Source organism: Moschus berezovskii, chromosome 19 (assembly GCF_049115385.1).
Source record: "Moschus berezovskii isolate FMDL1 chromosome 19, NW_MosBer_1.0, whole genome shotgun sequence".
NCBI classification, from domain to species: domain Eukaryota; kingdom Metazoa; phylum Chordata; class Mammalia; order Artiodactyla; family Moschidae; genus Moschus; species Moschus berezovskii.
This window is the reverse complement of record NC_142478.1, coordinates 66,048,713-66,159,713: the sequence shown is the minus strand read 5'-3', so window position 1 is coordinate 66,159,713 and position 111,001 is coordinate 66,048,713. Positions and strand designations below refer to the sequence as shown.

Sequence of the window (111,001 nt, the reverse complement as noted above, 5' to 3'; positions counted from 1 at the left end):
TGCCTGCCTTCCACTACTCAGAAAAATGAATTCTACCCACCAGATGCCAGGTACTGTGCTAGGTAATTTCGGGGTGTGCAAAAACAGAAGCGATCGTGTGAGTAAATGAGATAGTGTATGAACAGGCTAATAAACTCCAAAGCCCTTTAGTGATATATGTAATGGGCTGGGACTTCCTTGGCAGTCTAGTGATCAAGACTCTGCATCCATGGCAGGGAATGCAGGTTTCATCCCTAGCTGGGAAACAGAGATTCCTGAATGCCCCTTGTTGTAATGTTCATTGAAAGGACTGGTGCTGAAGCTGAAACTCCAATACTTTGGCCACCTGATATGAAGAACTAACTCATTTGAAAAGACCCTGATGCTGGGAAAGATTGAAGGCGGGAGGAGAAGGGAACAACAGAGGATGAGATGGTTGGAGGGCATCACCAACGCAATGGACATGAGTTTGAGTAGGCTCGGGGGTTGGTGATGGACAGGGAAGCCAGACGTGCTGCAGTCCGTAGGGCGTGGGGTTGTAACGAGTCAGACACAACTGAGCAACTGAACTGAACTGTAGCCAAAAAAAAAGGGGGCTTTCCTGGTGAATGAAGAATCCACCTGCCAATGCAGGAGACACAGGTTTGATCCCTGATCCGGGAAGATCCCACATGCCACAGAGCAACTAAGCCCATGCTCGCCACTACTACTGAGCCAGTGGTCTAGAACCCAAGAGCCACAACTATGGAAGCCTGTGTGCCCTAGAGTCTGAGCTCCACAACAAGAGAAGCCACCTCATTGGGAAGCCTGCGCACCACAGCTAGAGAGGAGCCCCTGCTTGCTGCAACTAGAGCAAAAGCCCGTGCAACAATGGAGACCCAACACAACCAAAAATAAATTTAAAAGGGTTCTGCCAGTATATGAAGTAAATTAGATGATAGCAAGTACCATGCAGAAAAAATGAAGAAAGGTGAGGGAATAAGGAGTGTGTTGCATGGGTAAGATTTTAAGTAGAAGTGTCAGGGCTAGGTCTCTCCTGAGACGTCGGGATTTGAGGAAAAAAAAAAACCTGGGAGATGAGGGAAGAAAACTGGGCAAATTCGGATCCATTTCCCCTTAAGAACAGATGAGATCTAAATGGGGCCTGGCATCCCCATGAAGCCTGCTGTGTGCCAGTGGGCCTCTATCATTCAACAGTGGGCAGCGCTGCAGTGGGTTTCTCTCAGCTGGCTCCTGAGGAAGTACCCGCAGCCTGTTACAGGTATGAGGATTCACAGCCAACAAGCTCTCCCCTTGCGTCTCCACAGAAGTAGGTGTTCCCATCAGTGAATTGCAGAAGGGTCTGCCATGCCCTTGGAAATGTCTGATTTTGCTCCATTGAAAACAAAAAGAAGCATGAAGATGGAATGGGGGCCTGTGCTGACATTTCGCTGCCATGTCCCATCTTGTCCCGAACACACGTAGGGGCTCATTCACAAAGATGCATCTGCTCAAAGTCCCTAATGTAGGTTCAAGAGTGCTGGTGTATGCCTGCTTCCAGGCCCCAGAGCTCTGCAGAGAGAAGCCTAGTCTGGGAGAAAAATATCAAGCCGGCCTTGGCCAGCTCTCCTTTCAGCACACATGTATTTTTTAAAAAAGTATATCACAGGAACCAGGATGATGGGATAGAGCCCAATGACATCCAAACTGGGAGGCCACTGACTGAGGCCCAGAGGGGTGAAATTAGCTGTCCAAGGTCACACAACAAGTCTGCGAAAAATCCCAGTGAATTCATACTGCCAACGAATACTCTGTGAGTGCCATATATGTGCCAGGCACTAGGGTTATGGCAGTAATCAAAATGGACAAAAATTTCTGTTCCCCTGAAGCTGTTGTTCTAATGGAAGGAAACAGACAATAAAATGATAAATTAGTAATGTATGTAACGTGTTGGATGATGGCAACCACCATGGAGAGAAACGAAGCAGGAGAGGGGATCAGGAGTATTCTGTGCAGGTGCAGTTTTAAGCCGAAGGGTCAAGGAAAGCATCACTGAGAATCTGGCATTGAAGCAAAGACCTGAAGGAGATGAGGAAGGAAGACAGGCCAGGATCTAGGGAAGAGAGTCCCAGGAGGAGGAAGCAGAGCGAGACCCCAAGGCAGGAACATTCCACTCGTGCTCCCAGAAGAAGCCACGTCAGGTAGGAGCTTTGTAGGCTGCTGGTAAGGATTGTGGCTTTTACTCCAGACGAGATGGAAAACCACTGGAGAGTCTGGGGCAGAGAAATGACATCATCTGACCCAAGAAAAAAGTCTGAAGCGATGATCGCACATTCGTTAGTTCATTCATTCAAGCCTCTTAGGTACCAGGCACTCTGCTGGTGACAAGCCAGACACCCCCAGAGTGAACCACAGGGCACTTGAGGGTGTATTTTGTGCTGACTGGAGAGTCCAGAGCAAGGAGAAGGGAGGCCGGGCCATGGCCTTCCCCGACCACTTGCCTTCCCTCTCTGCCCTGCAGACCAGGGCCAAGGGCCCCAGGTAGCTGCAGGGCTCCGTGATCCGGAGGCTGCTAGAACCTGCAGGTTATAAATAGTATCTCCTGCGGCTGGGAGTCAAGCTGCTCAGTCTGAGTGAGTCAGAGGCTCAGAGCCACAGCCCCCCCAAACTGCAGCATCACTCCTGAATCCCACCATTCCATCCTGGGCTCCCCCGTTGACCTCCTAATCAAGGCCTGGCCTCAGCTTTTTACCATGACCCTCTCTGACCCTGTCACTCTCCCTGACCCCAGGCTCAACTCCCCTGGAGCACCAGAAGGCCCACTGGTTCACTAGTTCTGGGAGGCAGGATTGTATAATATTTAAAAACTTAAGATCTGCACTTGGGCTTACCTGGATTTCAGGCCCAGCTCAGCTAATTCCTGGTTGTGTGACCTTTGGCAAGTCACTTCCCTCTGGGAGCCCCATATTCCTCATTCAATTATGAGGAATAATAACAGTAATAGAATAGGAGTTGGTGATGGACAGGGAGGTCTGGCGTGCTGTGATTCATGGGGTCGCAAAGAGTCGGACACGACTGAGCAACTGAACTGAACTGAACTGAATAATAGTACTGTGATATTATGGTGATAATAACTGCACCTACTTCATGGAACTGATACGGGGAATTCAACAAGATACTCCACATAGAGTACTTAGCCCAGAACCTGGCATATAGTGACCATCAATTAACAGAGTGACTGTCGCCGTGCTCAATTAGATTCTATTTTGGAGAAGGGTAATAATAAATTAGAAAATGACAGCTTTCATCTAGTCTACAGAACATCTACCAGGTATTTGTAGTATGGGTTCCTGACATATAATGCCATATCTCTCATCTTCATAACCAAGCAAATTTCACCATCTCCATGTCACACAGGAAGAAACGGAGACTCGGAGAGAGCTGGATGACTTGTCCAAGCCCCACGGGACCTGGTGAGGCGGCATCTGATGTCAGCAGAAAGGCTTAACCAGCCCCCTCTGACTCTGGGGACATGTGCAGACACTTTCTCCTAGCCCACCCCTCACGTGATGTGCCAGTGAGCAGAAGTGGAGGGGTCAAGGGAAAGAAGGGGGGCAGACCGGCAGGGTGCAAGATATCTCTGCTTCCTCTGACCATCCCTCCCACCTCCTGAGATGAGAAGCCCTCTCTTTGCCACCTCCCCAAAGCCTGGACTAGCTCTCCTTTGGGTGATACTGAAGAAAACTCTCTCTGCCTAATGGCTGCCAAAAGATTGTCTGCTTAGTAATTTTTATATGTTACACACATTAAGGATGAAGGTGATGGTGACGTTCCGACTTCCCTGACACCACCCCCCAACTTTGATCCTCCAGGGTTTTGTCTGGTCATCCTCCGAAACCTCCAAGTTCCAGAAAAATCTCCTTAAGTCCCCGTTCCCCTGCCCCCACCACGCTAGGAGCCTTATAAAATAGTAGAAAGGTCTCGGATTTAGCAGTGCGGTAAATCTGGGCTCCCTCCTGTCTCTCACTTCCTAGCTGTGTGACCTTGGGCAAGTCACTTCACCTTTCTGAGCCTCAATCATTTAGTTAATGCATATTTAGCAACGTGGTCAGACAGGAAGCGACATTTATTCTGAGACCCGAATGATGAGGAGACCTAGAGACCCGGCTGCCTGTGAGACCTAGAGGCAAGGAAAGAGGAGGCAGGGAGACCTCGAGAAGGGAATAAGCTTGATGTACGGAACTTTTGTGGTGGAACTGGAGTGAGCCAGGCTGGCAAGAGAGGGAGGTGAGGTCAGAGAGGTAGGCAGGGGCTTGTTCGCATCGCTCCCAGTGACAAGCATCCCAACTCCTCACGCTTGTCTGCATCTGGGGAGATGATGCATAGATCTAGCACAGGGCCTGGCATACAGTGGGCGCTCAATACGCAGTCCCTGTCACGCTGATGAGTTCCTCGCCCTCCTCCTCTGCCTGGGGACCCTCATGTCCTTCCCCTGCGTCTTACTCCCCTCTGACCCACCGTCTCTCCCTGGTCCCAAGAAAAGGACCGGGAGTCGGCAAGTGTCACAGCAGGAAGGAGGAAGCATTCCCCGTTCTCCTTCTCAATCCCCCCTCCTAAAAAAAACCCTCCCACCGCAGCCCAGTGATTTTCCTGCCTCTCACAAGGCGATTTTATTAAACATCTCGAAAAAATATTCTCTCACTCCCTCTCTCTTTATTTATAAAAATCAACTTAACACCCTGCTCCTTTGTTCTATTTGGAAACTGGAACAGCCTGGTTTATATTTAGCTGAAATCCTGCTCCTTTCCCCACAGATTCCGGCACAGCCCGATGCGCTAGAGGGGCTAAGGAGGGAGGAGGGGGACAGGGGTAGGGGAGGAAAGAGTCATGGGAGGGACAGACAGTGCCGTCTCCCGGGGGCCCGGGTCTCCACCAAGTCCGAAGGACCCGGAAGGCAGGAGCTGAACTCTTCCCAGGACTTGGGGTGATCCAAGTCCAGGCTTTGCCCATCATCCTCTCACTCTCTAGTCCCGTCCACGTGTCCCCAGAAGAAAAGACGAGGGGATGGAATATAGAGAGGAAAGACCCCAGCCTTAATCTGGAACCAGGCTTGGAAAGACCGTGTAAGGCACTTATTAAGAGTGGGGGTCTGCATTCACATCCAGTCTCTCCCCTGCCCCTCAGGAGCCGGCTGCCCCCCGGGAGGTTAATATGCTCATTACCATGCCCAGCACACAAATAGTGGCTGTCATTATCAGTCACTGTGGGCTGAAGGAAACCTCTCAACTCCTCAAACTTTAAGACTCCCCGCAAAAGCTGCTTCCTCCATGAAGACTTCCCAGATTAAAACTTGTCTTTTCAGGTGACAGCACTGGGTTAGACACTGGGGCTATGGAGACAAATGAGCAAGAACACTTGAGGCTCCCAGTGTGATCAAATATGGACACACATAATTGCCACGGAGAGGACTAAGTTCCAGAAGATTTTTTTTTTTAGTTCCAAAAAATTCTTAAGCTCCCTTTGGGCAAAGCTAGTTTTCCTTGGTTTCCCACTATATCTGTAGAGCTAAAGACACCACCTGTCACATTGAGAGATAGCATAGAATAGAGGTTAAGGATCTACCTGGGAGGAGCCTCCCTGATGGTCCAGTGGTTAAGAATCCACCCTGCAATGCAGGGGATATGGGCTCAATCCCTGGTCAGAGATCTAAGATCCAACATGTCACAAAGCAACAAAGCCTTGTGCACCATAATTAGAGAGTCTATGCACCGGAATGAAAGATCCCTCATGATCCAGCCAAGATCCTGCTTGCTGCAACTAAGACTCAATGCGGCCAAATAAACAATAAATAAAATTCAAAAAAAAGGAATCTAGGTAGACACGCAACCCTAGGTTTACAGAAACACTATTCACAATAGCCAAGACATAGAAACAACTTAAATGTCCATTGACAGGTGAATGGGTAAAGAAGGTCTAATGCATATATACAGTGGAATACTACTCAGCCATAAAAAGAACAAGATAATACCATTTGCAGCAACAAGGATGGACCCAGAGATCATCATACTAAATGAAGTGAGTCAGAAACAAACAGACAAATATCATATGATATCACATATATGTAGAATCTAAATATGACACAAATGAACCTGTCTATGAAACAGAAACAGAATCATAGACACAGAGAAAAGACTGATAGTTGTCAAGGGGGAAGGGACTAGGGGAGGGCTGGAGTGGGAAGCTGTATAGTCCATGGGGTCACAAAGAGTTGGACACCACTGAGAGACTTTCACTTTCATTTTTCCTCCCTGAGATGGAGAACAAGACAAGAATATCTTCTCTCACCACTTCATGCAACACTGGGAGGTCCTAGCCAAGACAATAAGACAAGAAAAAAAAAGGGAAAAAGGGCAAAGTTAAATGATCTTTATTTGCAGATGGCATGATGATGTGTGTAGAAAACCCTAAAGAATTTACAAAACAAAACTAGAGTTAATCATTTTATTTAACAAGATCAAAGGATATAAGGTAACTATATAAAAATGTAATTCTCTATATAGTCATCCCTTGGTATCCATTGGGGACTGGTTCTGGGAACCACCTGCCCATGGATACTGAAATCCACAGATGCTCAAGTCCCTTATACAAAAATGGAATAATACAGCCAGCTTTCCCTATCTGCAGCTGCAGAACATGTGGATACAGGAGGGCAGACTATACTAGTAACAAACAATTGAGAAGTTAAATATATAAAAACATTTCCAATAACATGAAAAAATATAGAATATTTAGGGATACATTTAACATAACATATAAGATCTGCAGTCTGAAAACTACAAAACCTTCCTGAGAGAAATTAAAGAGCTAAATAAATGGAGAGCTATACCACGTTCATGTGTAAAATGTCATTCTCGCCATATTGATCTATAGATTCAATACAATCCTGATCAAAATTCCAGCAGAGGTTTTTTTTGTAGAAATGATCAAGCTGATTACAAAATACAGATGAAAATAAAGAGTAGTCAAAACAATTTTTGAAAACAGGAACGAATTTGCAGCACTTAATGCTACTTGATTTTGAGAATTACTATAAATCTGTAGTAGTCAAGACAATGTAGTATTAACATAAGAATACACATATAGATCAACAAGACAGAATAAAGTCCAAAAGTAAATCCACATACATACAATCAATTGATTATTTCACTGAAATGCCACGATGATTCAGTGGAAAAAGGAAGCTAGTATTGAAATCTATCAACACAGAAGGAAAAAAAGAGCTATGACCCCTGAGTCATATCATACATGAAAACTTTTAGGAGAAAACATAAGAAAAAACTTGTGACCTAGGGGTAGGCAAAAATTGCTTAAGACACAAAAAAGAGTAAACAATAAAAGTAATTGATTGATAAGTAGAACTTTATCAAAATTTCAAACTTCTATTATTCAAAAAAAGACTATTAAAAAAATGAAACTGTAAGCCACAGACTAAGCAAAAATAATCATTATGTGTGTGTCTCTCACAAAGTACTTCTCTATCCAGAATATATAAATATTATAACTAAATAACGAGAAGACCAATAACCCAGTAAAACACAGGCAAAAGAATTAAACAAATACTTTCTGAAAGAAGACAAACAAATGACCAATATGCATGTGAAAAGATGCTCAGTGGTTGACAGGGAAGTACAAACTTAAACCACAATAAGGTACCACTACACACAGATGGAAGGGCTAAAATTAACATGACTGATGATACAAAATGTTGGTGAGAATATGGAGTAACTGGAACTCACATATACTTCTGGTGGGAGTATAAGATGGTAGAATTACGTTGGAAAAGTTCGGCAGCTTCTTATGACATTAAATATATACTTACCATATGGTTTGGCTATTCTACTCCTACCTATTTACCTGAAATAAACAAAAAACATATGTCCATACAAAGACATTTACATGAAGTTCATAGTGTCTTTATTCATAATAGTCCCAAACTGGAAACAACCCAAATGCCACTGAACAGGAGAATTGGATAAAAGATTTACGTCATATCTATGCAGTGGAATACTACTCAGCAATTTAAAAAAGAATTTGCAATACATGTAACAAGGTAGATGGATCTCATAAACATTTTAGTTCAACAAAAGAAGCAAGTTGGACTTCCCTTGTTGTGGAGTGGTTAAGAATCCACCTGCCAATGCGGGGGACACGGGTTCCATCCCTAGTTTGGGAAGATTTCACATGCCACAGAACTAAGCCTGTGCTCTTCAGCAAAAGAAACCACTGCAATGAGAAGCCTGCCCATCACAATAAAGAGTAGTAGCCCCCAGCTCGCTGCAACCAGAGAAAGCCCGCATACGGCAACAAAGACCCAGTGCAGCAAAAAATAAAAAACAAAAAAGAAGCAAGTTACAAAAAAGGACATACTGTATGGTTTCATTTATATGAAGTCCTAGAACAGACAAAGCAAGAATCTATAGTCATAGAAAGCAGATCAGAGATTGCCTGAAGCAGGGCCCAGGAAGATTAACTGCAAAGGGCAAGAGAGAAAATTCGGGGGAACAAAAATGGTTATATCTATATTGGAGTGTTTTTACTGTAGCCCAATAATCATTGGAAGGCCTGATGCTGAAGCTGAAACACTAATACTCTGGCCACCTGATGGAAGAACTGACTCACTGGAAAAGACCCTGATGTTGGGAAAGATTGAAGGCAGGAGGAGAAGGGGACGACAGAGGATGAGATGGTTGGATGGCATCACCAACTTGATGGGCATGTGTTTGAGCAAACTTCGGGAGTTGGTGATGGACAGGGAAGCCTGGCATGCTGCAGTCCACAGGGTCACAAAGAATCAGACATGACTGAGCAACTGAACTGAATAAAATTGACTGGAAAAAATACTCCATGTGGGTTCGGTTCCTGGCTTGGCCACTTAGCTGTATAATTCTGGACAAGTTATTTCACTTTTCTGTGCCTCTGTTTCCTCAACAGAAAAGTGACAATGATAATAATACTCAGAAGGTTTCTGTTTCATTTTCTTTAGATAACCTCCTAGAACTTTTGTTGTTGTTGTTCAAGCACTCAGTCGTGTCCGACCTTTGCAATCCCATAAACTATACACTTCCCTGTCCTTCACCATCTCCTGGAGCTTGCTCAAACTCATGACCATCGAGTTGGTGATGCCATCCATCCTCTGTTGTCCCCTTCTCTTCCTGCCTTCTATCTTTCCCAGCATTAGGGGTTTTTCCAATGAGTTGGCTCTTCGCATCAGAGATTTGGAAGGGATTAAATGAGTGAATGTATTGGGAACTGTGGTGGCCAACCTCCAAGAAGGCTTCCGATGATTCCTGCCTCTTGGCATTCCTTCCCCCTTGCCCCTCTCCGGCACCCCACCCCTGTCCATATTGAATAGGCTGACCTGTAAAACCTACAGGGTATTGTTGAAAGGATGGTCTATGGATTTCCAGACGAGGTCAGAAAACATCTTGAGGATTGTGCTCTTGGCTCATTCTTTCTGAGGGAAGCAAGCCACCTACCATACCATGAGGACTCTCAAGCAGCCCTGTGGAGAAATCTGGATGGCAAAGAACTTGAAACTTCCTGCCAACAGCCAGCACTGCCTCACCAGCCTCAAGAGTGAACTGCTTGAGATGAGTGGCCGACAGCTTGGCTGTAACCTCAGGAGAGACAGAGTCAGGCCTGTCCAGCGAAGCTGCTCCCAGCTGACCCACAGGAAGAGTAATATGTATTTGTTTTAAGCCACTAAGTTTTTCAGTAACTTGGAGGTTTGTTTGTTTGGGGCAAAAATTCACATGTATAAAGTATCAGACAACGGTTTGGGTTGTTTTTTTTTCGGCCGCACCACACCGTGCAGCTTGCAGGATCTTAGTTCCCTGATCAGGGATCGAACCCAGGGCCTCAGCAGTGGAAATCACGGAGCTGTAACCACTGGACCACCAGGGAGTCCTCTGGGGTAACTTGTTACACAACAGTAAATAGCTAAATATGAGCACTAATAATAGTAGCTGACATTTATTGAGCGTGTGTCATGAGACCTACTATGACTCCTACTGTTTACTACCAGATGGCGATCAAGTTGATGATCCTCCATCCGTCCGTCCATCCAGGAGCCAGCTCCACTTTCTCTCAACTGCTTTGTGCCCAGGGAGACTGACCACTTCGGACTCAACCATCTCCCATGTCCTTTGGCTTCTAATCAGGTTTGGCCAATGGGGAGCCCTCAGGAGGAGGTGGAGACAGGAAGGGAAAAGAAAGTTAGAATGCTTATTCCTCTGCATCTCCAACCCCCTCAACTGCAGGGCACCTCAGGCTGGCTGCTCCCGCAAAAGAAGGTCACAGCTTCTCTGAAAGGTGGCCCTCTGCACACAACTCCTTCTGGGAAGGAGAACTGCTCCCTGGGCCCAGCCTGCTCCTAGCAAGGTGGCAGCAATTTCCCTACCCTCTGCTCACACCTAAACTGTCCTTGATTCGGTCTTTCTCAAGTTGCCCAATTTTGAGCACGCCATCTGTTTCCTTGTGGGACGACTGGCCACCCTAATTAAGATCCCCTACTTTAGAGAAGGAAGTGGGAATTCAAAGAAAAGCAAAAACGAAGGAGGGAAGAACAGAGACCACCCAGAGGTGAGTTCTGCAGCCAGCGGGCACTAATGGCGCTTGTTGAACGAATGAATGAGTGACCTGGTGGGCACCAGGGAGGACCCTGCTGCCTTGAAGGTAACGGGTGCTAGACCCGGATGCTGGCATCTGAACTACTTCAGACAGACCACCGAAGACCTTCCTCCTGACCGGCCCAACCTGAGTTGGCTTCAGGAAGTCTTGCCTTGAAAGGATTAACTCACAGCCTGGGACACCAAGGAAGCAGCTCCCCCCTCCTTGGGAAGAGACTCCGGAGTTATTTTTGAAGAGCAAGCAAGGCCTGCGGGCGGCCCTGGCAGTGAGCTCAGAGCTGGAAAGGAGAGCAAGAAGCAGAGAGAACAGACAGCGACAGCAGAACCCACACCACGTCCTGTGACGTCATCCCAAGCTCTGTGACACAACATGAGCAACCCCCTCCCCCATCCTGTGTCCCTTTGGGGATTTTTTTTAATTGTGGTAAAATATACATACCATAAAATTTAGCCTTGGAAATTCCTGAGCTATTCCCACCACATGCTGAACGACACTGGGGACTCAATTCCAAAAGGAACAGGGAGAAAATATTTGCATCCAAATGGTGCATGAGGTTTGGCTGGAAAAATCCTGAAGTTGGAGGGAGGGTCACCGCTCTGAGGCAAAGTCTTGGGGGGGCCAAGGATTAGGAGAGTTGACGTTCCACCACCCCTACCAAACAGAAGTGGCAGTGGGGCGGGAGAGGGGAGCAGAGAGCAGGTGTTGGGCTAGAGTCTGAGCCGCAGGGGCAGAAAGTGAGCAGTGGGGAGGCAGCTAATGAACCCTAAACAAACTGACAGAGGTGTTTGCAACTGTCGGGGAGGACAGTGAGGGGAGGTCAGAGGCAGCCAGAGGGAGCCATCAAGTCCCCAGAATAACTTGTGCCTCTGCCAGGAGACTCTGGAACTAATCAAGGCAGGGATAATCTGAAAATCTCATCAGAGAGAGGTTGTGAGAGCCCTCCAAGTGGGGATTGGAGGGGAGGAAAATGAAGGAAAGATGTGGTTTGCAGTGCTCTTGTCCTCAAAGATGGCACCAACCTCAAACGAGGTCTTCCTAGGAGCTCAATCAGGGGGTGCCTACCTGTAGCTACCCTCTGCTGGGTGCCTACCATCTGCCTAGGATGGAGTACCCAGCTGAGAACGGGAGCTCTGTAGTCAGCCTGCTGGATTCGAATCCCTGTGCTCTTTCTTGCTGGGTCTGGGATCTTGGACAAGTCATTTTGCCCCCATTCTGAGCCTCAGTTTCCTTATCTGGAATCTGGGCATAAAATTCATTCCTGCCCCCATGGAATAGTTGTGAATATGTGCTCAATGCATGAGGGTTTTTAATGCAAATCTTCCCAGAGACCCCAGAATGTGGGTTTCCATCTCCTCATCTTCCAGGGGTGTAAACTGAGGCTCAGAGAGTCCAAGGCCACAAGATTAAGAAGTAGAAGAGTCAGAAGCATGTCCCTTCACTAAGCCCAGCTGCCATGGCCCATCCTCCCGGAGGCAGAGGGCAGTAGCCAAAGCCCATCACTCGCCACCTGTCTCCAGCCCCATGTGGTGAGGCGGGACCAGCATGGACGCTGGAAAGGACCTCCAGGTGACATACCAGGGCATCCAACAGTGAGAATGTTGCCCTCAACTGGCTGCAAGACCTTGGCCCAGTCCTTTCTCCTCTCTGGGCCAGTTTCCCCAGTTCCAGAACAAGAGGGTAGCAACAAGTGATTCTAGTTCCAGAGAATCTAGATTCTCCCTGCTCTCTTGTGAGTGCCTCATGCAGAAGGCGGTGGAGGAGGGGATAAAACAGAAACGTAGACGGCTGCAAGGCAGTCTTTCTTCATTGCTCCCCTCCCTTCCTCTGGGGGATGGCTCCAGGCAGAGGGAACAGCAAACACAAAGGTCGAGAAATGAGAGGGAGCATGGCATGTTCAGGGAGCTGCAAGCAGAATCATCTAGCAGCCTGGCTTATTTGTCCATTCAATTTATTCAACCCACATGTATTACTGTGGGCCAGGCCCTTACTGGGCACAGTGAACCAACATAGATTCAACGTGCAGGGCTCACATTCTTTTCCTTATAGTTTTCTAAATTTTTATTATTTATTTTTGGCTGGGCTGGATCTTCATGTTGCTGCATGCCAGCTTTCTCTGGCTGTGGCGAATGAGGCTACTCTCTAGTTGAGGTTCGTGGGCTTCTCGCTGCTGTGGCTTCTGCTGTTGCAGAGTGCAGGCTTTAGGGCGCAAGGGCTCAGTAGTTGTGGCACACAGGACCAGTTGCCCTGCGGCATGTGGAGTCTTCCCATGTCTCCTGCACTGGCAGGCAGATTCCCAACTACTGGACCACCAGGGAAGTCCAGAGCTCACATTCTAATTGGGGTAACAAATAAATCAGTAATAGGGATAATTTCAGAATGGGATGAGTGCTCTGTGAATAACAGCACATTTTTATAAAGCATCTAACACGGGCAGCACATTTTTAGAAAGCATCATCCTTACTACAACTCTATGAGCTAGGTACTATTGTCATCAGCCCCATTTACAGCTGAGGAAACTGGCACAGAAAGGTTAAGTAACTTGCCCAGTGCGACCCAGCTAATAAGCAGCAGAGCTGAGATTCAAACCCAGGCCATCTGGCTCCTTTGTGCTGGCTGGTAGGAAGGGCATTAAGTAGGGCAACTTGTGCAGGAAGGATCACTCTGACGACGTGACATTTGAGTGGAGATGCATGATAAGACGCCAGCCCTAGCAAGTCCAGGAGGCAGAAGGATCCAGATGGAGGGAACATTGAGTACAAAGGCCCTGAGGCGGGAAGGAGCTTGACAGGTTGGAAAGAAAGCAAGGAGGTCAGCTTTAGCTGAAGCAGAGGGACAGGAGAAGAGGTCAGGGCTGGGGGAGGGGGGCGCAGGGCAGACACATGGAGGTGGGAAGAGGTGCCGAGGACACTCCTGGAGTCCTCCCAGCTGCTCCAGGGATGCTGAGGACATGGTCCAGAGCCCCCTCCTCCCCTCACTTCGGGCCAGTCAGTCCCAGACAGAGCTGAACTTTTCCCCTTTGCCTATTGCTGGGCAAGGGCCCCAGCTGGACTCCTGCCCACTGTTCATCCTCTGTGACTGATGGGGATGGGGCACGAGGAAGAGCTCATTGCATTCCTCTCTCCTCATCCTAAATCTGCCTCCTCCTTGGCCCCACAAAGCCACAAATGAGAGCCTCCCATCCTTCAGCAGAGGCAAGCTCCTGCCCTCAAGAACCACAGGTCTGAGTCCAGTCCCAGCCCCATGCGGGATGAGGTGGTCCTCAACGTGGCCTCAGAGGGCCTGTGAGTCTGGGCTTTGTCCTTTGGGAGAAATCTTGGGGTGGAGGGGAGGTAGAAAAGACTTTAAACTCCTAGTCCTATAGGTCTGAGTTAGAATCCAAATTCCACCCCACCCCCTCCCGTGGTGGGGTTGGGGGGTGGTCATGGGCATGTGGTCTTACCTCTCTGAGCCTCAGTTTCCTCATCTGAAGAATGGGGACAATAATAATACCTACCTCCTTGTGTTACCGTAGGAATTAAATACGCCTGAGAGGGAGCTTTCTAGTGGGGTGGAAATGTTCTACATCTGTAGCTGGGAAGTGGCATATACAAAAGTTAATGAACAAACTCAAGATTTGTTCAGTGTACTGTATGTACATTATAGCTCAGTTTTTAAAATTTTATGTATTTATTTGTTTTTGGTCGCACCAGGTCTTCACGGCTGCATGCAGGCTTCCTCTGGTTGCAGCGAGTCGGGGCTGCTCTCCTGTTGTGGAGTGCAGGCTCTAGGGCACTTGGGCTTCAGTAGTTTCAGCGCTAAGGCTCAGTAGTTGTGGTGCACAGGCTTAGTTGTCACGTGATCTGTGGGGTCTTTCCAGACCAGGAATTGAACCTGAGTCCCTTGCATTGGCAGGTGGATTCTCAACCACTGGACCACCTGGGGTGCTTCCCTAGTGGCTCAGATGGTAAAGAATCTGCCTGCAATTCAGGATACCAGGGTTTGATCCCTGGGTTGGGAAGATCCCCTGGAGAAGGAAATGGCAACCCACTCCAGTATTCTTGCCTGGAGAATTCCATGGACAGAGGAGCCTGGCAGGCTACAGTCTAAGGGGTCGCAAAGAGTTCGATACAACTGAGGGATTAACACAGGGAAGGGCTACAGCTCAATTTTTTGAAAAGCGAGAAAGCTCAGATCTTAAAGACAGAAGGTCTGCAATTAAATTCTGGCTCTGCTGCTAACTTGCTATGCAACTTTGGACAAGTTAAGGAGCCAAACTAAGCTTCAGTTTTCTCACATGAAAAATGGAGCTAGGAACATCCATCACTCTGAATTTTGTAAGAATTTTAGATAATATTTGTAAAGTACCAGGCAATGAGCACACAGTAAATGTTTAAAAAGAAAAAGTGCTGTGTGCCTGGCCCATATGGTTGGCACCACATAAATGTTACCTGGTATTAGTATTAGGTGTCCCATAGCAATTCGTTGAATGAATGAGAACCTTAGCATCCTTCTATGTTTCCTTTATCATTTGGTGCCTGGATGACTCAGGGGCTCAAATTCAACATGTCCAGGACTGAGTTCTTTCCTTCGCCTGTGTCTTGTTCTTCCCTCAAGCTTCCCCATCTGCCCAATGACAGTAACTCAGTCCAGAAATATGGATGTCATCCTGCCTGCCTTCTCCTCCCTTTCCCCTCCCCAAGTCTTCATGGCTAACTCATCACCAAGACCTGCTAGGTTGGATTGTCTCCAAAGATGGCTCCTAACTATACCTCCCCTTCCGGTAAGGGCAGGCTGACTATTCGTCATGGCATAGAGCTTAACCACATGCCAAAGAATGAAGCTAGACCCCTACTTCACTCCATATACACTGGACTTCCCATGACTGATGTCTGTGTCTCCACTCAACCGTCACATCTTGAGTATTCTTCCCTGAACAAATTGCCCTATTTAATGCTCTCCCCACCAGTCAGCACAATGAAGCCTGATGGCCTGGGTTTGAGTCTCAGCTCTGCTGCTTATTAGCTAGGTGGCATTGGGTAAGTTACTTAACTTCTCTGTGCCTCAAAATTAACACAACATGGATCAATGACCTAAAAAGCTAAAACTATAAAACAATTAGAAGAATATATAGGGGTGAATCTTCATGACTTTGGATTTGGCAATGAATTCTTAGATTTGACACCAAAAACATGAGAAAGAAAGTAGGAAATAAACGGAACTTCATGAAAAGTAAAAACTTTCGCCCACCAAAGGACGAAGAAAGTGAGAAGGTTACCTATAGGATGGGAGAAATATTCATAAATCAGATAAAGGTCTAGTATTCAGAATATGCAAAGAACTCAAACCTAGGAACATAAAAGACAAACAACCCAACTAAAAAATGAACAAAGTACATTTCTCCAAAGAAGATAAACAAATGGTCAAAAAGCACATGAAGAGATGTTCAAGATCATTGGTCATTAAGTAAATACAAATCAAAACCACAATGACGTTATCACCTCACACCCACCAGGGTTGCTTTAATTTAAAAAAAAAAGTGTTAGCAAGTCTCTGGAGAAATAGTAATTCCCATTATCGATGGGAATATACAATGGTACAGCTGCTGTGAAAAAAGTTTGTTGGGGCCTCAAAAAGTTAAGCATGGAATTACCATATGACCCAGCTCCCAGGTAAAGAACTGAAAACAGGTATTCGACAAAAACTTATACACAAATGATCATTTGTATATTCATAATTCACAATCACCAAAAGACGGAAACAACCCAAATGTCCATCAGATGAATGGATTAGCAAATTGCATTATGTCCATACAGTGGAATACAATTAAGCCATAAAAATAATGAAGCACTGATACTTGCTGCACATAGATGAACTTCAAAAACATTAGGCTAAAGAAATCAGACACAAAAGGTCACAATTTATGATTTCTTTTATATGAAATATGTAGAATGGGCAAATCCATAGAGACAGAAAACAGACTAGTGATTGCCAGGGCCTGGAAAGGGGGAATGGAGAGCAATGGCATAGTGGGTATAGGATGTTCTTATGAGATGATGAAAGTTAAAATTAGGGAGAAGCGCTGGTTGCACAACATTGTGAATGCACTAATTGCACTAAATTGTGTAATAATAGAGAGTGCTTACTTCCTCTCCCCTTGAATGAGGCTGGTCTTGGGACCGACCATTATGATGCAACAGAAGTGATGTTCTGGGGCTTCAGAGCCAGGCCTCAAGGAGCAAGGCAACTTCCACTTCTTCGAAGCCAGCTGCTATGCTGTAAGAAGCCCAAGCGTCATGGACAGGCCATATGGAGATGAATTGAGGCCCCCCAGCACCGACTACCAGGCTTATGTGAGTGAGGCCACTTCAGAAACTTCCAGCTATCCCAGTGCCCCCAGCCACACAAAGAAGTACTGTACTGTCATAGAATCATGAAAAATAATAGCTTGCTGTTTTATAATAAATTGCTATTTTAAGTGAAAAGGCCCTGGTAACTAGGAGGGGCCTGGGGAAGAAAGAAGTCAGGGAGAGGCTGCTGGGGGCAGGGGTGATAAGCTAAAGGTTGGCAGAGTGCAGCCCTCCTCCATGCACCCAACACTTTCTACCCAGATGGTCCTGGTGGTCCAGGGGTTAAAGATGCTGCTTCTACTTCAAGAGATGTAGATTCAATCCCTGGTCAGGGAACTAAGATCCAGCATGGCCTTGAGGTATGGCCAAAAACAAAAAAAGGCTATGGTTTTTCCCGTGGTCATGTATGGATGTGAGAGTTGGACTGTGAAGAAAGCTGATCGCCGAAGAATTGATGCTTTTGAACTGTGGTGCTGGAGAAGACTCTTGAGAGTCCCTTGTACCGCAAGGAGATCCAACCAGTCCATTCTAAGGGAGATCGATCCTGGGTGTTCATTGGAAGGACTGATGCTAAAGCTGAAACTGCAATACTTTGGCCACCTCATGCGACGAGTTGACTCACTGGAAAAGACTCTGATGCTGGGAAAGGTTGGGGGCGGGAGGAGAAGGGGACGACAGAGAATGAGATGACTGGATGGCATCACCGACTCTGTGGACATGAGTTTGAGTGAACTCCGGGAGTTGGTGATGGACAGGGAGGCCTGGCGTGCTGTGATTCATGGGGTCGCGGAGAGTCGGACATGACTGAGCGACTGAACTGAACTGAACTGAACTGAACCCAATCTCTGGACTGTAACTACTAAACGACTTTGTCCATCTCCCCAGTAAAGAGACAGCATCATGCATTCGTTTGCATGAGCTCTGCAGGCAGGCAGTCCAGATTTCAAATCCTAGCTCTGCAACCTCCTGGCAATGTGACCCTGGAGAAGTGACTTCACCTGAGTCTCACTCCCTTCACACATAAAATAGGGCATGACAATGGCTCCTCTTCTGTTGCCGTGAGGAATAACTGAGGTGCTATAGGTAAAAACTACTTTGTATAGTAGCTGGCACCTGGCAGGTTCCCTGAAGTATCAACCAATCTCCTCTCGGCACACCGTGAGCTACACTGACCTAGGCCTAGAACGGTGCCTGGCACAGGGCAGGTACTCAGCCAATGCCTTAGGGATGAACAAGTGAGGAATCTGATGAGAAAACACTAACAATCATAATAGCCACCAGTATGAATTCATTCAGTCCTCCAAAACCACTAAAGGGAACTATTATCATGCCCATTTTACAGGCAATGGAATTGAGGTCCAAGAGAATGTATACAGGTCATAAGTAGTGGAGGCTGGATCTGAACCCAGATAGTCTCAGTCCTTTAACCTTTTAATCACCACGCTGTAAAGCCACTTAAAGCCCCAGGGTCTGCCTCTTCTGATAGCTTTGGTTTCTAACCAGTGTTGTGATCTCAAGCATGTGAACTTCTCTTCCAGCCTCAGTTTCCCTACTTGTCAAGAGAGGACTGCAGGAGTCAATGTTGAAGGGCACTTCCTATTGGTCTAACAGTCCAGGCCATGGCCAGTATCTAACCAGTGCTGGTGGCCTGTTTGACCCCCCAGCCCAGCTGGGGCGACACTTTGCAGGGGCTGGACTGTCACCGGGGGGTCACTGCATGTTGACAGCTGCACTATCCACCTCCCCACCCTGGGGGGAGTCTGGCCTCTGCCTATTCCCGGTCCCCAAGGGCTCCTGAGGGAAGCTGAGGCGGCCACCCCCAGATGTCTATTCCTGTCCCTGGCCTAGCGCCGTGCTGGGGAAGCAACAGCTATTTTGAGACCCTTCTCCCTCCAAGCATGAGCGGTGGGAAGGCGCTGGGAACATCCCGAACTGGGAGGCTGCCCGTCTAAGCCTCACCCTGGATCTGGGCCACACCAGCCCTGCAGCTCTGCCCCTTTTTCCAGCTCTGGTGATGTGATCAATTCTGATCACAACACACCACAGTGGGATAACCCAGGAGAACCAATCCTGAAGGACTTCTGCTGGAGGCTGGGGCGCAGCGGGAGTTGGGCCTCTCCCTTTAGGGAGGGGGCTGGAACAGCCATAGCTGAACCCACCAGCTGGGAGACAGGACTGCTCTGAGCTTCAAACTGGGGAAGACAGCATTCAGGACAATATGTAAAAATATTCAACATTTCTTGAGTGTCTACAATTAGATAGGCTCTAAGTACTTGACAAGGAAGTAAATGTGTATGAAAGACTCTTTGCGACCCCATGGACTGTAGCCCACCAGGCTCCTCTGTCCATACAATTCTCCAGGCAAGAATACTGGAGTGGGTTGTCATTCCCTTCTCCAGGGGATCTTCCTGACTCACGGATTAAACCTGGGTCTCCTGCATTGCAGACAGATTCTTTACTGTCTGAGCCACCAGGGAAGCCCTAACATGGAGGTAAGTCATTTAATTCTCACAGAGAGGAAACTGAGGTTCAGAGAGGAGAAGTGACTTGCCCAAGGGCACACAGTGGGTGAGTGGCTGAGTCAGGACTTGAACGCCATAGGCTCTGGGGTCTGTTTTTAACTACTTTTCTGCCCTCTGGACCTTTCCTTTCCTCTTCTCCAAGAGGCTAAAAAAAATCAGGGGAATGAGCACTGGCTTGACAATCAGTCCTTTGCCATTCCCAGATGTATCGCTGAGCAAAACCACCTAGGTGAGCTGCAAAACAAGGATCAAGACAGCACCCACAACCAGAGTTCAGGGAAGGATTATTAATAACATACTGTGGCAACTGGGGCTCAATGACTGCTCTAAATTATGAAACTAACATATGCTTATGGTAAAATAATATGGTCCAAAGAGGGACATGGTAAAAAGTGACGTTCCCCTTCTATTTTGCACCTATAATTCTACTCCCCAGAGGTAACCACTATTAAAGCTTTTGTGTCACCTTCTGGAAAATTTTCAAGCACATAAAGACAGAGAAACTGACTAGGACAGTGGTTAAGGACAAGAATTGCCTGGGTCAAAGCCTGGCCCTGCTGCTTACCAGATAGCTATGTGTTCTTGCAGGAGACAAAGAGCACATGTCCTTCTACTCTGCCATCTTCAGCCAACCTTCCTTACCAGCTATGTGAAGCTTCAGCAAGTTCCTAGTTCTCCCTGAGCCTCGGTGTCCTCATCTGTCATAAGAGTTAATAAAACTAAGTCCTGGGATTCCCTGGTGGCTCAGTGGCTAAAGAATCTGCCTGACAGTGCAGGAAACACAGGTTCAATCCCTGATCCGGGAAGATCTCACATGCCAAGCAGCCACTAAGCCTGTGCACCACAACTCTTGAGACTATGCTGTAGAGCCCTAGAGCCTGGGGAGCCATAATTACTGAGCCCACGTGCCACAGCTGCTGAAGCCCTCACACCCTAGAGCCCATGCTCCGCAACAAGAGAAGACATGTGCTATGAGAAGCTCATGCATAACTAGAGAGTAACCCCTGCCTGCCACAACTAGAGAAAAGCCCAAATAGCGACGAAGACCCAGCACAGCCAGAAATAAATAAATAAATGAAATGAAAAAAAAAGAAAAAAACAACTAAGTCCCTGCATTATGGGGTAGCTGTGAGGATTAAATGAGTCAATCTATGTGAAGCACATGACCAAGCTATGACCAACCTAGACACCATATTAAAAAGCAGAGACATTACTTTGCCGACAAAGGTTCATCTAGTAAAAGCCATGATTTTTCCAGTAGTCATGTATGGATGTGAGAGTTGGACCATAAAGAAGGCTAAGTGCCAAAGAATTGACGCTTTTGAACTGTGGTGTTGGAAAAGACTCTTTTATGTTTTTTTTAATTAATTTATTTATTTTTTATTTAAAATTTTTTTTATTTTTATTTTTTTTAGAAGACTTGAGAGTCCCTTGAATGGCAAGGAGATTAAACCAGTCAATCCTAAAGGAAATCAGCTCTGAATATTCATTGGAAGGACTGATGCTGAAGCTGAAGCTCCAATACTTTGGCCACTTGATGCGAAGAACTGACTCCTTGGAAAAGACCCCAATGCTGGAAAAGATTGAAGACAGAGGGAGAAGGGGCTGACAGAGGATGAGATGGTTGGATGACATCACAGACTCAATGGACATGAGTTTGAGCAAGCTCCAGGTGTTACTGATGGACAGGGAAGCCTGGCGTGCTGCAGTCCATGGGGTCGCAACAAGTTGGACATGACTGAGCGACTGAACTGAACTGATGTGAAGCATTTAGCAAATTCTCTGGCACATGGTTGTCCAATAAATGTACACATACAGTGGATCCTTTCTGGTAGACACTAACGTAGCCTTTTACTATCACAAACAATGATGCAAAACACACCCTGGTCTACTTGTCACTGGGTACAAGCCCAAGAATCTCAATGGGATAAATTGCTGGTGGAGAAATTGCTGAGTCAAACAGTAGTGCCCTTGTAATTTCAATTAATTTGGGGATAAGTGAATCCTCATGGCAGGCAGGGCAAAGGGAAGGAGGTCCACAAGGCAGGGAGGATGAGGGAGAAGCACGATGTTCTGTCTCTGAGGCTCAGGGAGGGCTGTGCCGGCCCAGCAACCCAGAGTATGCAGCAGCCCCCCGGCCCCTGGCCAAGCAGATGGAAGGTTTAATTTTATCCAGATTGTCCCCATGAAGGTTTTATAGGGAACTGGTTGATTGGATTAGAGGAGCAGGAGCCCCTAATGAGCAGTGGCTGCTTAACAAGATGCTGACGCGGAACCATTTTTCTTTGCCTCCATCCACTGAGGTAGAGGGCAAGAGGTCAAGAGCACAGGTTTGAGGGGTTAGACCAAAGGTCTCTGCTGAAACTGTTACAGAAACTCAAGTCCATGTGCCCAGTGCACAGTGAGGCCAAAGGATACCGAAACGTCAGAGTTTGGAACAGAGAAAGTTTTGGTGCAGGGTCCTAAAGGAGACCTGTGGCTCGTGCCTTTAAAACCCCAAACTCCCAGAAAGCTCTCAGCAAAGCCCTTTTCTAGGAAAGGTGAGGAAGGGGCATGGTGAGTTGCAAACATGTTGGTGTCAGATCCTTTGTTCCTGAGGTCAGGTCGTAATCAGGTAACAACGTGCCTATAAATCTCCACCAAACAAATGTTATTCTCTGTTCTGACAAGAAAGGGCAAGGTCCCAAAGGCACACACGTCACCCTACAAGGTCCAGGCCCTGGTTAAGAGGAAGGGGTCCCTGCAGAAGCTGTCACCCTGTCCCAAAGCCTTCGTCCAGCACCCAATCTGGGTCCTCCCGCCAGTGCTCAGGCCCAGCTGAGGAGGCAGGTCTCAGCTGGTGGCACCCTCAGGTCCCCAGGCTCTGCCCAGCCATCATCACTGAGGGACCTAGGCATCTGGACCCAGCCAGCCCTCAGGCTCCTCAGTTCAGTTCAGTTCAGTTCAGTCCCCCAGTCGTCTCCGACTCTTTGCAAACCCATGGCCTGCAGCAGGCCAGGCCTCCCTGTCCATCACCAACTCCCAGAGTTTACTCAAACTCATGTCGATTGAGTCGGTGATGCCATCCAACCATCTCATCCTCTGTCATCCCCTTCTCCCGCCTTCAGCCTTTCCCAGCATCAGGGTCTTTTCAAATGAGTCAGTCCTTCGCATCAGGTGGCTAAAGTATTGGAGTTTCAGCTTCAGCATCAGTCCTTCCAATGAATATTCAGGGTTGATTTCCTTTAGGATTGACTGGTTGGCTCTCCTTGCAGTCCAAGGGACTGTCAAGAGTCTTCTCCAACAACACAGTTCAAAAGCATCAACCCAGCCAGCCCTCAGGCTCCTCAGGCCACCCAAATGGCCGGGGCCAGGTCCCACAGATGGCATCACACACGGCCGGCCACTGCCAGTAGGTCACAGCATAGAGGCAGGGAAAGGGAAGAGGGTCCCCGCCACCTCAAGGCCTGGGCCCAGCCATGGGCGGCCATAGTGAGGGCTCTGGAGCCCTGCAGGACACAGCCTGTTCCCTGGGTCCCCTGTTCGCTGGCCCAAGGCCGGGTGAGTTGGAGGACCCCAGAGAGCAGGTGGTGATCAGTCTCTTATCTTACTCTCCTCCTGAGTACCACCACTCCAATGACTGTTGGCTGAATAGCCCACGAAGGGTCGCTCGGTGAGTTGCTCGCTTGGGAGAGGGGCCCGCTGTGGCGCCGCCCACTGGCTGATGGGACTTCTAACTGCCGCACTAACTGGCCCACGTTACTGGTCTTAGGATAACCACTGCCTGGTAATGGGTGGCACAGCAATGGCGCCCTGTAAGGGCCTCCACTGCTTGCTTGAATACAAAATTACTGCCTTAGTGACCTTGGGCAAGTCACTTTCCTCCCTGAGCCTCAGAGAATAATGGGGCCTATGTTCATGGGGTTATCGTGAGAACTAAAGGAAGTCAAGCCCACAAAGTGCTCAGGACAGTGTCTGGCTCATAGTGAGAGCCTAATAAGTAGTAGCCCAGAACATAAGGATGAAGAATAGAAGCAGCTAGGGACTTCCTGGGCGATCCAGTGGTTAAGAATCTGCTTCTGACTCAAGGGACGCAGGTCCCATCCCTGGTCAGGGAACCAAGATTCCACATGCCATGGGGCAACTAAACCCTCAGGACACAGCTAGAGAGAAGCCTGGGCAATACAACTAAGACCTGATGCAGTCAAAAATAAATAAATATTAAAAAAAAGAAGAAGAAGGAAAGCAGCTACACTGGATCCCATCCCAGAAGAGAACAAGAAACACAGTTGTAGCTTCCTACCCTCATGTTGAACCTCTGAACTGTGTGCTCAGTTGTGTTTGATTCTTTGTGACCCCATGGACTGTAGCCCGCCAGGCTCCTCTGTCCATGGGATTTTTCAGGCAAGAATACTGGAATGGGTTGCCGTTTCCTCCTTCAGGGGATGTTCCCCACCCAGGGACCCTGCATTCATTCCCTGGTGGCTCAGATGGTAAAGCGTCTGTCTACAATGTGGGAGAACTGGGTTCAATCCCTGGGTCAGGAAGATTCCCTGGAGAAAGAAATGGCAACCCACTCCAGTACTCTTGCCTAGAAAATCCCATGGTCGGAGGAGCCTGGTTGCAAAGAGTCAGACACGACTGAGCGACTTCACTTTCACTTTTTTTTTAGGCTGAGCCATCCTGGAAGCCCACCTTGATGTTATGGGAGCTTTTATTCCCCCCCTGCTGCTGCTACTGCTGCTGCTAAGTCACTTCAGTCGTGTCCGACTCTGTGTGACCCCACAGACGGAAGCCCACCAGGCTCCCCTGTCCCTGGGATTCTCCAGGCAAGAACACTGGAGTGGATTGCCATTTCCTTCTCCAATGTGTGAAAGTGAAAAGTGAAAGTGAAGTCGACCCTTAGCGACCCCACGGACTGCAGCCTACCAGGCTCCTCCATCCATGCCACCCCATGTGGCTTGCAGGATCTTAGTTCCCTGACCAGGGACTGAACCTGGGCCGTCAGCAGTAAAAGTAGCGAGTCCTAACCACTGGATCACCAGGGAATTCACGGTGCTAGCCGTTTGCCCACGGTATCTCATTTAAATCTCACATGCACCCACATGCATCATTATGGGAGCATTTTAGCAGTAGCCCCAACCACCTCCTAGGAAATGCACCAGGTTTCCCAGTCTGAAATGGGTTGTGTGATTTACCTTTCCAAGTAAACTTTAAAGGCCTTACTGGAGCTGATACTCGGTTTTGTGTCTGATCCAAAAGGGCAAATTGATGGTGAGAATCTTCAAATGGGAAGGAGGGAAAGAACTCAAAGGAAGTCCCCCTCTACGTCGGCACCCCCGCCCCCGCCTCTTTTAATCTGATCTGGGATGTAAGCATCTGAAAGTCACAAAAGTCACAACAGCAAATACCCCATTGATCCAGGCCGTACCGTGTTAAGAGCACTGGATTAGACTATTTCAGCGTGAGTTTTGCGCCTGAGTTCACCTTTCCGAGCCTCAGCCCCCTTCCTCATCTGTAAAGTGGGATGATAATGATTCCGAAGACTGACAGCCAGGCGCACATTGCCGGGCAGACGCCGCCGGGGCTCACCCCCGCCGCCGCCCAGCGGATCTCTCGGTCTCCGGCTGCAACCGCCGTCCACGCCCCCGTGGGCGGATTCCCCCACGGCCTCCCGCGCCGCGCGGCGGGGACCCGAGTGATTGCAAACAGCCGCCGGTCTCATTAGGAGACGTGTAATTAGCGGCTGGCGAGGCGGGAGCAGACACCGGCTGATTACCGCTGGGAGCGGCCTTCGCCGCCGACGCCTCCCCTCCCTGCAGCCCGGCCCGCTGGTGTCGGGACCCCGGTGGGTCGGGGACTCAGGGCGCCGGGCAGGATCCGAGGATAGGAGGCCCAGGACGGACCCGGTGTGCTTCCCCCGGGGCTGTGCCTGCGGGTGGCAGTAAATCATTCGCTCAAAATCGCGTTTACAGTGCACTCAAGTATCTCGCTTAAATCTCATATGTACCACGCACGAGGGAGGAACCGTTATTATCCCATCACACAGATGAGGAAACTGAGATCTAGAGACATGAATTAATCGCCCCGACAGCACGTGTCTGGTAAACGACGACGAGGAGATTCTAACTTACACACCTGTAGTCTCTCCAATGTATATTACAAAGTGGACGGCGAAACCGCTCACAGAAAGACTTCAGCGTTGTAGACCAGAGCCAGGACCCCGAAGTCGGATGGCCTGGGGTTGGAATTCTGATCTTGCTTCTTATTGAACGTGTGATTTTGGTCAAAGCCCCAGCTGCATCTATGAAATGGCGCGATTTGGGGATTAAAAGAGTTGAAGGTTGGAGCTGCTGCTGCTGCCGCTGCTGCTGCTGCTGCTAAGTCGCTTCAGTCGTGTCCAACTCTGTGCGACCCCGTAGACGGCAGCTGACCAGCCTCCGCCGTCCCTGGGATTCTCCAGGCAAGAACACTGAAGTGGGTTGCCATTTCCTTCTCCAATGTGTGAAAGTGAAGTCGCTCAGTCGTGTCCGACTAGTAGCGACCCCGTGGACTGCAGCCCACTGGGCTCCTCTGTCTATGCGATTTTCTAGGCAAGAGTACTGGAGTGGCTTGCCATTCCAAGGATGGAAGAGGAGGCGGGAAACGCAGAGGCGGAGACTTTCTCCACACATTACGAGCATCTGCTGCCCCCTGCTGGCCAAAGGAGGAAGCTGGCGGAGACCGTTTTTAGATAATGAGGTGGTTCTTGGGTTAGGAGAAAAGAGCCTTCGGCAGGGCCACAGCTGTCCCCCCTTTACGGTGATTTAGAGTGAGAGATGGAAAAATTGATAACTCATTCCAAATACTGCAAACAATCGGTTGTGAAATCCGACTCCCTTCATGGTTCTCACAGGGCCTGCCAGGTCCCTGACAGGTCTACAAATAAACAGTCAAGGAAGGCTACAAAGAGCTAGATATAAGGCTGAGCATCAAAGCACTGGATATAACAAGAAATTCTAGAACAAATTTAAATGTCCATCATGGAAATATAGACCTGTTAGCAGTGGTACATCTAAACAATGCCGTCTGGGGCAGCTGAAAAATAACCTTGAAGAATTGTTGTTGTTGTGGCTCAGTCACTAAATTGTAAACAGTTGACATGAAAATATAGTCAAATGACAGAGTGAATCTAAAGACAATACGTTGAGACAAAAGAGCCATAAACACAGGCACACACAAACACGCTGTTGGAGATTTATATTTATATAAAGTTCAAGCACATGGGAAAACTGTAGTTCAAGTGGTAAAGAATCTGCCTGCAATGCCAGAGACCTGGGTTCAATCCCTGGGTCAGGAAGATCCCCTGGAGAAGGGCATGGCAACCCACTCCAGTATTCTTGCCTGGAGAATCCCATGGACAGAGGAGCCTGGGAGGCTATAGTCCATGGGGTTGCAAAGAGTCGGACACGAATGAGTGACTAATACACACACAAAGTTCAAGAACAGGCAAAACTTATCAATCATGATAGAAATCAGAATAGAGGTCACTTCTGGGAAGATTTTTGGCTGAGAAGAGGCACTGGAAATGTTCTATCTCTTTATCTGGGCAATAGTTGCAAAAGTCTATTCAGTTCGGTTCAGTTCAATCGCTCAGTCGTGTCCGACTGTCTGCGACCCCATGAATCACAGCACGCCAGGCCTCCCTGTCCATCACCAACTCCCGGAGTTCACTCAAACTCATGTCCACAGAGTCGGTGATGCCATCCAGTCATCTCATTCTCTGTCGTCCCCTTCTCCTCCCGCCCCCAACCTTTCCCAGCATCAGAGTCTTTTCCAATGAGTCAACTCGTCGCATGAGGTGGCCAAAGTATTGCAGTTTCAGCTTTAGCATCAGTCCTTCCAATGAACACCCAGGATTGATCTCCCTTAGAATGGACTGGTTGGATCTCCTTGCAGTACAAGGGACTCTCAAGTGTCTTCTCCAACACCACAGTTCAAAAGCATCAATTCTTCGGCGATCAGCTTTCTTCACAGTCCAACTCTCACATCCATACATGACCATGGGAAAAACCATAGCCTTGACTAGACGGACCTTTGTTGGCAAAGTAATGTCTCTGCTTTTCAATATACTGTCAAGGTTGGTCGTAACTTTCCTTCCAAGGAGTAAGCGTCTTTTAATTTCCTGGCTGCAATCAGCATCTACAGTGATTTTGGAACCCCCAAAAATAAAGTCTGACACTGTTTCCACTGTTTTTCCATTTATTTCCCATGAAGTGATGGGAACAGATGCCATGATATTAGTTTTCTGAATGCTGAGCTTCAAGCCAACCTTTTCACTCTCCTCTTTCACTTTCATCAAGAGGCTTTTGAGTTCCTCTTCACTTTCTGCCATAAGGGTAGTGTCATCTGCATATCTGAGGTTACTGATACTTCTCCCAGCAATCTTGATTCCAGCTTGTGCTTGTTCCAGCCCAGCGTTCCTCATGAACGCTGCATATAAGTTAAATAAGCAGGGTGACAATATACAGCCTTGACGTACTCCCTTTCCTACTTGGAACCAGTCTGTTGTTCCATGTCCAGTTCTGACTGTTGCTTCCTGACCTGCATACAGGTTTCTCAAGAGGCAGGTCAGGTGGTCTGGGATTCCCATCTCTTTCAGAATGTTCCACAGTTTATGTAAAAATTCACTTAATATACCCTTTATGGATGTTATGCCTCACTAAGATAACCTTTATTTTTTAAAGGATATTCGGGCGGGGGGGAAAGAATACTAAACTGTATGATTCTATTCTTAAAAAGAAAATAAAAGGAAAAATATACAGCAGAAGTTTTCATCTCAGTTTTTTTTTGTCTCAGGACACTTTTTCACTCATTATTGAGGATCCCAAAAAGCTTTTGTTTCATGGAATATGTTGATATTTACCATGAGTTTGAGTGAACTCGAGGAGTTGGTGATGGACAGGGAGGCCTGGCGTGCTGTGATTCATGGGGTCGCAGAGAGTCAGACACGACTGAGCGACTGAACTGAACTGAACTGAACCATGTTTATTAAAACTGAGAAATATTTAAAACACAGTGCACAATTCTTTTCACCATCAGAGCAATAATGTCAGTACATGTCATGTGGCCTCTGGAAAACTTCACTGTCCACTCTGAGAAAGTGAAACAAATAGCATCTTAGTAGTATTATGAAAGTAACTTGATCCTGGAGACTCTCTGAAAGAAGCTCAGAAAACTCAGTGGCTCCTGGACCTCACATAGAGAACTGCAGGCATAGGGGGAAAACTAGGGAAAAAAACTCACTACATGATAAATTATTCTCTTGATGCTGGGGTTATAACTTATCTTTATTTGCTTCTTTGTGCTTTTCTGTTTAAAAAACGAGTACACAGAATAAACAGAAACAAAATATAATGATCACAAATGGTTTTTGCACAAAAAATGAGACAATACACCTGACTCCATAAGGTTGTCAAAAGGCCTAAACAGTAATAACATATTTGGCTGTAAGGGGAAATTGAACCGAGCTGTAATCTTAATATAAGAGTCCTAATTTCCCCTCTGTGAATCCTTGGCTTGTGAGTGCAAGATCTTGCCCTCAAGACCTTCCAGTCTGGGGAGGAAATATAAATGCACGCACGACTGTGTTGCAAGGTAATAGAAAGTAAACATCGTGGAGGCTCCAAATGCCGCGGGTGCGAGTGGGCACAACCACCCATCACAGGCACAAAAACGGATCAATCGCGCAGCCTAGCTCCCATCATGGAGAAGGAAATGGCAACCCACTCCAGTGTTCTTGCCTGGAGAATCCCAGGGTCGGGGAAGCCTGGTGGGCTGCCGTCTATGGGGTCGCACAGAGTCGACCAGCTGCTAAGTCACTTCAGTCATCAGCTCGGAACTGAGCAGGACGCCTGCGCACCGTAGAGAGAGGCGGAGCTCAGGGGAGACTGACACAGGGCTCCGCCTACATTCTAGCTCCGCCTCCCAGAGTGGCTGCCAGGCCAACTTCCTATTGGCCGCCGCCGAGAAAGCAGACATCCGGTTTGCGCGTCTAGCCGCCGGAGGTGGAGGCAGCCATGGTGCGGTTCAAGCACAGGTAAGCATTCTCTTGCCAACAGCCCCTTTCCCGGTCTCCGCGGGCCTGGCCCCGTGCTTACTTCCCTCTCGCCCGCCGCAGGTACCTGCTCTGCGAAGTGGTGTCTGACGACCCTCGCTGCCGCCTGACTCTGGAGGACCGAGTGCTGGGCACCCTGGTACGGGACACGATCGCCCGCGTGCACGGGACTTTCGGTGCTGCCGCCTGTTCCATCGGCTTCGCGGGTGCGAGGGTGCTTGGGAACCGGGCGGACGGTGGGGCTTGGAAGGGGCGGTGGCCACAGGAGGGAGAAAGAAGGGGCACGAACGACCCCGGGAACTGCCAAGCCTTGTGCACTGTCCTATGTAAGATTCCGTTCGTTTTAGCAGGGAGGTATCCCGGCGTCTGGGTGAATCCAGTTAGGCGGAGAGCTAGCTAATAGTAGGTCACGAGTTCAGTCCTTGGGCTGGGAAGATCCCCTGGAGAAGGGTATTCTTTCCTGGAGAATCCCACGGACAGAGGGAGCTTGGCAGGTTACGGCCCATTGGGTCACAGAGCCGGACACGAATGAAGTGACTTAGTAGGCAGTGTGACATTGGGCAAGAACCCCTTATATCTAATTACCCATGAAAAGGGCCTGTACAGGACGCACAGTTGTATGTAAACAGGAGCAGGCCCTCTCAACTTCCACACTGTCATTCCCTTTTACCATATTCTTTGAAGTTGAATTTCAGAGGTGATCCATATAGGCGTAGCTGTCCTACCTCAGGTGAGACTCCGTTGACTGTTTGAAAAACCTACATAGCCCAGTTACAGGACAGCTTGGTTTTCAGCCAGGGGTTTTCTGAGGAAGGTAGATCTCTGCACTCCCCACCCATTTATTAACTAGCCAATGCATTAGAAGAACATTTTAAATTCTAAATTCACCAATTCTGAGTGGTGTGCAAGACACTGGATGTTTCTCCTTTCCATAAATGAAGTGTTAAGTTGCTCAGTCTTGTCCAAACCAGGCTCCTCTGTCCGATTCATGAAATTCTCCAGGTAAGAATACTGGAGTGGATAGCCATTCCCTTCTCCAGGGGATGGTCCCAACCCAGGGATCAAACCTGGGTTTCTTGCATTACAGGGGGATTCTTTACCATCTGTAAATGGCTATCCTAATTTTTCCCCCCTTCAGAAATGAAGTTTTTTCCTTACTGATGCATTCCAAGTGCCACTGTCTTGAGCCATCTCTGATCTCTAGTACATAGGCGTTAAATTATCCAAAGATTTTTAACCCATCCCTGACAGTCCAGTTTCCCCAAATGATTTTTTTTCCCCCTGCTGTAGTGAGATACCTCAATGCCTATACCGGAATAGTGCTACTTCGATGCAGGAAGGAATTCTACCGGCTTGTGTGGTCAGCTCTTCCCTTCATCACATACTTGGAGAACAAAGGACACCGCTACCCGTGTTTTCTCAACACCTTACATGTGGGAGGTAGGGGTGCATGGGATATGGCTGGTTTTGTAGCAGGTTCAGCATTCGGTCTTCTGTGGTAGGTGGGTATTCCTGCTTTTCTGCTTAGAGCAAGATACTTTTTCCGAGCTCTACAAAACTCTGAGGCAAATACTTTCCACAAGCTGCTGACCACAAAGCTCTTACCTGTACCAGGTACAATTAGAACATGTCAGAAGTTCCTGATTCAGTACAACAGGAGACAGCTGTTGATCCTGTTGCAGAACTGCACTGATGAAGGTAAGGGATACTAGCCCTGCGCCCACTGAGCAGGGACTGGTCACGGCCTCTGGCTGAATGAGAGGTCACTCATGCTCTTCACCATGCTCTTCCTCCAGGAGAGCGGGAGGCTATCCAGAAGTCTGTCACTAAAAGCTGTTTACTAGAGGAAGAGTCGGCTGGAGAGGAGCTTTCCGATAGTGGCGGTGAGGAGACTGCTGAGCCAATGGAGTGAACCTCTGCACATTGTGCTGTGCCAAGGCCTCAGGGTACACTCGCTGGGATGGGACATTCTAAGAGGCAGCGGCATCTTCTGCAGTTCCCAAACTGGATGACTGCGGACCAGAGGCCAGGTGACCAGCTCAAAATGGACTTATGTAAAACTAATCAAAGTCACCTTTACCCAGCATTGCCTGGTTAAGTGGTTCTGCAGGTTGTGAAGCCCCTGTCCTTACAGACATCTTTGTATCTAACTGCCTGGCTGGGAGCAGGTTTAATAAATGTATTTGGCTTCTGTTAGCACTTAGTGTGCACGTGGAGTTCATGGTTGGCCTAGTCTCTTTCCCCTTCTGTCCCTGGCTTCAGTAGCAAGACCAGCTCCCTGTGTGGTACTAGATGTATAGCCTCCCACTGGAGACCCGATACGCCTGCCCCTCGGTTGGGCCCTAAGCAATCCAGGTCATTCGGAGTAGCAGTTTTGAAGTTTACTTGTCCACAGTGCGGGGCATGTAGGATCTCAGCTCTTCGACCAGGGATTGATCCCAGGCCCCTCACAGCAGAAACTCAAGAGTCTTAACCACTGGACATCTAGGGAAGTCCCCAGAGTAATAGTATTATTGAGACACAGCAACTAAACCGGCACAGATCTAGAGCTGGTCTCAATGACCCAAAGGACCTTAAAAATAAACAGATTCTTTGCCAATACTTAACGAGGTAAACTGACAAAAACAATACAATTCTTACATTTTTGAGTGGGGGAAAATATCTTTGTAATAATGATGTCACCTGACCTCATTATTACAAAGTCAAATAGCAGCTGCCAACATCTGGTTGTTTTCTGCAGTTCCACCCTTCTCTGTTGCCTTATACCTGCCTGGCACATGAAGGTAGGTGAGGCAATGCACTCACAGGAATTAGGAGAGATGAGAGACAAGAGATATGACCCGTTTTGATCTGCTACCTACTAAAGACACTTCAAGGACCTATTCTCTCCATCAAATGGACATCACTCAAAAGTCCCTTACATATTAATACATTTAACAAACATTTGTCATTTTAAGAATGGGAGGTTAGAACAATAAGGCCAGATCAAGAACCCTTTAGGCCTGACACTAGGAAAAACATGACTCCATGAAAACAGAGTTGCTCAAGTTCACAGCAGCTGTTACTTTAACCTATTAAGAAGTGTATGTCTAGCTGACCTGAAATAAATCTTAAAGAAACCAGAAAGCTCACAATGCTTATGCAGGTGATTTATTGCAACTATTTGCCTTCATAGTCTATTATACCTAGAGGTCACTTTATTAAGCAGCAAAAGAATTCACATCACTCAAATTCATTCAGCTCAAACCAAGGCATAAGACTGCTCTAGACAACAGGGAGGCAGGGGTGGGCAGGGGTTGGGGGAGGCATCCCCACTGCTTTCAAACCTGTCCTGCTCTGCCTCTGGGTGTGACAGACTCCTCCGTTTCTGTAATTCATTCAGGCCACTGTCACTTGAAACAAGCTTGACCTAAAGGCTATCAGGCCCAAGGGCCTCCTTAGTCAATGACAGTTACAACTTTCCGTGCCAAACAGAAGGTAAAACCATCCATCGCACATACAAGTGCAACCTGGGTCTGACACCACAGCCTGGTTGTCAGAAGAAAAACTACAATTCAAGCTGGGTATCCTACATCCATTTTATTCCCATTCCTCTGTTTCTTTAATGAGAGGAGTACTGAACAGATAGAAAAGATTCAACTATTTTTAAAAGACACACCAATAGGTGTGCTGAAAGCAAGGTGCCCTAACACTGGTTTGGGCTGCTCCAAGAGACTAAAACTTAAGTTGGGGTTGAGAAAAACTAATTACACATGGGTCAAAAAGACTACCTGGCAGCAAACTAAAAACCTTGGCAGGAAGAGCTCTCTTGTGAGTGTCAATACTTTATTTTGGTGTAAAGACGGGAAGCTGGAAAATACACTGTATTTAAAATTTTCTTGGTTCCCCCTCACATTGTGGAAACCCCCTCCCCCCAGAGCTAATCTGTTCAAACTCAAATACTTAAAAATTACAGCAGCAAAACAAAAGCGCAAATAAAAAGAAAACCAGATGGAGAAGTTAGCCTGGGCCAGTAGTGTCACTTGGTGTGGACGACGGAGGTGCTGAACAGGAGCTTCTGTTTCTGTTTTTTTCTTTTCTTTCCTCCTTTCTCTTCTAAACAGAAAACAGAAAGAACTTAGCTTAGAATGCCACCCCTTTACCCGCTGGTCAGTTTCCACTGATGAGAGTCACAGGCAACACGAGTGCAGGCTCTGGAATTAGACTGCCTAGATTCAAATACCGGACCTTGCATTCTCTGGGTGTTTGTCTTCAGACACATGACTTAGATGCCCAGCCCAGCTCATCTGTAATGTGAGTTATACCCATTTAATATGGTTACTGGGAGAATAAAATTAGCACAATGCTAGGTGTGTAGGAAGCACATCATAATGTCGTGAATACCACAGAGTAGGGGTGTGCTTTGCGTCTGACCTCCATCTATCTATTAGCCACCTTCACCACCTCAGGATTCAGAAATCTATAAGGCTGGAAATAAAAATAGTTAGGCAGAAATTCACAAAGGCCTCAAGAATTAATCTGGGGGTACAAAAAGGAGCCATCTGATATACCAGATGAAATGTTAGTTAACACTAGAACGTGAGCCCTCAGGTTCAGAGGGAAAGCGCCAAGTGATTAGTGATTAGTGCCCCTGGATCCAGGAGGGAACCATAGCCCCGAGCCAAGTACCCTGCTCCTGTGCCTTTACCAGAGAGCGGATCTGAAGTCACTGGTGTGTCCAGTTTCATGAAGGCTGCTTCAATAGCTTGGCTGAAGGAATTCTGGAAACTGGGCACAGGAACGCGGTCTGAGTTATCACTCTCCCCATCGCTGTCCACAGGGGCAGGAGGACCTAAGGTGTTTTCATCTAAAAAAGACCAGTGTTAAAATTGCAGAAACAACTCCAGAGCCGTCTACTTTCTGAAAGGGCCCAAGCTTCCCCTTTACCAGAGGGCCATTCTCACCTTTCTTTGGAGCAGTTTTGGGCCATACATCTGCTTTTGCTTTTCCAACTCTCAGCATCTGCCAAAGTAGGAAAAGGAAGGGAATTTAAGGTACTGATCCTATTTCTTCTCCAGACTCCTACGTTGACACTGACTGGTACAGGGGACAAAGAATCAACTACCCCTACTGGGAAAAAATTTTCTGGATACTTCTTTTCCTAACACAGTGTTTTCATCATGTCCCCTATATCCTGAACTGGCAGTGAAACTAACAAGGTGGGAAACCAAAAGCTGTTCTGTTCCTTAGGAAACAGGTAAAGAATACTGCAAAGAAGGCACAAGAGATTTACACTCTGATTTTGAAGTGGGGAATTCCGACTTTGTGTCCTTTCTTCTGGACAAAATTTTCCTCCTCTTCTGGAGAGGCCTAAAAACATCAACATTACTCCTCTTGCAGTAAGGAGTGTACAGGACCTTCCAAGTTTAAAACAAACCACCTGCCAAGCAAACCTCAGTTACCTAAGGCCACGAAAACCAATTTTAACTTTATCACAAAACTGTTCCCACAGCCCTCATTACCTTTCAGTCTTTGCTTTTCCAATAGCTCCTTAACTATTAATGTTTAGATTCAGTCATAAACCAGATTCCTGAAAGTATAGTAACATCAGAACAATCCTTCCCAAGAGAAGAATTTTTCATCTCAGTTGGCCAAGGCCAGCTCTGTAAGTGCTGAGGGTCACTTTGCATCCTATCTACCACACATGCCATGCCACCTAAAGCAGGGTGCATTGTACCAAGAAACAAACCCCATAAGATTCACGTCAGCATGCCTGTCCCGAATGTGTCCCAAGCTGGGGCTTGCATATTGTGCAAGATTAATTCAACTGGCAGATACTGATTTCACTGATAAAACTTTCTTCATCATGTACTACTGTGAAAATCTGCTCCCTTGGTCCCCAAGAGTTTGGGGTCTAACAGTACAACATCCGAATCATGTTATAAGATCATTAAAATATCACTTATATTTTAATCTTGCCAAAAATGTTTAAATGTTTAGCCTGGGTCCACTCATGAAGAAATAATCAGAAAATCTACAGTGTAGGATCATGAATAGAACAATGGGTCTAGATGCTTCAAAAATACCCATGTGGTTTAGTCACTAAGTCGTGTCCAACTCTCGTGACCTCATGGACTGTAGCCTGCCTGCCTTCTCTGTCCATGGGATTCTCCAGGCAAGAATACTGGAGTGAGTTGCCATGCCCTCTTCCAGGGGATCTTCCCGACCCAGGGATTGAACCAGGGACTCCTGCATTGCAGGCAGACTCTTTACCAACTGAGCTATGAGGGAAGCCCCCAAAATATCCATGCCACATGTTAAAAAAAAAAAAAACAGAAGCCAGGGGAACTGTTATGGGTCAAAGGAGACTGAAGAGAGCTGACACACTAAATGAAATGAACACTGATTAAATCTGACTGAAAACAATATAGGACACTGAGACAAATGGGAAAATAGAAATATGTGCCATCTTAAGACAGCATTAAATCAGCTGAATGTCTTTGATGTAACAATGATAATTGTGGGCATACAAGACAATGTCATTTGAGTGGAATGTATCTCCCAAGTATTTAGTGGTGAAATGTCATTCATGAGGTCTATAACTTATTTTCAACACAGCAAAAAAAGAGAGAAAAAGCAAAGATAGCAAAACGGTAACTACTGGTGAATCTGAGTGAAAAGTATGAATATTCATTACACTATCCTTTCAACTCTTTAAGTTTGAAGTTTTTCAAAATATAAAGATGAAAAACACAATGGCAGTAAAACCTAGCTAAAAAAACAACTCAGGCATTGACCTAACTCCTGGGAGCCACTTGCTTAGAAACTCTGAAACCAAGTAGTTCATTTTCAGGATCACTCTCAATTATTCATCCTTGACTTCAAGGACTCTCCTCACCAAAGTTGAATTCCTGCTTATTTCTCAGCACAAACTTTCATCTATATGTGAGAAATGTCTGTATCAACTACCTGCTTTAAAGAGCTGTTAAGCAAATGAGTCCAAACTAGTCCCAAAGAAGTGAACACTAACTTCCTATGGGGTGCTTGTCAACCTGTCTGTCCATCTTCCTCAGTTATCAAATGTTCCTTTCAACCCATCTCAAGACAGCCACTTTGGCTAGTTAGTTACAGGATAACCAAGACAACCTTCCCTTTCCCAAAGCAAAGAATGGTTTATTATCTGTAACAGATACATACTACCTAAGTCAGAGGTCCCAGAACTAGGGGTCAGTTAAAATTGACTGACATATCCCCAGCCTCTAGATCAGTGTTAGTACACAAATAATCTAGTGACTTGTTACATAATTAAAACTCTGATTCTTCCTCAGCTATTCTTGGCTTCTGTCCTTGGTAAGTTTATGGTAGTATCTCAGACTAAATCCACGAGCTTCTCTTCAAAGAGCCTTCCATGATTTTGAAAGTCAGTGCAACACTAGCCTGTAAATCTGTCTCCAGCAGACAGATTTCCAGGAAGAACAAGCAGCAGAGTTCACGTTAAATGCCCGTGGGCTGCTTTACAAGCAGAGGGTTTACCTGGGCAAAGGAAGGGAAGGGAGAGTCTTCTTCCAGACTCCCAACGCAGAATGAAGGACTGCCCTGACTGGCAGCGGGTGACAGAGGGGTCAGCAGAAAGTCTGAAAGGGAACCGGAGACCTGATTATACAAGTCAACTTAATGAAACAGAAGAGATTAACACCAAATCAGGTCTGGATTAGCAACACTGCCTCAAAAAGCTAAACCTTGATCTACCTTCAACTCGGCCATGTGCTTATAAAGCCAAGAACATGGCCTACTGTTCACACAAGTGATCAGAATAGGGAAAGAAAAGTTTCAAGGTTATGAGAACGCTAGAAGGCATTGCAAAATCCATTCCCACAGTAAGAAAAACCCTTTCCATGTGAGCCAGCTCTCAAGGTGTAGGTACTGGATGTCATGGACTAGTTTTATATTGATAAAAAGCTTCAAGAAAAAGAAATGAAATGTAATCAGGTCAGCCTTTATGTTCCAGCCAGCAGATGTCTATGACCTGGGGAATATTCAGTTAGAATTCAAAACACACATAGCAACACAATCCAACAAAATGCAAGCTTTTCCTTGCTACTCCCTTCCCTAAGTTGTCATCTCCATCCTTTCTGGCCCAGAGCTGAACATTTCCCACAGATCAGCCCACCCAGTGCCCTGATCACTGCTGGTAGGGAGAGGCCTTTCCACAGTCAGCCAGGGCTCTGTGGTATTTATTTCTAGGCCCGTCCAACTGCTCTTGCCTGAATGTGTTAAAGCCCACATACCTTCAGAAAAGCTAGTCTGTGAAAACACAATCTCTGTGTCACAGATGATGCAGTCAATGTTTTGCCATGTTCCTTTGTACATCAGCTCTCATCTCAGCTAAACTGAAGAGCATGATGGCTGTATAGCCCTTAGACTCTAGTCCCTGCCACTAACCAAGCCCCAGCCTTCGTCTCAGGCTCCTGAATCTGCGAAGTGACAGGAAAATGATCACAAGAGTCACCAAATGTTCTGATCTTGGACATTTCACTGAAAAAGGCTGAGAAAAATAAATTTTAAGTATCGAAAACTATCTGCCAGGTGGATGAAGATCAGAAGACAGCTCTCTGAAATTATAACTGTTTAATTTCATAACACAGTAATATATTCTATATATAAGCAAAACTGTTTTTAAAAAGCCGACAGCCTCTCAATCCTGATCTCAGTCCCTAGAGTGGAACACTCGTTAGTGGTCTGGAACACAATCATCCCAGGATTTTTCTATACATTTAGATATATAAACCTACATTGAAATGCTTTGTTTTGTGTGGCTTTTTTAACCCAAAAATGGTGTCATGCTTTGTCTTTTCCATAAATTCCTTTCATCTTAAAGGTTCGGGAAGTGAGCTACCTCCCTTTTCAGTAGGTGTAAATAATTTCATAGTAAAAATGCTGTAATTGAGCCATTTCCATAAAAGTAGACTTTGTAGGCTGTTTCCTCCACCCCCCACCATAAACAATGTTACAATAAGACATATATAAAGATGTTCGCACATACAGAGAGAGTACTTCAAAGGCAGAACTAGAAATAAAACAGCTGGGCTGCAGAGAAGAACCTAGGTTTAACTATCCTGTTGTAAGGGCTGCCTGAGGTATTCAAAAGCTAGCAGGGCATAAAGCAGTTGGTACAGCCAATGGAAAAGTGAATCAAATGGTAAGAATTTAGTGTATCTCAGGAATCTACTAACTACCCAAATAAAATCAATCCCCTACAGACCCCACCATACTGAGGTCACTGTTGTAAATTCAGACACTAGGGTTCGGCTTAAGGTCTACAGCTGGTGGTCAACTTTATTCTCTAAATCCAAACTCCATTTACCTGCTTGGGAACCTGGACTTCTGCTAAGTGGAGAAAGGCAGAGCGCCCCACGGCCCTCAGTGCTGGTGGAACCCAAAGCAGAATCAGAGGAGCAGGGGTAGGAATTGAAGGCAGGAAACTGCTGTAGATTCTCCAGGGGAATGTGGACTTCCGGGTCTGCAAAGACAAGATGAGAAGAGCAGACCCATTTATAGAATTCTTCAAATCTTGTCCAACAGTTATGGATGGTCAACATGAATCTCCCAGGTGTACACAGGATGGAGACAGCTTTAAACCCCAAATTTGTAATATTTGCCACTTTATTTCTTTAATATAAAACCCTTGTTTTAACTATTCATGTTAAAGCTGGGTAATAAACCTGGGGGTTAATCATACTGTTCTATATAATTATTTTTGAATATTCCCATAAAATAAAAGTCTTTGTTCTTGAAACATCAGTTTTCTCAACTGTTTAGGACTTGTGCCAAACAGCTACACAACACCAGGATGCCAGCAACATACTTATCCCAGTTAAAGAAGTAAAATTTGTATTTACCATACCATATGGAGTCAGAATAGTCAAGTCTTTTCCCTAGCCAAGGATTAAACTCCTTGTTTCTGGAGGTTAAGCAGGCCCTCATGTCACAAAATCCTTAGTTCAGTGAAGCTTATGTTGTGGAACCAGATTAAAAGACTCTACCTTACTGGTATGAAAGAGCTCAAGTCTAACTCCCTGCATGTATTTCCTAGTATGTCAACAGGTTTCTACTATTTCAGACTCTCCTGGTAGACTAGCTATGTATTTTATGTCTCCAGAATTGAAGGCGAGGCATACATACCCAGAGAGCACACGGGCCAATTACCCACAGCAGACATCCAATTCCCTACCCACACCCCCGCCCTGGGTGTTTTCCACCCACTTTGCCAAGGATGAACTTACTCTTACTCCTTACTATGTGCTATCCACTTTGATCAGTGCCAACTCCAATTCTCTCAGGAAGCCCATGAGGGAGGTATTCTCACAACTCACATTTAAGATTTGAAGAAAGCAAGTGGCAGAGCTGAGCTATGACTGGGCTGGGCCTGGGCCTCTGCACAATGATGCACAGCTGTGCTTGTCACAGATGAGCGTTCCTGAACTTACACTTGCCCTGCTTCTTGTTCTCCTCCATCTCGATCCGGCGCTCTCGGCGGCGTTCCTCCCGGGCCTTCTTCTGGCGCTGCCGCTTCCTCTTCTCAATGTCATCTGCGGGGTGGTGAGGTGGTCAGGAGGCAGACCCAGGACAACCCAGCAATTAACTCCTCCCAGATGACTAGCAGGTAAGGGCACAAGGGAAGGCCCAGCTGGACTGGATGGAGAGTATCAGGAGATTCGGAGACTCATGACAGAAATCCTTACTTCCTTCTACACTGGGTTTTTAGTCATAAGAATCCCTGAATTCCACTAAAAAAGGGAAGCGAAGTACAGAGCATTCTACCTGAGAATATCTCTAGGGTTTCCTTAGAGACCAGAGGAGGCTGAAGAGCCAGTTCACAGATGCTGAACTCGCAGGTGAGCGGCAAGTGAGAGAGGTATCTATGACGCTGTCGCACATCCTGCAAGGGAAAAGGGGCCGATGCTCAACTAAGACCAGCCGTGACTCTGAGAACAGAGGTTCCCACCCAGATATCCAGCAGGGAAACACACTCGCTCAGATGGCACTGCGGCTCAGAGCAGTGCTCAAGTTATCACCATTTTGAAAAGCTGAACAGAAACTGTCAATTAACCTACAGTAAGGTAGAATAAGCAATCAAAAGCAATTATTGGGTTTGTGATGCAAATGAATTGAGCCCAGTAACGAATGATCCAAAGCTGATCAGCTGTTTCTGATTTTCTGGGGGTCCACAACAAACAGGGAGAATAAGGAAGACAAGAGTTACTTATTGGCAAAAAATCTGGGAACCACCAACAGAATTAATGGTAACTGGGAAGGCAGACAAAGCAGGTTTCCCTATTGAACCAAGCTTGGCCTAAAACAATAAAAATGAAGCTGATTTAATTTTTTTATCCTTTTTCTTCACATTTGATAGAAAGGTTATAGTACATAAAGTCTCTTAATTTTAAGCTTTTAAACTGTGATCAATACAAGGGTAATTCTCAAAGAGCAAATATTCACATATGTAAATTATCAGACAATAATTCACAGTTATCTGCTAAGCCAAAATTCATAAGCTACCTTAAAGCCTCCAAGGACTTTGTTTTCTTGGCCATTTCTCCCAAGCAGTAGGAAGAAAGAGAAACAAAAACAAACTCATCTCAAATGAAAGCAGGAGACATGTCTACTCCCACACCACAATAAAGGAACCTGTGATACAGACAGCTGTGGTGGACTGACCTAACAGAACCCCCACATGGAAGGGGAGGTCCATTTAAGTTTTTAAAAATTCACAGGCTCCAAAACACACACACACACTCAAAAACTAAAGGCCTTTGAAGGTTTGTGAACCTGGATCGGCTAGGCCCAGCACAGAGAGATGAGGTTAATGCGGCTCCCTGCCCCTCCACCTCGCAAGGCAGGCCCTTACCTCAGACATGGAGTAGCCGGAGATCTCCACCACCGTGGCCGAGATCTTCTCGGGGCTCTGCTCCAGGCTGCCATATTCCCGCACGAGGCAGCGCACGTTCACAGGGTGCAGGAACATGTGCTTCCCGTCCTCCGCTGAAGACAAGCAGATCCGTCACGCCATGGTCTCGGCCAGTCCTCAAGTCAGGACCCTCCTCATATCTGGCCCGACTCTCCCTCCCCAGACTGAAAGGCACAACAGGCCCAACTATCCAGGGTCTAGTGCCACTACCTCCCTCTGCTTAGAGAGCCAGACAACTTCTCTGAAACATCCAGCAGCACCCAGCCGTCCCCCTCAGGGAGGCTCACCTTGGTAAAAGTAGTAACAAGGAGAGCTGCTCAGGTGTGTGACGCTTGGTTTGGTGACAGGTTCCTGCTGGCTGGACTCGGTACAAATGGTCCCTTCTCCAAGATTGTCTTCTGCTAACTCCAGGTCCTCACAGGCCTCTGACAACCCCTCAGGCTCTGGTTCAGACACTGTTTCCTCTTCCTCTACCAGAGGGAGAGCAACAGGCCGAGGAGGACCCAGAGAACAAACTTCGGTGGTGTCTTCATCAAAAGCAGATAGGTACTCCAACACACCCTGTTGGGACAAACTGCAGGTTACAGAAAGAACATGTGGCAAAGGTAGGAACCAAGCTCTCGAGGTCTATCTTAGCTGTCACTGACTTAACACTGCTGAAGAAAGAACACACATGGGACAAGCATATAGGAAAAATTTTTAAATAACTTTTTTTTAAAAAAAGCACATAGGAAATACTCATAGTTCCCTTTTCTCCATATCTAACAGTGCCTACCAGGTGGAGAAGAATGGCGGCCACTCAGTCAGTAACAAGGACACCAACCTTCCTGGGTTGAAAAACGGACTCCTTCGCCAAGGGAGCCATCAGCACCAGTTGTTCCAGAGCAGCCACGACACCAGGGACCTCCCCTCTGCTTTCAGCCAATCCTGACAGAGCCTCTTCCCGAGCCTAGAGCACGAGAGAGAAAACCAGAAACATACTGAGTCTGAAGGACCAAAGTTTGCAACGGCCTCTCGACAGGAGCAAAAGTTAAAAGGCAAAAAGGAAGAGTCTAAGTACTTAAAATTCTCTATCTTTAAAGAAGGCAGGAAGCAAAAGCATCTCGTACTCCAATGGGATGGTATTCTGCCTAGCATCTCTGACAGTGACAATGACGACACTACACAAAAGCTTCCTGAACAGAAACTCAAGGACACAGAAGTGGTCTTCTAGTTTTTATGAACTAAGCTTAGATAAGAGAGCCACTGCAGGAAACAAGGGTTTGGGCAACCCCCACCTCAACCTGGACAGATCTACTTATATGAAGCTTTCCTTCTCCCTGAAATGCATTTGAACTAATGCCCTGCATTACAGAAAGAAAATAAAAAGTAAATACAGAATCCTGCCCAAAGAGGACTTGTGAGTCAGAGAGAGAAGAATTCAAATACCAGCTTCACCTCTCACTAGTTGTATGTCCTCAAGTAAATTACCTAACCCATGATTCCACTTTCCTCAACTGTGAAAGGGGACAGCAGTTCTATCACACCTGGTTATGAAGCTGCTGCTGCTGCTGCTAAGTCACTTCAGTCGTGTCCGACTCTGTGTGACCCCATAGACGGAAGCCCACCAGGCTCCCCCATCCCTGGGATTCTCCAGGCAAAAACACTGGAGTGGGTTGCCATTTCCTTCTCCAATGTGTGAAAGTGAAAAGTGAAAGTGAAGTTGCTCAGTCGTGTCCGACTCTTAGCGACCCCACGGACTGCAGCCTACCAGGCTCCTCCATCCGTGGGATTTTCTAGGCAAGAGTACTGGAGTGGCTTGCCATTGCCTTCTCCGGGTTATGAAGCTACATGAGATAAATACAAGAGCAGCAAGGGCCTGTCACAAGCCCTTTCATCAGGGCTTTCACTGTTCTAACAGATCACTGATTCTGGGGGTGAGCAGCACCAGACTCCCCTGGAACTTGTTATAATGCAAATTATTAACCTTACTACGCCTAGACCTACTGAAATCAGTCTCTCAGGACAGAGCCCAATAACTAGCAACTCTGCTGCCTCTTAAAGTTTAAGAATTCCTATTGTAGAGGACACAAGAAATAGGGAATTCTGTATTTGGATACTGCTGCTCCAAAATCCTCAGCAGGCATTGGTGGAGCCTGCTAGAGAGGCCATAATAATTTATTCACAATGTTCCTTAAATAAAACATCTCCAAAAATTAATCCAGGCACTTTCCTAAAAAACAAACAAAAGCCTATGTTGCTTAATTAAGGGCACAGCTAAGGCTTTCCTGGTGGTCCAGTGGTTAAGAATTCATGTGCCAATACAGAGGACACAGGTTCAACCTCTGGTCAGGGAAGATCCCACATGCCACGGAGCAACTAAGCCTGTGCGCCACAACTACTGAAGCCCAAGCGCACTAGAGTCTATGCTCGGCAACAAGAAAAGCCACCGCAATGAGAAGCCCACACGCCTCAGTGACGAGTAGCCCCTCCTGGCCGCAACTACAGAAAAGCCCACGCACAGCAATGAAGACCCAGAGCAGCCAAAAGTAAATAAATCTTAAAACAAAAAAAGAACACAGCTAATCTAAGAAACTCCAGAGTTTTAAGATCACCCTGCCTTGATCTTTTCAGTTCCAGGAAGCACCTGAAAAACCACTAGGTCACCCTTTCCCTCCTATCACCAAAGCCAAGAGCAGACCTGCTTTCTTAGCTATTCCCTGCTCATCATCTCAAACGTGGGTGGGGCTAAAGTAACTAATTTCCACCCCCGACCCCACTTCCAGGGCTTCCCCTCACCTTGAGCTCCTGGATAGCTGCCTCAATAAAGCAGGACTCGGGGGTGTGCTTCTCCTCTGCCAGCTGCCGCTCCAGCGCCGCTTTCTCTTCCTGCACCACCCGGCGCAGCACCTGTTCCTTGGAGGCCAGCAGCAGCTTGGAGTACTGGCTGTGCTGTTCATCTGCAACAACGCCAACGAGATCACAGAGAGGCAAAACTCAGAGCTCGCGGCTGTGTGGCTAAATAGCAACTTTCACATACGGCTTTTTTTCTAAGGTGAAAATAGAATGACTTAATGTATTTTCCTTAAAAGAAAAATATTTAGCAATGACCCTTAACTTAAAGTTTACAACTCTGACTCCATAACACAAGAAAGCTATCCTAAGAAAACCAAAGATGTAAACAAAAAAAATTAATGTTCTGGGAATTCCCTGGTAGTCCATACTTTCACTGCTGGAGGTCTGGGTTCAATTTCTGGTTGGGAACTAAGATTCAGAAAGTAATATGATGTGCTGCCCCCGCCTCCTCCCCCGCCCCCCGCAAAAAAAGCTTTTAGTAACAGAAAAGCTGCAACCAACTAGTAAGTCCAATAAAGAAATAGTGACATGATGGTATATTCATTAAAGAGAATTTTGCAGACATTAAAAACGCTATTCTAAGAAGGAAGCATTTAGTGACATGGAGAAATATCCACATGGCGGGAAAAAAAATAAATGCCAAACAAGAAAACAATTCCAATCTCACAAAAATTTACATGTATGGGAAAAAACTACAATTAACATTCTGGGGTAGCTCTGGGTAAAAGGATCAAGGATGATTTACTTCCTTCACATCCATCTCCCATATTTTATGGACTTAAAAAACCCTGAGATAACTATTTACAAATCTGAATGTGTGACCTTCACACTTTTTCCTATACATTTATATATTCACGTTCATAAATAAAGGTCTAGATCTATTTCTTTTTTTACCTTCTGTATTGTGTTAGACATGAAGACATACTCTAATGAGTAAGTTTCTTGTGGACATTTAGGTTATTGCCAAGTAACAAACCAAAAAACAAGTGAAACAAAAAAACCCCTATACATGCTCTTTGGTACAAATGATTTATGATACTGAATCAAAGGCTGGGTCTATTTTATATACCACCCACCCCCCCGCCACATACACACTAAAGGCTGTATCAATTTAAACTCCTACCAGGAGCAAGAGTACCCACCTCCCTACCCCTGTCAAAACCCAGCACAGGCATACTTCAGTGATTACGCTTGTTTGGTTCCACTGTAATAAAGTAAGCATCACAATAAAGTAGGTCACAGATTTTTTTGTTTCCCAGTGCATACAAAAGTTATTCTTATACTATTCTGTAGTCTATAGGCTAGCAATAGCATTATGTCTAAACAATGTAGATACCTTAACTAAAAAACACTGTTAAAAAATGGTAACCATGGGCTTCCCTGGTGGTTCAGTGGTAAGGAATCCACCTGCAAATGCAGGAGACACAGGCTCAATCCCTGGTCCAGGAAGATCCCGCATCCCTCAGAGCAACTAAGCCCATATACCCCAACCATTGAGCCTGTGCTCCAGAGCCTGGTAGCTGCAACTACTGAGCCCATGTGCCACAACTACTGAAGCTTGAGCACCCTGGGGCATGTGCTCCACAACAAGAGAAGACACCACAATGAGGAGCCCATGCACCGCAACTAGAGAAAAGCCCACGTAGCAATGAAGACCCAGCACAGTCAAAAAGCAAAAAACTGCTAACCATCACCTGACAATGCAGTGTTGCCACAAACCTTCAATCTGTAAAAACTGCGTATCTGTGAAGCACAGTAAAATGAGGTATGCCTGTATTTGCCTCATCCTGTGTGTGTCACTGTTACAGGCATTCTGATTTGCATTTGTGTAACTCTAGGCACGGAGAAGGCAATGGCAAGCCACTCCAGTACTCTTGCCTAGAAAATCCCATGGATGGAGGAGCCTGGTAGGCTGCAGTCCATGGGGTCGCTAAGAGTTGGACATGACTGAGCAACTTCGCTTTCACTTTTCACTTTCACACATTGGAGAAGGAAATGGCAACCCACTCCAGTGTTCTTGCCTGGAGAATCCCAGGGATGGGGGAGCCTGGTGGGCTTCCATCTATGGGGTCACACAGAGTCGGACACGACTGGAGTAACTTAGCAGCAGCAGCAGCAACTCTAGGCAAAGTTAAACCTCTGCAGATACTTGGGAGGTTATTCAGATATCCTCTCCTGGGAAATAATTTGCCACATGCTTAGCCTATTCTTCTACTAGACTGTTGATTTCTAGAACATCTGTATGGTCTAGACATTAATCTGTATTTTAAATGTGAAAATCTTCCCCTATTTATCACCTGTTGACTTTAAGGAGTTTTGCTGAATCTTTATTCTCATAAAACCAAATTTATCAATCTTTTATTTTATAGTATTGATGGTTTCAGCTTGGTTCAAACACCTTCCCAGGTAAAACCCCAAGGATTTATAAAGATGTTTTCCTATATTTTCTTTTAAAAGTTTTGAATTTTGTTATACTTGATTTTTCAACCCATCAGGAATTGATTTTTATGAATGGTATGAGATAGGGATCTAATTTTTTTTCCATAAGAGTCAATTGTTTCAATACCATTTATTGAAAATCTTCTTTTGCCCAAAAACTGAAATGTCACTTTAATGCTCATCTCCATATGGAATACAGAGAATACAACCCCTTGCACTTCCCTACCATAAGCACTGACCACACTCTAGATCCGAATGTCTGGCTACCAGTCTGTCTCTTTGATCAGACCACCGAGTTCCTTGATGACAGGTGTCAAGACTGACTGACTGTGGAATCCCCCCAAAACTGGATACAGTACAGCGATAGATACTACTCAACAAAGCCTTATATGTATTTTAATTTTTCATCTCACAAATGAACTAAACTCGAAATCAAGAGTGAAATCATTTTCTGCAAACTTCACCCCCAACCTACTGGAATCCTATGTCTAACTTGGAAATGCTAGAAATGGCTAGCTTAAAGGCTCAGTTTTTGAAAGACATACTCAAGTAGCCTTAACGGATATACCCACCATTATGTGTTATCCAAATAAACCAAACTCACCTCCAAGATGAATAGGATGGTCTACATTCATCCACTTGGATTTGGGCAAGGCCACCAACACCCCTTTCTCCCTCTTCATCAGCTGCATTGTAATGGTATCGCCAACAACATACTGACGTGACTCTGTGGCAACAACACTGTAACATGGACATTCGTATGTAGAAAGGCAAGCAGTTGGCAGACTGAGGCCTAATCTAGTCAACATCTCCATCTTACCTCTTTAGATCCTTCTTATGCACAGAACTGTAACAGATGGGGCATTTACTCCAGGTCTTCTCGCTCAGTGAAAGATAGTGCAGGATGCAGGCCCAGCAGAAGATGTGTCCACAACGGGTTATCTTGGCTGCAGTAGGTGGATATAGGCATATTGGGCAAGATGGCACTTCATGGCTGCAAATGCGCTGAAACAGACGCCACCACAGGTCAAACTGCTTTCAGAACTGACTGGGGCCTGTCAAAGCCTCTTCCATCCCCCTCCTCACCCCTACACATCTCTAAAAACACATCTTCGTAATACTGTTCAACAGTGCAGGTATATGCACAAGAGTACCTCAAGCAAATCATTAAGGAAACCAAAATAATAATATAATAAAACCACCATATAACAGGTATTTTCGGGGTTCGGTATCAAAAGGAAGAAATGACAATCAATATAGATCCCATTAACAAAAAAAGACTTATGTGTACACATACATAAAGGCAGGATTCCCTGGTGGCTAAGATGGTAAAGAATCTGCCTGAAATGCAGGAGACCCAGTTTCAATCCCTGGGTCAGGAAGATCCCCTGGAGAAGGAAATGGCAACCCACTCCAGTGTTCTTGCCTGGAGAATACCACAGAGAGAGGAGCTTGATGGGCGACAGTCCATGGAATCTCAAAGAATTGGACACGACTGAGTGACTCACACACACACACGCATAAAAAGTGTCTAGAAGTAATGTACCAGCAACTTCCAACAGAGGAGTCAGTGAGACTTACACATTATGTCTGTTTTTTCCCTAAACCAGTGCATATAGAACTTAAGTTCCATAGGCTTTCCATGTCACTTTCAGATGATTTTATGAATTTTCACAGTAATGAGAGTGCAGGCTTTGGAGTCTATCACTTTGAAAGGTATTCTACATCATATAACTAGGAGTGATAAAGGGATACCCAGAGCCTGTAACTTCAAGAGAAGACAAATGCAGTAGTAGCGTGGACAGAAGTACAGCTGTGGGGCTCATTTCACCTGTCACAAGGCCAAGGCCCAATCTCATACTGATGACTACACATGGCTACCCATGAAGCAGTGTACATGCTATGAGTCCATCCAGGGTCAGGAGGATAACCAGAGTTCTCTATTCCCCTGGTTATGTCTTCCCAGAGGAAAGGAGGTAGCAGACAGGATGGCTATTACCCTACTACCCTCCAGTGCCCAGTCCTGCAGGAGCCAATTAGCAGAAAATCGACTTTAGAGGAAACCAGCAGTGATCTCTGGAAAATGCCCACAGTAAGGCCACACAGAAAGATGGGTCAGCAGTAAACTCAGCCAAAAGCTGCTGTCACCACAGTCCCTCTCTTGAGTTCACTCTGCCACTCTCAGCGCATAAGCTGAGCTGAACTACTCACCACTTGTTCCACAAAGTCCCAGTTGACTAAGGTATCAGGATCAGCAAAATGAGCTGTGTAGTCTTGGTCTTCAGACACCACAAACTGGCAGCTAGCAACAGGCAGAGACAAGAAAGGGGCAGACTGTCAGAAATCACCCGCAAGCCCTAGGCAGAAAGTCACCATCTCTTCACTTAGAAATCAAACGCAGAAATTAGCAGCCAGGGTTTGTGAAGCACTGAACTAGGACTTTAGCCTGAGTTCCAAGTCCGGGCTTTGGAGGGAATCCAAAGACTCAGCGGGTAGGAGTCCAAATCCATGAACTCTGTTTCTTTTGCTTCCAGGCCCAGCCAAGCTGCCTGCAGGCCCTCCCCTTGAACTAAAATTAACCCAGACTGTGGCTCCATCAACGAGAAGGGAAGCCAGATGTCCTTCCTCACCACCAGAAGCCACCAGGCTTCAAGGCAGCAGAAAAGACTGTCCCCACTCAGTCATTTGAGTACCAGGATTTTTTTGTTGTTGTTTGTTTGGGGGATTTTTTTGGGGCCGCGCAGTGTGGCTTGGGGATATCTCAGTTCCCCAATTAGGGATTTAACCCAGGCCACGTCAGTGAAAGCCCAGAATCCTAACCACTATACCACCAGAAACTCCCACCAGTTTTTTTTTACATAAAACACACCAAAACACTCCAGCGTGGCATTCAATTCTCCCTTAAGTAATTTCTCCTCCTTTATATGTAAGAGGAATAGCTGAATCTCAAAGTGGTAAGGTAAGTTACTCAAAGTCTAAAGCCAAAATAAGACTCAAATCTGGATTCAATTCCAAAGGAAACATTTTTACTACCTCATCACAATACTGAAGCATTACTTAATTTATTTAAATATTATACTCTTTTAAACACCAAGAACACCTGCTTGAAACACATCTGTGTTTTCAAGGCCAGGTGAGAAAGAGGGGAAGAAATCAATTCCCTTTCCGCCTCTCTCCCACAGCTGCTTAAAGGAAGCCTCTCAGTACCACAAATGCCCAGAGGCTCAATTTCACTCCCCTCCTAAAATTAGAGGTACTCACTTGGCTTGCAAAAAGAGTTCCTTATTAAAAGGCTTATGCCCCCACTTGTTCCTTTTTCCCCAGCTGCCATGTCCACTGCCTTCAAAATGACCGGCCTGGCCACGGGGTTCGAAAGTGAAATTCAACAAGTGGTTCAGGTTGATCTTCTTTGGACCAGAGAACTGGGCAGGGCTAAACTCTGCCCGTTGAGCCTCTGCTACCTAGAGAGAATGAGAGCGAAGCAGAGGATTTCCTGTTAGGATGACACTGGCTACGTGACAGCAGAAGCCAGCACACCCCTCCTCCTACACGGCTTAAACTATGAACTAAGTAAAAACACAGGCTTATATTTAGTAAACAATTTTCCTAGGAGGGGGTAATGAAAAGGCCACCCAAGATCTAGACGGGGATGGAAAAAGAAAAAAAGCCTCTAACATACAATTACAGATACTTATAAACTATTTAGTCTACCCTAAGTGGCAATTAACCATTACATGACAAAACCCAGCATGAACTCCTCTAGCTATCTTGAAACACAGAGATTTACTTACTGGATTAATGTTTCCACAGTCCCATAAGACTCCTAAACCTTCACTCTTGCTAGCTACTTGCTCCCTGGTCCGTTTCTGGCCAACGTTGAGTCTATGGAACTACACTCTGGAGGTGGCCTGCAAGCAGCTGTTAACTACCAAAGGCTTCAGGATCCTGCCAGAGACCTCCCATCTAAGACACACACTGCTATTCACTGTTAATTAAAACTGACAGAATTAGAACACGTAGGCAGACTAGCTCCGTGTCCAGAAATAAATCCAATCAGCACATTCCAAAACAGTTTAGCAAGAAACCAGCTATGAGAAATGCCACTGCACACAGAGATGGAATCTTCGTTGTGCTGTGGCTTTTTCAGTCCACTTGACATTCCCAGACTGAAGTGGTACAGGTACCTGCTGTGAGTCAGTCAGTGCATTTTCTAACCCCACTTTTCCACTTAAATGTCAAAAGCACTCGGCCCTGTCACTAAATACTAGTAAACAGTCGCCTTACAAGACTATATGCCATTACATGAGTCTCCTATTATCCTTTAGTATCGGATGCAGGCTGTTCATGGCTTTTCCAGTGTTAACGAAATAATGCTAAGATAAATACACTTGAGAGACCTTTGTGCACAAATATTTGAGCGCCTATGATTATTTCTTTTGAATGTATAGTGGGAATTATTGAATCAAAGGAAATTCAAATTTAAGGGTGTTGCTGCTTACTGGTATATAAGCAGCACTTGCACACGTTACAAAGAAATCTAAAGAAAAGCAGGGAATGAGAAAGTCATTTCCTAGGCAGGTTGATAAGAAGTCTAGGGGTCCCCAAGGAGAGAGGGGTCTGGAATTCTCAAGCAGGAAGAAAGGACAAACTTTTTTTCCCTCTACATTCCTTAGTATTATATAACAATAATGTATCCTGCCTGACCAGTCTCTGGATTAAACTTTCTGGCTAATCCTGTTATCTTAAAATGTAAATTATGGGAGTATGTCTGGTGAGGTCTTTACAACCTCCAGACATTCTTTGGATTCATTGGAGAGTATATAACTCCATTGTTAACACTAGCAAGGGGGTACTCTTTCTGCCCTCTTCTCATGCCTATGTCAGAAGCTTTCTCTATCTCTTTTATACTTTAATAAAACTTTATTACACACACAAAAAAAAGAAATCTAAAGAATACAAGATAGGATGCAGTCAAAGATACCTTCCATTCCAGAGGCAACCAATATACCCTCTTGAGATCTTTAATGCTTATGGAATCAGAGTATATGACCTTTATGATTAAATACAGCAGCACAAGATATAGTCAGACAAGCTCTTATCGTAACAATATATCCTGGGAAACAACACTCCACACACACACCCCTCCACCCCATCACTGTTTATGTAACTCACCACAGGAAGCCCAAGACTTCCTGGTCATCCATTATCTCTTACTCCCGAGAGTCTTATCTGCAACGAGCTCCACATCCCCTCATCAGTCTTCTACTCCAATGCCCCAAACTTGGATAAGAGCGTGTGTTCACTCAACAAAACCCCCCTCATTCTCATCCTCTGCCTTCATCTTTTTACTCTAACTGGCCCACTGTCTCTGACACTGCCCATCATAATTCCTGATTACAGCTTCCAACCTGTCACCTCTCAGCTCCTTGACATCTTCTCCTCTGACCTGCTGACCTTCTACCCTACCTCTGCCACCCGCTCCCATGGGCACACCACTGAGCGCTATATGTCCAATGAAGCAGTTACTGCTATCCAGGCATGCTGGCTGCTGAGAACTTGATCTGTGGCCAGTACCACACTGTGAAATGGCATTTTAGCTATACGGGATTAACTATATTAACATTAATTTCACTGTTTTTACCCTTTTACTGTGGCAACTAGAAAACTTTGTTACATACATGGCTTATTTAGCCTTTCATTTCTTTTTTTTGGATTGGGGGATAATTGCTTTAAAATGTGTTGGTTTCTCCTGTACAACAACACGAATCCACCCTAAGTATACATCTACCCCTTCCCTCTTGAGCCTCCCTCCCTCCCCTCCCCCAATGGCTTAGCCTCTCAATTGGACGGCACTGCTCTACAGTCCAGACCCTGGTGGAAACAATTCCACCTCTTCCACCGTTTTAGCTTTGAGCACTCTACCAGAATCTCACTCCTTTCCTGGCTTGTTTCTGTTAGTTCTGATTCTGACAACAATTTCACCTCCACTGGGATCTCCAAACCAGTGATCCAATCCCCTTCTCCCCAAATTTTCTTTCCTTGGCTCTGATTTTATGGTCCATTGCCCCATTCTCTTTGTTGACTGTACTTATCTGGCAAAACTTTCCCCTGATTAATTCAAACCAGCATCAGAGCAAGTAAACACGGCTGAAACTGTGCTGTGCCAACCATGCCGTGCCAACCAGCCTCAGTAAAGCAGACTTTTGAGCTGCCCAGCAGTCACACTACAATCCGATTACACTTCTGTGCTCCACTGATTCCCCCTGAGTCCCTGAGACAACTCCTCCAGTCCTCAGGTTTCCAAACCTTCTCTCTCAGCTCCTCTTTGATATGTCGCTGAGACAGTAAGAACAATCAAAGAACTGCTACGCTTTCCTTCCAGTCGCCTGCCTTCCTCTATTACTGTGGATGAACTGGGGAAGCCCCTAAGCCAATTTCTCAAAAACTCAAGGTCACTTTCAGCAACTCTCTTCCTCTTCTCTCCATCACCTTTTCCCTCTCACCAAAACAATTCCATGAGCAGAGGTATGCTGCAATTTCTTGAACCTTAAAATCTCTTCTGAGCTCACATTCCCCTCAAGTCACTGCCTCACCTCTCTGGTCCCCTACAAGAGCAAAACCACTAGAAAGTAATTATCTAAACTTGCTCTTTCTTCTTCCCATTCTCTCTAAATCTATGTCAATCAGGTTTTTGTCCATGCCCACTCCACCAAAGCAGCACAAGGCCAACAACTTAATCCACCTTCATATTTCCAAATCTAACGGTCAGCTTTCCAACTCAATCTTCTTACCCAGCCTAGAAGCACAGGACAAAAACTGATCACTTTCTCCAAACGGTTTCTAGTTCTCTTTCTCCTTTTTTGCAGGTTCCTTATCATCCTGACTCCAGGTTCAGTCCTTGAATCCACTCCCTTTTTGCAACACTCACTCCTTTCACGATCACACTTAGTTCCACAGCTGCAAACACCAAGTGTACCTGGACAGCTCTCTAGCCAAGGTCTTCTCCTTGAACTCTAGACTCAGTTACTAAGAGCTGAGCTATACTTAGAGATCCAATAGGCAACACTTCTAAATGAAGTTCTTTATCTCAACACCCCATCTCCTCCCCAGCCCAAAACCTTGTACCTCTTGAAATTGCCCCCAATTCAGCACATGGTACCTGAATCGGGCCCCTGTCAAAAACATCAGTCACTATTTCTCTGCCCAGACCCCATACCTAGTCTATTTAAAAATTCTGCTGGCTCTTTCTGCAAATTTCTCCCCAAGTCTGCTCATCTCTAATTATTACCACTGTTTCAATCACTCGAACCAGGGATACCTTAATCAGCTCCTAACCAGTCTCCCTGTTCCTACTCTCCACTTTAAACTCAAGGGCAGGTTACCTTACTTCTCTTCTGAAGCCCCCAATAGTTTCCCATCTCTCTGAACAAAAGCCAAAGTCCTTCGAGGGCCCACGTGATCTGACCCCTCTCTCTCCCTTTCTGGCTTTATTTCCACTTCTCCATCCATGGTAGCCTATCTGCTTGACCTTGAACACAGCAAAAACACTACCATCTCTGCTCCTATGGACTTGTAAACCCGCTCTGCCTAACACACCCTTCCTCAAAACTGTACTGTGTGCTCCTTGCTTCCTTCAGGACTCAGAATCCTCAGAGAAGCTTTTACCTTCTCAGGGCAGCTTTCCTCACTCCCCTCCCAAAACTTGTCTTTATTAATCTCCATCCCTCTCCCTCTCAGTCTACTGCTCTTACCATTACTTATTGCTGCTGCTGCTGCTGCTAAGTCACGTCAGTCGTGTCCGACTCTCTGTGACCCCATAGACGGAAACCCACCAGGCTCCCCCGTCCAGGCAAGAACACTGGAGTGGGTTGCCATTTCCTTCTCCATTACTTATTAAGTGCTCTTAATAAGCACTTACCATTATATTTATTACAAAATGACTTGTCTCCCCAAACTAAAATATAAACTCCACCCAATGTTTTATTTCAAGCTTTAAATGGTATTTGGTACACAGTGAGGAATAAATTTCTGGTGAATGAATGAATTCTTCCATGAGTGCATCCATTAAATCTTATTCTATACTGGCTACACAGTATGGAATGTTATGAATGGAACACAGTATGGAACAGCAGGATAATATATTTAACCAATAATATATTTAACTCTGATAGCAGTTAGGCTGTTTCCTAAATCATGCAATTACAATGTGGCAGTGAACTCCCTACTACATAAGTCTTCATGCACTTTCAGAAGATTCTAAGGAACTCCTTAAATCAGAGTACCTGGGACTGCTAGATACTATACATGGTTCAGATGGTAAGGAAACCACCTGCAATGCAGGAGACTCAGTTTCAATCCCTAGGTCATGGAAGATCCTCTGAAGAAGGGAATGGCTACCCACTCCAATATCCCTGCCTGGAGAACACCATGGACAGAGGACCTGGTGGGTTTTAGTCCATGAGGTGGCAAAGAGTCAACCACAACTGAGCGAATAACACTTTCACTTCACTTCACATGGCAAATTAATGTCATTGAGTAGTGCTGTTTTATTACCTAAATATTCCAAAGAGAACCTACAAGTCAAGAGCAGTAATAAAAGGCTGATACAAATTAAAGTACCCTAAATTTGCTACAGAGGCATCAGAGGATGAGATGGCGGGATGGCGTCACCATGCAATGAACATGAACTTGGGCAATCTCCGGGAGATGGTGAAGACAGGGAAGCCTGGTGTGCCGAAGTCCATGCGGTCACAAAGAGTCACACCACTGGGGCACTGAACAACAACAAATTTGCTACAATGTCTCACAATCCATGATTATAATGTCTTCTTCCTCTAAGAAAATTTTCATAATCTTTAAAAGAAAGGAGGCAAAGTTCCAAACCAAGTTAACCCTCAACTACTCAAGATTGCTCCTCTGGCTCTTCAACTACTCAAACAGTTTGAGAAGTGGGGACCTCTTGCTCCACATCTTCTCCAACCACTAATAAACTGGGGGTGGGGGAGTCAGACCTCACGCTTCTTATGCTCTAGAAAGGACATTCTCAAATTCCATACCTCATCTCGTCTTCCACCATTAAAAGAAGAGCTAAAGAGTTTGCTGCTGCCGCCGCCCCTTTGAGGAGGCATCTTATTAAAAGTTTTGCTTTTCTGTGAATTGGAGCGACGGGACTGGTTGATAAAATTTTCATTTTTGGGGTAGGAAGGTTCACGTTTGCGATTATAACGCTTGGATCCACTTGAGTTCTTTCCATCTGAAAGCAATAAATGTGAAAAAATTAGTTAAGAAATGATACACATACTTGGCCAATTACCCTCCACCTCCCAACGAAACTGTGTTTAAACAAGGGTAAATGGGTCCTTCTATGACCTCCGAGAACTCTGGGCTGGCCCAGACCATTAGTGCTTTGGACAAGACATTACACAGTAAGGTGGAGTTCCCTTTTTAATGAAGCCTAAAGGGTCTGTCCCTCAGAAGGGACACACTACAGATCAAACCACGTAGACTCAGTTCACAATGTCTTTCTTTACAACAGAGCTTAACCACTGCTCTTGCAAAAGTCCATTCAGACACAGTGATAGAAAAGGAACAGTCTGTCTATATCAGGAAAAAGTACTTTATCTGGAGGTAGGAAAAAAAATTCTTAAATTACTGCAGCACAGCTAGATCCTATACTGCAACGGTGTAGTCCAGTTTCCAGCACATATATATTCAAGAGGCACAAAAACAAAACAATAACAACATAATGTTTTAGAGGTCAAACTGAGAGGCTACTAAATTCACAAACGAAGAACTCTAATAGTATACCAGCCTAAGTTATATCCTTTTAAAAATGCTTCCTGCTTTTTTTTTCTCCAGTTACCAGAACATATGTTCAATTTTGGAATTCAGAAAGAAAAAATTTGCCAGTGCCCATAGAATAGCAAACTATAGTGTTTAATTTCCTTTTATTCTCCATTTTATACACTCATCACACACTTCCACAAAATGATAGGCATATAAGATATACTGTCTTTCACTTATTAATCCATGAGCTATTTCATGCAGCCCTAGGCTTCAAAAGCAAGATTAATGGCCACACTGTACCTACTGTATGCTTACAGTGTAACATAACCAATTTGCTTTGTAGCTTTTGACTGCAACTCTTTGTGACCCCATGGACTGTAGCCCACCAGGCTCCTCTGTCCATGGAATTTTCCAGACAAGAATACTGGAGTAGGTCGCCATTTCCTTCTCCAAGGGACCTGACCTAGGGATTGAACCCACGTCTCTGGCATCTCCTGCATGGCAAGCGGATTCTTTTACCACGATGCCATCAACAGTATTGGGAGCCTCTTCATACACAGACCTGTGTGCATGATTATGTCAAAGTCTCAAAGTAGAATTAGCAGATCAAGTATGATCATAAAGCCTTTTACAAAATCTTCTGGCTGCTTTCTAGAATCACCATACCAGTTTGTTTATATTCTAACAACACTACAAAAGAGAATATCTTACTACACTCTTTATAATACTGAGTTGGATAAACTGCTAAACTGAAAGGTCAAAATAATTTGTTTTAAACATGAATTTCTGAAGACTAGCAGCAAACATTTTTCTATTAACCGTTTGTATTTTGTGTAAAGAGTTCGTTTGTTTTTGCCCCATTTTTTCTACTGGGGAGCTGAACTGCACAGATTATTCTGTCCCAAATTGAACAAAGAACCCTGACCAGACACAGTTAACATGTGTCAAAGTTTACCAGCTTAAAGGGGGGCAAAATAAAACCTGAGAACCACACCAAGTAAGTAAAGGTGGATAAAGGTGGAAAGAACCCAGATTAGTTTTTGGACAAAAAAAAAAGACTAATTTTTTCTTGTCCCTTCAATACTCACTCCAGATTGCCTTATTTCAACATAGAGATGTGACCAAACCAATTCTGAACACTAATTCAATGGCTTTAAAAGCAAAAACAAGACTTCTGGTTCAAGATGGTGGAGCAAAAGGACATACATTCATCTCCTCCGGCAAGAGCACCAAAACAGCAATCAGCTGTTGAACAACAATCAACAGGAGGACGCTGGAACCCACCGAAAAAAGATACCCACGTCCAGAGACAAAGCAGCAGCCGCAGTGAGACAGTAGGAGGGGCACAACCACGATAAACTCAAATCCCATACCTACCTATGGATGGGTGACCCACAGTCCGGAGAACAGTAATACCAAAGAAGTTTTCGCAGTGCTGTGAAGATTCTGAACCCCAAGTCAGGGTTCCCAGTCTGCGGACCCGGCAAAGGGACTGGGAGTCCCCAGGAAATCTGACCTTGTGGGCCAGCGGCATTTGATTACAGGACTCCCACACAATTGTGGGAAACAGAGACTCCAGTCTCAGAGGGCAGAAACAAAAGTTTGCACGCCCTAAGACCCAGAGGAGAGGAGCAGCGACCCCACAGGAGACTGAACCAGAACTACCTGCTGGAGCTGAAGGGCCTCCTGTGGCGCAAGGGTTGGCAGGGGCTCCCCACAGGGACGGGGGCACTGGACGGTCCCCCTGGTGTAAACCTTCTTGGAGTTTGCCATTAAGCCTACCATAGAGCCCACTGACTACAGGGCTGGGTCGCCTCAGGCCAAACTACCACCAGGGAAGGAGTGCAACCCCACCAATCAAAAGATAATTGAATTAAAGCTTTACTGAGCAAGGCCCTACCTACCAGAGCAAGACCCAGTTTTTCCCATCACCAGTCCCTCCCATCAGGAAGCTTACCCAAGCCTCTTAGCCTCATCCATCAGAGAGCAGACAGAAGAAGCAAAAAGCACCATCTCACAGGAGCTAAAACAAAACCATATTACAGAAAGCTAATCACGATGAAAAAGCAGAAAGTTATGTCCCAGAAGAAGGGACAAGATAAAACCCCAGAAAAACAACTAAATGAAGTGGAGATAGGCAACCTTCCAGAAAAACAATTCAGAATATGAGAGTGAAGATGATCCAGGATCTTGGGAAAAGAACAGAGGCAAAGAGTAAGATGCGAGAAATATTTACCAAAGACCTAGAAGAACTAAAGATCAAAGAGATGAATGATACACTACAAGGAATCAACAAGCAGAATAACTGAGGCAGAAGAATGGAAAAATGACCTGGAGGATAGAATGGTGGAAATCACTGCCACAGAACAGAATATAGAAAAAAAAAAAAATGAAAAGAAATGAAGACAGCCTAAGAGACCTCCAGGACAACATTCAACGCACCAACATTCGCATTATAGGGGTCCCAGAAAGAGAAGAGAGAGAGAAAGGATCTGAGAAAATATCTGAACAGATAAGAGCTGAAAACTTCCCAAACATGGGAAAGGAAATAGTCAACCAAGTCCAGGAAGTACAGAGAGTCCTATGCAGTATAAACTCAAGGAGGAACACACGGAGACACATAGTAATCAAACTGACAAAAATTAAAGACAGAGATAAAATACAAAAAGCAACAAGGGTAAAACTACAAATAACATACAAGGGAACTCCCATCAGGCTAGCCAATTTCTCAACAGAAACTCTACAAACCAGTAGAGAATGGTGGGATACATTTAAAGTGATGAAAGGGAAGAACCTACAACCAAGAAGACTCTACCCAGCAAGACTCTCCTTCAGATTTGATGGAGAAATCAAAAGCTTTCCAGACAAGCAAAAGTTAAGAGAAGTCAGCACCACAAACCAGTTTTACAACAGATGCTAAAGGAACTTCTCTAGGCAGGAAACACAAAAGAAGGAAAAGACCTACAGAAAATAAACCCCAAACAATTAAGAAAACAGTAACAGGATCATACATATCGATAAATACCTTAAATGTAAATGGACTAAATGCACCAACCAAAAGACACAGACCAGATGGGTGGATGAAAACATATGCATGTATGCACTTCCACTTACCACATCACTCTGCTTGACCCCCTCCAAGTTGTAGGTAATTATATTGTTAAGTTAATCATGTTCTCATTATGGCTTGCAACTGTAATTATCTCTTATTTTTTCTCTAGCTATTGATTGTGAAAACTGATTCAGAATCATCTTGAAACTTTTGAAAAATACAAACACTCAGGTATCACACTTTTCCTCCAGAGCTCCAGGTATGTTTCTAATGAGCAGTCATGTTTAAACTGGACTACATAATGATGTTTTACCTTTATCTAATTTGTTTCATTTTTCTATTTCATATTCAGTGCTCCCATTTCATTTAGTTTATGTTCTCCAATTTCTCTTTTTTGATGTTCTTTCTCAAGCCTTTATCAAGTGTAGTAGAAAACCTTTTGTGTATACATATATAAATATGTATAATATATATACTTCAGAAAACTTACCAATTTTTGCCTAACTAAAAAAGTTATGACATTGTGATTCCACTTGTTTGACTTAGTATGAATAGAATGCTAGATTACTAAGTAAAAAATAGATATCCAACAAAGGTTTACTATATAGAATAGGAAACTATAGTCAATATCTTGTAATAACCCATGATAGAAAATAATTTTAAAAAATAACGTGTGTTTGTATAACTGAACCACCTTGCTGTGCACCTGAAACATTCTAAGTCATCTATACTTCAATAAATTTTTTTCTTTTAATTTAACAGAAACAGAGAAAACAGAAGTTGGAGGGACAATTAATGAAATCCACTAGGCTTACCCGCAAACTTTACGGAGGTGGTTACTTTCAACGTCAAGAAGACTCCAGCATGAGCCTCAGAAACTACAATTCCTCACCCCCCATAGTTTAATCCTGTTAAACTATGTTAAAATGTACAATTAATAAAAACATGTCTGTAAAGACAACACAGTAGGCTGTTGATGACAGTAACCTTTGGGAAACAAAACTATTCACTTTGGCCTAATACAATGGTTCTCAATCCTGACAGTTGGCAGGAAATCACCGAGATGAGCTTTTAAGGGATTCTTGTGCTGAGGCCTCACCCTCTAAGATTCTGATTTAAATAAACAGTCTTACTGTTCTGTATACTAATAATTTGGATAATTTAGTAACTATAAGTACCTGGAAGAAATTATTTCTAACAAGATGACCAGCTTCTTTACAGCAGACTAAATAAATCCAAAGTGACGCATATCCTCAGAGAAAAGGAAATGGTAGCTGACAAAGCAGAGTCCAAATGTTGAAAGCAACCACCTCACACACACTCAGCTTGCCAACAACATAGAAAATAAATGAGAGGTATGCCATCCTCTTCAAACCTGACCTAACAGTCCTGTGAGATGGCAGCACTATAAACAGAGAACAGATGGTCCAAGAAACACTGCCAGGCTAGGGTTCACTCCTGTCCGTCACCTTTTAATCCCAGTCAGGGAAAGTGACCAGAGTTTACTCTTAGATTGGAATTTAAGAACTAGACTTGTACCTGCTATTTCAGTTAACAACAGTTACTGTCAGACACGGCCATCAGCAGTAACAACTAGAAAGAGAGGCTTCAAACCTCACACAAACTTTGCCTTGCTCTCAACCCATGGAACTAGTTCACAGTAGCATTCCAAATAAACAGAATTCACAGGGCTACAGAACTCCAGATAACTTTACCAGGAAAGTGAGGTTTTATGAAGACGACAGGCATATACAGAAAACGTATGTTCCCCAAACCTTACTATTCAAGACTATTTCAGATGACCTGGAATTTGACCCTGTTGTTTTCAAAACTTAACAGAGTTAGACTATGCAGACTTAGGTAAAGTCAGGTTCTACACTGCAAGGGCTCAAGAAAGCAAGCTGGCACTCTGAAGAAGGGCTGTTTTCATTTCTTCACTTGTTACCACACTGGCAAGGAAACAGTTTCATAACGCTTACAGAACTGCTCTCTGACAGTGAAAACTGCTCACTCCTAAAACATTTCAACAACTGACCACATAAAGATTCATGATCTTAGTTGCCGAAACCAACTCTTTCATCTTATATTTACCTACAGGTATGAAGTCAGATGGACAGGGAAGCCTGGTGTGCTGCAGTCCATGGGGTCGCAAAGTCAGATATGACTGAGTGACTGAACAACAACAATGAAGTCAGACATCTAAAGTGAGAGGCTGGCTCTTATCTCTAGACCTAGGCAACAGGCAGCTAAAGATTGAAGGAACAGTCAGGCCTGGGCCCCATAGATAAAACTCAAGAGTGTTGTTTTTGAGATGTCCTATAGGCAACTTGCCAGGATCTACATGTGAATAACTTGGGGGTTGAACTTGGCCTCCCTTCTCTGATAGGAGATAGAAATGAGGTGATCTGCTTTAGATTTTGGAAAACAGACAAAACAGTCAAACTAAAGCTCCTAGGACAAACATATTCTCTGTTGAAAGTTTTAGATTTCAAAGTGGTTGTTCTCAGTCCTGGCTGCATAAGAGAAATCACCTGCAGAAACTTTTTAAAACTATGGATGTCAGGGCCCAACCTAGACGTAAAGAATCAGAAAGAATTGCTAGAGAACATTCCCATACATCCTTACTTAAAAAAAAGTAAAAAAGGTCCTTAGGAAATTCTAATGCACACCCAGAGCTGAGAACTGCCAAAATCTACATCGAGACACATTCCAAACCAGACCATTAGTTAAATGGCTCAAATTCAGCACTGAGGATCCCAGAGTCAACAAGAGACTTGAAAACTTAATCAGTGTGTCTCAGCTGTTCCACATTTCCCTTCGAGAAAGGTCTCTCCAGGTAAAAGGAAGCATATCTCAGTCTCTTCCCCATTACAAAATCATAGCCCATGAATTTTTCAGTGAAAAAAATTGGCATCATCAACATTTCTAGTTGTAGTTTTAACAGGTGGCACAACCGAGAGGTCAGAATACCAGCCAGGAAGTTTCTGCTGCTGATTCATACTATAGCCACAAGCAGACTGCTTATCCGTCATCCAGAGTGGTTGAGAAGCACCTCCAGAGTGCACATGGTTTACTACAGAATCAACTGATAACAAACTGACTCCAGCTGAAATTAGTCATTCTGAATGAAAGGAAGGGGGCGGGGCAGATATCAGGAATATGCATATGCCAGTACATGCTTGCTCGGTGAATTTATACAAAGTGTATTCAGGAATATTGCCTGGGACTTCCTAGGAATTTACTTGCACAGGCACTCTAACTAAGCCCTGGTTTTCTTATCAGTTAAAATAGGGTTAATCCTCTCTTCTCCCTCCTCATTGGGTCATAAGGACTAAGAGAAAATTTCTGTAAAATGCCTACCATGGTGGCTGGCACAAAGTTGCTACTGTCATTTGGAAGTCTTTCCTTTTTTTTTTTTGGAAAGCCTATTGTTACAGCTTGCAAACTCTTGTAACTTCCCTAAATGGTGTTTACTGAAGGTTTCAGGTCACCTCAATTTTCAAATCCATCTAAACCTTCAGGTCCATTTACAGCTCAAAGGCTTTCTTCAAGGTAGATTACCACCAGCCACCTGGCTTCTGGTACCAGAATAGGAGGAAGAGAGTCATGACAGTGCTTCATATCGCCAACCTCAAAATAACTGCTTCATAATACCTGACCTTCCTTTAACCTCCATGGCAGTACCATCCCCCACCCAGGAGGATGGAGCAAGAACCTGGTTCTGGGCCAGGGTCCATTGTTTGCCCATAAACAGCCAGGTTTCTCTCTTGCCTCTTTTTGTTTCTTTGCTCTTTCTAAACAACCTTCCCCGAACTCTAACCCACCTCTCTCCTCTGGGCTACATTCCTGGGATGTTCACTGTTGAATGTTCTTAGAACTACATCTTAAACCTACTGGAACAAAACTGTAGGGAGAGAGCCAAGAAAAGAAGTATTATGTGACTGTTTGAAGCAATTAATCAAAGCAACGAAACTGGTATGCCAATCTGGCCGGAAAGATCAAGTAAATCCTGGTAGCCAAATTGACTTATTTCCTGTGTGCATGAAAGCCAAACTTAAGCCAATGGCAGGAACAAAACCTCAAGTATATTAATCATGTAACTAGGAAGCAAATAACCATTTATGACACACATGGTTTAGAGACTAGAAACCAAAGTTTTTTTTTCTCATGGGAAGCAGAGAAAGGGAAGCAGAAAAGGGAAATAAATAGTTAAAAACTGAAAACCTTTTTCTTGTTACTTTGGTGACAGAAAGACAAGTTATGTCTTTTCACCTTACTTTTCCTGTTCTTCCTTCAACTTAGTACTCTTACACTCAAGAGGTCCTTTCAACAATTTCCAGCTGAATCAAGTACATCAAGTGTTGAGTCAGCTTTTGAAATCCTACAGAAATCCTTTTACGAAATTACGCCGAATTTGAATTGAGTGTCTTGTTAGAGTGGCCACCTAGAAGTCACTGAGTAAGAGGTGCCGAGTGGTATCTGCTGTGGTAGCACTGGTCTTATCTGTAAAGTTCTTAAGGCAGAATATGCTATGAAGAATTCTATTTAGCTACAGACCTATCCTTCCTTATTGCTAAGGGAATATATTAATAACAGCAGTCAGAAAAGTAGGCAATAGCAATGGCAAACATTCAAGCTCTCTCACAAACACATTAAACAAAAACTAATGCTACATGGGGACACCTGTGTATTGCACAAAACCCAGCAAAGAACTCCTTGAACTGAGTTTCTACTTCCTTCCTCAGAAACTTTCAATTAATAAACTGAATAGTTTTAAGAGTATTTTATAGTGCTTTGCTTTTTTGGGGGAGGGGGGCAGTTTTTTGGTTTTTGGCCGTGCCACATGGCATGCAGGATCTTAGTTCCCAGACCAGGGATCAAATCTGTGCCCCTGCAGTTGAAGCAGTGTCTTAACCAGTGGACAGTCAGGGAAGTCCCTTTATGTATTTGTTTAAAAAAAAAATTCACTTTAGTCAGAATGAACCCAACAACTTATATTCTGTACAAGTCTGACAAATACCTGCTTTGGTCAAACCACAACAGAACTGTTATCGTCCTATTTGTTACCGACAGTTGCACTAGCCGACACAGTCACAGAGTCAGAGATCACATGAGGGGAATGCCTTACATGCCTCAGTTTTTTGTTGCTATTTTGTCTGAAAGTGAAAGTGAAGTCGCTCAGTCCTGTCTGACTCTTTGCGACCCCATGGACCCTACCAGGCTCCTCTGTCCATGGGATTTTCCAGGCAAGGGTACTGGAGGGGGTTGCCATTTCCTTCTCCAATTTACTTTGTCTAGGTTCTGGCACGGAGAAGGCACTGGCAAGCCACTCCAGTACTCTTGCCTAGAAAATCCCACGGATGGAGGAGCCTGGTAGGCTGAGTCCATGGGGTCACTCAGTCGGACACGACTGAGAGACCTCACTTTCACTTTTCACTTTCACGCATTGGAGAAGGAAATGGCAACCCACTCCAGTGTTCTTGCCTGGAGAATCCCAGGGACGGGGGAACCTGGTGGGCTGCCGTCTTTGGGGTCGCAGAGAGTCGGACACGACTGAAGAGACTTAGCAGCAGCAGCAGGTTCTGGCAAACTTTCACCTGCTGCCTCACTGAACAGCAGAACAACTTCAGGCATTTACTGCAACTGACTCATGACCATATGTTAGTGGCTTAAACAGGAGCCCCCCGAAAAATTAGTTGAGAATTCAGATAGCTATAGAACCAGAATCTTAAACATCTAGGAACAGAATGCAAAAGTAATTTATCAACTACACTGAAAAACAGGCAGACCACTCACTCTAAATAATAGGCCAAGAGGACTGGCAAATCTCTAGATCTTGGGGGATCTGTGATAAACCTACACATGTGCAAAATTCCAAAAGTAGTCTCCATAACACTGCCTGACATGACCCAAGACTCTACACTAATCTCTGCTTAAGATATTAAAAGCATTCATTTCTCATCAAGACAACTGCTTTCCACCTGAGTTCCAAAAGCAAGCTCTAGAAACCCTCAACATACTAGGTAAGCAAATTGCTCTATCGAGTGGATTAACTCTGAACCAAAGTCAGCATTACGGCTGTTTATGTGGTTTCTAAGTTAGCTCTGCAGTTTTCTTAATCTTTTTACGCTTTAAACCACTGGAGTTCCACATTTCAGGGCTCCAAATGTTCCCCTCTCTGCCATACATCCCCCCTATTCCCACGGAAAACATTTTCCTATTACCGCTAATATAATCAGAAATACCAAAGAGAAGAGATAAGTGTTTCTGCCTTTGAAGTAAGGCAGAGAATATTCAACTCCAGACTCTGCCAACTCCTGAACTCCTGGCCTCTCACCTTTTTCCTTCTTTAGATGTGAACAATTCCACCCTGCTGGACAGGCTAGTGACTGGAGTATTGGAAAAAAACAAAAGCCTAGTCCAGTACTTGGAACATGGTAAGCCCTCAATAAATGGTAGCTATAACCATCATGATGGTCGAAATTCAATACTGAGAAACATGGTTACAGAAAAGACAAAATCTTTCCCCTAAAAGGACACAACTCTAGCCTTACAGGTTGTGTCCATGCATATCTGGTGCATAACAGGCGTCAGGTACTCTCCTGACGTCCGTTTGCTAATTTATTTTCTCACCATCTCCAACTTAAAGGTAAGAACACTGAGACATTCACTCAAGGTCTAAACCTAAAAAGACTGAATCCTGAGCCTGTGCTCTTAACTCCTACTCCACACTAAACAAAGCCATTCCAAGACGAGTCCTTTTCGTCTGAGCGGATCTGGGGTCAAGTTATTCAACATAAAAATTTGAGTTTAACAAATATTTAGGCCAGCCTCCTCTGTTTATACTTAAATACTATCCAATACTAACTCAACATTAAAGGGTAGATCAACTTGGTGGTTTTAGGAGCTGTACACTGATGCGTCAGACAAACCGGTCTTCGGGCCTGGCTGCACAGACTAGCTGGGTGACCTGACCTTTTCTGAACCTCAGTTTACTCATACGCAAAATGGGAACAGAAACAGCAACTACTTCCCCGAGGTGTTTCCAACTTTCATGCAAAGATTTATGTAAACCAGGCAGTTCTCATTAAGTGTTAACTGGAAGTAATGGAAACCATGGAAAAGAGATCAGAATAGTAGAAAGCGGAGCCTGTCCCTGGGTGACCCAGCAGGCATCCGAGGAAGGATTCTGCACCCCCATCCCAGCATTAGGGGCAGTCGCCCCCCCCGCCCACCGCCGTGGGAACCCGCCCTTACCGCTCTTGGGTTTAGACTCGCCGGCCGGCCCCGCCGAGGCGGAGCGAGGCGGCTGTTGCCCTTTGCTGCTGCCCGAAGAGGCGGAGGAGCTGCTGGAGCCGCTGTTCTTGTCCATGTCGGAGGCGGTGGCGGCGGCGCTGGGAGAGCTCTGCGGCATCAACGGGGGCCTTGGCGGCGGCGGCGGTCGGAGCGGAGCGGGCGCGGCGGGGACCCAGGCTCATGGCGTTCGGGGCCGGCGGGGGTCGGCGGCGGCAGCGGTTCTCGGCCTTCATGGCGACATTTTTCCCTGTTTCCTTTCTCGGCTTCTCAAACTGTAAGGAGAAGCGGCTGTACGGGCTGTTCAGCCCGACGGCGGCGGTGACCAAGAAGGAGGAGGAGGCCGGGGCTCGGAGGTCCGGGCCGGGCCTGGCGGGGCGGAGGCTGCGGGGGAAGGGAGGCGAGGAGGGAGGGTGCGCGAGCCCCGCCGGCCGGCCGGACACGCTCTCCCGCCGCGGGGCAGCGGAGAGGGCTGGCTGTCTTGGTGCCGGGGACAGGTGTCTCCGACACAGCGACCGACACTCGCCTCTGGGCCGAGGCCGAGCTGCTCCGGGAATGGCGACGAGTCGCCAAACAGCATCTCGAAGAACCCGGATGGACTATATATATAGTGGAACTGTGAGAGTGAAGCATGCTGGGAGATGTAGTTTTCTGTCTACATCCGGGTCCAGTGATTCTTTTTTTTCCCATCCTCCTCACTGTGTGAGAGAGCTTACAGAGTGATTGGACTTGCAGTCCAGGTTTTAGTCTTATTACACTAATGAACGTAATAATAATATAGACTACTAATCAGTTCAGTTCAGTCGCTCAGTCGTGTCCGACTCTACGACCCCATGGGCTGTAGCACGCCAGGCTTTCCTGTCTATCACCAACTCCCGGAGCTTGCTCAAACTCATGCCCATCAAGTTGGTGATGCCATCCAACCATCTCATTCTCTGTCGTCCCCTTCTCCTCCTGCTTTCAATCTTTCCCAACATCAGGGTCTTTTCTAATGAGTAAGTTCTTTGCATCAGGTGGCCAAAGTATTGGAGCTTCAGCATCAGTTCTTATAATAATGCATCCAAATATCGGACTACCTGTGGAATTCCTTTACTGACTCATTATTTTATAGTTCTTATTCTAATATTAATATCAATTTATTTATGGCTCTTATTCAGCCTCCTAATAATAATGATGGCAACTCACTCCAGTGTTCTTGCCTAGAGAATCCCAGGGACGGGGGAGCCTGTGGGGCTGCCGTCGATGGGGTCGCACAGAGTCGGACACGACTGAAGTAACTGAGCATGCATGAGCATGAGCATGCAATAATAATGATAATGATGACAATACTTTACGTTTAATATCACTTCCTTATACAATTACTTCATTTTATTGTTGTCACTTATTAATATAAATCATTGTTAATATTTCATTTCGTTGTTAATAATAATAGTTAATCAACTCTTTGGGACCCCATGGACTGTAGCCTACCAGGCTCCTCTGTCCATGGGATTTTCCAAGCAAGGGTACTGGAGTGGGTTGCCATTTTCTTCTCGAGGGGATCTTCCTAACCCAGAGATTGAACCCGGGTCTCCCTCATTGCAGGCAGACACTTTACCATCTGAGCCACCAGGGAAGCCCTAATACTTATCACTGAGTCCTTTTATTAGCAGACACTGCTCTGTGCAATTTATATGAAGTATCACATCTTTCCTCACAATAACTCAAACTTAAAGACGAAGAAATGGGATCACACAGCTAATAAGTGATGTTTTCAACTACCTGTAAGATAAGCAGTTCTCCCTTTTACAGATAAGGACATTGAGACTTAGGAAATTATATATGTATTTTAGAAACCATATGACACCCACACATACTTTGAAACATTATAAATTATTCCTTCCAACCATAGCAGTTTGAGATTCAAAGGATCACGGAAAAACTGTGAAAAAGATAAATAATTCTTATAACAGTAAATAAGGTTAACCTTAGCTAGTTAGAAACCTATTATATGCCAGGCACTGTGCTGAGAACAAAGAATTCCAAAATACATTAATGGGAGAATGTGATAAGGACTATAATAAAGTTAACACAAAATGCTGACCAGAGGAGAGGCCTGAAGGAAAGAAGTACAAAAAGTTAGGAGGAGTAAAGGAGGGCTTCCCCAGAGGTGATATTAGTTGAGCTGAGCATAGAAAGATGAGTGGAATTTCGGCAGTCATACATGAACAAATAAACAGACAAAATCCTAGACATCTCCTAATTAGGCCCTTTGGGGTTTCTTTTTAATCATCATATGTTATACAAAACATTAATAAGTATATAGAAGTCAATTTCTTAAACAACAGTTTTAGCTGGGATAAAAGAAATTAGATACTAATCTCACATTTTTTACATTTCTTAAATGCCCTCCACCAGTCCTTATCTTGTTTTTTCTTTTCCAGTTTTTCCCCCCATAAATCATACTGAAATGAGTGAATGGCTACCTAATGCATCAAATTAAGTCTAGAAAATACTAAAAGTCCATTTTTACCTAAAAGTCCATTTTTACATATGACTAGATTTGGAAGATACACTAAGATTCCTGGGTGATTTTTTATTTCCTTTAACAAAGGTGTGGGAACTCTGATGACATGGGTAAATCATTTCTTTCTTCTATCACTCTTAAAAGTGAGAAAAAGAGAGAAAGCCCCGTTCTGTCCTTCCAAAATAAAGCAGTAGGTGTCCATCTGTTAGGCTACATTATGCCAAGAAAAGATTTTCCACTTTCAAAGTAGTTTCTTAGGGGCTTTGGCACTTTCTCCTTGTGAAACATTTACAGGAAACATACATTTACATAGAGTAAAGCAGAAACACAAAGAAATCCAAATAAAACTCACCACCTCCATCCTCTTTTCCGCAAGGTGGTCTATGTTACCCTTTCCATAGAAAATAATGGGAAAGTCTGAGGTTAAAGTAAACCACTCATTCTGTGCCAGCTGGAGCTAGAAATGTAGCTTTGTGATAGTAGGAGGCAGGCTGAATGGTGCTTGATTGTGACTTACTAAATAGATAGATACCAGAAGGACTTCCCTGGTGGTCCAGTGGTTAAGAATAGTTTCCATTGCAGGTGGCACAGATTGGATCCCTGGTCCAGGAACTAAGATCCTGTGTGCTGCAGGGCGTAGCCAAAAAGTAAATAAAGAAAAGTAAGTTAAATACATACCAGAGCTTTCTTTCCCATTTATGAACTTCCTAGGTTCATAAGATGGAAAGACCAGAGAACTGTCTTTGCTATGGCTATCATTCAGAGTAATCTAGCATATGTTTCTCAAGATTATTCTGTACATCCCTCTCATACAAATCACCAGATAATTTCGTCAAAAAGATTTCTAGAATCCATTCCCAGTATCATTTACTGATTCAAAAGCTCCGTTTGCCCTCTTCCGCACCGGAAAAAGGGAGTTACTTGATGTCTCCGGAGTTAGTACTACCGATTAGAGATTCCCTGATGGCTCAGATGGTAAAGAATCCGCCTGTAATACAGGAGAGGCAAGAGACGCCGATTCGATCCGGACATGTAAGAGATGTTTGATCCCTGGACTGGGAAGATCCCCTGGAGAAGGGAATGGCTACCCGCTCCAGTATTCTCGCCTAGAAAATTCCATAGACAGAGGAGCCTGGCGGACTACCGTCCGTGGGATCGCAGAGTCGAACGCGACTGAGCGACACTAACATACACTACAGATTGGCAGGATTCAGAGACCTGGTATCTGAAGTGACTGGGGGCTCTCCCTAAGGTCCGTTGATTCCTTGCGAATTCTATATTTAATTTGAAGACAGAGAGAAAGGGATTTCGCGTGCTCAAAGACGAAACAGCCTCAGGATCCCAGAGATCCTGCAGAGCTACTTAACATCAGGTTTCAAGACGCGTTCAGCTAATAATGTCTCCGGTCGGCCGCCGTCAGCCGTCTAGTGATGCAATGCTACGTCCTGTCTGACAGCGGTCACCCGACTGTCAAGATGGCAGCCCCCAGGAGCTGGGCTCTATGGAGCTTCTGCGGCCGTGGGTGGTCGCGGGCAGTGTCGGGCTGCAGGCTCCCCGGGCTTCTTAGCTCCTCGCCCAGGGGCCCCTTGGGTGCACGGCTCTTGTCCCAAGAGAAGGAGGCAACCGAAACGCACTTCGGGTTTGAGACTGTGTCGGAAGAGGAGAAGGGGGGCAAAGGTGAAAGGGGTGGGAGGGTGAATGGGGAGGATCTCACCGTCTGCGGTCTAGTGTCTTCTGCCCAAACCAAGGGTTGATTGAACGTCCTATGAGCTCCGCTGAGGGGCTTCCCAGGTGGCGCTAGTGGTAAAGAATCCAGTTGATCGGGAAGATCCCCTGGAGGAGGGCAGGGCAACCCACTCCAGTATTATTGTCTGGAGAAGCCCCGTGGGCAGAGGAGCCTGGCAGGCGGACACGACTGCTTCAAGCCACTTAGCACGCACGCAGGCGCCTCTGATGCATTAACTTGTGCAGTCCTGACCTCCAAGGAGTACCCTTAGTCTGTCTCTGCCAAACTTAGAGCCTCCTCTTTTCAAATAATTATCACAGAACCCCATCAGTTGAGCATTTATGATGTGCCAGGCAGTGTGCAGACATTATTTACAATTCTCATTTCAACTTCCTGATGGTGAGTATTGTTATTCCATCTTACTCATGAGGAAACAGAGACTTAAAGGTTAAGCAAAACCTTGCCCTGTTTAATGTAGCAAGTGGTGGCACTGCTATTCCAACCTAGTTCCGTCTGACTACTGAGCCCATATTGTTAATCTCTTGCTAAAGGGATAAGCCGTCTTTTATAGAAAGAAAGAAGGAGACTATTATCTATTAATATGTGCCTCAGCTTCCAAATTTGCCAGGTAGGGAAGATAGTAATTTCCTTCATAGAGTTCTTGTGAAGGTTACATTACTTCATACACTAAAGAATTTTGAATAATGCCTGGCACTTCATAATTGCTCATTAAGTGTTAGATATTGTTCAGCACTTTCTTTGTTTTCACCATAAGACTTGGGAAAGGAAAAGACCTGTTTTAAAATTCCAGCTGTACCGTTTGTAATGACAAAGGTATTATGCTCACATTACAGATAGATAAGATGAGGTTCTGAGAGGTTCCTTAACTTGCCCTGTAGTCACCCAGGAAATAAGAAAAAGAGCCTACAATAGATTTTTTATCCTCTTATAGGCTAGTATATTGTATTACCTTTCACCTCAACCTTACTAAATACATAGCTCTACTATAACTCCTTGAATATCAGATTTAAACTAACACATTTCATTGTGAATCCCCAGAAAGTTAAGACTCATTCATAACTGTGTTCTCAGCATTTGATGCATGTTAGGAGCTTGATAACTGGTTGTGGGGTGAAATAAGTGGAGCCAGGTAAAATGATAGTAAACTCCATAAGTTCATCTTCCCATAGTTCCTGTGGCTGCAATTCCAAAATGCCTGGGGTGGCAGTATTGAGATCCCCATGGTCATGTTTCTCCTATGATTCCATTGACATTCTGTTCAAACTTCACCTCCAAGGTTATCCCTTTTCATTATTTTGTTGCACTTTCATTTTTGTAGTCCAGTTTCCTCTTTCAGTTGTCTAGGTTTGTAAAATGCCACAAAGATTCACAACTGAGATCAGAAGGTAACGCACTTATATGCTTTGCTGTCTGCATGTGAATAAGGGATGTATAGTGACCAACCCCCTACAAAGTGAGAGAAGTGACATAATTGGTTTCTGATCATGATGCATATCTCTTATTTATGCATGATTTGTGGACTGAAGGACTACTAGCAAGATTTGTACTTTATGCAATTACTCACAGTTAAAATACCATTGTATTTGAATGATGTTGCTAGAGGACTGGTGTTACTGAACCAGTCCTAAACCACAGTAACTGAAATTCTTGCATATTAGAACCACATAAAGCAAGAAGGGCTTATACTCAGTGGGTTGAGCCTCAGTGTCCCTCTAAATATCCCAGATGTTCAAAAGCAAAGAGCAAGCTTATAGGATCCCAGGGTTGAGAATAGATGTTCAAGATTGAGTGAAAAGAGGGCTCTATTGTCTGCTGATTCAGCAGAGGACAGTAATGTTTTGGGTCTTAGCAGCACATTTCATCTGAGCAACTAAACATATCTCCTCTTCTTTACCTGATTCAGTCCTTTTGGCAGGTAGATAGGAGGCTCGCACTAATATTGTTATCTCATGAACAGAAATGGAGATGCAAGGAAGTTAAATGTAGCCTGTGCTTTGAAGCATCTTAGATAGTAAATTCCTTAACTCTTCAGCCAGTCCATATTCCACATTCTTCCTTGGTCCTGTGGAGAGTCACGAGAACCCTCTACAATTCAACTTGGCCCTGACTCACATCCTACCATTCATCTGCCCACCAAGTTGAACCTGAGGATTTTCTCAGTGACACAGACAGAAATGAGCTGAGGTCTTCCCATCCATTTTTCATGTCTTTCTAATGGATTTTGTTGTCTTTAATTATGATACTGTTAGAAAAAAATTCCAATCCCCCCGCCCCTTCCTCTAAGACATGGAAACTGGGGAACTCCCTGGTGGTCCAGTGGTTAGAACTTGGCTTGGGTCTGATCCTTGGTTAAGGAACTAAGATCCCGCAAGCCATGCAGTGTGGCCAACAAAGAAAGCGATATACTACTAAGCATGTGCATGGCATTACTGCAAGGAAATGGTCCTATGTGAAGCTAAAATAACAGAAAAAAGGTTGGCTTATTTCTTACTTGAAGCAATTTAAGCCTTTTTAAATTCTTTATTTATTTGGATACACTGGGTCTTAGTTGCGGCAGGCAGGATCTTCCGTCTTCCTTGTGGTATGCAAACTCTTAGTTGTGGCATGTGGAATGTAGTTCCCCAATCAGGGATCAAACAAGGGTGCCCTGCATTGGGAGTGTGGAGTCCTAGCCACTAGACCGCCAGGGAAGTCCCTAGTTAAGCCTTTTTTTAAAAGCGGTAACATGCAGATTTGGGCATCAAGCATTATGACTTGGCTCCACCTTACAGATAGTTAATTAATGGGGGGAACGGGGAACTATCTTACATTTAGGACTTTTCCAAGTTAATATTATTAGTAGCCCAGTCATGTTGTATTTCTCTCATGTCAAGTCTATCAGGTGTTTGAAAGTGTGGCCAAGAAGTATGATGTGATGAATGATATGATGAGTCTTGGTATCCATCGTATTTGGAAGGATTTGCTGCTCTGGAAGATGCGCCCGTTTCCTGGGACCCAGCTGCTGGATGTTGCTGGAGGCACAGGTAATGTCCAGTTTGTTTTGGTAACACTGAGCTCCTTTTATAAAAACTAGTTTCTCTTGTTGTAATGAGCTGGCTCACCTTCCATTAGGCTGAACATGGTGATTGAAAATCAATACACTTCTCAGAAAGATTTGCTATTTTCTTTTTTCTTTTCTTTAGTTTTATTTATTTAGGCTGTTCTGGGTCTTCACTGAAACTCAGGCTTTTCTTTAATTGTAGCGAGCAGGGACTACTCTCTAGTTGTGGGCATGGACATCTCACTGTGGTGGCTTCTCTTGTTGCAGAGCACAGGCTCGAGGGTGCACAGACTTCAGTAGTTGCAGCATGTGGGCTCAGCAGTTGCAGCTCCCTGGCTCTACAGCATGGGCTCAATAGTTGTGGCTTAGTTGCTCCACAGCACGTGGGATCTTCCAGGATCAGGAAGTGAACTCTTGTCTGCTGCATTGGCAGGTGGATTCTTTACCACTAAGCCACCAGGGAAGCCCAACTGAATGCCAATCAAAAACACAGAATATCAACTTTGTGCCTGTCATTTTTCTAAAATTCAGAGGATTACAAAGTAAACTGACCAATTTTTTTCCTCCAGTGTCCTTTCCCCATCTAAACAGCTATCTTTGCTTTCTGTTTAACCTTTCACCCACTTGCCCTCTGTCTTTGCTGAGTAGGGGAGGGGCTTTTATCATATAAGTTTTCAAGGCAGCCTTTTCTGCCTAATCTACTGTCATATCAGATATCAAAAGCTCTTTTATTAGGAAAAAAAACCTTTTTATTTATTCATGGTCCTTTGTTTCTTGGTGCACACTAGGCATTTGGAGAGTGTCATATAGTGTAATAATCTATACTGATAGAATAATGTATAATAATAAGGTGCAATAGAATAATGTCCATGTTTATGTTTGGCTTTGTTCGTGTGATCCTCTGCCCAAAAGGAAGCACAGAGGGCAGTGAGGTAGTGGACATTAGCAGAATCTATCAAAATCTAAAATGCTTTTTAGTCTAGGATCCCACAAATCCAATTCTAGACTTTTAATCTGGAAAAAAAAAAAAAACTTGCACAGAGATATAGCCACAGAAAAGTTTCAGTCAGAGTTGCCACCATCTCCAGTGCCCCCCAGCCAGTAACATTACCACATGCCAACAACTGCCCATTTAGAAAATGCAATTAGAAAGTAAGCCCATATATTTAAAAAGACACTTAAAACATACAGTGACAAATATGCTCACACTGCATAATTTTTAGTAATAGTGAAAAATTGGAAGTAACCTATTTCTACCTCAGTGAAGAAATGACTTTAAGATACATCAATACTATAAAATATTAATATTAGGTAGCTATTTAAAAGAATGAGAAAAGCCTATAAATACTGATGGAACAGTATCAAGGACATATTAAGTGGGAAGAAAAAGAAAAGTTATATACAATGGATATAATATAACCCTCATTTGTGTTTTTAAGTTGTTTCATGTGAGTACATATAATTATATTTAAATTTATAGGAAAGTGACTGGAGAATACCTAATTGGATGAAGAAAATGGAAAAACTAAGGCTGTATTTCTTATAAACAGTGAAAGAAGAAAACAAAGACAAGGAAACAGCGTTTTAAAAAGCGAATTATGATCCTGAAAGCACTGGCTTTGCCTAAACAGTATTGACGATGTGGTCACAATAATGTAAACACTTGATTTTCTGCTTTTAAACTCAAACCATCAACAAAGCACAGAAAACTTAGAGCTATAGAACAAATACAGTGTTATCAGGCTTGACAGAACATATATACACACAAACACATATATATATACACGCATATATATATATAATGGAAGGTTGAAAAGAGTCAAAAGATACTATCTGTAGTTGATGGAATAATAAAACAAGGTGGGAGGAATAAACTTGGAATGGGATTAACAGATATATACTGCTACATATAAAATAAGCATAAGGAACTATAGTCAATATCTTGTAATAAGCCATAATGGAAAAGAGTCTGAAAATGAAAATATATGTGTAACTGAGTCGCCTTGCTATATACCTGAAACACTGTAAATCAACTGTACTCCTAATTAAAAAATAAAAATTAAAAAAAAGAAAATATAGATTAGTTTATTACTCTAGGTTACACAGGTATCTGTGGGGAACTATTAAAAGTGAGATAAATATATTGGGAGGACAGAGGCAAGCAGAGATGGGGGCAGGGTAGCTTTATAAATTTTGTAAGTAAAGAAATAGCTGTAACCAACAGAAGAAACCGCTAAAGGGATTGGGAAAGATGGTCTGTGGGGAACTGAACTGGTTATGGGAAGTGGTGGGACGGTGAGTTGTTGTTGCTCATGAGTGTATCTTCATGTTACCGTCACAAAAATTATTAGAAAAAGACTAGGAAGCAGTACACTCAGCTCTTCACACTTGTTATGTCTGGAGAGTGTGGAGATGGCAACTTTCATGTTTTATTCTATATATTTAAGTATTGAGCCTTTTAGAGTAAGAATGTTTCCATACATCACATGTGCAGTTTTTAAAGGTTTTTTATTTAAAGAATCTTAGCAGTTAAAAAATTGCTGTTAAAAAAAAAAATGAACTATTGAAATGAGTTTTCATGCACTCCTCAATCCCTGTACCTTTGCTGTTCCTTTTGGGTTTAAGAAATGTTGCAGTTGTGTTTGTGTTTGATCTTTCCTCCTGTTGACTTCCCACAGGTGACATTGCATTCCGGTTCCTTAATTATGTTCAGGCGCAGCATCAGAGAAAGCAGAAGAGGCAGTTAAGGGCCCAACAAAATTTATCCTGGGAAGAAATTGCCAGAAAGTACCAGAATGAAGAAGATTCCTTGGGCGGTTCTCATGTCATGGTCTGTGACATCAACAAGGAGATGCTAAAGATTGGAAAACAGAAAGCCCATGCTCAAGGATACAAAGCTGGTAAGTCCTGCAGAAAGTGGACCTGGAGGAGATGTTTATGAGATGGAATGTGTACAATGCTGAAGTGCTTTCTTTTCCAGATTTCAAAAACTTATAGATACATAGGAGTGGAAGATAATTCGTGTGGCTGAGCCCATTACATACATTATTTCAGCAACCAGTTATCAGCCTCAAGTGACAGGGGAGACAACCCAGACCCAAAGAGGTTAAGTATCTTGTTCAAGTCATGCAGTTTGAATAGCAGATCCTAAGTGGGGACTGACTCTTTGGGTCTCAGCTCTTGGACCCTGAGACAGAAGTTTGGCTTTCAATTCCCAGCAGCTTTCTGATGACCCCAACATCCTATTCTTGAGCCATTTCATCCCACTCCCAAAACTAAGCTCTGCCTCAGCTTTCCAACCTGGCAGCACCCAGCCAGTGACCGAGGACCATGGGGCTCCTGGGCCTGAACATATGCCACGTGGGTCTCTCTTCACAGGCAGTCTTTGTTCCAGAGCCCCCTGTTGGGTTGCCTGTGGCTTTCTCATATCTGCATCAAGGTCTCATGGCTCTTCCCACACATCCTTGCTTCCTCTTATTTTTATTTTTTTTCCAGGTGTCTCCCCTCACCCCTCAACCAACCCCCCCCAGAAAAGAAAACTTTGCCCTCCTACCTCTATTTCAGCATGGGTTTCTCAGAGGGTGCAGCTGATGCAGTTGAAGAATCACCCATAAATGGTACTCTTCAAACTTCCCTCGCACGGTCTGCTCTTCAGCCAAGGGGAAAGTGACTCCAGGCAGCTGCTTCAGCTCCCAAATGGACAGTTTCTTTTCTAGCTTAAAGATACACGTTTTACATTTGGCTTTCTCTTTTAATATTTTGAAATACTTTTGCCCCCAGTAATTGCCCCAGTAGCCGTACTGATCTGGTAGCTGCAGCATGTTTACCCAGCTTTTCAGAGCCACTGTGCTGCCCTCTGCCACACTGGCTGAGCACTGCAGGCAGCCCTGGTGAGAGGCAGTGGTACCCAACAAAGAACCCAAGTCCCTCAGGTCAAGATCAGCACTTCTCTCCTCCCCTACCACCTCCCCACCACGAGTGTCTATAGTTATTTTAGCTCAATTCTTCCTCCTCCTGCTTCCACCCCCAGAACGAGCTGCCTAGACGAATTGCAGCCCACTTGGCCCCCCAGATGAAGGGCTCTTTTGTTAACCATCAACACTGATCAGAAGGCCGACAGTCACTACTGTTTCTAAACAAAGGCACTGTGTTCTTACTCCTACTGAAAAACGTGTTTCCCTTCTCTCTCGTGCTCAGCCACGAAGAGTGGAGAATAAAGATGGGAATGATGGGTAATGTTCCACTTCTGGAATCATCTCTACCATAGCATAGCTTGCCCTTCAGGCTCTCCTAACAGCCAAGACAGATCCAGATTCCTGTGTAGGAATCATTAGGTGCTGCAGAGTTTGGTTTTATTTTTCCTCCTTGCTTTGAAAGTGAAATGAAAGTCGCTCAGTCATGTCCAACTCTTTGCAACCCCATGGAGTCCTTGGAATTCTCCAGGCCAGAATACTGGAGTGGGTAGCCTTTCCCTTCTCCAGGGGATCTTCCCGACCCAAGAATTGAACCAGGGTCTCCTACATTGCAGGCAGATTCTTTACCAGCTGAGTTACCAGGTACCAGTCTCCAATAATAATGCCTTTGCAACACATATCATGCCAAAATAAAGTTGAAACTAAGTGGAAGGATCCTAGAAATGATTTAATAATTATAAAAGTTGATGTATAAAGGCATTTTTGTGTGTAGCACTATTATGTGTTTCATTTACATGTAGCACTTCCTCCCAAAGTAGAAGCTTGGAGGGCAGAAACCTTAAAAAGATTTGATGGGTTGGAAAAGTGATATATTTGGGAATATTTGGGATGTTAGAAACCAAACATTTGAAAAATTACATTATGAAGAAGTAAATATTAACCATAGTTCCAGCATCCAGAGATGACCCTCAGTATTTTAGTATATTTCCTCCCTAGCTTTTTCCTAATTATTTCCTTTTTATAATATTGACAACATCTTGGAGATACAATTTAGTATTCTGCTTTGTTTAATTCAGCATTGTATCATGAGATTTTTTCCATGTTATTAAAAATTTCTGGGGACTTCCCTGGTAGTCCAAGGTTAAGACATTGCCTTCCAATGCAGGAGGTAGGAGTTCGATCCTTGGTCAGGGAGCTAAGATTCTCTCATGCCCCTCACAGTCAAAAACACCAAAGCATAAAACAGAAGCAATATTGTAACCAAATTCAATAAAGACTTTAAAAATGGTCCATATCAAAAAAGAAAAAAGATCTTAAAAAGAAAAATTCCTGGGAATTCCAGTGGTCCAGTGGTTAGGACTCAGCATTGTCACTGCAGAGGGCCTGTAGACGATAATGTATGTAAAGTGATTACATAGACCTTGTCATCGTAGGCTTAGTATGCAGTAGCTTTGATGATAATGTCGTTAATGTCTTTCTCTGAAAAATCAAATGGCTATGTTAAAGGGTATGCTCTTTGCTGAGACTCTTGTTAAATACTGTTAGCGTGCTTCCCAGGAAGATTATTTCCATTTACCTTCCTCTATGAAGCCTCCCTATTGAATCATACTTTGTGTCTGATTCACTGCATGTCAAATAATACTGAAGCTGAATCAGGATTCTCAGAGGATATAGCCACCCTGATAAGCAGTTCCCTTGGGTGTTTTCTGAATTCATGACCAGACTTGGGGTCAAGACACACTGCTTCTCTGTGAGTCCAGTAGAACCAATATAACTATGCCCAATTATGTACTTAGAATAAATTCTAATGACTATCTGAAGTAGGTACTATTATTGACTTCATTTTACACACGAGGAAACTGAGGCAACGTAGTTTATCCAAGATTATATAGCTCAGGGCTTCCCTGGTGGCTCAGCGGTAAAGAATCTGCCTACCAGTGCAGAAGACATGGGTTTGATCCTTGGTACAGATCCTTGACATGAAGCACCTAAGCCCATGTACCACAGCCACTGAGCCTGTGCTCTAAAGCCCAGGAGCTGCAGCTACTGAAACCATGTACTGCAACCGCTGAAGCCCGGGAGCCTAGAGTTTGCGCTCCGCAACAAGAGAAGCCACCACAATAAGAAGCCCACGCACCGCAACTAGGGAGCAGCCCCTGCTCTCTGAAACTAGAGAAAAGCCCACAGAGCAACAGAGACCCAGCTCGGCCAAAAATAAAAAATAACTCTATTCAAAAACTTGTATTATTAAAAAAAAAAGGTTATATAGCTAATAATTGGGGAAGCTGGCATTAGAACCCAGGCAACACCAGGACCTGGGCTCTTAACCACAGTGCTTTGCACCTAGTTGGATAAAAATTGCTCAAGAGTAAGGCATAACTCGGAGAAGGCAATGGCACCCCACTCCAGTTCTCTTGCCTGGAAAATCCCATGGACGGAGGAGCCTGGTAGGCTGCAGTCCATGTGGTCGCTAAGAGTCGGACATGACTGAGCAACTTCCCTTTCACTTTTCACTTGCATGCGTTGGAGAAGGAAATGGCAACCCACTCCAGTGTTCTTGCCTGGAGAATCTCAGGGACGGGGGAGCCTGGTGGGCTGCCGTCTATGGGGTCACACAGAGTCGGACACGACTGAAGTGACTTAGCAGCAGCAAGGCATAACCAGTAACCAGTGTCTACTCTGAGAACCTTGGGGAAAACTTGCTTCTAAACTTCAAGGACACCAGAAACTTCAAGTTCTCAGGACTGAAGGACACCCTGAAGACGGTGGTCAGGAATCCACTGGAGAAGGCAGGTGTTTTCTGACACCGCTTCAGATACCACACGTGTGATGTTCCCCCAGCACCATGCAGTTCTCCAGTTCTCCAGTGCCAGCCAGCTGTCCAACAGTTCAATTGAGTTAGCATCAGATTCCATAGGTTTAAGGGCTTATTGCCACAAGACTGCCCCCACTTCACAAGACAGCCACAAACAGGGTGTTCAGGGTACCCACACTTCTGTCCAGCTGACTACAAATTCAGGGGTTCCCACAACCCCCTTCCCAGGTTTGACAGTTCCCTGGGTGCAGAGGAGACAGCAGCCCAGGCTGAGGCCAGAACTACTTTTCTCTTTCAGGACTTGCCTGGATATTGGGAGATGCGGAAGAACTGCCCTTCGACGATGACAAGTTTGATGTTTACACCATTGCCTTTGGGATCCGGAACGTCACACACATTGATCGGGTAACCAATGGCCGCTTCTGCTGGCGTGACCCAGGATATTAGCTCTGTGGGGTGGCTCCACAGTGAATGAGGAAAGGGAGAGATTCTTCTCCAGGCCCAGCTCCTATTTTAGTATATGTGCTGCCGAAGCAAGCACCAGGCCCAGCTCCTGAGTTGAATGTTTCAGGCTGAGAGGTCTTAATCCTTTAAATTGCCAATTTTCCTGCTCACAAAATTGAAAAAACCAAAACCATAGAGCTGATCCCCATAAAAGCCTTTTTTGCTTGAGTCGGTATTCACATCTTCGAGCCTGTCAGTCTTGCTCTCTCATGTCATCTGCCTCCTCTCTTTCCATGAAGCCTCCTGACTCAGAGTTTGCAGATCAGTGCAATTCCCAAGGCTGACACAGGAAAAGCCACTCAGCCCCTATTTTGGCAGAAGGTGCCTAGATTCACAGATCCTCTGTTGGAAGAAGGGAATGTTCAGCCCTTAATTTGATGCAGCTCTTCTTTTATTTCTACTTGAACATTCTGTCCAAACATTGGAAGATGACAGGCGAGGCCCCCAGTTTCATTTCTGTAACATGGACTCCAGTTGCCTGGTTGCCTCCTTTGGGTGGAATGTCGTTTATGGTGTATTTTAATTTCATTTTTTTCCTGTGTCTATAGCCAGTTTATTATTCTTTTTAAATTAAAAAAACATTTAATAAATTCAAAGCTCAAGCAGCACAAGGGATATATCACTGAAAAATCTTCATCCTTGTGTGCTAAGGATGTACCTCCTCCCTCTGTGGTCACCAATTTCTGAGTGGCGTATCTTTGCAAAGATGTCTCAGGCATATTAAGTATATTCATTTCCTTTCTTTTTTTTAATAAAAATATTAGCATATGAAACATTTTGTCCATTGCTTTTTTTCCACTTAAAAATATACCTGCAAAAAAAAATATATATATATATATCTGCAGACTTTTCCATGTCAGCCCCTAAAGAACTCTGGCTCTTCGTTTTTTAAATAGCTGCATAGATTCCATTTATATATATATTCCCTAATATAACCAGTCTCTGGTTGATGATTTAAGATGCTTCTGCTCTTACGTTGTTCAAATCATGCTGTAATGAATAACCCCACATCATTTCCACAGTAAAAGCATTTCTGTAAGATAGACTCTTTGAAGGAAAATTGCTGGATCAAAGAGGGATATCCATCGTGATTTTGAGAAGTAATTCAAAAATTGCCCTCCCCCTATCTGAGTCAGTTTAGATTACTCCAGGTAACCTTCTCTAGTCATGGGCAGCAGAATGGCTAAAAGATTTAGGAGACTGTAGGTTTGTTCTGCTGTTACAGCTTCCCAACTGAGATTGAACACAGGATCTGTGGAAAACACTCTTTATAACGCCCACAGAAGCTAGTGCCACCTCAGCCTCCCAGAGATGAGTGAGAGTAGCTGAGGAGTGTGTCCTTGCTTGTCCTTGTTCTTGTCTTGCTCAGGCACTACAGGAAGCCCATCGGGTCCTGAAACCAGGAGGAAGGTTTCTCTGTCTGGAGTTCAGCCAAGTAAACAATCCCCTTGTATCCAGGTTGGTATTGTTAACAGGGCTTGATTTTCACCATCCAGCCAAGGGTTTCCCATCCCCAAACGGATAGAAAATAGCCAGTAGCTTTAAGCACGAACGTCAGAGTCCCTGAGTCCCTGAGGGACAGTGCCACCTCTGTGGTCAGCCAGTTCTGAATGACAACACCTAGACCAGAAGAGTCTCAAACCAATAACCAGAGACTCAAGTGGGCCTGCATATGTATTTTGTTTGGCTCATGGTTATTTTAGAAAATTGACTTAGATGTCTGTATTTGAAAATTGAGAAATTTTACTAAAAATTTGGATTTCCAGCTTCACTTGAGATATCAGAAATATGGCAACCCTGGTTAAGCCCATATTCCCACATGGCAATAATCAGAGCTGGGTAGTAACTGCCCCTTCCCCACTTTTCTGGACCTTCCTAATTGTGCCTCTCACCACACCCTCAACTGGGTCACTTACTTCAGGTGACCCCTGAAGGTATTTTTGACCCTGTGGGCATTTTTGAGTTTATAATCCCAGGCTTAGACCTTCTTGCTTATTAACGGTCATGTTCTAATCTTAATCTTTTGCCTTTTTGTTTAGGCTGTATGATGTATATAGCTTCCAGGTCATTCCTGTCCTGGGAGAAGTCATTGCAGGAGATTGGAAGTCCTACCAATACCTTGTAGAGAGTATCCGACAGTTCCCATCTCAGGTACAAAAGAATCTATAGCTTACAACCCAAGGCCCCACAGTTGAAATCCAGGCAATTTCTACTGTGTCTTTCTTTGTGTTCTAGGAGGAATTCAAGGAGATGATAGAAGATGCAGGTTTTCAGAAGGTGACTTATGAAAATCTCACATCAGGCATTGTAGCCATTCACTCTGGTTTCAAACTGTAACTCCTTTAAGATTCTGAAGTGTGAACCAGTCACATCCTGTCAGAAGTCTGGAGCTGGAGGATAATCCAGTTAGTGTGACCAGCAGCAGAACATCTCTGCTTAAGGCTGTGTGCCTTGGACCCAGGTTCTGATGTGACCAATCTCAAAGTGAAAGAACCAAGTTCCTGTCACTTGACTGCAGCTTTCCTTAGGGGCTGCTTCAGGCCTTCTCCCAGAGTTATTTGTCTGTATTTTTGCTTAAGTCCTATTTTTTTCGTGGCTGTGCAGTATGTGGTTAAGGTAAAACCAGCAGTAAAACTCAATTTTGAAGTGTATTTGTAGTTTCTCTGCCAGTGCTGCCTTCCAGAGGGATAATGAATCATTTGAATCCAATGACGATTTGAACCAGAAAACTTGCTAGCTATACCCAAGTTCACCTTTCAGCCTAGGACTAAGTCTGGGGCCAAAAGCCAGGGGCTTCTGGATCACAACTAGGACTAAGGACCACAACTAAAACTGTGCAGCTGAAACACTGAATGAGTTTACAGTTCTCATGGATTTTGTCAGTTTCTTCTTGAGGGAGGTGAAAGTACGCTTCCTTCATAACTCATTCAGTACTCTTCGACCAAAAGCCACTATTGTGTCCTCAGGGCCTGTCATGGAGAAAACTTGACAAATCCTTGTTGAAAGAATAAATGTACCAGCAGACTTCTGCTTTCACATCTAAATGTCAGAATACATTTGAAGCAAGGATCTTATAGCCAAAAAAAAAGTTTGGTAACTAGCTGGCCAGGCCCCCTCCAGTACTCAGCAGAGCTGGGCAGAGCTCTTGTCTCCTTACTACAGTCCACTATTTGATGTTAAAATCAAACCATAAACATTTTCAGTGTGGATGAAATTTAAGTGTTTTCTTTTTTGCAGGGGGGTAACAGCAGCAGGGGAGAAGGCAATGGCAAGCCACTCCAGTACTATTGCCTAGAAAATCCCATGGATGGAGGAGCCTGGTAGGCTGCAGTCTGTGGGGTCGCTAAGGGTCGGACATGACAGAGCGACTTCACTTTCACTTTTCACTTTCACACATTGGAGAAGGAAATGGCAACCCACTCCAGTGTTCTTGCCTGGAGAATCCCAGGGAAGGGGGAGCCCGGTGGGCTTCCGTCTATGGGGTCACACAGAGTCGGACACTACTGAAGTGACTTAGCAGCAGCAGCAGCAGGGGTGGGAGAAGGGCTGGTAAGAAATTACAGAAATCAACCTGGGAGTTGCTGGCAGTTTAATTGCAGAGACCTTGCTGTTGTTGTTGTTGAATCACTAAAGTTATGTCCAACTCTGCGACCCCGTGGGCTGTAGCCCACCAGGCTCCTTTGTCCGTGGGATTTCCCAGGCAAGAATACTGAGGTGGGTTGCCATTTCCTTCTCTAAGGATTCTTCCTGATGCAGGGATCGAACCCACATCTCCTGCATTGGCAGGCTGATTCTTTACTGCTGAGCCACCAGGGAGGTCCTGCAGAGACCTCAGTTCAAGGCTATTTGAAATGTCTTCAGATATGCTACCTCTTGCCCCAACACAGAAGGGGTCATTTATGTACGCTCACTCACAAGATCTTGCCCTGTCATTGAAAAGCTTGTATACAGCTAACTATATACAAATGTCTCAAAGAACAGCACTTAAGAACTTTTGATACAATGCTAAATCTTAGAAAAACTTTCAGCTTAGATTTTGTCTTCAGCCAGTTGGAGCCTTTGAAATTAACAAGGACCAGGCGCTTAAAAATCTTCATAGGCGATCAACCCAGTCCTATCTAAGTGGCAGTGATTCTCTTATCTGAATCAAGAAATAAAAGTTAAAAGCTGTCACTTACTGGTGATATGGGCCAGGTCAAATTAGAACTCCCACTGTCCAGCTGTTTATGGCCTGAAAGCAGCTTTAGGCTCTTTGCTGCACTACTAAGAAAAGCTAAAATCACAAGATTGATGCAGCTTTGGAGGCTGAATACCTGTCAGGTTTCAAATACAACCAGATCACAAAAGTGGGAAAGGAGCTAGAAGAAAGATGGAACCTTTTCAGTCTGTTCACGTAAACCCAAAGCTGCTGCTGCTAAGTCACTTCAGTCGTGTCCGACTCTGTGTGACCCCATAGACGGAAGCCCACCAGGCTCCCCCGTCCCTGGGATTCTCCAGGCAAGAACACTGGAGTGGGTTGCCATTACCCAAAGCTAAATCACCCCAATTGCAGCCCCCTGTTCCACAGTACCTCCTTATCCTTTTCCTGCAGAAAGCAGGAAAAACTCTTCTTCCATTTTAATTACCCTAAAACAATTTTTTGCTTTCTACCCTGAAACTTTCCCAGTCCTAACATTGTTCAGCTTCATCAGAAGTTCTAAAACCCCAAGTTCTCATTAAGAAAAAGTCTCCCAAAGATGTTACAAACTTAATACCATAAGATGAAATCATTGATCAATTCAGATCTATCACTTCCTCTGTGTAGCTGTAGCCTGGCTGCAAGGTCCAAAACAAAGGAGCTTTACTTCATATAAACACTGAAAACAAAGGGAAACAAAGCTAGGACCTTCCTTGCAGCTTCCCAAGATGGTGTGGGTTGTTTTAGCCGCTGGATCATTTATCTAAAAAAGCTGTCTGCTACACTTGCTTTTATTCAGACATCTGTCTCCCTAAAACTGATAGCAGGAAAACTTTACTTATCCACAACTTTAATTGGGCCTTTTAATGAAAGCTTCAACTCACATGTGAACACAGCTAGTTAAAACCACAGCACAGCATGTTTCTAAGTTTAAATTCCTGCAGGCTTTATTAGAATCACATGGAGGACTGGTGCTCAAAAGCTTTTTAGACCCCCTTTAATCTCTATAGAGTATACTTTGGCCAAAGCAGGGGAGGGTAAATGTCTAGAGCCCAACAAACTTCTCATTAGCCCAACTTTCTCACCAGCTTATTTCCATTTTACAGTCACAGAAAACTTAAAGTTCTATGACACATTCGTCATCTCTTGAAGCCTAAGGCCTAGAACACTCTATAGCAGTTATCACAGAGGAGCACTTGCGGAATGTATTTATCAGGTTAGGAGTAAGAGTTAATCCAGTGGTTTCTCTGCCATGCATTTCTCAACGTGCACTTCTGAGTAGTAGTCTTCCATGCACAAGAGGAGCAGGATGGGCAAGAATGAAACTCAAGAGTGATTAATAGGCTAGTCTGTTACATCCCACAGAAACTTCAAGGAATCACCCCCACCAACCTACCCAAGATCAAGTAATAGGCCATCTTCAATAGATTATTTGAACAAACAGTAATTAACGCACACTTCTCCAACAGATTTATTTCTTTAAAGGAATGGATTTTGAAGAGAAAAAACGGGGCAGAGAGGTATGGAATAGAAAATAAATACAAATGTAAGATGTTTTACTAATTGCTTTATAACCACAAACTAGTACAGAGAATGCCCTGTACAAACACAATAAAGGTTCAAATATGGAGGTGTTCCCTTAAGCAAGGCTGAAGACTTCAGTCTCTGGTATTTGGAATTTAGGCTGCAGTCCTTGTTTTTGGATGGATCACTGGGTGTGTGGCACAGTCCATGCTTTTAACCAGATTTGAACAGGAGAATGGCCACTTGGCCCAGGTAGAAGTAGATGAAGTGTTTGGTTTCATGTGTCACATAACTACCGAAGTTTCTCCCCACGATGCAGTGCCAGGTGGGGTTGTACTTCTTGTCAAACTCCTGGGGGGAGGAGGTGGAGAAAAAACAGAATTTTAGTGCTAAACCTGAGGTCAGAGTTTGCCTCCTAGATAAACAGAGCCTGTAAGAGGAGAAAGGAGGAACTTCAGCATCTGCAAATTCTTAAAATGAAAGAATGTTCCCCAGCTCCAAATCGCCTACATAGTGCATTAATGCAAACATACTTGCAGTCTGAGCTCAACTGGGAATGGGGGCTGGGGAAGTAAGTCAGAAAGGGCAGCCTCTGATAGTGCTTTGTTATGATGGTAATTACACCTTCTAACTTCTATAATATTCAGGGACAGCAGGTGACATCAGTTATAGTTTACCCTCTAGTTTTTATGTCTAAAAGAACTAAGCTATCCTACTGTATGACATGTACCCCCAAATCCAAGAGAATAGTATTTAGCCCAAAATACCGCCATTGTAACTCATTTTAGTATTGCTGAAAACAAAAGGTTTCCAAAAGAACAGAGCCTCAGTGAGCAGCAAAACCACTGGAGATCAAAATTTACCGGACAAGACACTTGACGCTCCACTGTCCCTGTAAAAAGAAAGCTGGAAGCAGAACCTGACAGCCACCTGGGCAAATTTTATCTTTACTGTCAACAGCACTTCTTCCCCCATCTATCCTGATGGTGCCAATTTACCTTACCACCTGGTCCTCAAGGCTAGCAAATTGCACTAACAACTTTTCCCTTTTTTTCCCTCACCCCCAGAAGCTCTAGGAACTAGAATGCCTGTGTGAATTTCATCACTAGGTAGCTCTAGGTAGGGGCCAAAGCTAGTCTTTCTCTATAAAAGTATTACGAGTGTCTGGCCAGTTACGCGAAATTTGGCTACTGATGTACTGTATACAGTGAGAACGTCTTTCAGATTACGGGGAATAACATTCTTATAGACTAGACAAACGCATTGTTGTTGCTGCCTTTGTCAGAAAAGGTATTTATTTCTGTTTCATCTGAAATCTTTCATCTTCTCATTCTCGACTGGAACCCTCCCACGACTTAGGCTGCCAGTTTCCTTCCCTTCTAGAAAACACAGCTCGAGAAGCTGGCAGACCTGTCAGCTTTCTACAGACTGCCTTTTACCAATCCCCCAACCACCACCACCCACTTTCCCTCAACTGCCGACTGACTCCCCACTGGAGGCTGGCAAGATCTCCCTCCGGCCCTGCTGGCAACACCTACGCAGCTCCCCCCTCTCCAACACCCAGATGGATCCTCGGCGCAGCAATCATGCAGAAGGGGGAACCGCTGCTCCCTGATCCTAGAAACCGTTGCTAGGTGGCGCTTTCCCCGTGGAACTGGGTTTTAAAAAAAAAAAAAACTTCGGGCGCTGAGGGGCCGATCTTCAAGAGAAGTGCAAAATTTATTTGCGCCCTTTTCTGGAAACCTCTACACCGCGCCACCTTGCGTGCCCCCAAGGATCTCTGCCAGCGCTCCGGGGACGCATTATCGAGGGGAAGGAAGTTGTGACTCGCCCCAACAGTGCGCAAACTGCCCGAGCCCCCGCCCGCGCCCCGTCCTCACCTTCTTGATATGGGCCGCAATATCCTTCTCTATGTTATACTTTTCCAATGCCTGAGTAGCACACTCCACCGAGTCCTGTTGCATCTCCTCCGACATATCGGCATTCTTGATTACGGCCTTTCGGTCACACATGGTTACCTGAGGGGCGAGGCCGAGGCAAAGGATGAAGAGTTGGGAGTATGGGCTGCAGGCGCAGTTTCCCCGGTCCACTCCGTCAGCCCCACGCCACCCCAGGACGACGCCCCCCACCCCACTTCTCAGGAAGCGCGGGCCGCGCGAACAGAGGCGGGAGAAGTCCTGTGGGGGACGAAGCTAGAGAGCGGAGCCCCCTGAGTTTCTCACCAAAGAGCAGGGGCTGGCCGACTGCAACGGTCTCCTGGGGGAGGGGCTGGCGAAGCTCACACCCGCGTAGAGAGGCGGTCGCTACCGAAGCCGTGGCGCATCTAAGGAGGCCCACGCCAGGCGCCGCCGCCTAGTACCTAAGCCCCGCCCTTCTCCCGTCGACCCCGCCCCCCACCGAGCGTCCCTATTGGCTTGACGCAGCCCTTAGAACTCTCCCATTGGCTCATAGATTCAATGGTTCCCTCAGGATCTTTCTCCTGCATTTTGTTGCAGACCACAATGCACCGCTCTCGGCGTCGGTTACCCCGGCAATGGGCCGCACGAGGTGAGGCCCAAACATCGCGAAGATGGTGCAGGGGCGGGGTGTCGAGGACGTACCCCGGGCTAGAGAGATGCAAAGGGAACTTCCGCCAGGGCCGAGAGAAATTATTACAAAATTTCGGAGATTGTCCCAGGATGCATTCGCGAATAAGGACAGTCTTTGGAAGTTGGGTATCCTACGTGCCCCCTCGCCCACCCAGGTCAGAAAGAACTACCCTTTCGACTGAAGTAGTCAGTCCCTTCACTAAAGGGTTATCTCTTAAGCTGGGAGGGCTTCGTGGGCAAATAATCGGTGCAGTCTCAGAAAAGAAGCCCTAGGGTTTGGTTTAATACTCTACTGTCTCACTGTTGAAATTCTTTTTAATTTTTTTTTAAACAAGGAACGCCACATTTTGATATTGCATTGGGCCATGCAAATTATGCAGCCGGACCGCCTCTGCAATATAGGGGGTGGGGGGTGTCGGAGATGCTCAGGAATGGAAGAGGGCTTCCTTATAAATTAAAGATTATTCCCAAGAGTGGGGTCTCCCGGCTGGGCAATGGTGATCTCCGTTAAGAGGGTGGGGGACCCTCTGGGTGGGTTTGGGAGTGCTGATGTGGGGTGTGACCAGGGTAGAGCTTCTTGCTCTGATGAGGCAGTCTTTCCGGTGTGGGAGTTTCTTGGTGGCGATTTACCTCTAGGACCGTGGTGTTCTAATGAATAAAAAGGCATCCCTCAGAGGTATTTCCTCTGGTTTAGGGAGACTAACCACTAAGTGGTTTAAAAAAAAAAAAACAACAAGGACTTGGGGTGGGGTATTGGAAGCAAGGTCAAGTCTGGCTTTAAATATTTAAATGTTAGCCCTGTCATCTTACTAGCTTTTTGGACCTCGGGGTTTCTAATCTGTAAAGGGATTAAATATAAAAGGAAACCACTACATAGGTATATTGGGAGTATTAAATAAACTAGTGCATTTGAAGTTCTCTGCACATAGCAAGGGGTAGCAAAGAGTCAGACACGACTGAGCGACTTCACTTTTTTTTTTTTTCCTGAATTAGTGAGAGTGGGTAGTCAAGTAGAAATAGGCAGAAATATAAACAGAAAGCTTTTGGTTACAAGGTTAAACTGGTATCTTGTTTATAGGCTTTCCTGGTGGCTCAGACGGAAAAGAATCCACCCGCAATGCGGGAGACCCGGGTTCAGTCCCTGGGATGGGAAGATCCCCTGGAGAAGAGAATGGCTACCCACTCCAGTATTCTTGCCTGGAGAATTCCATGGACAGAGGAGCCTGGCGGGCTACAGTCCATAGGGTCACAAAGAGTCAGACACGACTGAAAGACTAACGCTTCCACACTTTCGTTCAATGCATTTGAAGTACTCTGCACATGGCAAGGGCTGGAAGAATTTTGCCAATAACTGTTCCAAGAGTCATGACAAGGTTTTGAACAACTAACACTTCAATGCCTATAATGTGTTTTTCAATTTCCATAAACAAGTTACCAGTTTAACCATGTAATCAAAAGCTTTCTGTTTATATTTCTGCCTGTTTCTACTTGACCACCCACTCTCATTAATCCAGGAGAAAAAAAAAGCCAAGGGAAGTTGCTCAGTCTTGTTTGACTCTTTGCGACCCCATGAACTGTAGCCTGCCAGGCTCCTCCATCCATTGGGTTTTCCAGGCAAGAATACTGGAATGGGTTGCTGTTTCCTTCTCCAGGGGATCTTCCTGACCCAGGGATCAAACCTGGATCTCTGGCACTGCAGGCAGACTCTTTACCATCTGAACCAGCAGGGAATCCAAAGCCCTTGACAATTTGATCAAAGGCACACAAGAGTCAAAGAGAAACAGGTGGGAATAATCAGAAACTCTGGTAGGACACATGCTTATCAATTAAATTAGGAGGCTTTTCCCAGTTTCAGGTTTCCAATGGTGGGGTTATTTATTTGAGGAGTTAACGTAGTTCTTCCTGGTGTCACTCTTGAAGAAGTTGAATTGGCAACAGGAGTGAGGCTGGGTTAGTGCTTCTACCTGTCTTGGGTGTATGATTCAGAGCTAAGGAATCTCACTATGATGCCAGAGCCTGAATCTCTCTTGGGGGCCTTTACTTTTCATAGATAGAGTTTTACTCCCTGTGATCTATGGTTTGGCCAGCTTCTCCTTGTTTGAACAGAAGGAGCTGAGATTCATTAAAAGGATGAGGTAAAACAGCAGCTGTGTATTGAGTGGTTGCCTCCCACCCAGTGCTTTGCGTTCATTTAGTTGTTCTTCACCACAGCTGTGCCTAGGACCCCTGTGCTCCCATCTCCCTCTTGCCATAACTTCTGCTCATTTAGATTTGAGCAGGAGGAGGCGCAAATGCCTCCTTCCCTAGGGAATCATCTTGCTTACCCTCTACCACCACATTCAGTTACTCTCTACTTTATTATTTATTTCCTCTATGGTACTTGCCCCATTTATTCCTTCAGAATAAATTCACGTGAATTATCTCATGTATTTATTTGCTTGGTTATTATCTATCTGTCCCTGCCTGTCTTGTTCACTCCTACATCTTCAGCATCAAATTCAGCGTCTGCCACATAGCATGCATTGACTTAGATATGCATTGAATTAAACATACCAGGTCTTGGTTCTTCCCTGGTGGTCTAGTGGCCCAGGTTCTATCCCTGGTCAGGGGACTAGATCCCACATACTGCAACTAAAGATTCCAAGTGCCGTAAGTAAGACCCAGCACAGTCAAATAAATAAATAAATATTTTTTTAAGTACCAGGTCTTATTTCCCCATTTTACAGATTAGAAAACTGACTTTCATTAAAAGCTCAAGCTGTTAATTAATGAATAAATTCCAGGTCTGTATGACCCTAAAATCCATTCTCTTAACTTCAATATGACTCTAGAACATTTAGCTAAGGAGCTAAGGAGACTGTGCATTTTTCTTACAGTTTGAAGAAAAAGAGATTGAAATGGGATGATATTAAGGTTTTCTAACAGATAAGAGGATTTGTTCAATAAATGCCTGTAGGTTTTTTCCCATTTATAGCACCTACCTTCCCTAGAATCTCCTGTGTTTTTTGCCCATCTCAACCAGCTCTTGACCCTAATTATGTCCTTTGTAATTGAAGGAAGAGCACTGTCAGACACTCATGCTTTTCTGGCCTGTGTTTAACCCCAAGAGATCTTTTCAGGGTTATTGTTTCTAGGAACCAACTGCCTTTTTCATTCCTTTACCATTTATTTTTGCAAAATCATTTCTCAGGCCTGGTGTGCTGTGATTCATGGGGTCGCGGAGAGTCGGACATGACTGAGCGACTGAACTGAACTGATCTGCTTATAGGATATTTATTGAGGCAGGCAATAAATATCTCCTAGTTGTAAATGAAATGTACTATGCAGGATTTGGATGCTTCAAATATTCACCCAGAGTAAGTTACAGCCCCATCCTCGAGTTTCTGGTTCACAATAACCTAATCTTTCCAACATCATAGGGGGCAAGCAGGTAACACTGAATGAGCTGAGGGAGGAGGCAGAATAGGGAGCGGAGGGGGCTGTGGCAAACAGCAAAACATGTTTAAAGGTGCCAAGCAGGGAATTCCCTGGTGGTCCAGCAGTTAGGACTCTACTTCCACTGCAGGGGGCATGAGTTCAATCTCTGGTCGGGGATCCTGAAAGCGGTGGGGCCAAAAAAACAAAGGTGCCATGTTGCTATTTGGGAATATTGACCCAGTTTTGCTAAATCATCTGATTTTCAAGAGAGACCAGAAATTGGAATTATTTTTATTATAAATACCATCATTTTCAAATATTGGTCACAAATTCATTTCTTAAAACATAGTGCAGGACTTCCCTGGTGGCACAGAGGATAAGAACCCACCTGACAACGCGGGAGACACAGGTACAATACCTGGTCCAGGAAGATCCCATGTACCTCAGAGCAACTAAGCCCATGCACCACAACTGGTGACCCTGCGCTCGAGGGCCCATGAGCCACAACTAATGAGCCTCTGTGCCCCCAGGCTTCAACAGTACCTGAACTGTGAACTTCCAGATGTTCAAGCTGGATTTAGAAAGGGCAGAGGAACCAGAGATCAAATTGCCAACATCTGTTGGATCATAAAAAAAGCAAGAGAGTTCCAGAAAAACATCTATTTCTGCTTTATTGACTACGCCAAAGCCTTTGACTGTGTGGATCACAAAAAACTGTGGAAAATTCTTAAAGAGATGGGAATACCAGACCACCTGACCTGCCTCCTGAGAAATCTGTATGCAGGTCAAGAGCAATAGTTAGAACTGGACATGGAAAAACAGACTAGTTTCAAATCAGGAAAGGAGTACATCAAGGTTGTATATTGTCACCCTGCTTATTTAACTTATATGCAGAGTATATCATGCAAAATGCTGGGCTGGATGAAGCACAAGCTGGAATTACGATTGCCAGGAAAAATATGAATAACCTCAGATACACAGATGATACCACCCTATGGCAGAAATTGAAGAAGAACTAAAGAGCCTCTGATGAAAGTGAAAGAGAAAAGTGAAAAAGTTGGCTTAAAACTCAACATTCAGAAAACTAAGATTATGGCATCTGGTCCCATCACTTCATGACAAATAGATGGTGAAACAATGGAAACAGTGACAGCCTTTATTTTTTGGGGCTCCAAAATCACTGCAGATGGTAACTGAGGCCATGAATTTAAAAGGCGCTTGTTCCTTAGAGGGAAAGTTATGACCAGCCTAGACAGCATATTAAGAAGCAGAGACAGTGCTTTGCCAACACAGATCCACCTATTCAAAGCTATGGTTTCTCCAGAAGTCATGTATGGATGTGAGAGTTGGACTATAAAGAAAGTTGAGTGCCGAAGAATTTATGCTTTTAGCTTTTGAAATGTGGTGCTGGGGAAGACTCTTGAGAGTCCCTTGGACTGCAAGGAGATCAAACCGTTCAATCCTAAAGGAAGTCAATCCTGAATATTCATTGGAAGGACTGATGCTGAAGCTGAAACTCCAATACTTTGGCCACCTGATGGGAAGAAAAGACCCTGATGCTGGGAAAGATTGAAGGCAGGAGGAGGAGACAACAGAGGATGAGATGGTTGAATAGGATCACCAACCCAATGGACATGAGGTTGAGTAAGCTCCGGGACTTGGTGATGGACAGGGAAGCCTGACGTGCTGCAGTCCATGGGGCTGCAAAGAGTCGGACACAAATGAGCAACTGAACTGAACAGCACTGATATATATATATATGTATTTGGTCTTTGTCCAAGGATCCTGGCACAGAACTCTTAAAACCTTTGAAAATATTTTAGTGCTAAGAGCATCATTTGTTACCATGATGAGCCCCTATCAACTGCACTGGAGTTTAGGTAATGTGGTAACTCTTTGTGAGGAAGGAGGCAAGATGCTTTCAGATATACGTATAGTTTCCAATATCTGGATAGCTGGTCACCAGAGGAAAGAAACAACCATGTGATTAGAGAGTTGAAACTTTCAGCCCTGTTTTCCTTCTCATGTCCCCTTCCCCTTCTTACCCATCTCCTGACCTCCTGGGAGGGGAGAGTGGCTGCAGACTGAGTTCAGTTACCAGTGGCCATGCCCATGTACTGAATTCTCCATGTAAACTCCAAAACCATGAAGTGCTATGAGGGTGGTGCTCCCTGAGAGGACATGGGAACTCTGTCCCACCCATCCCCCAATAACCTACCTTATGCATCTCCACCATTTGGCTGTTCCTGGAGTTGTATCTTTTATAATAAATCTGTAATAGTAAGTAGAGTACTTTCCTAAGTTCTGTGAGTCATTCTAGAGAATTATCAAACCTAAGGAGGCGATTGTGGGAACCCAAATTTGTAGTTAGCCGGGCAAAGTGAGGGTAACCTGGGAACACTGTCTGCAGCTGGCATCTGAAATGGGGCCAGTCTTGTGGGACTGTGCCTTTAGCCTGTGGGTCTGCACTAACACTGGGAATCTGTGTCAGAATGGAATTGTTGGACATCTAGTTGTTGTTGGAGAAGTGATGTGGAAAAATAAGTATTTGATGGTATAAAAACAAAGAGGGAATTCCCCGGCGATCCAGTGGTTAGGCTTCACAATTTCACTGCTGAGGGCAGTGGATTCAATCCTGGTCGGGGAACTGGGATCTCACAAGCCCCACAGCACAGCAAAAATAAATAAATAAACATGGTATCAGAAGTGATGTCAGAAAATATGCCACAGAAGAGAAGGGACGAAGGGACCTGCCTGTGATTACACAGTGAGTGAGTTGCTGCTGCTGCTGCTAAGTCACTTCAGTCGTGTCCGACTCTGTGTGACCCCATAGACGGAAGCCCACCAGGCTCCCCCGTCCCTGGGATTCTCCAGGCAAGAACACTGGAGTGGGCTGCCATTTCCTTCTCCAGTGTGTGAAAGTGAAAAGTGAAAGTGAAGTCGCTCAGTCGTGTCCGACCCTTAGCGACCCCACAGACTGCAGCCTACCAGGCTCCTCCATCCATGGGATTTTCTAGGCAAGAGTACTGGAGTGGCTTGCCATTGCCTTCTCTGAGTGAGTGAGTTACGGAACCAGATTTTGAAGATCCTGATCTATCTCTGAACCTAGTGCTGTTTCCATTACATCACACAGGTTGGCTTTATTTACCCTCAGGTGCTGGAGATTTCACACTTTCTGGAAATGAATGGAGTGTGGCCTATGCTGACTACTTGGCATAGGATGTTTGCTGAATATATGCTGAATAAATGAGTGCGTGCAGCACCAAAATGCCTGCATTCAGAGCTACATGAAGACAGTATCTGATGTAGTTTTGATTGGCAGCAGGGAGGGTTCAGCTCATTGCGGGTTTGGGGGTGGGGTTCCATGAGAAGGCAGGAAAGTGGAGACTGAACAGCATTTTTGGTTTATCAGCACCATATCATCAGATGTAGAGAGCCCAGGAATAGATCATTTCCACAGTCCTCTGGAAGTTCAGATGATGCTACAGTAAACCCACTATGATTCCACCAAGCAGAAACTCCTGAGCCATATCCTAAATCATGATTTTCACCCTCATGATTTTTACCACACCTGCACCCTACTTCTGTTGTTATTGCTTCAACAATTTTCTTTAATTAAACCCCCTATTTTTAATAAGCGTATTATTAAAAGATAAATCTGGATCATTCCATAAATGGAAAACTAGTTTCATTCATCATAAATAAAAGATAACTATAAAATATAAGTAACATTAAAATATAAAATGTTGGACTTCCCTGGTGATCCAGTGATGAAGAATCACCTATCAGTGCAGGGGACATAGACTCGATCCCTGGTCCAGGAAGATTCTAGAAGCTGTGGAGCAACTACACCCATGGGCCACAACTACTGAAGCCCACGTGCCCTAGAACCAGTGTTCCACAAGAAGAGAAGCCACCACAATGAGAAGCCCATGTACCACAGCTAGAGAGTGGCCCCTACTCACCACAACTGGAGAAACCCTACGTGCAGCAACGAAGACACAGTGCAGCCAAAGGTTAATTAATTAAATTTGAAAAGAATATAAGAGGTTTTGTCCTCATAGTGCTGAACTTACCTGGGACCCCACTAGTGATATGTATCCCACACTTGGGCAATACTGCCCTAGAGGAGAGTTCGTAAGGCGGGGCGGGTCCATGTATGGATTGCAGAGGTCTCACAAGTCCCCAGGAATTATGCACAAGATCTGTGTTGTGCTCACAAGCATTTTTCCAGGAAGAGTATCTATACCTTCCATCAGAGGCACAAAAGGATTCAGAACCCAAGGAGGATAAAGAACAATTGCTCTCCTATAACCTCTACTCCTGGAATGAATGCAAGATTCTCTCACCATGTCCTACTGAATCGAACCATCTGGGATTCCATAGCATTACATACCTGGGCAACTCACTCTGTTCCACTCCTAGCTGCTAAATTTTCTTGAGAACCCTTCTGAGCCTGAAAACATGCATTTTCTACTCTTACTACCGGAAATCATATTTAGAGGGAGGCAAAACTGAGAGCATAGGCTTCGGAATCAGACATACCTGGGAAAAACCTAAGTTGTGTGTCCTCCTATGAGTTAGTTAGCCTCTCAGAGGTATAGTTTCCTGATTTTTTTAAAAGAATATTTATTTGGCTGTGCTGGGTCTTAGTCTTGACATGTGGGATCTAGTTCCTTGACCAGGGATCTAACCCAGGCCCTTTGCATTGGGAGCAATGAAGTCTCAGCCACTGGACCACCAGGGAATTCCTTGATTTTTAAATGGAGATAATACTTTCATTGGAGAAGGAAATGGAAACCCACTCCAGTATTCTTGCCTAGAGAATCCCCATGGACAGGGAAGCCTGGTGGGCAACAGTCCATAGGGTCACAAAGAGTCGAACATGGCTGAAGTGACTTAGCAATACCTTCATTGTAGGGTGGTGGCAAGGATTATATTAAAGAATACATCTTAAAGACCTAGCCAAAGGACTTCCCTGGTAGTCCAGTGGTTAAAATCCTGAGCTCCCCAATGCAAGGGGCCCAGGTTCCATCCCTGGTCAAGAAACTATATCCCACATGCTGCAGCAAAGATCCTGCTTGCCACAACTAAGACTCAGCACAGCCAAAAAAAAGACCTAGCCAACACCAAAAGATGGGAGCTACTGCTGACTTAGACCTTGTTATGCGCCAAGAATCTAGGACACATTATCTCCTTGACTTCTCACAACTCTATGAGGTAGATGTCAAGAGCTGTTGGTCTCTGCCTTACACAGATGAGGAAAATGAGGTTCAGAGAGGTGAAGTCCCTTGCCTAAAGTCACACTAGAAAATGACAGGGCTGGGATTTGAGCCCTGCTCTATTTGAATCCACAGTCCCACATAGTAGATGGAGCCTCTGAGCTGCCCCCACCCCCCCTACTCAAGACAAATGGAGCCTGTGAGTGTCCTTGGAAATTCTCAGCATCTCTGGCTCTTGGCAAGAGCTCCCTAAATATATGTTGGATGGATGGAAGAAAGAATAACTCAAATTAATTCAGCATTGTTTCCAAACTTGACCCTAGATTGGTCCTTGACTGTCTTGCTCTGCTCTGAACAAATTTCATTTGTACTTTAGTCCCCAGACTTTCCCAGGGCCCTCGGAAAGCCCTTTGGAATTGTTCACAAGTACACTGAGGGGTTTCTTGCAGAGACTGGAGCTCAACCCTCCCAAAATAGGAGACACGAAACCACAACCTGCTCCACCTCCACCCAGTCACTGGCCCAGGACCACACTGTCTCCAGCCCTGTCCAGCAATCACTTTTCAAGATCTTCTGGGATGAGTTCTGTCACCAACCTAGCAGCTCTAGCACTCCCTTATCTGAAAGGAAGTGTGAGGAATATGACCTTGTAGTCCCCAGAGTTGATTTAAGAACCCCTTTTCAGAAAGGAGGGGCTCTGTGGGAGAGTGTGCAAGGCCTTAGGTCTCAATCTAGAACCTTTCTCCCTATGAAGAAGGGCTGGCATTACCCTGGTGCTGGCAGGGGAACTGAGTTTTGCAGCCAAGTACTGTACTGCAGTGCAGAGACAGTGAGGCCAGGCAGACCTCAGGGACAACTCAGGGAACAAAACACCTCCCTCTGGCCCATAGCCAAGCCTCGCCTGAATGGGCAGATACCTCCAAGGCCTGATTGCTCAGCCTCCTGTACATGGGGGCAGCAGATAAATTTAGGCACATCCAGAGAGGCCTAGTCAGTAAGCAGCTCTCAGTCAATAAGCAGAACAACCTAGAGGAGAGGCTAAAAGTGCAGACTTTGAAGACAGGCAGAATTGAGTGTGCATCCTTACCCTGTCCCTACTAAGATGTCTGACCTTGTGTAAGTGACTCTACCTCTCTGAGCCTCAGTTTCCTCATCTGTGAAATGGGGATTATAATAGTCCTTGTTTCTCAAGGACTATGTGGAGATTGAGATGGTACACATAAAGCAGGTGATTTAGAGAATCTCATGGTGGTCGGATGGCTAAGACTCCATGCTCCCAATACAGGGCCCCCAGGTTCAATCCCTGGTCAGAGAGCTAGATCCCACATGCCGCAACTAAGAGTTTGCATGCCATCATCAAAAATCCTGCATATTGCAACTAAAGATCCTGAGTGCCACAACTAAGATCTGGTACAGTCAAATAATGTTTTTAAAAATAAAAAATAAGTGGTAAAGAACTTGGCAGGGCTTCCTTGGGGGCTCAGAGATAAAAGGATCCACCTGCCAATGCTAGAGACATGGGTTTGATCCCTGGGTCAGGAAGATCCTCTGGAGCAGGAAATGGCAAGCCACTCCAGTATTCTTGCCTGGAAAATTCCATGGACAGAGGAGCTTGGCGGGCTACAGTCCATGGGGCTGCAAAGAGTTGGATACAACTTAGCAACTAAAATAACCACCACCACAACAAAGGTCAACGATGCTAGCTATCAATCATCATTAATGGTACCCGAAACCAGGATTCTTTACTTCAGTGCCAACATTTTGGACTAGAAAGTTTTTTGTTATGGGGGCGCTGTTCTGGGCGTTGAAGGATATTTAACAGCATCATATCCCTAGCCTCTGCCCACTGGAAGTCAATTGCACTCACTCCCGGTTGTTAGCCAAAAATGTCTGCAGACAGGAAATTTTCTGGCAATCCAGTGGTTAGGACTCTGCGCTCTCCCTGCCAAGGGTATCAGTTCAACCCTGGTTGGGAAACTAAGAGCCCACGACCAAGAAAAACCAGTCTGCAGTGTCAAATGTCCCCTGGAGAGTAAAATTGCCCACCCCCACCCCAGTGGAGAAGCAGTGCCCTACATAATCTAGGATGAGTGTGAATGCCTCAGATCCCTCAATTCAGAGCCCTGAGTAAGGACCCCAGGGCAGGCAGGCAGGCCTACTTACAAAGGGATGGAATGTCTGCCAATTACAGAGCAAGTTCCCTCCTGCACAGACCAAGGCAGGACCTGACTCTGCATATGAGCCGCCTCTGACTCATGAGGTGACCTTACTGTCACTCTTTAATTATCTGCAAAGTAGCCCCAAGTAAAATCTCAGTTATTCTAGGGCTCCAGACAATGGGACAGGTAGTAGGTATCTGACTTCTGGCATCTACATTCTTCTTCACAGACTGGGAGAAAACCTGGCTTCCCCAGAACTCAAGAGTTCATTCAGACCTTCATTCACTGTTGTGGTCCATGCACGTGTTGAAAAAGAACTTCCAGACTCGAGGAAGAATGAAAAGGAGAATAAAGTTTATATGTTGCTGTCAGCACAGAGAACCGACTTCCTGACAGTCAGGGAGAGTCAAGACTGAAAGTGAGTCCTTGGTCTGTTTCTATAGCCAGGGGGGACAAGGAGCTGGGTAGGGGTCTTGAGAATCATTTGCTGATTGGATAAGGGCTTCCTAGATGGCGCTAGTGGTAAAGAGTCTGCCCACCAATGCAGAAGACATAAGAGATGTGGGGAAGATCCCTGGGCAGGGAAGATCCCCTGGAAAGGGCATGGCCACCCACTCCAGTACTTTTGCCTGGAGAATCCCATGGATAGAGGAGTCTGGCGGGCTACAGTCCGTAGAGTCGCAAAGAGTCGGACACGACTGAAGTGACTTAGCACACACGCACAAATACTGGGGGAGAGAAAAAGGCAAATACCTTCTCCTTATATGGGGTGGGAGGGGAGACCGGACATACTACTCAGGAGGGCTCAAAAATTCCGCAATGGTTACAGCATGGCAGGAAGGGTGATAAGGGTCTGGTTTTTTCTGTTTCTGCATTCCAAGAGCCTTCTCCTTCACCATGTTGCTTTATCCTTGGGGCATCACATTCATGACTGCTGACAGAGAACCAGGTCCAGTGGCTAAGATCAATGCTCCCAAAGCAGGGGGCCCAAGTGATCGAGTCAGGAAACTGGATCCCACACACAACTAAAGATCTCGCATGCTGCAATGAAGACTGAAGATCCCTCATGTTGCAACTAAGACCTGGAACGGCCAAATAAATACTTTTTTTTTTTAATCAGTAGGGACTTCCCTACAGGTGCAGTGACTGAGACTCCATGCTCCCAATGCAGGGGGACCCAGGTTCGATCCCTGGTCAGGGAACTAGATCCCACATACTACAACGAAAGATCCAACATGCCACAATTTTTACGAAGTCCAAGCTTCCTCGGCTCGCCACATGTAAGCTACAGTTATTTACTCGACTGTAGGCTGCCAGACTCCTCTGTCCATTGGATTCTCCAAGCAAGAATGCTGGAGTGGGTTGTTGTGCCCTCCTCCAGGGGGTCTTCCCTGACCCAGGGATTTGAATCTGTGCCTCCGGAGGCTCCTGCATTGCAGGTGGATTCTTTACTGCTGAGCCACCAGGGAAACCCTACAGAACTAGAGAGAGAAACAATGAGAAACTAAAGTCAAAACGCGGAATAGAGAGGGAGAGGCATAAAGGAAGTAAAGAAAAAAGAGTCTTTAGTCTTGCAAAATATCTCTGGGAAGGCCCAGCCTTTGGAATGGGTATGTTAATCTCTTCTTTTTATTTGCAGCCATTTACTGGTGGGCAGGGTCAGATAATCTCTCTCTGAGCTGAACCGAGGAACCTAAGTTTAACAGTCTGGCGGAGAAGCAGCATCCTTTGAGGCAACCGCAATGAAAAGCAAGTCAAAGAAACGGTTCTAACATGGAGTCGGAATTGGTCCTTCTCTGCAACACAACTAAGACCCAGCTCAGCCAAATAAATAAGTAATAAATAGAAAGAAATATGTATTTTTATTCGTCCGTTTCCTAGATCACAGCTCCCAAACCCGTGGAATTTTCTGAGCAACAAGAACATTATAACATCTTTTGTTATAATATTTGGTCTCTTGTCCTCAGTTCCTGAAATCATTTCAGAGCCATAAAGGTACAGTGAGTGTCCTGTTATTCATAATAAGCTCCTTTCCACTACAAATGGGTTTCTGCTAATGAGCTGTCTTTCGGAAACCACCTAAGGTGGGAGGCTGGTTGTCCGTGGAGCCAACCATGGGATTAAAGGCTTGGAAATTTCAGTCCCATCCCTGGCCCCCAAGGGGGTAAGAGGGGCTGGAGTTTGAGTTCAGATTCCAATGACTAATGATTTAATTGGGCTTTCCTGGTAGCTCCGTAGTAAAGAATCTGCCTTCCAATGTAGGACACCTGGGTTTGATCCCTGGGTTGAGAGGATCCCCTAGAGAAGGAAATGGCTACCTACTTCAGTATTCTTGCCTGGGAAACCCCATGGACAGAGAAGACTGGCAAGCTAAAGTCCATGGGGTCACAAAACAGTAGGACACGATTTCACGACTAAACAACGATTTAATCAATCGTGCCTGTGTAATAAAGCATCCGTAAAGCCCCAAAAGGATGGGGTTCAGAGAGCTTCCAGGTTGGTGAACACGTGGAGGTTTGGCAGGGCAGTGTGCTGAAGAGGACATGGAAGCCCCCCACCCTTCCACCATACCTTGTGTCTCTCCCATCTGGCTGTTTCTGACTTACATCTTTTCAAAATAAACCAGTGATTTAGTAGGTAAATTGTTTCTCTGAGTTCTGTGAACTGCTGCAGCAAATTAATTGAACTCAGAGAGGGAGCTGTGGGTACCTCTGACTTACAGTCAATTGGTCAAAAGTATAGGTAACAACCCAGGCTTGCAACTGGTTTCTAAAGTGGGGCTGAGGGGTAGTCTCATATAACTGAACACTGGACAGTGGAATCTGATGTCATCTCCAGGTGGATGGTGTCAGGATTGAGCTGAATTCTAGGACATCAGCTTGTGTCCAGAGAATTGCTTGTTGGTGTGAGGGAGACTCCCACTCCCCACACACATCGTAACTGGTGACCAGAACCCTATTAGGGATGCACAAGAGAACCAAACAGGCAAAACCCCTTCTTCATGGAACTTATATTCTAGCAAGTGAGTAAAGATAATAAACAAGCAAAAATATGTCTGACTCTGATAAGTGCAATGGATAAAAAAAATAGAATAAGAGAACCAAAGGGGACAGAGTGAGGGATCTTGTCTTAAATAGAGGTTTCCAGGCAGGGCTCTCTGAGAAGGTGCCATCTGAGCCAAGACTTGATGACCTGACTATTGGGTAGAGGATAGAGTGTGCAGAAGCCAGAGGGAGCAGAGAGGCCAGGACAGGTCCCTGCAATAGTCCAGGTGAGAGGTGATGGTGGCTTGGACCAGGACAGATGCAGCAGAGGTAGGATGAGAGGTGGCTGGATACCGGATATATTCTGGAGGTGGAGCTGAAAGATTTGCTGATTGATTAAATGCAGGGTGCGGAGAAGGCAATGGCAACCCACTCCAGTACTCTTGCCTGAAAAATCCCATGGACGGAGGAGCCTGGTGGGCTGCAGTTCATGGGGTCGCTAGGAGTTGGACACAACTGAGCAGCTTCATTTTCACTTTTCAGTTTCATGCATTGGAGAAGGAAATGGCAACCCACTCCACTGTTCTTGCCTGGAGAATCCCAGGGACGGGGGAGCCTGGTGGGCTGCCGTCTATGGGGTCGCACAGAGTCGGACACGACTGAAGCGACTTAGCAGCAGTAGCAGCAGTAAATGCAGGGTAAGGGAAAGAGAGGAGTCAAGCATGACTCCAAGACTTGTGATCTGAACAGTGAGAAGAATGGATTGAGATGGGGAAGGCTGGCCAAAAGAGAAACAAAAAGTTGTTTTGGCTATATTAGTTTAAGATGCCAATTAGAATTTCAAGTGGAGATGTCAAATATGCAGTTGGATATATGTGTTCTGGGAAGAGGTCCAGGCTAGAGCTATCATTTGGGGAGTCATCAGATTATAGATGACATTTAAAGCCATGGGACTTGATGAGATCACCACCAGTGGGAGGAACATGTGTAGATAGAAGAGGAAAGGCTTATCCAGGTAGCAATATCCTCTGAGCTTTCACTGTAGGCCAGGCCCCAAGCTAGGTGTGAGGTACGGAGATATAAATCCCTCCGCACCTGCCCAAGAGAAGCTCCATTACTTATTTAATTTTTCCTGCCTAAGTGCTTTGGCCGATTAAGAGGATAAACATTGAGAATTCCTTCCCTGTGTCTTAAGTCACTTGCTCATTTTTTCGAGAGATATTTATTGAACACCTACTTGGTACAAGGCCCCCAGCTAGGCAGGAGGGACATGAGAGGGAGCAACTCAGACCTGGCTCCTGTTCTTCATGGAGTTTATATTTTGTGTGTAGAGGAATTGGACAATGAATGAGATGTACATGGTATTTTGTTATAGCTGCCCAAACAGACTAAGACACTTCAATCCAGTCACTTTTCAGTCCATCCCCCCAAACCAGCTTATCAAGGTTATCAAAGTGACCACCATGCTGCTAAATCCAATGACCAGTTCTCAGCATCCTTCATTGATGTACTTGTCACCATCACCATTGCTCTCCTCTCTGAAGCTCATTCTTTCCTTGGCTTCCAGCATCCCTAGAAGAGTTTCCCTCCTGTCTCACTGGTTGTTCCTTCTCAGCTTCATCTACCTACTCCAGCTCTTCTTCCTGACCTCTAAAGGATGAAGTGTCCTGGGCCTCAGGCTTTGGACCACTTCACATAGTTTCCATTTTCAAGTCTTTGAGTACCACCTCTATACTCATGACTCTTATCTTAGTCCATTCAGCATGCTGTCACAGAGTATCATAGACCAAGTGGCTTATAAACAATAGACATTTATTTCTCACAGTTCTGGAGACTGGACGTCCAAGATCAAGGTGCCAGCATGGGCAGCTTCTGGTGAGGACCCACTTCCTGGTTCACAGATGACCATCTTCTTTCTGTGTCCTCACATGGTGGAGTGGGTGAGGGAGATTTATGAGGCTTCCTCCATAAGGGTCCCAATCCTATTCATGACCTAATTATCTCCCCCAAAGCCTCACCTCCTAATACTATCACATTGGGGGTTAGGTTCCAACATATGAATTTTGGGAGATACATAGTCTATGTGTGTTAGTCGCTTCCCTGGTGGTTCAGATGGTAAAGAATCTGCCTGCAATGCAGGAGACCCTAGTTCAATCCCTGGTTTGAGAAGATCCTCTGGAGAAGGGAATGGCAACCCATTCCAGTATTCTTGCCTAGGAAATCCCATGGACAGAGGAGCCTGGTAGGTTCCAACATATGAATTGGGGGGGGGGATACATAAATATCTATAGGAACCCCAAATTTGTAGTTGCCAGGAAGAAGTATGGGTAGACTAGCATACTGAACTGAGGGTAATTCTTGGGGGACTAAGCCCTTAACCTGGGGTAGGGGAGGTCTGCAGTAACTCTGGGTAGTTGTGAATTACTGGACACAGAGTTGGCATTGGAGAACTGATGTGGAAAAATGACACATTTGGTGCCAGAGGTGGTGTCAAAAGAAGACACCCATGGTAGTCCCTGGGTATCTGCCCAGTGCTAAAGATATAGACTTCAATAAAAACAAAAATTACAAACCACAAATAGGAGAAAAGAAAAAAAGATAAATAAATAGTGATACCAAACTTCTGGATGGGAAAGCCAAATATAGCAAGAATGGAAAAATCTTCCCCAAGTAAATTTATAGATTTAACACCATTTCAATGAAAAAACTAGAAGGTGCCATATAGAAATTTATAAAAAAGATTCTAGAATGTACCTAGACAAATCAACTGGCAAAAATACTGAGGGGATAAAAGGAATAGTAGAGGATATCTAGGCTTTTCTCAGGTACAAACTGGGAGGAAAGTACAAGGCTGGGGTCACACAGGTCTTGGCACCACTAAAGACTAAGTTACTAAGTCAGGGACCTGAAGGTCAAAGAGGGTTTGATCCAGCTAAAGACTGAGGAGGCAGAGGTGGAGAAATCAACGTTCCAAGAAGAAGTAGCCCCTGCAAGACAGAGTACAGGCCTTGAGACATAGCAGATCCTGGAGAAGCTGGCAGTCTGGGAGTAATGGGAGATGAGGGAGAGACTGGAGGCAAATTACAAAGGGTCAAGATAAAGGGGAACAGACAGGGCTCTCTCCAGAGGGACAGAAACTGTCCCCTCCACCGCTGGGACCCTAGCATCTAGCGCAGTGCACACAGTAGGTGTTCCAGAAATAGCCCGCAGATCTTTTCATAGCTACGCTTAAGGACTTGGTTGTTTCAACATCTGCAGGGTATTCAGAACTGTATGTTTCCCGTGCAGTTCTGATCCTCTGGATGGACCCTGAGATGCTTCCAGTTTCTTAGGGAATAACAGTTATGAATAAATTTCCCAGCAGTTTGAATATAGCCCCCCTTGCAGCCCTTCTTCCTCAGGCCTGAGAGGGATCACTGGCTTTTTGCTTGGTCCTCTTCTGCTTTCCCTCTGGCTTCCCAACAAACACCCCTTTGCTCTGCACAGCTTCCCTAGGAGACTGTGAGACTATATTCCCCTCAGGCTCTCGCCTTCCCCCAGCTTTGAGTATCTCATCCCATTTACAATCATCCTAGTCAGGGATATACAATAAACATTTGTATGAGCAGCTGAAATACTTAGAATTTACATGTATAATCTAAACCAGCCGGGCTCTGACTTACATTTGGGCTTCTCACCCTAAGTCACCAGTGGCTTTAGAGTGAAAAAGGAAGGAGGGTCCCCCTACCCCCACCTAACCATGGTTAGGAAAAGCACCAAGCTCTTTTCTGTTCTCCCAGCTTTCTTTGCACATGCTCTTCCTTCTGCCTGAATGCTTTATTTATTTTAGTTTTATTTATTGATTTAATTTTAACAATAAACTGGGTCTTCCTTGCTGCATGCAGGCTTTCTCTAGTTGCAGCCACAGAGGCTACTCTTCAGTTGTGGTGCATGGGCACCTTGTGGACTCCAGAACATGTGCCTCACTAGTTGTGGCGCAGGAGCTTAGTTGCCTCCCAGCGTGTGGGATCTTCCTGGACCAGGGATGGAACCCGAGTCCCCTGCACTGGCATGTGGATTCTTAACCACTGGAGCACCAGGGAAGTCCTGGAATGCTTTTTTCTCCTCTCCTCATGTCCCTGGTTAACACCAGCTGCAACTTCAGGTGTTGGCTCAGAAGCCACCCCCTCCAGGAAGCCTTCCCTGAACACCCCACTCAGCTCTAGGTTAAGGGGCTGCAGGAGCACCCATTGCATTGTCCCTTTAGTTGTCTGTGAACAGTGCTGGTCTTGATCACTCTTGTGTCCCTGGAACCCAGCACACAGCCAGGCTGTTCTGCAGCTCAGTAAATACCCAGTTGAATGAATGAAGAAATGTCAAGTGGGCAAGGAGTGGGGAAAACCATCAAAGTCCCAGATGCCAGAGACACAAGCCTGGGTTTTTTAGAGCTGGGGTCAGAGTGTTTCACGAGGGGGAAAAAAACCTCTGGTCTTCTGCAGGCACGGTCAAGGAGTATACCACAACGAGAAAAACTGGCAGCCCATGAGAAGGGTGGAATAACAAAAGAAACTGGTCCCCAGCTGCCTAGCTCCAGGGAGCGTTTGTCAATGTGACATTCACAGAAGCCCTGCACATGTGCTGGCTGAGGGGGAGAGTCAGCCTCAGCCAGGCAGAAGGAAACTCAGCTACTGTGCACATGTTAACACTGGGGGAGGGACGGCTTGGAAGGCTGGGTTTTTTTGTTTTGTTTTTTACTTTTATAAAATCTCCAAATATGTTCTGTATTTGTTTTTACCTTTAAGGAGTGTGTGGACTTTTGAGATGCTGTTACCAAGTTATACTGAGGCAGTGCATTAAAAATCTTAGTACAGGGACTTCCCTGATGGTCCAGTGGCTAAGGCTCAGCGCTTCCATTGCAGGGGGCATGGGTTCAATCCCTGGTCAGGGAACTAGAGCCCACATACCTCAGTTGTGTCCGACTCTTTGTGATCCCATGGACTGTAGCCCACAGGCAACTCTGTTCATGGGATTCTCCAGGCAAGAATACTGGAGTGCGCAGCCATTTCCTTCTCCAGGGGATCTTCCCGACCCAGGGATCGAACCCAGGTCTCCCACATTGCAGGCAGATTCTTTACTGTCTGAGCCGCCAGCGAAGCCCCAGATCCCACGTATCACAACTAAAAGAACCTGAATGCCACAATGAAGACTGAAGATCCCATGTGCCTCAACTAAGACTCGGCACAGCCAAATAAATAAGTAAATATCTTTTTAAAATCCGCTTAATAAAAAATTGGATGCAAATTATAGGATGCTATTAAATCAACACATCTTCTTGCTGCATCAGAAAACATTTTCAGTGCCGTCATTAATCGTTTCACACCCGTTCCACCCTTTGCTCGTGTTTCTGGTTCACTCTGGTTTCCAAGGTATGTGACAGACTGGAAAATGTTTAGGGAAAAATTCTGGGTTGAGGGTAAGGAATTTAGGGCTTAGAAAATAAAACCTGGTGAACTTCAGAAGTCCGTTTGTCATTTTATACTTCAGTTTGCCTTTTCTATAACTAGAACAACTCTTCTTTAAGTGTTTCTGCTGCTGCTGCTGCTAAGTCACTTTAGTCATGTCTGACTCTGTGCAACCCCATAGACGGAAGCCCACCAGGCTCCCCTGTCCCTGGGATTCTCCAGGCAAGAACACTGGAGTGGGTTGCCATTTCCTTCTCCAGTGTGTGAAAGTGAAAAGTGAAAGTGAAGGCGCTCAGTTGTGTCCAACTCTTCATGACCCCATGGACTCAGCCTACCAGGCTCCTCCATCCATGGGATTTTCCAGGCAAGAGTACTGGAGTGGGGTGCCATTGCCTTCTCCCAAGTGTTAGTTAATACAATTAACAGGTGTTTATTAAACACTTACTATGTGCCAACACACAGGACTGTAAAGGGAAAGGATTGGTCCCAGTGACCCTTAACCTTTTCTGTGGGGAGTTGAGGGGTATAGATTTACAGATCTTTGAAAATTATAAACTGCACTGATAAACTGTATGGTAGCCACTAGCCACATTAGGCTATTAAAATCAAAATTAATTAATTAGCATGAAATACAATTATTAGTTTGGCTTCTCAGCTGTAGCAGCCACCTTTCAAGTGCTTAAGAGCTACATGTAGCCACATGTAATTACTATACAGAACTCAGATAAGAGAACATTTCTATTTTCATACAAAGTTCTACTGGTTAGCACTGTGCCAATAACCTTCCAGAATCAAGACTTTCTTGCTCATGTGCAATATTTTGTGTCCAACTTTACAACTTTTACAGCTTTGCAGGGTGGTGTCTGTCAGGGTTGGGTGGGGAGGCAGTGCTCTGCTGACAGCTGAAGCCTATGGATCCAAGAAAAAGGAGCCCTGACACAAGCTATTTGACACCTCCATCTTAGAATACAGGATGTTGGCAAAAATAAAGTAAGGAGGCTGCTACACCTTCAGCACGCTCACTGCTTTAGATATACCTCACATAAAATCAGGCCCTTGTCTTCCGACCTGTCTGGCCACATTCACAGAAACAGCAGTTCAGGGACTTCCCTGGTGGTCCAGTGGCTAAGACTCAGAAGCTCCCGATGCAGGGGGTCTAGGTTCAATCCCTGGTAGGGGAACTAGATCCCGCATACCACAGCAAGGAGTTTGAACGCCTTGAACTAAGACCCGATAGAGCCAAGTAAATAAATTAATTAAAAAAGAAAAAGAAACATCAGTTCATTATCCAAAAATAAATGAAGATATTAATGATTTTCTACAGTCTCTTAGAGAAAACACCAAATATTCACGGTATACTGCAACTCTACTTGAATTATCTTTCCCATCTTTCTTCTCTTCTCATCCTCCCACACATGGCACTTGCTTGCCTAAAGCTCTCTGCTCCTCCTTCCAAACTCTCTTCAGATCTCCTAGTTCTGCTGCTGCTTGTCTCCTTCCTCCCCTGCACAGCTCAGTTCTTAATTATGTAGCTCTCCAGAATGTTTCACTTGACTCCAGTGCACAAATATAGTGGCAAAGAATGACAGAAAGCTCCCAGAGTACAGCGGCCAGAAACATATTCCACAGTGACCCAGCCCAAGCATTCCCTGACAGCCTGGACTAGTCTCTCTGAGATGACGCATGTTCCCACCAATGGTTTACTGCCTCATCACTTCCTCTTCTGCCCACTACTCCCAAGGGCCAGGGTCTGGGAGACGCTCCTGACTGAGCCTAGCAGAGAAGAAAACATTTTGCCTGAATGCCAGAGGGGACTGATGTCATAGGCAAAGGGAGGAAACCAGATGGGCAGGTTCATAGAATGCTTTATCCCCAGTGTTAATTGTTTTCTTATTATTTTTTATTGGGCACTGCCCTGCTCTCTCATAGGGACTAAATGCATGGCTTGTTGTGGGAAATGCATTAACTCTTAACAGTCTGCCAAGGTCAAAGGATTCTTTTCAATCTGAAGACAATCCCACTGGTGCCATTCTTATCATCA

At 45.1% G+C, this 111,001-nt stretch overlaps 4 protein-coding genes and 1 long non-coding RNA gene across 7 annotated transcripts; 3 read left to right on the top strand and 2 right to left on the bottom strand.

Annotated features, from left to right (window-relative positions):
- The first annotated feature begins 29,329 nt into the window (after positions 1–29,329).
- POP5 (POP5 ribonuclease P/MRP subunit) lies at positions 29,330–31,766 on the top strand. Its single transcript, XM_055404552.2, has 5 exons — positions 29,330–29,552; positions 29,634–29,776; positions 30,861–31,010; positions 31,185–31,268; positions 31,367–31,766. Exons 1-5 carry the CDS (start codon positions 29,533–29,535, stop codon positions 31,480–31,482), a joined length of 513 nt encoding a protein of 170 aa, XP_055260527.1. The 5' UTR covers positions 29,330–29,532; the 3' UTR covers positions 31,483–31,766.
- A 936-nt stretch (positions 31,767–32,702) lies between these two features.
- RNF10 (ring finger protein 10) lies at positions 32,703–67,514 on the bottom strand. 3 transcript variants are annotated; one of them, XM_055404550.2, is made up of 17 exons: positions 66,887–67,514; positions 55,848–56,044; positions 50,053–50,252; positions 49,003–49,093; positions 47,612–47,796; positions 47,396–47,532; positions 44,296–44,456; positions 42,341–42,466; positions 41,805–42,078; positions 41,458–41,591; positions 40,371–40,488; positions 40,037–40,138; positions 38,914–39,069; positions 37,083–37,183; positions 34,514–34,571; positions 34,258–34,416; positions 32,703–33,665 (listed from the first exon to the last, which is right to left on the bottom strand). In XM_055404550.2, exons 1-17 carry the CDS (start codon positions 67,041–67,043, stop codon positions 33,589–33,591), a joined length of 2,433 nt encoding a protein of 810 aa, XP_055260525.2. In that variant the 5' UTR covers positions 67,044–67,514; the 3' UTR covers positions 32,703–33,588. The 3 variants fall into 3 exon arrangements, with proteins under 3 accessions (XP_055260525.2, XP_088684377.1, XP_055260526.2); XM_088828251.1 differs by lacking the exons at positions 49,003–49,093; positions 50,053–50,252; XM_055404551.2 differs by lacking the exons at positions 32,703–33,665; positions 37,083–37,183.
- Positions 67,515–70,858: 3,344 nt separating this feature from the next.
- Positions 70,859–84,099, top strand: COQ5 (coenzyme Q5, methyltransferase). The gene is made up of 7 exons (XM_055405110.2): positions 70,859–71,105; positions 74,049–74,198; positions 76,894–77,115; positions 81,243–81,349; positions 82,818–82,906; positions 83,488–83,599; positions 83,684–84,099. The coding sequence occupies exons 1-7, from the start codon at positions 70,859–70,861 to the stop codon at positions 83,783–83,785; spliced, it is 1,029 nt and encodes a 342-aa protein (XP_055261085.2). The 3' UTR covers positions 83,786–84,099.
- Positions 84,100–87,072: 2,973 nt separating this feature from the next.
- Positions 87,073–89,523, bottom strand: DYNLL1 (dynein light chain LC8-type 1). Its single transcript, XM_055405111.1, has 3 exons — positions 89,372–89,523; positions 89,030–89,167; positions 87,073–87,500 (listed from the first exon to the last, which is right to left on the bottom strand). The coding sequence occupies exons 2-3, from the start codon at positions 89,159–89,161 to the stop codon at positions 87,363–87,365; spliced, it is 270 nt and encodes an 89-aa protein (XP_055261086.1). The 5' UTR covers positions 89,162–89,167; positions 89,372–89,523; the 3' UTR covers positions 87,073–87,362.
- A 181-nt stretch (positions 89,524–89,704) lies between these two features.
- On the top strand, positions 89,705–102,437 carry LOC129542817 (uncharacterized). The gene is made up of 3 exons (XR_008683161.2): positions 89,705–89,892; positions 100,765–100,953; positions 102,175–102,437. It is a non-coding gene; the product is annotated as an uncharacterized LOC129542817 (long non-coding RNA).
- Positions 102,438–111,001: the final 8,564 nt, after the last annotated feature.

Bases quoted from the DNA above. Each gene is read 5' to 3' on its own strand.
- POP5 (XM_055404552.2), top strand. From the start codon at position 29,533: ATGGTGCGGTTCAAGCACAG. The intron at 29,777-30,860 runs GTGCGAGGGTGC...CCCCTGCTGTAG, and splicing joins CTGTTCCATCGGCTTCGCGG to TGAGATACCTCAATGCCTAT. The intron at 31,269-31,366 runs GTAAGGGATACT...CTCTTCCTCCAG, and splicing joins GCAGAACTGCACTGATGAAG to GAGAGCGGGAGGCTATCCAG.
- DYNLL1 (XM_055405111.1), bottom strand. From the start codon at position 89,161: ATGTGTGACCGAAAGGCCGTAATCAAGAATGCCGATATGTCGGAGGAG. The intron at 87,501-89,029 runs GTGAGGACGGGG...TCCTCCCCCCAG, and splicing joins TTGCGGCCCATATCAAGAAG to GAGTTTGACAAGAAGTACAA.
- COQ5 (XM_055405110.2), top strand. From the start codon at position 70,859: ATGCAATGCTACGTCCTGTCTGACAGCGGTCACCCGACTGTCAAGATG. The intron at 71,106-74,048 runs GTGAAAGGGGTG...TCTCATGTCAAG, and splicing joins AGAGGAGAAGGGGGGCAAAG to TCTATCAGGTGTTTGAAAGT. The intron at 81,350-82,817 runs GTAACCAATGGC...TGTCTTGCTCAG, and splicing joins ACGTCACACACATTGATCGG to GCACTACAGGAAGCCCATCG.
- RNF10 (XM_055404550.2), bottom strand. From the start codon at position 67,043: ATGCCGCAGAGCTCTCCCAGCGCCGCCGCCACCGCCTCCGACATGGAC. The intron at 41,592-41,804 runs GTGAGCCTCCCT...GCTTGTCTTCAG, and splicing joins TTGTTACTACTTTTACCAAG to CGGAGGACGGGAAGCACATG. The intron at 40,139-40,370 runs GTAGAATGCTCT...ACCACCCCGCAG, and splicing joins AACCCTAGAGATATTCTCAG to ATGACATTGAGAAGAGGAAG.